The following is a 126,512-nucleotide window of genomic DNA, read 5'->3' as shown; positions in this document are numbered from 1 at the left end:
GCGGCTAGGGCTCCGAGGGCGGCGCGGGGTGGGGGTGGGGGCGTCGTGCGACCCCGGGTCCTTGTCCCGCGGCCGCCGCTGCCTCCGGGGCCGCCCGGGCTGTGGGCGCGCGAGCCGCCGCGGCTGCCGGGGCTCCGCGGCCGCTGACAGCTCGTCGGGCGGGGTCCGCGCGCGCGGCACCGGGGTCTCCGCGGCACACGCCCGGCCAGGTGTGGCCGAGAGACCGCGCTGCGGCCCGGGAAGTTCCGTCCCGGGGGCCTTGGCCGCTTTTGCAAGGTCTTTCAGAAAGACCCCCGGGGTATCCTCACGCCCAGTTCTCGTTGGAGAGCGTCTCCCACGTCTCAGGGAGCTCAAAACTGAGAAGCTCAAGGCTGATTTCTTCATCAGTTTCCTGCCAAGGTGACTTTTTCGTTGTGTATTTTAAGCGAACTTGAGCCATAGAAACCTGTTAACTTGCCCTCCAAATATGTGTTCCTCAGCCACAGCTAGCAATGTGGTAGTGACCAATGACCGTGAAGTTCAGTACTTTTCCCCAGAACAGAAATATTTAGCTGTCTTGAAAATGTTACCTGTGAACTTTTCCCAAATCGAAACTTAAGCCTCTTAAAAAAAAAAAAAAAAGACTCTATAGGAAAAGATGACTTTGTAAATCCTACTTTCAACGACCAATTTCAAGCATATTGTTATAATATTTTGTAAACTGTAGGATTCTTTTTTTTAATTTTAAATTGCGTTTGTATTCATAGCGTAGTTGTATATTAGGCTTAAAAGAAGAAAATTTTGAGGTATATGTTTCACTGAATACAGTGATCACAACATTTAATTATTTTTGTAATTTTAAGTTTTGAACAGCAACTGAATCATAACTCCATTGAATTTCTTCCCCCCAAATTGCTTCTCATGGGCAGTAGGGGCTGCATTAGCCATCATTTCCTGCAATTCCTGCAAATAAATGTTCAGTCTTCAGGCTTACGGCATCACTGACTGTATTTGGATATTGAAAATGTAGGAATACTCAAATATCAGAAGGCTGATCAGGTGAGATCCTGTTTAATTTGTTAATTCTCTGAACTAGACGTAGGTTAGGTTTTGAAGAGATCCGTGTCTTTGAAAAATGAAGTACAGACTGTGCCTTGTTCAGTCTTTTTTAATTAACCACTTAAAAATTCTCCACTGTGTTTGGTTTAGTTGTCAGTTAAATACTTGCTTTCAAGAGTATTTGCTTTCTGAATTGGCAGGCTCTAAGTAAGACAAAGTATTAAGTCTCAGCTGTCTGTTTACTGACTTAGACTTGAACCTTAAAGACGCTCTGGTGCCAATGGCAGCGAGTGTGGCCAGGTTTCACTACGATGTCTTTGAAATATTTCGGAGTTTCAGGCAAGCCAATATTATGAAAGCCTTTTTTGGTATTGTTTGCATACACGGAAAATGAGGTTGTCGGGAGCCTTTTGATGAGCACAGATGTATTAGGCTCTTGGAATAACCCCTAGCATCCCTTCCTTAGCCCTTCCCAAGACGGGTCTGAATACCTGGTACCATGAACTTGCAGAGACTTCACACCCGACACACGTATTCTTCATCGGCGTGAGTTTCTGAGCCTGGCTGACTTAACACGTTGGAAGCTGGACTTTTAACCCATAGTTGCAGAAAGTCTATCTGAGGGACACTTCCAGCTTTAGCTGTGGGGGTAGTCCTCCTTGTCCCCCTAATTCCATCAGTCTTGTTGTGAGGGGAGATAGACGGTGGAAACCCGTGGGGATCAAGACTTCGGTAAGAATCCCAGGAATATTTCAACAGGGGTCACCAGCCAGCGTTGTACCACGTGGACCCCTTATTTTTTCCCCCAGGTGTCTGTCCCTTCTCTGCCAGTCATACAGCTCTTGCCCTGCTGGTGTCCACCCTGTGAGTCGGATGCCACTTTGTTTGGAGCCACTCTCTGGAGATTAGCACACTTACAGCCATTCTTAGACAGCCAGGCTGCAAAGCGGCTTCTGCTTCACCTGGCTTTTCTAGCATCGCCCTTTTCTGCTGCTCTGTAACCTTTCCCTGTGTCTCCTCTAGAACTTAGAGACCTGTTCCCCAGGGGCTGGTCTGGGCCAGAGGGCCTTTGAGCGGCACCACCTGGTGTCATGTGGGAAGCGTTCCTCCCTGAATCACATGTCTTCGATGTCTTGCTGCTTGCCCTTAAGGTGTTCCTCATCCATTGGAAAAAAATTGTTCTTGAGTGTAGTTGACACACAAGGTTGCATTCGTTTCAGGTGGACGGCATAGCGATTCAACATCTCTATAGGTTATGCTGTGCTGGCCGCAAGTATAGCTGCTGTCTGTCACCATATCCTTTTTTGTTTTGTTTTGTGCCTTTGTTTTAGTTTTTGAATTCTGATTCTGCCTCTGATCCTCTCGTCCTCCTCCCCAGTGGAGGGCAATCTTTGTTTTGCCTTTGGAAAGGCACAATCTTAATGTCCTGGTGGCCCAACCATCAGTTAGTCCCAAAATTCTTTTTACTATTTTCCCAAGGAATTTAGAACTCTTACAATGTTTGTTGACCTGTCCTAACAGCCTAGGATTTCCTGAATGAATACACAGACGAGGTGCTTATCCACACTCTCCCCGTCCAAGTAAAATAATTCCAAACCTAGTGTTTGAGGTTAATATTTTTGCTTTATACCTGTCTTGGTTCACTTATATCTTTAGAAAATATATACGAATATTAGTTTGTGTATGAGCAGTTATTTGTACCACATACAGGTATCTACATCAAGTGTAAGCTTTTTTTTTTTTTTTTCTTCCCCTCATTTCAAACTCTTCGAATCACTTGATTTTCTGAATGCCTTCATTGACTTATACGTGGCATGGCAGTGGGTTGAAACTTTTCTTTGGTCCTAGAACTTCTACCGTAATGTAGTGTGCAAGGGATATGCCACTCACCATACCTGTTCTCTGTCTCTGTCTCAAACGTGCATCGTATGTTCCCCTATTGCCTTATGTGGTCACTGTTCTTAGACTCCGGGTATAGTGTGGAGCTGCAGATTCATCTCTTTTGTCTTTTGTTCCTGCTCTTAAAAATACTACCAACTTCTATTGTCCTTTCTGATATAAGCTCAGATAATAAGTACATGTTACCATAGTTTTGTACTCATTCCCCACTTGACTCATCCGTAAAAGTTTTTTTTTTTTTTTAAGTTTACTTATTTATTTTGAGAGAGAGAGGAGAGAGAGAATCCCAAGCAGGCTCCCCATTATCAGCACAGAGCCCGATGTGGGGTTCAATCCCACGAACTGCGAGATCATGACCTGAGCCAAAACCAAGAGTCGGATGCTTCGCCGACAGAGCCACCCAGGTGCCTCTCATCTGTAGAAGTTCTAGGCGGGAGAGTTTCTGTATCAGCCATGTTCCCATTTAGGAATCTAGGTCCAGCAAGTCAACTTTGGACTAAGAATTAGGCAATCTGTTCTTGGCTGGCTCCGGCTGTTGAGTTGCTTTGTAGACTCTGTGCTTGCTTAGACCGTTTGCCTAATTCTTTGGCTCTGTGTCATGACTCCACTACTAAATAGTTTAGTATCTGCAGCACCTAAGTTGGCTCTAGTGCCCGTGGAGACTTAACAGTAGAAGACTTGATGTAAAATAAGCTTCACCTACTGGTGAGGAGGAAACAGTACCTATATAGTGCAGGTGCTGGAATATGCACAGGGATGGGTGTTGTCTGGAAAACAGAAGAGCTTCAAGCAAGGTTATGGTTGAATAATATCGTGTCTGATTTCAACAGTGCCGTGGGGCCCATGTTTGTCCTTTTGTTCAAATGGTGACTCTCCACTTCTAGAGCTCACACTTGTTATCCATCTGTTTTGCTGTTTTTCTCTTTCTTTTGCCCATTTTAGACCTCTTGCTTTCCCTCCATGAGGGAATGAGCAGAGGCAGGAAGAAAGCCTCAACCCAGAAAGGCCAGCTGAACTCCTTTTCACAGTTCCCGCAGAGGCCTTCAAGTGGGACAAAGTTTTTAACTGTTCATATTTTTTACGCCCTATTATTTGTGTAAATTATTACAAATAATTTATTTTTATTAAAATATCTTTTCATGGGATGCCTGAGTGGCTTACTGGGTTAAGTGTCAGACTCTTGATTCCGGCTCAGGTCATGATCTCACAGTTGTGATACTGAGTCCCGCACTGGGCTCCCAGCTGAGCGTGGGGCCTGCTTGGGATTCTCTCCCTCCCTCTCGGCCCCTCCCCTCCCCCACTCTCGTGTGTGCACACTCACACGCTCTCTCAAAATAAAGAAACATTAAAAAAATAAATAAATACCTTTTCATTTAACCGGACCTCATCTTCCACGGATGATTAAAGGCGGTTATTCTGATATTGTACTCTGGGCAATTAATTTCTCATTTACAAAAGGAAGTATTAATAACTGTAAAACTGGGAAGTAACTTGGAGTAACCACAACCCTGAGATAGGTAAGATAAAATTAGCTTCTTCACTCTGGCAAGCTACTCCTCTGCTTTTAAAACTCTCACTTGCTTTATTTAACTAGTACATGTCAACTAAACAAGCAATGAAAAATTACTCATTTTGGTCTTTGACCAGCTCAGTATCCTCGCTTTTTAAACTGTTTAATTTCATCCTAGTTTACCCTCCAAAATGCAGCCCTGGCTGCTTATTTGTGGCCGGGTTTGAGGAATGTTTGCATGAAACAAGTCTTTGGAAAGACAGTAGTATTGACTGTCAGATTAATGACATTTTTAGTCCTTAACCCTGTAACCTTGTGACCTTTTTTCTCTGTGTCCCTATTTTCCATCTATAAATGTATAAATTTATGAGAATTCTACCTATTCTTAACGTTCCTAAATGAGACTATTTATAAGTAGTATGAGGGTCTCAAAAACTTGAATGATACTTTTACTACTATTTGACTTAGGAAGACAGAATTGCTGTTGTATTGATTTCTAGTTGGCCTTGTACAAAGATGTACCTCTGTATTTGTATAATAAAATTACCTATAATATTTTCACATAACCTTAGTAAAGTTTATTATGGTTTTACGTTATTTAAGACTGTGGAGATTTGTATGTTTTGTAGTATTTTCCTAACAGTTAACCAATATTACTTTCCAATTTTTTAGGGGTCAGTGCTATTTTAAGAAAGATATATTTGGACATATTACTTAACATATAAATATATTTATGATTACTCATTACTTTTAATTAATACTTTTGTATCCTGGGTTCTTATTTCTAAAACAAGCTATCTCAGAAAATAATTAAACATAGTCATCTTTGAGGGATGAGCAGAGCAATTTATACTATACTTTTCCTCAATTTAAGATACTAGATCGGGGTGCCTGGGTGGCTCAGTCAATTCAGCGTCTGACTTCTGCTCAGGTCATGATCTCACGGTCTGTGAGTTCGAACCGTGCGTTGGGCTCTGTGCTGACAGTTCAGAGCCTGGAGTCTGCTTGGGATTCTGTGGCTCCCTCTCTCTCTGCCCCTCCCCAGCTCGTGCTCTGTCTTTCTCGCTCAAAAATAAACGTTAATTTTTTTTTTTTTTTTTTTTAAATACTGGATCACAGGGGTGCCTGGGTGTCTCAGTCGGTTAAGCTCAGGTCACGATCTTGAGGTTCGCAGTTCCTGAGTTCAAGCCCCACCTCGACCTCTGTGCTGACAGCTCAAAGCCTGGAGCTTGCTTCACATTCTGTGTCTCCCTCTCTCTCTGCCCCTCCCCGACTCACACTCTGTCTGTCTCTGCCTTTCAAAAGTAAATAAACGTAATAAAAAAAAATTAAATACTGATCACAGAACATTTCTGTGGTGAAAGATGAATATTGATTAAAAATACTCTGGAGGAACTGATTTGCATTTATGATGGGTATTATTCTCCTTATATGAAATATTCATATATTTCAAGTGGCAAAACTTAGTTTTCCAATGTAGAAGTGGTTGTGTATATTATATGCTGACATTTCTTCTTGGTGAGAACTGGGTAAATGAACTAAAATTGGTTGGCATCTAAAAAGTTAAGTCACTGTTCAGAAAATAAACATTTGGATTATTTTATTTTGGAAAATAATTTGCTCTTAAACTATAAAGACAGATGTTTGGCATAACGAACGAGAGCGACGTTGGCTAAGAAGGAATGAAATGCCACCACAGTATGGAAAAAGTTAAGGTATACTTAGAATTCTTGAGGGGTGGCACCCACAGGTGAAACAAGAGGCTTCTTAAGGAATTAGCCAGGCAGCTCTGCCCACTCGAACAGGACAAGTAAGCTCAGGCAAATCTGTAGAATGCTAGAGAACAATATTTAAAAGAGCAAGAAGAAAAACAGTGAAACGCAGCTATACTTGGGAACAGAAGACTAGGGAGCATCCTGCTGAGTATGTCTATGGCTACGGAAAGGCGGGAGCAGACTCACAAAACCAGGAGCCTAACTTAATTGCCCAGCTGCAGGCCAGTGTAAGCCTCTTCTCCTTCGGTAGGAATCAAAGGGCTCTTTCTGGCCAGCTGAAGCCAGGTTAGGGTGAGGTTATCTTGTGTGATTGACAGATAGGTGGATGCTAATTGTGCTGTAAGGGAGAGAGCACGTTGGACTTGGAGGTCAGAGATCTAGATTCTATTCCCTATTTGCCTCTTACCCTTTCAGTGACTTCGGACAAGTCTCTTAACTTCCGCGACCCTCCGTTTCTTCATTTGTAAAACATGAACATTATCTGCTCTCTGTAGCTCTCAGGCTTGTTGTGAGAATTTTATGAAGTACCGTGTGCAAGACCTTTGCAAACTGCCTCTTGGCAGAGTGGGAGGATCCTAATCCCTTAAGCCGAGCCAGTTTATGAGCAGTGAGGGAGAAGGTAAGACAAAGCTTCCAGAATATTTCACCCCATGAAGCTTGGTTCCTTTGTTAATATTGCTTTAACGCATCTTTAAAAACCATTCCCTAGGCCATCAGTCATTGTAAGCGGACACTTCCTTTAGATTCAGGACTCACTAGGGGCTAGACATCGGGAAGATCAGGGTACACGGTGCCTGCTTCCAAACAGCTCGTGAGCTGGTTAGGGAGCCGACCAGTTAACAGTGTAACATCGTAGAGGTGAACCCAGCGTGCTGTATGTGCAGACAGAAAAAGGAGAGAATGGCGGCTCCCAGTTTTCCAGAAAGTACATACGCACTTGAGACAATGATAGGCAGAATAGTCTAGTGCCCCAAGCCCACGCTGTGGGGATAGACTGCTTGATTTTGAATTCTGGCTTCCTGTGTGATCTTGGAGACCTCCTTACCCTCTCTGTCCCTTGGTTTCTTCATCTGCAAAATGGACGTAACAGTAGACTGTGCTCCATAGTTTTGAGAGCTGTGCACTAAAAACACGTTTTTATCATTTGATTTTTTTTAAGTGCATTGTGGAATTTAAATTAGTGTTTAAAATTCCTGCGTTTCTAGAAGTAGAATCCTGACACACCACTGTTTTATATTTAGAATATAGTTAAGACACTTGTGGGTTTATATTATATGACTTGTTTACAAAAAATTAGTTATTAGGTTCTGTAGTTCATTGAATATGTCTATTTGCTGCATTGCCCTTTATCCATGAAAACAAGCTTGCAGAAGTAGCATCAGTAAACGCTAGGGAACCCCAAACCAGAACTGAGTAATACCTCTCAGGTCCTTCAGTAAGAAGGAGCTCGAGACCTCGTGTCCTGCTTCGCACTGTCACGTGCTTTCATGCAAACCCTGACTGGGCCCCTTGGCCGTCCTGTGTGGATGACGCAGGTAGCAGATGGTCTAAAACTGCTGCAGGCCTCGGTTTTCTCTTCTGTGAAACTACATCTATGACTTGAGCAGGGTCACAGGACTAACATGTGATAGAGAGGATGCCGGAACCCCCTTCTTCTGATCGCCAATCCCTGCTTTTCTCATGGATCTGAACAAAACTCTTATTATGGTAAAACTCGGTCATCTGCAGTCATCAGGGAAGACGCCACTGCGGAGGATAATTTTCTCAGTAAACAGGGTACAGCTGTCTCAATCTTTTAATTTGCTGTTTTAAATGTAAGATTCTGTAATGACCTGTTTCTGTATTTCCTTACCATGGCCGACATGCCGGCAGGCTGCCCAGCTGCCCTCCCTGCCCCTGCTGTGGATGATGTGAGATCCTTGCCAGACCCCAGACCCCAGGGCACATGCTGGCTGTGCCCGCTGCCATGGCACCCCGTCCTTTGGGGTAGAGGTTCTGATACCTGGTGGGTGACCTTTGACAGTCGCTTAGACACGCACACGGCATAGAGGCTCCTTATCTTTGGTTCTGCTGCGTCCAGCGGGGTGCTGGGGCCTGTCACCCTTCCTCTGCTCACCCTCCCAGCCTCAGAAAATTCTTTCCAGTCACGGGCTGTTTTCTTGAGAATCTGGTGTTCTCTGCCTTTGCCACTTCTGTTTCTGATTCTGTTTTTGTCCTCTCTCTGCCACGCTCCTCTCCGTGATTTTGCCCCCTCCTCCTCCGATCCACACCTGCTGAGCACCTCTGGTGTGTGTCCCATCCGGCACGGGGGATGCAAGGTGAGGGAGGGACCTGGGCAAGAAAGTGCACAGTGTGGCACGGGAAGCGCAGGAAAGGGTGCGAACCGAGGGGGGAGAGGCTGCCTTGTGTTCAGGGACCTGGAGCCGTCCCCACGGAGAGGGCGTCTGTGCCTCTGTGCACTTGCCTGCGGGACACTGGAAGGGAATCTTCGCCAGCCCACCTCCCGTTTTCGAGAAAGGAGAAGCAGCCTAGTAACTAGGGGCCCAGAGATTCAGGGGAGGTGGGTGTGAGGCACAACTGAAAACAGCAGGGGGCCACATCCTAAGGGAGCTGTGTCACCACTCCTGAGGTGTAGGACGCGACCCGCAGGGCCTGGCTGCCAGGGGTTAGGACGCAAGGGAGCCAAGACTGGAGGGAGGGTGCCAGTCAGGAAGCTTGTGCGGGAACTGGAGGGGGAGAGGAGGACCAGAGGAAGGTGACACAGAGAGAGGGGAAAGTTCATAAATGTTCCAGGGGAGGAATCAGTGGGACCTGGAGAGGGGGAGGGCTGGCCCCCAGCTTGTAACGTACGAGTGTGTCACTGGTGGTGCGGGAACTAGAGTCGGGGCTGCAGGGCAGGGCGGGCTGAGCTGAGCGGGGAGATCCTGAGCTCTGTTTGCAGATTAAAGTGGTGGGGGTGGGCGGAGAGTGGTTCCAGGTGCAGTTGACCGGGAGGCAGCTGGGAATCAGATGTGGTGACTTTAGGACTCAGGTGGTGGTTTTAACCTTAGACTGTGCAAGGAGAGTATATATAGGGAATAAAGGAGCGAAGAGAGGGTGATCGAGGGCATGTCAGGGAATACAGCCTTGCATTACTGTTACTGTAGCTGGTGCTTTGTTAGGACACAGGGACTAGAACGCGGAACGGCAGACCAGTACGGGTCAGGAGGAGGACGAGCTGCCAAAGATGCCCAGGTCAGAAGAGTCGGGCGATCATAGAGAGGAGAACCTGTGTGGAGGGTGGCAGGCGGAATGGGGACAGGGATCTTGGGGCAGTGACCTCTGGGGCTCGCTGGTGTCAGAGGAAAGTCGTGTTAAGTTCAGTCTCTCCTGCCTTCCGAGAGGCCTGCTGCTTCTCAGTGTTCACACAAAAAGATTGATAGTTATGGTATGTTTATTGGTAAGTATCAGCTAATCAAAACATCCTCTGCTCTCTCATTGGAAAACTGAACTGAGTAAGAGTACAAATTTTGTGCTTCACTGGTTTGACTGTTCTTGTGTGCGCTTCAGAAGGCTTTCTTTTTCTCCCCTTCAAACGGCCGATCTTGTTCTGGATGTACCCAGCCTACAACATATTGGAAAGTCCCTAATCAAAAGTTGTCCTCTACATGGATTTGGTGATACTAAGGCCTTCTGATCTGAACACCTGTTAATGCGTGAACAGTACTGTTCACCTCCGGTGTCCGTGGCTCATTGTACGTGTACTGAAAGCGTGAGGCTCGCAGCACATTTGATGACTTGGCCTGCCCTGCATGGGGCTGGAGTGGGCGGAAGTCTGCTTTTCTCTCCGTCTGTTTCAGTCCCCAGATACCTCTCATGGTATCACCACCTCTCCAGAGAGATGACGAATCTGGAATTTACAGAAGTGTGTGCACGCATGTGTATACCTTTGTGTGCAATATAACTTCTTTACGTGAATAGGCCATTGACCTGATGCTGAGAACTAGCCATCCGTTCAGTCCTGGAGGAAGCAAGTTGTTTTAGGCTCACTGGGAAGACCCACTGCTTCTGGGTTTTCTCAGGGCCTTGCAGCGGTGTTTTGTGACTGTATACTCTTCCCCATACCTCCAGACTTTCAATCCTAGCCCTCACAAAAGATGCAGTTCCTTAAGTCAGTACTCATAAATGAAATGCACATTCCCTTTCCGTTGTTTTTTGGAGGCACCAATACTGTGTCTGGTAAAAGGACCACAAGGGCCAGTTCAGAGCAAAGAGGACAATTTGAAATCTTTGTTATCCTGACTTCCGGCAGAGGGCTTGGCCTCCTGGTGAGTAAGAATAGGAAGGTGATGTGAGTTGGGGTACTGAAAAGTCATTGAGGTGATGGGTTGTCAGGGAAGCGTAACATGTTGGAAGGGGTTGGAACCTTAGCTTCTCATCTCAAAGTCTCCAGGCACAGCCAAGGGGAAAGACTCCACCTCCTTTGGCCTTACTTTCACGTGAGACGGGATGACTCTGGGTGAATCTCTTTTGGAGGAACAGAGGGAACAGGTGGACCAATCAAAGAAAGGGAAGTCATTCCGATCTGCTTGAGGTTCTACTTTGTATGACTTGCTGTGATTATTATCCTGTTAGTAAGCCTTCGCCTAGGGAAACGGCATTATGTAGATACTTTTGCAGGATCTCCAGGGCTGAAGAAGAAGGAAGAAGGTGCACTGATATCAGTGTAGTTCCCCCGGGGATGGTTTTTGCACTGGATCCATGCCTGTTTAGGTGACTTGACTCCCTTATAGCGTATGTAGAGTCATATATGTGTGTATGTGTGTGCATACATACATACACACGTATATATATGTATATAGTATTCATTTTATATATACTTGCTCTCGACTCATTTTACCTCCCTTCTGTCCATCAGTCCAGGTCCTATATCACCTATAAGACCCAGGACTGGGCTCTTACAGACACTTTTCTAACTATTCTGATTAACAGTAATCATTCCTTATATATGTCTGTGGCGTTTTCCCTTTGTACCACACAGAGTAGCAATTGTCAACAATTTTTACTGATCGTTTGTATGTAGCTGTTCAGTTCTGGGCACAGAATTATAGATTTTTTTAATTCTCTTTTTGTTTTATATATGTATTATCTGTGACCCCAGCGAGCATATAAGTTTCTTGATAAATACTGTTCTTTTTATTTTGTGTCATTTTCTTTTCCTGTAGAGCTTTCATTGTTGAGGTTCCTCAGTGCTGAACTAACAAGAGGTTACTTCCTTGAACATAATGAGGCCAAGTATACAGAAAGAAGAGAAAGAGTATACACTTGTATGCGAATACCAAGAGAATTGGAAAAGGTACTATTTTTTTTTCTTTTACTAGACATCATTTTGAAAGTTATGTCAACATGTTAATTATATGAAAATAAACCGTGAATACCTTGAGTTGAGTTTTTTAAATATTGGGAATAATGCGATCATAGGTAATTAAATATATTGGGGAGTAGGAATTCCCATGTAGGAAGAGGCTTTAAAACTTATATTTTTAGTGTAAGTAAGATCCAGTGTTTCTTTACTTTGCTACATATTCAACTTAACCATATTTCCACTTGTGTCCCATCCAGATCACTTCTGGGGAATTCATTTCCACCCACTCCTTAGCTCCCATCAGTTTTATTATAGTAGGAGCAGTATTTTTCCCATTGGGCATGGGAAATTACTTAATTTCAGCCCTTTTAAAGGTTTCGGTTTCTCAGAAAGCCCTCATATCTAAAAACACATATGCCAGTCTCCTCAAAGAAAAAGACGATTCATTTCATCATTGCCACACAAAACCTCACATCCTGGGGTGGGCACAGCCACAACAGCACTGAATGCGTGCACACCGCCTTCCCTTGATTGTGTCTCGAGTCCCTGAAGACCAGTCAGATGTGACAGGAAGGCCGCTCTTTTTCCTCTGTGTTGCTTCAGTTGGTAAGTCTGGGCACTTCCAAGATTTCTTGCTAGAAAGAAAGGATTAAGAAATAATTCAGCTTCAGCTATATTGGAATACAGTTTCATACTTTCATCGTAACGTAGAACTTACCAATGGTCTGATCACTTCCTTAGAATCATATTTTCTGGCGGAGTGGCTTTCAGAAGAGTTTTGTTGGTTAGCTTGACCAGAGTGTTCTATAATGGGGTGCGGTCGACGGTGAGAAGTGAGGACCCCGCTGGCTTGGCTGATGGTCTTTTATTTCTGACAGTCCATCAGTGTGGTAGGGGGAAGGGAGTCAGATGTCGCGTGACAGTTTGAGAAGCGTTGCTTCACCTGGGTTCTTGGTGGCGCGTGGCAGGCTGACGTTTTAGGGAGTTCTGTGTTCGGGCGGGGAGCGGTGAGAGCGAGCGCAGACCGGAGAGAGAGCAGTCGAGACAGTGAGACGGTTGTTGCCTGTGGTCGGGATCCTGATGCCCAGTTATGATAGTGTGGCTGCTTTTCCAGGGAGTCATAGGGCCCGGTGGGTGAGACGGAGGAGGGTGGGGCGTGCTGTGCACCACTGCGTCCCCAGGGCAACGGCACCTTGATTTTGCACATTGGAATTTGTTTAAGATTTTGGCCAGGGATGGGGGGTAATGTTTCTTCTGCTTGCCAATAATAATACTAGTAATTATTATTATTAAATGTAAACATATAAATATCTATTATATTTATAATAATTATAATTGTAGGCATTATTATTATGTCTTTGTTTTCTGAGCTCACTTTTTCCTTCCAACGATAAGCCAAGGCAGGGGAGTGTGAGGACACCGCAGAGGCAGTTGGAGAGATGGTCAGCCTGTGCCTGTTTCCTCGTCCAGGACCGTGCCGGCCGTGGTCAAGGTTTATCTACCTGGTCTCTTCGAGGGAAAGTTCTTCTTCCACCTGTCTGAATGGTTGTGAATTCCCATTTTTCTCTGGGGAGAGATTTGCCTGCAATCCGCAGCCAAACTGTAGACACGCCCAGGGGGTCGCTTCAAAGTGTGTCTGACCCCTTTTATTACCCCTCTTGTAGCAGAAACGGTGAGCAGCAGTAACAGCCCTCATGATTATTAGCTCATCAGAGGCAGGTTCAATGCACACGTCCTTCTCTCTCCTTTACCAGCTCTGTTGAAATGCCAAGCAGTTTCTCAGTAGATTTCTCGCAGAAACTTGCAAGCATTTCACGTTTGTTATTGTGACTATTGTCTTCCGGGGCAAATGCCCGCAGGTCTTGGTAGGACTTCAGTATAAACCAGTGTTTTTCACACCATGGTGCATGAAGGGACCACTGACGGGTTGGCTAACCCACGTGGTAGGTTGCAATCAATTAGGACTTGTTTCTAAAGAAAAGATAGAAAAGCATCAGTGTGTGTTGCCTATAGGAGGGTGTTTTCTCATGAAACTTTGGTTTTATTTGTGTGCACGTAGGATGTGTAACGTCTGGAAAGTTGAATTAACACTGCTCATGCACGACTGTAGAAATTTTCTAGCCCTGTTTCCCATCACAGAGACTTTTGCTTGAGGTCTATTTAGGAAAATTTGATTTAGTCTCTTAGAACAACACTTCAGAAGCTTTATTGCCTCAGATGTACAAAAGGATGTGCGTTTTTCGGTTTAGAGAAGTTTCTTCTTAACATCTCAGAGTAAGTGAAATGTAGAGGGAAGCAGAATTCGATTTCAGTTTAATCATCAGCATAAATATCTCTCGTAACAGTGCGAGTTCCCTCTGGTGTCTCAGAGGCCTTTATTTTATAGGTAGGGTTTCACTTCAGGCTTTTATTACAAGAGTTGGGGGGGGCTTTCTAGACATTCATGTCAATAAATTCATTGTCTGATATGTGCTACCTAATATGTAATACCTTTCCCTGATATAGAACACTTCTGATAGTTAACACTTTATACATTTTTTTTTCTTGTTTTCTGGTAAATGCTGTGATATTTTCACCAACCTTTTCAGGATGAGAAACTTGATAATTAAAGAGCATTTTGCTTCTACAAGGGTTGCACATGCTATAAAACACTTAATTAATGTTTATACTTTCAAGTCAAGAGAAAGGTCAACTCAATATCTCTTACTGAACCTTTTTACTTAATATAAAAAAAAAAAAATCCCAGAATTTTTGTGTAATCTTATCAGTGGATAAACCCGTTACACTTGATATTCAGAAAAGGTGAATCGCTTATATATGTAAAATCGTATTTCTAGTGGTTGGCACTTTTTTCACATTTGAACTTCTCATTCTGATGTAAGGGGATAAAATTTTAGAGTGTTTCGTTGGCTTTGGGGAGCGTTTCTTTTTTTTTCTGCCACAAACTCCTTCCCCCTGTGCCCACACACCCCTTGGGTTCTTGTCCTGGTTTTGTTACCACAGGCACATCTGTGTGGGGGCTGCGTTTTTCTCTTTATACAGTGGGGGACACTGAACTACACTTCGTCTGCGTTCTGAACTGAGAGGCAGGATAGTGCAGTGGTCAAGGGCACGAACTCTAAAGCCAGCCTGCCTGGATTTGCATCTTGACTCCACCATTTATTAGCTGTGAGGCCAATTTACTTCTGTCCATTTGCCTCTGTTTTCTCATCTGTATATTAATTGTGTGGTATCCCCTATATAAGTGTTTTAAACTGGTTTACAGCCCTCACTTCAGCAAGTTGGGGAATGCCCTGCCTTAGGAGAACAAGAGACATTTTGAAAGTTTTCTTGTCTTCAGGTTGCATTCCAATGGATGTTGCCTCATAGTAGGGGTAGCTGTCTACTTGGGGCCCCCTGTACAGTAGGGTATATATAGGTACCGGGAGATGTCTGGTGTCCATGGTTTCCCCATGTCCCACTCTGATCTTATATGATACTTTTAATCTTCCTACTTCATTTGCTGCTAAATTTGACTTTTCTGACCCAGCAAAGGCATGATTTTCTGACTCTCTGCCTTCTTGGATTGCTGACCACAGGCAGAAGGAGCCTGTGGGAGAGAACTGTTTCCTTCCCTCTGTCTTTGTAACCAGGCTGTCTTAGAGTAAAGCATGTCTTTTTCATGAGGGATTTAGCTGATGGCCAAAAGAGGTAACACATCCCATCACCCTGACATTTTCTGTCAGGCCCTCTAGAGTCTGGCCTCAGCAGGCACATGACTAGAGTTTATGGTTAGGTCGGACCACACCGCTTTAACCAGAAGCCTTGTGAAATCAGGGCAGCGTCACCAGTTTCTTAGAAAATTCCTAGTGGGTAAGTGCTCACTGCTCCATAGCCCCCCTTGACTTGGCCACTTACATCCCACCTCTGGCAGCTGTTTCTGTGTTAATAATAAAGCAGATAGGGGCGCCTGGGTGGCTCGGTCGGTTAGGCGTCCGACTTCGGCCCAGGTCATGATCTCGCTGTCCGTGAGTTCGAGCCCCGCTTCGGGCTCTGTGCTGACAGCTCAGAGCCTGGAGCCCGTTTCAGATTCTGTGTCTCCCTCTCTCTCTGCCCCTCCCCTGTTCATGCTCTGTCTCTCTCTGTCTCAAAAATAAATAAACGTTAAAAAAAAATTAAAATAATAAAGCAGATAGTGGTTCTCAAATAAGAATTGGGCGCCAGGCACTGTCCTAGGCACTTTAAGTGAATTAGCATTAAATCTCCCCCACAGCCACATTTGATACATGTTCTCATAAAGTCCCATTTTCTTCGTGTGCCCTGACATGACGATCTTGCTGGTGTCTGTGCTGCACTTGGACCCCCTGGGAACAATTTATCCTGTACCACATACAAAATTAGCCCTGGGACAAGGATTCATCTGTGTGAATCCCAAACTGCAGGAACTAATAAGGAAATGCTCACGAAAGTATTCTTTAAGGTTCCTTAATAGTATTTAAATGCTAATTTAAAGAGATACAGGTCACTTGTTCACTGATTTATCGGTTTTCTCAGTGTGTTTTGAGTGCTGTGTTCGGGCACACGGACGGCAGAAGCACAGCCCTCCACCCCAGACCTGTGAAGGTAATGGCAAGGTGATGAGAAAAGGAGGTGGATTTCGCACCTGCGTTTTAGGGCTGGGGGGTATGGGTGGGTATGTAGGAAGATCCAGAGGTGGGAAGTCATTAGGGACAGGACGGACAGTGGGAGGGTAGGCCGGACCCAGGAAACTGTGAGTGGTCAGACTCAGCAGTGGAAGCTAGCTTTGGGAGGGTTTCCCAGGAATACTTTTACCTATATGTGTGGTAGACCACCTAACAGAGGCTTGGACACATTTTAAAAAAACTTTTGAGGAGTCTGGAGGAAAGAGATCTCAATGGCTCCAGCCGACTAATGAAGCCAGCCCGGGTCCTTTCTCTGTCTCCATTCTGCCATCGTTGGCAAATTGGCTTCTGGTCCTCGTGCTTGTTGCCTTTTAATAGAAAGATGGCAGCCGCAGCCTCAGGCGTTGCCTCTGTATTACCCTCCGAAAGGAGAGGGGGGCGACAGGTCTTCCAAGGAAGGGAGAGGCGGATGGAGAATGGCGGTTGGGTTGGCCACCGGCCAGAGCTCTGCGGCTGAAAACCGGAGAGCGGTGTTCAACGTGGATTGGCAATGAGAGAAGCGAAAGGAGCCCAAGATCCACGTACATCATCTTCCTTCAGAGCCAAATAGATTGATTTATTTGTGTTCTCTCTTAAGGAGTGTAGTCCTTGTGTTGAATACACCTCAGGTGTAGGTTGTGATGATTACAAAGTCTTTTACCAAAATTACTTCCTCCTGTGGCTACGTATGTTTATGCGACTTTGCCTGTCATGAAAAGTAGAACTAAAATAAAAGTGTATTTTTGACCATTCTTTGTCTGGTAATTCTATGCTTTTTGGCAGTCCTTTATTTCATTGTTACCATCCTTTGTACGTTACAGTTATTTAATAACATTTAAAAAAAAAAAAATAGAACTCAACTGCTTGGTCTTGAATGGAACTACTTAGTTGTCTTAAGAATCTAGTAAATTCTTCTAGGCTTTAAATTTGTCAGCTGTGGGTACAGAATATTGTTGTTTTTCCACATAGGCTATTGCTGTGATTGAAAGTGAGAAAGAGTAGTGTCACACGGGATAATTTGGGGTCAGAATTCAGTAATGTTAACTTTTCTTCTCAGATCTGCAGGTGACAGCCGAGTGGCCTGATCAAGGTGTTGAACCTCCTTTGACTTTGACTTTCTTTGTCAAAGATCAGGGGGTTGGACTAGGGTGTCCCGAGAGTCTGTGACTCTGAATGGGTTTGCATATGAGGAACAGAGGAAACAGGAGCGAATGGAAAGATTCACAGAAAAGGAAATTTTACTAATCTAATGGAGGAACTTAGTTCTGCTTTTTGGAGGGTCCAGGGGTGTAACATTTAGAAAAAATAATTTAACACGTTGTTTTCAAAACTACGAACTTACTCAAAATATCACATAAAACCTTTTCGTTGTTTCTCAGTGTGAGTGTTCAGAAACATTAAGAAAATGTCACAGCCATTTGTGTCACCTTATGTCAACAGAACAGTCCTGGGGTTTCATGGTGAAACGAATAGAGAGTACTTACCCAGACCCATGTTTATGGCAGCGATTTCTTGGACGTCCTGCTCAGTTTCTAATTTCATGGAAGTGTGTTTGGGGAATCACCCCGCTAAGTTCTTCTCGTGATGCAGCTCTCGTTTGTGACACGACCTGACTCAGACGCCCCACCACGAGACTGCTAAGAAGCAGGAAAGCCGCGGGATCCACAGTTGTCAGAATCCAGCACCTCAGCAGCCTAGGCTGGTGCCCCTCTGGTTCAGTCTGAGGCTTGTTGCCCCTGATTGGGGTGGTGGTGACGGCAGTCCCTCACTCCTGCAACAGTCTTACCTTTTTTGACTCTCTTTGAGGACAGCCAGCAGCCCCTCCAGAAGTGGGGCTCGGAGGCGGGGGAGCACCAGGCATCCAGGGCCTCTCAGGCCCTGCTACCTATTGGGCATAGGGGACGCATCCGAGAGTTCTAGATAACCAGCCAAAGACTTCACGCTTCTGCCCTGTTCACTGATGTAGTTAAAAGACAACTTGTGAAGTTGGCACCGCGGGGCTCTGTTGATCTTTTCGAATCAGTAACTTATTTCTGGAAACAATTTTAAATCTCTCCCTTCCTGTCTCTTTCCATTGGGTTTTATCACGCCTTGTGATCTCTCATTGAGACTGTTATTCTCCTTACCTGTCCCCTCGGCTTCTCTCAGCCTGCGGCAACGCTGCCGATCCCTCCCTAAGAAAGTAGATTGGAGCCAGGAAGTGGTACGGTGTTACCACCAGCCGGCAGCAGCTGCTAAGACCTGTTCCTTACCATGACTCTCCCTTGTGCGTTGCAGCCTTGTTTGTTTTTGCAGATGCCAAGTCATGGTCCCTGCCTCAAGGGCTGTTGCGAGGAGTAAACAAGTTAATGTGGGTCGAGGGCTTAGAATGTAACAATATTCAACATGACTTAAAGAGAGGCAAGAAAATCCAAGACCTTTCCACGTATAGAGTCTTTTTACAAATGAAAACCTTCAGTTCATTTACCTCTTAAGAAATGTATTCCTCGTGTTAAAATATATGTCAGGTGTAGATTCTGATTATTATGAAGGCTTTCATCAAAATTACTTTGTTTTCCATGGTTACATATGTATATGTAATGCTGCTTCACATGAAGGTCCCAGGTTCACGGTGGTAATCCCATTGTCGGCCTTCCCCTGGAGTGCAGACTTCCCGGGCGGTGGGGGGGGGGGGGGGGGTGTGAATTTTTTAATTCAGGTGAATAAAAGTTATTATAGGGATGACCTTGGAGCAGTAATTGCTTTCAAAGTCAGTCATTTGTAAACTTTTTCAATTGACAACTCATTCTCATAAGAATGATAATCCACTCTTCTCATAATGGATCCCTGCATGTGGGTTCGTTGAGAACTTCTGGAATGTAGGATAAAGGTATGTGTTCCTTAGTGATTACTGGAGATGAGTTCTGTCCCTCTTGTAGAGTGCTTACATCCTGGCCATGCAGGTTCCTGCTCACACTGCACCCGGGCGTGCCCTTCTCTTTCTCCAAAATTCTGTTCCTTCCTGCCGTGCCTGCCAAAATCTAGTGCCCATCGTGTCTCCCCTGTGGGAGATCCTTGCTGACTCTGTTCCTCCCTCCCCTGGGTGTACATTCCCCAGCGCCACTCCCACACGTGCCCACCCTGCACAGACCTAATCTCTTTGCAGTGTTCCCAGAGCACATCATTCACCAGCACTTACTACCTGGCCTGCGTCCGGCTCACTTGATTGTGAATTCCCTGAGGAACGTGTCCTTCCTAATGACCTTCTATCCCCAGTGTAGAATTGAGCCAGATACGGTCTCCGCTCTTACAGGAGGAGACCCAGAGCTCTATAAATTGTGAGACCAGGGAAGAAAAGGGAAACACCGCTTCCCATTTTCCGCCTTTCCAGCTAACACTCCAGGCCAGCCACCCTCCACCTGCGGGTGCCGAGCGGTGGTTGTGGTGGAGGAGATGGTGTTCCGAATTGCCACAGGGTGGTTTGTGTCATTCAGAGAGGCGTATTCCAGAATGTGCTATTTTAGTTTTAGCCATAGAAGTTTATTTACTTTGCAATTTAAAAAGGAAGGCAGGAGATTTTTGTCAAAAGGGGACAGATTCTAAAAAGGTTGAGAAACCGTGCTCCACTCTCCATGGAGGTTGGCACTTCAATTTACTTCTTTTGAGGTGAGTATTTTTCAAACGACGAAGGGCAATAGTAGTAGGTTGAAATAATCAAGCAGATTATTTCAAAATCTATTTCCATGTAAATTTTAATAAGTCTCTACTTTGAGAATGAATTTTAAGAGACATTTTCAAATTGGGGCACCTGGGTGGCTCAGTCGGTTCAGTGTCTGACTCTTGGTTTCAGCTCAGGTCATGATCTCATGGTTTGTGAGTGCTAGCCCCACGTTGGGCTCCGTGCTGACAGCACGGAGCCTGCTTGGGATTCTCTCCTTCTCTCTCTCTGTCCTTCCCCTGCTTGCTCTGTCTGTCTCTCTCAAATCAGTAAGCTTTTAAAAAAAATCTTTTCAAAGTGAATATCTGCAATTTGTCTCAGTGCTTTTCATTCATTTTTGTACAAAGAGCTTCCCAGCTTACCCCGAAACTCTCTGCCAAACTACCTATAGCCACTTTGAACTGTCTTCACTGCCCCTGTGTCTGTCCATGAAGGGAACTGAGTTCCAACCAGCCTATCCCTGTAGGTACCTGTGTTTCAGAGAGTGCATTACCATCCTTCAGCGGGTTGGGAATTCAGGGAGACCAGTACTGCGTTATAAAAGGGAAGTAGAAGATATCAACCTGTATCTTATGGAATAAAAGTGAATCTTACTTTGGCAAAACTTTTCTTTTGGGTTTTTGCGTTATATGAATATGTGTGTAGTGAATCATAACAGTGTTTCTATTGGTGGATCCTGGTCAGAGTTTGATTGCTCTTCTTTGGGCAATTTGCTCCTTTACAAGACTTGACTTTTTTTTTTTCTTTTTTTTTTTTATAATGTTTATTTATTTTTGAGACAGAAAGAGACAGAGCATGAATGGGAGAGGGCCAGAGAGGGAGGGAGACACAGAATCGGAAGCAGGCTCCAGGCTCTGAGTTGTCAGCACAGAGCCCGACGCGGGGCTCAAACCCACGGACCGTGAGATCATGACCTGAGCCGTAGTCGGACGCCCAACCGACTGAGCCACCCAGGCGCCCCAAGACTTGACTTTTTTTTTAAGACCGACCTTAAAATAGTGGTCATATATTTGATTCAGCTATCACAGTCTCTGCCACATGAGAGCTGTTCAATATTTGTTTGATTAAGAGGAAAGGAGGAATAACTCAAAGAATGTTAGCCCTGGGAATGTTTCACACAAGACCGTGTATAGCGTTTTGTCTTCTTTCCCTGGGCAAATGCACAGAATGGAAAAGCAAAAGCCAAAAAAACAAAAAAAAAAAAAACAAAAAAATTCCAGTGTCTGATTTCTTCTCGGAATATTTTCATCATGCTTTGGTTCTTTGCCGTATTTTCATTTTCTGCTCTTTGTTATTTATGTAGTGGTCAGTGTGAAGAGGTGATGTATTCATTCTAAGGGCTGGCCTGTAAAGGTGAGATGGGTTATGAAATGAGATCCAAATCCACAAGAAGGTAAAGCGTGCTGAGCCTGGGATGGCGGTGCTGCAGCGGGTGAGGACGATGGAGAAATGGGTGAGCCCAGCGAGGGTCCAGTGCACAAGGCATGACTGCTAGCTGATGGGACAGATTTGCACCCGGGCTGTAAAAAGAGGCACAGTCAGAAAGCCTTGTGCTGTTTAATTTCAGTTAGAACCTAGTGGGGTTTTGTTTTGTTTTGTTTTGTTTTGAGTCTGCAAGTGGCATTTAAAGGAGGGCAGGAGGCTTTTGTGTTTCTCAAAAGGGAAACAGAGCGTGGTATATGACACCGATTCCATTACAGTCATACCTTGGATATTTCGGAGGGATTTTCGTTAGGCGTTGCTTCAAACTGCTTGATCACTCTGGGTCCAAAGAGAAAGGAAATCGTAAGGGCCTATTTTACCAAGATGCCATGCAAAGTAACTGAAGGTGTGAAAGTACACATCATTCCCTTCCTAATATATACCACACCCACAGCTTTTAATTCTTAGTAACGTGTTTTCAAAGTTAGCTATAAATCTCAATATGTGAAATTTATTTGCCTTTTATAAGTTCGATTCATTAAATGTCTTATTTGCATTTTTTAATGACACTAGGTAAATTAGCAGAAGAAAAGTTAGCACAGAGAAAACCGTGTTAATCCGTAGGTCTAGTAAAAACAGGGCGGAAGTTCTTTTGGCTCTGCTCAAACTGCTTCGAACCGAGCGTGTAGGGCCTTGGGTCAGGACGACTCGGGCTTGAACGCCAGTTCCTTTACTCTGACCCGCAGCCGTGGGCGAGCATTCAGCTTCCAGAACTGGGGTTTCCTCAAGTGTCCAGTAGGGATGGTAATAACTACCTCAAAGAGCTGTCAGGAGGATGAAGTAGCAGGCTCTTACCACTGTGGCTGGCCGGTGTGAGCACGGGTGACGTTGCTGTCCAGCCCCCCCAAACTCCGGAGTGGCCGCGTGAATTAGCTGAGAAATACCCACGCGGTGAGTGTCCCGCGGGGCTCCAGGCTCACGCTGCGCCTCGCATGCTGGCTTTACCTCCTTCGAGGATGAATGGTTTTAGGATCACATCCTGTTTATTAGGAAGTTTTCTCGTAAGGAATTTAAAAGAACCTTTGCTCTCTGAGAAAGTGCAACCTCCAAACAGCAGGGACAGTAGTTGAGGCCCCTCTCCCACATTTCCAAACCCTGAAAGGCATTTGTGTTGCTTTTCTCGTGCATTGTGTGTTCTCACCACATGAGTGCTTTCTCCCCACCCAGCTGAAATTTCCTTAGACCGCAGCCACTTGCCCTCCTTCCATTTTTCTGTTGCAGTCTGTTTATGTCGGCACCTCCGGACAGTCCACGGTTAGCATACTGTGTGAGATTATTGCTTGCCCGCTTGGTTTGCTGGGCTGGTTTAAAATGCAAAGAGAGGGGCACCTGGGTGGCTCAGCCGGTTAAAGGTCCGACTTCAGCTCAGGTCACGATCTCGCAGTTCCTGGGTTCAAGCCCCACGTCAGGCTCTGTGCTGACAGCTCAGAGCCTGGACCCTGCTTCACATTCTGTGTTCCCTCTCTGTCTGCCCCTCTTCTGCTCGTGCTCTCTCTCTCAAAAATAAATAAACATTAAAATATATAAACAAACAAAACAAAATAAAGTCCAAAGAGAAAGGCCAGTAGACATCTGTTACTCTTGTTCACCGTGAACGATTACGAATACTAATTCCTCTAAGCCAGAGATAGGTGGCTGCACTTTTTTTATTTTTTAATTTTTTTTTATTAGTTTTCTTTATTTTTGAGACGCTGAGGGAGAGAGACAGAGCGCATGTGGGGGAGGGGCAGAGAGAGAGGGAGACACAGAATCCGAAGCAGGCTCCAGGCCCTGAGCTGGCAGCACAGAGCCCGAGGCAGGGCCCGAACTCACAAACTGTGAGATGAAGACCTGAGCTGAAGTCGGTCACTCAACCGACTGAGCCACCCAGGCGCCCCTAGGTGACTGCACTTTTATTCTTTAAGAGAAAGTTACAGTCTTCATAATTTCTTTCCTCCTCTGTGCCCTTGCTCTGCTTCCTCCCTCTGGAAACTTCTTTCCCCTCCCCTCCCCGCCCTGACTCCTGCCCAGTGTATCCTCTCCGTGTGGCAGTAGCCCTCATCTTCTCACACATCTTTAAGGGTGTCCCCTGGAGTGTTTCCTACATCTCCCCAAGTTGGTTCCACCATTCTCTCTCCAGGGCTCCCCTGTTCCTAGTAAACTTGGTTCTGTTGTAGCAGCAGTCTCTGTGGGTGTCTGCGTGCTAAAATTGAATAAGTGTAGTGAGGGCAGAAATCGTATCCTGGTGTCACGCCTGGCGGGCTGAGCTCGTTAGGTGGCCCATATTCACAGCTTAGTGGGTGTTGGATGAATGAGTAACGTGCTCCTCCCCAGTGTAAGGTCACGAGAAAGACGACCACTTAGTCTCCTGCCCAGTGTGCCGTCTCCTGAGTTGGCATGCACACCGAAATTACCTTCTGGGATATGCAGGCTTCTAGTAGTTTCTGCCTTTGGAGGGCAACCAACAACGGTCCACCAGGAAACAGAGGAAGGCTTCTCGGCGACGAGAGAGCAGTAAATAAGGGCCACGAGCTTTACGTGGACCATGCTCAGTCTCCTACAACACTCCTTTGTACACGAAACAAGGAAGCAGATGCAGGTCTGTGCTGGCAGACAGGACACCTGACTGACCAGCTGCCACGGAGGGAACCCTGGAACGTGGTTCTCAGCACATGACTCGGTCCTCCCCTTGGTATTCGTAGTGAGCCTATGTTGTTTTAAAAAAACAGAACAGCTGTTAGGGTGTCTGTATTCTGATTAAGAAACCTCGTCCGTATATGTATATATTCTTTTGAGACATTTTGCAAAACATTAATGTGTCCTTTCTTCTTTTAAAGGTTTGCTAGGGCTTCTTTACGAGAGCACCACAGACCGGGGTGGGGCGGGGGGGGGGGGAGCTTAAACAACAGGAATTTTATTTCCCCACAATTCTAGAAGCTAGAAGTCGAGATCAGGGTGTGTGTCCGCAGGGTGCATTTCTTCTGAGGCCTCTGTCCTTGGCTTACAAGATGATGTCTTCTCCCTGTATATTTGTATCATCTTTCCTCTGTCTGTGTCTGTGTCCACATTTCCGCATCTAATAAGGACACCAGTCATACTGGATCAGGACTCACTGTAATGACTTTATGTTAACTGAATTACCTCTTTAAATATAAAGAACCTGCCTCCAAACATGGTCACCCTCTGAGGTCCTGGGCGTTAGGGGTTCAACATAGGCATTTGGGGAGGACACAGTTCTGCCCATAACATTGTGAATTTTAAACTACTTAATGTATTTACATAGGATAGTTCATTACCTCAGGTTTCATGGAGTGTTAACGTGTGAGGACATTGGGATCTCACCGTGCTTGTGTGTCAGACCCAGAAAGTCACCGCTCCTACAAGAGCAGAGTTTGGTCTCCTAGGTGTGGCTACTTCTCCAAGCCATCAAAAAACTCCACCTTCCTACAAAATATGTCATGCATTTAACAGGACAAATGCATAACATTACTAAAAAATAGGAAGGATGTGGCAAGAGAACAAGAAAGAGGAAGAGGTGCAAACGTTAGCAGCTACTCCTCCAGTTAAGAATAATGCCTTCTAGGGCGCCTGGGTGGTTCAGTCAGTTGTGTCCGACTTCGGCTCAGGTCGTGATCTTGTGGTTCGTGAATTCGAGCCCTGTGTCGGGCTCCGTGCTGACAGCTCGGAGCCTGGAGCCTGCTTCGGATTCTGTGTCTCCCTCTCTCTCTCTGCCCCTCCCCCCACTCGTGCTCTATCTCTGTCTCTCAAAATAAATAAATGTTAAAAAAAAAAAAAAAGAATAGTGCCTTCTGGGACACGTGGTGGCTCAGTCAGTTAAGCATCTGACTCTTGATCTAGGCTCAGGGCATGATCTTACAGTTCATGGGATCGAGCCCCACGTGGGGCTCTATGCTGGCATCGAGGTGCCTGCTTGGGATTTTGTCTCCCCACCTCTGTGCCCCTCCCCCTCTTGTGCTGTTAGTCCCTCTCTCTCAAAATAAATTTAAAAAACTTAAAAATATAATGCCTTCTAAGCACAACAAGTTTGAGTGCATGTGAAATTGTGTTAGAATTAGTAATCCCTTTACACATTTGTGACGTAAGGACAGTATTTTAGGGGCACCTGGGTGGCTCAGTTGGTGAAGTGTCCTACTTCGGCTCAGGTCATAATCTCGCAGTCCGTGAGTTTGAGCTGTCAGCATGGAGCCCACCTCGGATCCTGTGTCCCCACCCTCTCTCTGCCCTGCTCCCACTTGCACTCAATCTCCCTCAAAAATAAACATAAAAAAAAAAAAAAAAAAGTGTTTGAGCCCAGTATATGTCCTAGTCTTTCCCTATCCACGAAGCACTCTGATAAACAGGAGACAGCAAAATCAGAAAGAGTAAAGTTAAAGACTTTATCTGAAAGCTTTTCAACAGTATCTTTAAAGTCTGAGGAGGTGCACATCAGGTGTTTCATAGTCATGGTCGGAGCAGATTGTCTTTTGAGTAATTGACTTCTCCAGGTGGTACACCAAAGGTTCTGTGGGGAGAACTACAAACTTGCACTTTGAAAAGGGATTCATCATTAAATGTGGCACATGTACAATGATTAACTTGTTATTCGCGTAGCTGAGTTATGAGTACCGAATCTCCGACCAAGTTTAGAAAGTCCTCATTTGAAATTTTCATCTACAGTTGTTTAGAGAATATTTATGTTTTGTTTTTGTTTTTTGTTTTTTTTGTTTTGTTTTGTTTTCTTCTCTCCTTTTAAAATCCAGCTCATGGTTTTTGGAATCTTTCTGTGCCTGGATGCATTTCTGTATGTGTTCACCCTGCTTCCTTTAAGAGTTTTCCTGGCACTATTCAGGCTCTTCACTCTGCCTTGCTATGGCTTAAGGTAAGTTTAAGATTGTGAGCTATTTTAAATGTTTAAATTATTTTTGCTACTTATAAAAGTGGTATTTTACTACTTGTAGTTGTTAAAGTAAATAATCACTTGGATAGATTTTGCAGAATAGGGATAATTCATACAGTTTTCATTTATACTTGGGCCCTTAATGCATTAACTAATTCTGTTTGTCTTATTAATGAATATTATATAATGTGTTTATATAATATTTGTACTTTTTTCGTGCACGCTTTTTTTCCAAATGGTTTTGAACTAGACATTTGCTTCGGCTCGTGCAGTAATAATAATGCAGACGGCTACGTAGGAGAGTGGGAAGGCCTGGGGGCTGAGAGCCAAGGCCCTTGTGGCCACTGTTGCCACCTTGCCCAGTACCTTTGGGTTCTTGAAGTCCCTTGACCTCCTGGGCATCATTTGTAGGGTGAGAACTGGGTTCTGGGCTGGCAGTTACCAGGATCTCCTCAGGAGCTCTTACTTCAGGGGTTCCTCATCCTCTCGTTTAAGGATCACTGTCTTAGTGGCTGTGGAGCCTTAGTTACTGACTCCTGTTGATTCTCCCTCCAATTTGTGAGAGGGGGGAACTCTCGGAGAGCATTGTCCTAGTGGGAAAGCGCAGCCCAGCCCAACGTTGATTAATTGGTGAGATGTGGGGAACTAACTTCTCTGTTCTCTAAGCCTGTTTCCACATCACGGTAGAAAGGGGATGTTGAGAGCCCAGCATCTTTTGCCACAAAGATTGGGAGGCATACAGAGAATACCCAGCATGATGCCTGGTTCATAGTAGATCAGAACAAATACTAGTTTCCTTCCTTTCTTCTTTACCAAAACTAGGAACAGTCAGATGAAAACGTTAAGCTTACATGGATCTTAATGCTTTATTGAGGTTAGAAGTTTGGGTTTTACAGGTTTCTCTTTTTGTACAGATACACCAACATGTCTCCACTCTATGGAGTCATTCTCTATGACATCATTTTACGGTTCTTAGTAGAGTTGCCCAAGTGACGTTTCTCACATGGATCCCTTTTCTAAACACATTTCATTCTGAAAAAGTTTTAAGACACTGAAATGGACAATAATAATAAACTTCATTTAACTATAAATTAGGTAGTGATTCCATGATATATAAAAATATGATTAATAAAATTATCAACAACTTAACCATGGAAGCTGAGGTACAAAATTAATGGTCGATATACAGAATTACGTGTTGATTTTTTTTTTTAATGTCTAAAGTCATGGAAGATTCTCTTTTAAAGTAGTAAATGGGCATATACTTCATACTTAGTAAGCACTGAATAACACATGTAGTCCGTTTAGAAATGAACCTTAGTCAGTTTCAATAAGGAAGAAATCATTCCAGTACAAATGAGAAGAATTTATTGGTCATGATGACCATGTTGTGGAAAGAGTAAAAATTCTTTGCCACATTACATGGAGTAAAACAATGATAAAAATTAAGATCGCATCACTGTTATATGTGATGCTTGACATTCTGTAACCCTACCTACCAGAACGAGAGAATTGTGTTACAAATGGAAGATTCTTTTTAGAAATTTGATCATCAGCTTTCAGAATTCAGGTTCATTCTTTACACCTTTGGGAGAATTTTTAATGCTTCGTTCTTATTAGCAAACCTTTTTGAAGACATTTATAGCATGGTATTTTAACATCAGCAAAGCCTAATCTCATATAGCTTTTTTCCTTTTATCACTATTGGGGGATCAGTAAAATTATGGTTATTTTAGTTTTCAGAAGACCAGAAAAAAGTATCTAATGAAACATTACTGAATATAAGTCTTCATATGGGCCGCATAGCCAGGATGGACACATAGAAATTCAGATAGAGCCAGGTGAAGCTACCTGACATAAAATAACTAATGCCGTGTAGAGATGTTCACGTCTACACTGTGAGCTGAATTAGCTTTTTAGTTTTTCTCTGATCAGCAATGTGAGGGAAGTTCGTGTTCCAGCCATCTTTAAGTGAATGGCTTTCAAAGACATAGTGTGTTCCGTATGGCCGTTGGCATGTGATGAGATACAACAGTAGAGGGAAATACAACTTAAAAACTCTCTTCTTTCTAGAGTGGGTCCTTCCTCGGGTATGTTAGCACGCAGTGGAGGCTCACAGAATGAGTGGCAGTGGAGATTGGTCAGTGTTTTCCCGAAGGCCTTTTTTAGGTTCTGTTTGAAGACCCATCTTGTTATTGTGCGGGCATCTAGAACTGTGTCATTTCTAGTGTTTCTTGTCACTTGGGGGAAGCAGGACACCAAAATAGCGTGAGAGTAGTCTTTCAGTGTGTGTTCTGAAAACTAAAAGAGGTGTTGCAGAGAGCTGGCACATTTTCATTCCTCTCTTCCCGTTGGCTTTGTTGTGAGTGGCTGATGGTCCCTGGAGCCGACCTTTACAAGATATTTGAAGATTTTTCTTAGCACATAAAGTAGAGATGATTGCTTTTGTATATTACTTTAACATACTTTCAGTGTAAATTAATTTGAGTAACATTTCAAAATCAAATAAAAAGTGTTCTGTTTTCAAGGTTTTAGAGCTAAAATGACACTAGAGGGCAGCGCGTCACCCTACATGCAGGACTCCGTTAAGTTTCCCAGCGCAAACCCTTGCCATTTCTGCAATGTGGACCAACTAAAAAATTACATTTTATGCTCTCTCTAATAAATATTATATACATGTATACACATATATGTATCTAATGTGAAATGCAGTTAAAATTGTGTAATAGAACTTCAGCAACTTTCAGTGTTCTGTGTGAATGTAGGCCAGATTACACAGAATGTGAAAATACTGCCTTACTTTGTCTTAGTACCTTAAGTATGCCTTATCCAAATTGAGTAGTTTGTACTTCCATTAGCGTGCATTCCAATTTATATTTTCTTGGAACAATTTAGAAAACAGTGTCTTTTGGGGCATTATTTTTAAAAGCACCAAAGTTGAAGTGTTTAAAACTTGAACTAGGATAAGAAAAGTATATTACCAAAGCTATTGTTAATATTATGCCTAAGACCTCTTTAATTTTTGAAGAATAGAAAAACACATTTGTTTTTACAGAATTAGCATTTAGAAATAGCCAAATTCTGCCTTCTCATACCTTTTCTTCCAACATTCTCTACTTCCATTAAAGGTTGATTTGTCTTCACCAGTAGCTGTGTTATGTTCCAACTTTTTCAGCAAGCAAAAAGTGCTCTTTCCTTCAGTCTGACTTTATTTTTCAAAGGGATAAAAGGAAATTCAAAAGACCAATACAGAATTCGATTGTGGGGTTTTCTGTTCCCTTATTCTTATATTCCTATATGTCAGTCTCTTTTCTCTAAGAAAGTTGCTGTCTTCCTAGTCTCTTAGTTCTGTTGAATTCTTCCCCCACAAAGCGGGGAGAAGGATATTTGTCAGGGTAATCAGGATGCTGACATGAACACAGTGACTTTGTGGTCTCCAGTACTGTTTCCAGATCACGTCAGTAGTTGTGTAACGTTGTTGCCTTCTTTCCATATTGGAGATCAGTGTGTTTGCCTCCTCCGCTTGCAGAGCTTATCTCCGGCAGCGTTTGTGAGATGCTTTTGAAAGCTGACGGCCTCGCAGATTTTCTGCTTTAGGAATTTATTCTTTGAACCGAGTCCTGAATATTCTGTAAACCTCCCATGGTTTTTGGTTTGGGTTTGCTTTTTGCCTCTACTGACATCTCAGTACACGAGGACTCTGCCCTTCACTCCGGCTGAGGGCCAAGGCCATTCTCCACGCCCTCAAGAAAACCCAGCCTTCATTGCGATGTCCCCACTGGCTGGCATTTTGCCAGCTTTTGACCCTGTTTAAACATTGTTCATTTTGAGAAGTTGGCAGGGCAATTATCTTGACGTGGTGGGTGTGTTTGTGTTGCCTACAAAGGAGGCACTGCTTCCATAAAAAGTATAGTGATCTCAGGAATACTTACTTGACAACTTTTTGCTAATGAATTAACAGTCTTGAAAATTTTTTGCCCCCAAATGTTTTGTTGGAGACTAAAATAAAAGAAAGACATCTAGATTATTTTTAAAAAATTTTTTAATGTTTATTTTTGAGCGAGAGAGAAAGAGCACGAGCTGGGGAGGGGCAGAGAGAGAGGGAGACACAGAATTCCAAGCAGGCTCCAGGCTCTGAGCTGTCAGCACAGAGCCCGACGCGGGGCTCAAACTCCTGAATCGTGCATGAGATCATGACCTGAGCCAGAGGCAGAAGGTTAACCGACTGAGCCACCCAGGTGCCCCAGACATCCAGATTATTTAAAAGCAGATTCCTAGGTTTCTTCCCTTTTGATTGATTATGTGAACTATCTGTGTTTCTTGGAAGAATGGAAGTATTTCATTTTTTAGAAAAGTGGACTGCTCTATATTGTGCGAAAGAGGTATCAGACGTCATTTTTCCAAATTTACTTCTAGAGTAAATATAGAATAACCAATTGTGGAAGTGTTTTTAATTTACCTGACATTTTTGTGAATGCTCTTTCCTTCTCAAACTTGTGACTTCATTTTGTGCTTTAGAATTCTCCATAACACTTGAACTAAAGTTGAGGGAGATGATAGAGAAAAACCATGCTCTCTGGTGCCAAGAACTGATTGGTATTTTTGAAAACTTTGCTGAACCATTTTAGACGGCAGTAAGTATAGAGTAGGCTTAGGTGATAAATGCCAGAGTGTTTTTCTTGTATTATCAGAGCTAATAAAATATGTGCAAGCAAATTTCCCGGCCTCACCTCGGTTTTAGACAGAACTCTTACTTGAGGTTTCATGGACCTTTTTGTTTTTAAGAGGCAATAGTGTCTTTTTCCTCGGAGAGTTTATCCCCTAGGAAGGCATTCGTCTCTCAGAAGAATTACGAATATCAAATGCTTGAGGGTTTCTTCAGCTGTTGGGTTTCCTCTATAAGCCTTACCTCCTTCAAGATAATTCACCCCAAATTCACTTCACACACACACACACACACACACACACACACACACACACGACTTTTCTCTTCTTAGGCCTGAGCCTCAATTTTGCCCTGAATGGTTAATCTACCCCCTACAGCACATGGAGGGAGAGCTCTCGGTAGCTCTGTCTGGGGAAACAAGTATGTTTGTGATTTCCTCTTATCAGGGTTGATCTGCGTGGCTGATGTGTCGAGAGCAGTGTACTTGTTTAATTAGAGAGTCCTCTTAAATCGGGTTTGTTGTCCCGTCTCCTCACCATGGCACTCTGAGTAGTGTAGCGACATGACAACCTTCTCTCTCTCTTTCTCTCTCGTAAATCAGACCCAAGGGAGGAGCACTTTCACTTCCTTTATAGAATGGAATGTGGTGTCACAGGGACTCCTTGTGGTGAGTAAACCCTGATTTTTCCTTCTCTACTCTTGGCCAAATTGACATCAGTGCAAACGAATATTAATTATAACGGAAACGACAAAAATGGCATAGGCAGACGTAAACGTTTGAAGATGGCCACCTGAAGAAAACATGGTTCCCTGTCCTTTGTTGGTCCTAAAGCTCTGTCCACATTTTTGCAGGCTTTGACCATGATCTCACCCAACATAGAAAAATCACCAGTAAAATGATCTTTAATTACACTTGTTCAGACTTGACAGCAATACTTTCTCCTCGATGCCACAGCAGAGTCAGCTGAGCTGCTTAGCCACTGCCATCCAAACAGTTTTTATTTTGCATTATTCCAGATAGTGAGCATAGCTTTATTAAACGAGTTGGGTTTTCTCCTAGGGGAGTTTGAAAGTATTTTGAAACCCAAGGAAAGACTTATAATCATTCAATTTCAGCATTTAGTCATTATTTTCCTACTGTATGTCAACAGAACTTAAGATTTAAAATACTGTTTCCTAATTAAGGAAAATATCTTTTTTAAATACAAGAAAATTTTTTAATATTTATTTATTTTTGAGAGAGAGACACAGAACGTGAGCAGGGGAGGGGCAGAGAGAGAGAGAGGGAAACACAGAATCCGAAGCAGGCTCCAGGCTCTGAGCTGTCAGCACAGAGCCCGAAGTGAGGCTTGAACCCACGAACTGCGAGATCATGACCTGAACCAAAGTCGGAGGCTTAACCAACTGAGCCACCCAGGCGCCCCAAGGAAAATATCTTAATCGCAATACTGTGTTTGAATTTACTTCTAAATTATAAAGGGACTTCTTTTTTAAAAATGGGAACCATATAACATTTTACATTTTTTAAAAATTTTGCATTCTTTTAGTTATACTACAAACAGTTAAAGCGTTCAGAGAGAAAGAAAGAAAGATTCAGTCTATGTATTTTATAATGAAATATCTCGTGCTGATAGCTTGACACCTTTCTACACCAATTTGAAAATCAACCAGGCAGGGATTATCCCATTTTTCTTGCTCATTTGTGTTACCTTTTCTTTTTTCTTGATCTTTCTGTATGCTACCAGTTTTTACTTTAGTCTCAGCACGTTCCCTTCTGCCATGGAGCGGAAGGAAGAAGCCTACCTAGAGATCTTTGTCCACTACCTTGTTCGGTTCCCATGAATCTCTGAGCCCTTTGAAACAACGGCAGTGCTTCCATAGACAATTGCGCATGTCCAGGGGAAGCGTCTGAATGAGTAGAAGGTGAAATTTAGAAATGAGAAAATGTGGTTTCTGTATGAGTGGCTTGACATGAAAATTTTAAAAATATTTTAAGTTCTGTTGAGTATCTTGTTTAATGTTACCCGTCTTGCAGTAACTCACAACCAAGCCTAGACTTTAGTGGGTTTTTCACTTTGTCCAGCAGCTTCCTCCGCTTATTTATGTGTCCGTGTAGGATTTTTAGCATTTGCCAAATGAATTGCCAGTAACTACCACTTCACAGACATTTATAAGGGAGAACATGAACCTGAAAGTATTGTTTGAAAGCCCATTCCAAGTTGATTGGCAAGGCTATGGATAAGCTGCTTTTGGAGTTGGAAATGCTTATCAGATAGTCGTCTAAAAATATCTTGATGGAGAAGGAAACCTATATTGGGACTGGTTCAAGTTCTTTTAATACTGTGAACTTATTTTGAGGTTAGGTCTTTGCTTAGAGATGCTGTGATAGATAAAGATACCTTTTAAGATGCCACCTTAGAAATAATTTTAATTTTTGCAACTTTCCTTTTTTACTAACAGGGATATTTATCTGAAAATAAGAGTCTGTTTCTTAGGAGGTCTGTTACTTTTATTCTTTATTTAAATGATACTCCTTCATTTTGAAAATCAAAGTTCTCTCTGGAGCAACCACTTATGATATTAGCAGTGGATGTTTTCACCAGAGCAGAGAGCACACAGAAAGCAGTGGGTCCAGGAAAATATGGTCCTGTTTTTTTTCTCTTTTTAGAAATAACAAAAATGATGGCTATATTTGCTGTTTAGCACAAAATTTTTCCAAATGAGATGTCAGTACAGTGATAAGTAATATGGAATTAAATAATTATGCTGAAAGAGAAAGGGTACCATTTTGTTGATTTATAAGTTCTTTTAAAGAAAAGTCTAGAATGGTAATAGAGACTACCATGGTAGTAAAGAACACGCCTTCTGGAGCCAGACTGCCAAGGTTCAAATCCCTGCTCCTCCATTGCTTGACTAGTAACTGTCCAGCTGTGGGCACATTCTCGACTGTACTTTGCCTCATTTGTAAGACTGAGATGGTGATAGTACGTTGCCCATAGGATTATTGTGAACACGGGAATGAGTATATTCCAAGTGCCTAGAACAGTGCCTGCCGCATAGTAACGGAACTGTCCTATAAGGTGTTTCTACAACTTTTCTGTCGTTGTTACAACCTGGTTTAATCCTAGGCGAGATAAAGCTAAATTAAAGTTGTTTATGCTTAATTGTGAGTTATTATCATCTTTGTTCAAAATGTGTCATATTGTGTTATTTTGGGATATATTTTTCCCATGTTTGGTAGCTCTGATTCCCGACAATGACTTGTAATTAGTGATAGTATTCCTTCATAGATATAGCAACACATTGGTCCTTTGTTGTAAATGTTTATGAAGACACATAATTGGGTGTGTGTGTGTGTGTGTGTGTGTGTGTAAAAGCCCTTTGTCTCTTAAATAAAATTACTTTGGCTGAGATCACTTAACTAAGTAGATGTCAATCTATTACCGAAAGCTCTAAGTATAGTTTTCTTCGTTTAATTAGTAATCAAAATCACCTTGGTAATTAATGCAAATTAATTAATACTGCCCTACTTTTGGTATCTATCATTTTCTTTAATTCATAAAACATGACCTATAGTTTCTAAATACAGAGACCCACGGCTCTTGGCGATTTGTGATAGTCAGCGTATGCAGAGCTGCACCTGCGCTTCTGGGGAAGCGTTGGGAAGTGAACTCCGTACCATTGCCGGTTTGTCCCCTGGCTGTCGCAGGGGAGGCAGTCACACATAGGCCACCTGTTCAAACTCTCCTCTTCTCATTGCTTGAATTAAAAATATGTTTAGTGCCACCTCTCAACAAATGTAATGCCTCTTCTGTTTTTAATCTTGTGGAAGTAGGGGCAGGGAATTGCCTTGATAATCGAATAGGCCTTGACAGAGATCTGTGTTCTGGGCTGGGTGCTTGGGAGATGGGCCGCGGTGAGAAACAGCCAGACTCCACGTGGGAGAGAGGAACGGCACTGGAGAAAAGAGTCAGGGGGAGAGGGAAATAATGATAGATCTTCATCAGCTTTGTCCTTGAAGCAATTTTGCCCCAAACTTCAGCTGCTAAGAATAATTTCCCTTGGCGTGTCAGTTGGTAGCACTGGTCTCAAGACCTACGGTCTGACACAGACACATTCTGACCTGTCTCCCCAGTTAGACTCCCTGCTTCAGTTCGGTGTCTTCCCATCTACTTGGAAACCTTTGTAGACCTAGTTCTCATAGAATTTGCCTCTTTTCAGGACTTTTGCAGTATCCCGTGTTCTATGAACAGATCGAATTCATATCTGGCTGAAAACACGTGTGGTGTGCATTATAGGAAATAAGAATGAGGTCCTGTATCAACTGCTCGTGGAGCTGATACCGCAAACCTCGTTTGTAAAATGATGTTTCGCTGTTTGTGTAAAACAGCATTTCGGGTAACAGTTGGGAAGGCTTGCAGATTCCTTGCTGATCTCTGCAAGACTGTGAAAGAAAAGAGCCCCTGATCCGAGTGGGGACAGTGGTTGGGAAAGAGCCTCAGAATAGGTCAGCAGACAACACCGAATATATGGAGACCTTAGAAGGTCGAGGGCCAGTTGGAAAAGGAGCCGACCCCTTAGGCTGGTGCTAGAATGTTGTCACTGGGGCGGAAATGAAGAGATTCTGTAACTCCTGAAGAAAGTACTCAGGGCTTTTGTTGATGACACTGGGCAGAACAGCTGTGCGAACGGGAGGGGGAGCATTTCCTGTCGTGAGGAATTCGCCTGTGGACACAGAGCCGCTTCCGTTCCTGTCACGGGAGTTTCATAGCCACTGAAAGAAATCTTAAATTTCCTCTTTTCTGTGTGTGTGTGTGTGCGTGTGCATGTGCGTGTGTGTGCGTGTGTGTGTGTTTTCCCTTGTGATTTAGTGAGATGATTCCATGCACAATTTAGGTTTAGCTCTTTATGCTGTGATCTCAGAAGTGTAGGGGAGGAAACTTTTTCTTTTTTCCTTTCTAGACTCTTTGGCTGATCCAATAATTAACCTGCCATAAAACAGACTAACAGGAGAAACATTTGATTTCATATGTACAGGAGCTTATAAAAATATTTGAGACTCAAAGAAGTGACCAAGCAGGAAGCTTTTATGCCTTTAAGACAAAGAAAGAGTAAATTTGTGAAGAATTAACAAGATCCAGGTGTTCGGGCTTGGGGTAGCAAGTTAATGAAGAAGTGACAAGGGTTGCTTATACAGCCTTCTCAGCACTGGATTTCTTATGTCTGGTGATCAGGATGCCTTCTACGTCACTCCAGGTGCAGGGAGGGTGCCATTCATGGGGGAATTTATCTCCTGTTTTCAAGGGGACAGAAGAGGTCAGAGTGTCCTTGTATCAGCTGTTTCCTCAGTCACTTTAATTCAAAATAATATGCCACATTGGCATACTTGGGGGTGGATTGCCTTGAACCCCATCTGAAGTAAACAATGATTCTGCCCATATTAATTAGTAAAACAATTTGCAACTTGGGTCAAGCGAGTAAGAAAAAGATACGAGCGGAGAATTCACAGAAATGTAAATAACTTAAATATATAAAGAAATGCACTTTTCCATTGGGAAAAATCAATGGCCACTACGCTAGATGCCATTTTTCAGCAGTGGGATTGGCAGAGATCCGGAAGTTGATCTATATCTGGATTGATGCGCTTGGGCTACAGGCTTCCTCATAAGCCACTAGTGGATATGAAAATTGGTACAGCCATCAGAGAGGGCAGTTCTGCTGCTTCTGTCCAGGCAACATGCCCTTCAAGTCCAATTTTAGGAGTTTATCCTGCAGATATACGTTAATATATGAGACGTGACATGTACATGGCGTCACGGTTTGTGGTTGCAGAAGACTGGACATTTGCCAGTGGTGTCCGGTAAATTACGGCACATCCACACAGTGGACCAGGACGCCATCATGGAAGTATGAACTCCTTGTGAAGAGACAAGGAGAAACCTTCTATGCTATAAATAAAAAGTGCCGAGGGCTACCGTTGTACCGCAGGGGCTGAGCCAGCGGGCCGCAGGGCTTTGAGGTGAAAGTCTTGTGTCGAAATCATGGGAATCCATTGCTTCAAAGTCCTTTATCAGCAGATGCCCGCCCTCTGCGTTTGCTTGTTAAGAGGGTCCACTTCTAATAGTAATTCTGGTTTCACATCTTTATATTTTGTACTCGACAGAAAACTTCACACTGCTGAATAGTCAGTAGAATTCGTTAGTTCTTAAAATATCAACGTAATTCTCATTTTTATTTTTGTATGCCAGTGCATGTTCAGTAAAGATTATTTCGAGAACACATAAAATAAAACTCATGTTTTTATTACTTCTTATGCATTTCAGGGACAGACGTTTGCTTCAGCCTGCTCAGGTGTGTGACATCCTGAAGGGTGTCATTTTGGTAATCTGCTATTTCATGATGCACTACGTTGACTACTCCATGATGTATCACCTGATAAGGGGGCAGTCAGTCATCAAGCTGTACATCATCTACAATATGCTCGAGGTGAGTTAGGGCACTCACACGGTCGGTCGAGCTTCCCAGACCGTGACAGGCTTGGCTGATGCACAGACTTGGGGCCTTCTGATATGGAATACTTGCCCGCCGACTCTAGTATTAGGACTGTTGTTGGCCTTGATGTTTATAGAGTCACTTAGAGACCTTGTTAAAAATACAGATTCTGATTAAGTGGTTCTGGTCTGAGGCTGGAGAATCTCATCCTGGCGAGATGGTGCCCACTGCTGGTCCTGGGTCCCCAGGGCGTGTATTGTCCTCAGGTGGGAGAGAAGGGTGCCTGCTGCCTGGAGTTTAGTCAGAACCCCCGTGAGAATATAGGTTGTCAGTTGTTAGGGAAATTTGTTTGCAAATTCATTGGAAACCCACGTATACTTTTCACTGGACCTTTAAAAATTATGGAAAAATGATAGGATTATATGTGTTTGCTATAATAGATGTATATTTTAAAGTGCTTTGGAAGTTTTTCATAGAGCAAGCAAACAGAAGTCTCCCAATTCCTCCAAGTACTTAATATTTGTAATACAATATATTTCACTTTAAAGCAGTCAACATATGAAAATCTGCTTTCGTACAAAAATAAGCAGCTACACAAAGCAAAAAAAAAAAAAAAAAGCTTTGCTTTAATAAATTCTTAAAATAGTAAGTAAGCTACCCTAGGTGATACAGTAAAACTTTTGAGATTCAAATGCATTTTCCTATACTACTTTTCAGGGACACAAGTAAAGTCTCCTTACCTTTTAAATGAGCCAAGAAAGGACTTTCCCTACTGAGTGGGGCAGTGGAGTGGTGTGGGACTGCCGGCCTGTCTGCTCTGAGACTGCATTGCTGTGGTGGAGGAGGGTTCTCCGTATCGTCACGGAAGCCATGGAACTCTGGCCGGTCCTGGTTACTCCTCAGTTCGTTGACCAACATGACTTAAAACCACACCCAGCTTCCTGATTCTAGGCTCATTGCCTGTGCTCTCGTTTCGGCCCCACCAAGCAGGATGCAGATGGTGGGAGTGGGTTTTTGAGGCAGAGTAGCCGCCCCACTCTCCCCTCCCTCTCACCTACAGAAAAGCCCGGGCTCATCTCCTTCCTTCTGCCGCGTGAGTGGCTCTTCCTGCCAGTAGCCTACTAGTTCCCTTCCCTGCCTTCCCTCATAGGGGATTGTAGGTGCCGAGGGCTTCTACCTACCCCCAAACGCAATGCGCCCCCTAGTATACGAAGCCCTCTACGGGGTGGCCTCAGTACTATTATTCGCGAATAGGCCTTAAGGAAAAGGGTCCGTAAATTGCTGATCAGAACGGCTGAAACACATACTCACTTTGCAGACTACGGTTGACGATGTGGCTTCAGCACAGTGGACAGGAGTCCAGACTCTCATCTAGAGATAAACCGTCTCTGACCGAACCCTGCTTCTTCACTTACTGCCTTGCTGTCCTGAACTTGGCTGCAGGTTGCCGAGTGTCTGTAACTCTTACTGTCTCACCAGTGAACCGCGGGTGCTAGCGGAATTAGGAATGTTCAGTGAGGCAGTACGTAGGGCTTAGCACGGTGCCACACGTGCGTTGAGGCTCCCCGAACGGTGGGTAGCTCTTATGTCTTCCTTTAGCAAATATTTAATCAACAATTTCTGCATGCCAGGCACTGCCTTTAGACTCTAAAAATCCAGAGGTGAGCAAAGCCTGTTCTCATGGAGCTTATATTCTGCAGGTGGAAAAAAGACCATAAACAAGAAGATATTAGGAAATGATAAATACCATGGTGAAAAAGAACAGAGTGATGGGTTAGAGACTGTGGGAGCCCAAGGCTGATGATCTGGGTGTGGATGCACATGATAGCTGAAGCCTGAATGACCTATGCCCTCCTTTTTTTGTTTCTTTTGTTTTTAATTTCAGCGTGCTTCCGGTTATTTATCATACTATATTCATGGAGATCAGTCCCTGAAAATGTTTTTAGGAAGTAAATCTGCATATTATAAACTATGTAATTAATCCAAAACAAATTACAGCTACCATTGTTTACAAATATTATATTTGTCAAATTATATATTTGGCCTAAAGGATTTAAGTTCAGACCCTGAATCCGAACTTAGAGAATTAAAACTGGAGGACCCATGATTTTCATGTGCCTCTCCCTTTTATCTTTGCCCCCATGTAAGACACTCCTTGTTATAGATAATGAGTCTAAGTGTACAACAATTTGAGCACTCACTGTATGTGAGAGAATAAAGAAACACCCCTGCATAAGTAAACAAAGATCTCTGTTCTTTTATAGCTTGCCTTCCAGCGGTATTTAAAAATCCCAACTCAGTTGGGATTGAGTTGCATCTGAGTTGTGGTAACATACTTCGGTGGAATATTAAGAAACACGTTGCAGGGAAAAAAAAAAAAGGAAAGGAAACACCTTGCCAATAATTTTTCTCCTCAGGTAGCAGATCGTCTGTTTTCATCATTTGGACAAGATATATTAGATGCTCTCTACTGGACAGCAACAGAGCCTAAAGAAAGAAAAAGAGCCCATATCGGAGTGATTCCTCACTTTTTCATGGCCGTTCTCTATGTCTGTATCCTTTAAACTTACTGGGAATTTCAAGTCAGTGCATATTGTACATCATTTTATTTGGTTAGCTGCTTCTCAGATTTAAAGGGGGAGGAGTGTGTATCCTGAAGATTAGTGTGAAATGTCTGCTTTCTTTTGGTAAATTGGCTGTAGTAGTGATTATAAATTAAAGAGACTTGTGTATGCTTGCTCCCTATAACTGGGAAAAAGCAGCTCTCGTCTCAGTGTAACTGATTATATGGAAGAACTTGAGAATGAAGGGTTTATATTTATACATACTTTATGTGATCTGTATAACTTTCATACCCACACTGGAATTGTGTGGAAGTTATCTTTAAGCCTGTGAATTCTTTGTTAAATCCTAGGGCTTAAAATGTATACGGCTCATCTAGAGGTAGAATTTGAAATTGGTTGAGAGGAATTTTGGAGGTTTTATCTCCTCTGTTCCCCACACCCCATCTTAAAGCTTTTCTTTTGAGGAGCAAAGGCTTTACTAGATAAACTTTGTGTGAGCGTGCGTGTTTACCCATACATACATTTGTACACACTCGTGAGTAGCTGCACTTCAGTTCCACGTGGGGTCAGGGCTCCTTCGCGGGAGTTGCACTGTCTCTGAAAGAGTGAGACTTGAAAGGATTGGATTAACACTTGGAAAATGTAGGGACTAAGTGGGAAGATTTCTGTAAGCATAAAAGTTTGTTCCAAGTATAGGAAGTAAAACAGCTCCTCTTTTCATGTAAACGAACTAGTCCAAGTGTCATACAGATATCATGCCTGCAACTTGTGGATGTTTTCAAAAATGACATGTAAAGAAACTTCATTATTAGACATTTCTTATTATCTTACAGTCCCCATCCCCTGCAGAACTACAGAGGTGAGTTGCTTCCAGACTTTTACTTTGTGTGCTTTTCTGTTTAGAAGGCAAATTAGCTAAGTCTCTTTTCTCAGTATTTATCATAATTTATTCCATATATTTAACAAACTGTTTTCAAGGCCTGTTTGCCAGGCCTTGTGCCAAATACCAGAAATCCAGAAAGAACCAGACAACCATCTTCCAGGACTCAACGGTCCAAGTGAATGGATGCGCAGAGGCTCATTTCTGCTTTCGTTTCACATGGGTCCCGTACGTCTTACCTGTCAAATTCGTATCACCTATAGCTAATAAGAAAACAAAGCATGAACGCCAAGACTGGATTTAGAAAGCATAACCATGCCCCCCTCCCACATTGTTCACTTTCAAAACTGTATAGTTGTATCTATTGATACGATATGAAAACGGGCTTTTTCCTTGATGTCACTGCCCACTAGTTTTGCATGCAATTCTCATTATGGTTCAAGCAACCACTCTCAACGTGGCTTTTAACTCACACAACAAATCACTGCTCACCATCATGATGTCTAATAATGTAAGTATGAGGTTTCATTTTACATTTTTGAGGTCATACGGCACTTTAGTGGTAATATTCTGGGTGGGACAAAGTTATTTTTTTTCACGTTATCTACTCTCCAGGAAGTTTTATATGTAGCATGTCCATTTTTTCATCTATTATCATGATAAAAGTCATGTTTTTGTTTACTATTGCAGTTTGTTGAAATTAAAGGAAGTGTTTTCAAGAAGTTTGAAAAGAACAATCTTTTTCAAATGTCTAATAGCGGTACGTACTCTTGGCTTCTACAGGCATCTGTATGCAGTATTGTTTCGCAATTCATTCTGAAACTGGGGTGTCACATTGCCTCCAGGTTACGGTTTCCTATATTTAAGCTCTGCTTTCTCTTACTCCCTCAGCATCTGCACCGAGTTTTCTATTCTCTAGGTTATTGTAATCTCAAGATATTTCACATGATAAAGGGTAAAGAATGGCATAGCACCTTACCATACTTTCAGAGTTTCCTCTTCATCCAGAAATTTCTTTGTAACAGATGATATTCCCTTTTATAGATGTGGAAACTAACACAGAAAGTAATTTGACTTCCCCAAGGTCACCCACACGGGCGCTAAGAGCAGAGTTACGACGTAGCCCTCAGATTATCTCTCTGTTCTCAGCTTTTTCAGTTATGCCTTACTGCCTCCTTACTGCCTTGAGAAGCCTGAAGGCACAACATCTATCCCTGGAATTATCTTTCATAGTTAGGAAAATCAAAGGAGCATAGTGGCTTGGATATGAAAGTATAGCCCAGGGAACCCTGGAGGGGTATTCCTGAGACCCTGGAAGAGAGTTCACAAGTCGAGACTGTCTCGTCAAAATATGAACATATGATTTATCTCTCACCACGTTGACATTTTCACTGTGGTAAAAAATGGAGTTGAAAAAGCCCTAAGGAGATGCCACTGCACACACCCCAGAGTGGCTGCTCCTGTGGTGTGACAGTGCCAAATGTCGGCAGGACATGGAGTGATGGGCATTCTCAGGATTTGGTAGTGTGAGTAGAAGACGTTACAATTGCTCTGCAAAAACTTCTGGCAGTTTCTGACACGTTGAAGTATTTGCCTGTCGTGCAACTCAGCAGTGAGAACACATTTTCACAAAAGACTTGTACCAGAAATATGGCGGCTTTATTCATAGCAGCCAGAGACTGGAAACAACCCAAATGTCCATCAGCAAGAAAGCAGATAAACAAACGGTAGTTGAGCCATTCTGTGAAACCTTCCTCAGGTATTAAAAAGAAAAAAAACCACTGATCTGTTCAACCATATACAAAACTGGAATTTCCATACTAGAATTAAGTCAGTGAAAGATGTAAATGCCTTACCAATGTAGCATCATCCTATATATAAAATAGTGTATTTATTTTGCAGACATTTGTACATAATAATACTTTGATCATGTTCCAACTAAAAGAAAATTATACATGCACTATATTACTATTATTTGTATGCAGTGCAGTATTTATGTTAATTTTTTTTCAGATATTAAGGAACGATTCACGAATTATGTGCTTTTGCTAATTGTGTGTCTAAGAAACATGGAGCAGTTTTCTTGGAATCCAGGTATGTAGCTCAACAAATATAGTGCCTTCGAATTTTACTCTTGAACCAAAAATCATTCTTTTACGTGAAATAAGATGAATATTGCAGAGAGCTTCAAAAACATCAGCCGTTCAACTCCTCGGGTATTCAAAATACCTGTTTCAATAGGAGGGATTGAGTATGTTCTCTGAGGTGTGCCAGGATGCCGCGTCATGGGAAGCAGTCTTCGGCCGGCATTCCCTGTGAATCTCACGGCGTCTCTAGGGCGGTGGACTCGGTGGTGAGCAGACCCTGCTGGGCGGACCCTGCTGGGCACTGCGGCCTCTTTGTTTATTTATTTAACATGCTGGCGTTATCTAAACATAGCTCTTTTCCATTTACAGGGTTCACCAGAAAAACTTTTGTTCTTTATTAACATTTGTCTCTTACTCGTTCACTGCCTATTAATCGGCATTTTGAATAAGGATAAATTGAAGAAATATAATGTAAGGCAGTAAATTTGGTTACTTACACACCTTAAATCAGGGTTAACAGGAAGTTGTGAAAATTCTATGAATTTGGGGGGTACCTGCGTATCTCGGTCGGTTGAGCATCCGACTCTTGATTTCGGCTCAGGTCGTGATCCCAGGGTTGTGGATGGAGCCTCATGTCAGGCTCTGCACTGGGTGTGGAGCCTGCCTAAAATTCTCACTCTCAGCGGGGAGTGGATAGAAGCCAGAGACAGAGGAGTGGTGCGCGATTGCTGATCGGGGAGAACAGACTTTCGATACTAGAGACTGGGTAGCTGGGTGACGCCATTTTCACCCCATCTGCACATGCGCATACACACCTACAAGTGCCACGACATCCACCTCAGTAGGCTAAGCAGCGCCATCTACAGCGCCGTTACACTAAGCCCCACCCAACTGAGCCACCCTTGCTCTTCAGGAACACCATTAGTCTCTCCACCTGCTTAGTTTATGGACTATAAAGTGCTTCAGAGTTTGACTTCTAGGGGAAAATGTTGTAATTTCAGTCGTATTGCAGTCTGTTCACTAGTATTCAATTTACTTTTTTTCTTTTTTGTTGCTTCTTGAATACAGAGAGAAAAAATTTATTTTCAAGTTTTTAAAATATTTTTCTTTAATTTTTTCTATATTTTTTATTATTTATAAATTTTTCAAATTCTATTTTACTTCCATCATTTCATTTTATTCTGTTTCACTGTATGCATTTTTCAAATTTTCAAACGTTTTCCTTTTTTCTTTCTTTTTTTTTTTTTTGTTACCTTTTTTCTTTAATCTATCAAGCTCTTTTCAACAACCAGACCAAAACACACCTAGGATCTAGCATCATTTATTTGATTTTTTGTGGTTGTTTTTAATTTTTTTATTTTAATTTTTTTTACCTTCTTAATTCCTTTTCTTTCTCCAAAATGACAAAATGAAGGAATTCACCCTGAAAGAAATAGCAGGAAGAAATGACCACCAGGGACTTAATCAACACAGATATAAGCAAGATGTCTGAACCAGAATTTAGAATCACGATAATAAGAATACTAGCTGGGGTTGAAAATAGATAAGAATCCCTTTCTGAGGAGATAAAAGAAGTAAAACCTAGTCAGGATGAAATAAAAAATGTTGTAATGAGCGGCAATCTTGAATGGATTCCGTGGCGGCAAGGATGGATGAAGCAGAGCAGAGACTCAGCAATATAGAGGACAAATTTATGGACAAAAATGAAGCAGAAAAAAAGAGGGAGACTAAGGCAAAAGAGCACAATTTAAGAATTAGAGAAATCAGTGACTCATTAAAAAGGAACAACATCAGAATCATAGGGGTCCCAGAAGAGGAAGAGAGAGCAATAGGGGCAGAACGGTTATGTGAGCAAATCATAGCGGAAAACTTTCCTAACCTGGGGAAAGACACAGACATCAAAACTCAGGAAGCACAGAGGACTCCCATTAGATTCAACAAAAACTGACCATCAATAAGGCGTACCATAGTCAAATTCACAAAATACTCAGGCAGGGAGAGAATCATGAAAGCAGCAAGGGAAAAAAAGTCCTTATCATGCAAGGGAAGACAGATCAGGTTTGCAGCAGACCTATCCACAGAAACTTGGCAGGCCAGAAAGGAGTGGCAGGATATATTCAATGTGCTGAATCAGAAAAATCGGCCAAGAATTCTTTATCCAGCAATGCTGTCTTTCAAAATAGAAGGAGAGATAAAAAGTTTCCCAGACAAACAAAAATTAAAGGAGTTTGTTACCACTGAACCGCCCTACCAGAAATTTTAAGGGGGACTCTCTGAGAGGAGAAGAGACGAAAAAAAGAGAGAAAGAAAAAAGACCAAAAGCAACAAAGACTAGAAAGGACCAATGAACTCTACCAGAAACTCCGTTCTACAGGCAACATTATGGCAGTAAATTCATATCTTTCAGTACTCACTCTAAACATCAGTAGACTAAATGCTCCAATCAAAAGACATAGGGTAACAGAATGGATAAGAAAACAAGATCCATCAATATGCTGTTTACAAGAGACCCACTTTAGACCTAAATACACCTTCAGATTGATAATAAGGGGATGGAGAGCCATCATGCTAATGGTCAACGAAAGAAAGCCGGAGTAGCCATAGTTATATGAGACAATCCAGGCTTTAAAATAAAGACTGTATCAAGAGATGAAGGGCATTATATCATAACTAAGAGGTCTATCCACCAAGAAGACCTAACAATTGTAAGCACTTATGCTTCAAATGTGAGAGCACCCAAATATATAAATCAATTAATCACAAACATAAAGAAACTCATCGATAGTAATACCATAATAGTAGGGGACTTCAACACCCCACTCACAGTAATGGACAGATCATCTGGAAAGAAAATCAACAAGAAATCAATGGCTTTGAATGACACACTGGACCAGATGGACTTAACAAGATATATTGAGAACATTTCATCCTAAAGCAGCAGAATTCACATTCTTCTCCAGTGCACTTGGAACATTCTCCAGAGTAGGTCACATTCTGGGGCACAAATCAGCCTTCAACAAGTACAAAAAGATCAAGATCATACCGTGCATAGTTTTAGACCACAATGCTATGAAACTCAAAATCAACCACAAGAAAAAATTTGGAAAGATAACAAATATTTGTAGACTAAAAAACATCCTACTGAAGAATGAATGGGCTAACCAAGAAGTGAAGAGGAAATTGAAAAGTACATGGACGCCAATGAAAATGATAACACCACAGCCCAAAACCTCGGAGACACAGCATAAGAGGTCATAAGAGGGAAGTATATGCAATCCAGGCCTTCCTAAAGAAGGAAGAAAGATCTCAGATACACAACCTTACCTTACACCTTAAAGAACTGGAAAAGGAACAGCAATTAAAACCTGAAACCAGCAGAAGACAGGAAATAATAAAGATTAGAGCAGAAATCAGTACTATCGAAACCAAACAAACAGTAGAACAGATCAAGGAAACCAGAATCTGGTTCTTGGAAAGAGTTAACAAAATTGATAAACCCCTAGCCAGTTTTATCAAAAAGAAAAAGGAAAGGACCCAAATAAATAAAATCAAGAATGAAAGAGGAGGGATCACAACCAACACAGCAAAAATACAAACAATAATAGAATATTATGAACAATTATATGCCAATAAAATGGGCAATCTGGAAGAAATGGACAAATTCGTAGAAACATATACACTATCAAAACTGAAACAGGAAGAAATAGAAAATTTGAACAGACCCACAACCAGTAAAGAAATCAAATCAGTAATCAAAAATCTCCCAAAAGACAAGAGTCCAGGGCCACATGGTTTTCCAGGGGAATTCTACCAAACATTTTAGCAAGAGTTAGCACCTATTCTCTTGAAACTGTTCCAAAAAATAGAAATGGAAGGAAAACATCTAAACTCTTACTATGAAGCCAGCATTACCTTGATTTCAAAACCAGACAGAGACCACACTAAAAAGGAGAACTACAGACCAATTTCCGGGATGAACATGGATGCAAAAATCCTCAACAAGATATTAGCCAGCCGGATCCAACAATGCATTAAAAAATTATTCACCACCAGCAAGTGGGATTTATACCTGGGATGCAGGGCTGGTTCAATATCCACAAAACAATTAACATGATTCATCACATCAATAAAACAAAGGACAAGAACCACATGATACTCTCAATAGATGCAGAGAAAGCATTTGACAAAACACAGCATCCTTTCTTGATAAATACCCTCAAGAAAGTAGGGATAGAAGAATCATACCTCGAGATCATAAAAGCCATATATGAATGACCTAATGCTAAAATCATCCTCAATGGGGAAAAACTGTGAGCTTTCCCGCTAAGATCAGGAACAAGACAGGGATGTCCACTCTTGCCACTGTTATTCAACATAGTATTGGAAGTCTTAGCCTCTGCGATCAGACAACACAAAGAAATAAAAGGCATTCAAATCGGCCAGGAGGAGGTCAAACTTTCACTCTTCGCAGATGACGTGATACTCTATATGGAAAACCCAAAAGATTCCACCAAAAACCTGCTAGAACTGATCCATGAATTCAGCAAAGTTGCAGGATATAAAATCAATGCACAGAAGTCAGTTGCATTCCTATATACCAATAATGAAGCAACAGAAAGAGAAATCAAGGAATCGATCCCATTTACAATTGCACCAAAAACTACAAAATACCTAGGAATAAATCTAACCAAAGAGGTGAAAAATCTATTCTGAAATTATAGAAAGCTTATGAAAGAAATAAGTCACTCACACACGCGCGCGCACACACACACACACACAGGAAAAATATTCCATGCTCCTGGATAGAAAGAACAAATATTGTTAAAATGTCAATACCACCCAAAGCAATCTACATATTCAATGCAATCCCTATCAAAATAACACCAGCATTCTTCACAGAACTAGAACAAACAATCCTAAAATTTGTATGGAACCAGAAAAGACCCCAAATAGCCAAAGCAAGCTTGGAAAAGAAAACCAGAGCAGGAGGCATCACAACCCGGACTTCAAGCTGTACTACAAAGTTGTAATCATCAAGACAGTATGGTACTGGCACAAGAACAGACACTCAGATCAATGGAACAGAATAGAGAACCAGAAATGGACCCACAAACATATGGCCAACTAGTCTTTGACAAAGCAGGAAAGAATATCCAATGGAATAAAGACAGTGTCTTCAGCAAGTGGTTCTGGGAAAACTGGACAGCGACATGCAGAAGAATGAACCTGGACCACTTTCTTACACCATACCCAAAAATAAACTCAAAATGGATGAAAGACCTCAATGTAAGACAGGAAGCCATCAAGATCCTCGAGGAGAAAGCAGGCAAAAACCTCTTTGATCTTGGCCGCAGCAATTTCTTCCTCAACACATCTCCAGAGGCAAGGGAAACAAAAGCAAAAATGAACTATTGGGACCTCCTCAAAATAAAAAGCTTCTGCACAGCGAAGGAAATAATCAGGAAAAATAAAAGGCAACCAACGAAGTGGGAGAAGATATTTGCAAACGACATATCAGATAAAGGGCTAGTATCCAGACTCTTTAAAGAACTTATCAAACTCAACATCCAAAAAACAAATAATCCAGTCAAGAAATAGGTAAAAGACATGAATAGACACTTCTCCAAAGAAGACATCCAGATGGCCAACCGACACATGAAAAAATGCTCTACATCACTCATCATCAGGGAAAAACAAATCAAAACCACAGTGAGATACCACCTCACACCTGTCAGAATGGCTAACATTTACAACTCAGGCAACAACAGATGCTGGCGAGGATGTGGAGAAAGAGGATCTCTTTTCCCTTGTTGGTGGGAATGCAAACTGTTGCAGCCACTCTGGAAAACTGTGTGGAGGTCCCTCAAGAAATGAAAAATAGAACTACCCTACGACCCAGCAATTGCACTACTAGGTAATTCATCCAAGGGGTACAGGTGTGCTGTTTCGAAGGGACACATGCACCCCCATGTTTATAGCAGCACTATCAACAATAGCCAAAGTATGGAAAGAGCTCAAATGTCCATCGATGGATGAATGGATAAAGAAGATGTGGTATACATATACAGTGAAGTATTAGCAATCAAAAAGAATGAAATCTTGCCATTTGCAACTACGTGGGTGGAACTGGAGGGTATCATGCTAAGTGAAGTTAGAGAAAGACAAATATATGACTTCACTCATACGAGGACTTTAGGATACAAAACAGATGAACGTAAGGGAAGGGAAGCAAAAATAATATAAAAAACAGGGAGGGGGACAAAACATAAGAGACTCTTAAATATGGAGAACAAATAGAGCATTACTAGAGGCGTTGTGGGAGAGGCGATGGGCTAAATGGGCAACGGACATTAAGGAATCTATTCCTGAAATCGTTGTTGCACTATATGCTAACTATCCTGGATGTAAATTTAAAAAAATAAATTAAAAAAATTCTCCCTCACTCTCTCCCTCTGCTCCTTTCCCCCCACTAACATGCACCCTCTGTCTCTCTAAAATAAAATAAGATTCTGTGGATTTTCATCATCCATTCATAAGGCAGACATTTACATAAGGCTGGGCACTGTGGCCCGCATAGACAGTACTAAGATATGTGTAGGACTCTCAGGCTAATAGTGAAAATAGGTAGTTAAACACAGTCTGGTAATGCTGAAGTGAGCTTGGTGGGGAAAGGATCATGTGCTCAGGTGTCTCAAGTAATTAAGAGTTTTTTGTTTTTTTTATTTCTGACATTTTTATACAACCTTGTTCTTAAGGAACAAGCTTATTTTTTGCATTTTATTCATTACCTTCAATGCGATACACTTTCCAGGCTTTTAATAACTTCTTGTTAATTTATTTTGATTCATTGCTAGTCTAGTCTTTGGGTACCTGTGAGAAACCAGAAACAGATGTTAAGTGAGATATATGATCTTGGAAATACATTTCCAGAAGTAATTTTCTTGTGGAAAGCATAAGATGAAATATATCTTACAGTGGCTTGCGTTCCTGTCTGAATAGATCCAAAGTCTGCCTGAGTTGTGGCAGCAAAGCCGTGCTCCACACACTGGGATTTTCTCTGTGTAGCTGCGTTCTTGGTTTACAGCTACGGCAGCTAATATGGTGTCTGCATGAGGCTGGGTAGAGGGCATGTGTGGCTGGTCTCAGCAGAGCCCACGTGGGATCAGAAGTCTTGAGGCAAGCTGTTGTGCCAAAGGACAGTAGTCCTAAGCCTGCTGACAGCTGGAGGTTTGAAGTCCTATTCTCATTTGTCCTGGGACTTTCAGCAAATTGCTTGGGTCTTCTTTATTACTGCTATGGCGGTGTGATGAAAGGAGCACTTAATGTTGGTGAGTCATCATTCCTTCACTCTCTCTTTAGTTTCTTTTTTTTAATTTCTTTTCTTAAAAAATGCCATTTACGGAAGCTTCCTGTAAGCCTGCAAGATCATGAATAACATAAGAGTAATGCTAGCTGTTTTGTGTGCCAGGCACTTTGCGCTGTCCGTCTTTATTCTCATAGTGGTGAAATACAGATGCTTTTTATTTTGTAGATTAGGAAACTGAAACTTAGGTCATGAAGAAACTTGCCAAAAGTCATGTAGCTAGTTAGTGTCAGAATTTGACGTGGAAAAAAGTTTCCTGATTCCCAAAACCTCAACGCAATGCCAGACCCACTAAAACCGTCAGCTCGGATGGCCTGAGCTGTATTCTCTCCACCCTGCCCTCCAGTGCCCAGATCCCAAACGGCCTAGGACCTTGTTGACATTTCTAACCTTTTTCTTGCTCTGTCACACTCTCACATCCTTCTTCAGGGTCTTAGGAGGTTATTTGTTTGCATTTTTTTTTTATCAGGTGCTTGGTACTGAATTGTCATCTTAACAAATAATGGTAAAGGTGCGCAAACTTGACAGACTGCATCTGTGGGATACTGAAATAAATGATCAAAATCTTTGCATCTTAGGGAGCAAAGAGAGGAAGATCGTTCCATTGACTCCAGCACGTGTCCCAACTAGCTATTTACTAGCATACTAAGCAGCTATAGAATTAAAGGGTTTTATAACAAGCCTGCTCAATTAGTCGTCCTACCAGCGTGTTAGCTGTGTGAAGGAATTCAGGGGCTCCACTCACCTCTGTGACCTGCCCGTCAAGGGCTTGGCACAGAGAAAATACAAAATAGGTTATCTATTGAGTGTATTATCCTTTAACTTGATAAAATAGAGGTTTTTTGATAATTAATTGAATGCTAGTTTTGCCTCGGTTGTCATTTATTGGCAGCATTATAGTTGAGCCATGTGGAGATTGCAGATTTCTGTAGCTGCCTGTGTGATACTATTATGGTACATGATACCCCTTTCCTATGAAGACATTCAACTGTCTCTTTTTCCCTGCACTTTCTAGATCACCTCTGGGTGTTGTTTCCAGATGTCTGTATGGTGATTGCATCAGAAACTGCTGTGGATATTGTAAAACATGCTTTTATCACCAAGTTCAATGACATTACTGCAGATGTATGTATTTTAATAAGCAATTCAGTGTTTAATGTTGACTGCTGCTGCTTAATATTATGAAGTTGTAAAATGACGAGTCCAGGTTTACTGCGTTTATAAAGATAAGAGTACTACTACTTTAAATTTAGAATTATAATTTTCAATTTCTAAAAATTATAGTACAGAAAGTATACTATTTCAATGTTGAACAGTCCTGTTCCATACTTTTGGGTGGGACTATAGTTCGGCCAATAGTTCAGGTCAGAGTAGAGTGTCACTGACTCAGAATCATTATAAACTGTTAATAGCATCATAATTTGTTTACTTAAACTTATACAAATCCCATTGTTTCTATTTAAGCATTAGACTATCAAAACTGTTCCCTCTGGGTAGGTTTTTTTTTAAGTATTTTATATTTAAAAATAGATTTTTTTTCTGTGATTATGGATTTCTGAAAAGTTCTAGAAAACAAGAGCCTTATACTTTTTGGTGAAAGCATTCGAGAGATTTGTTTTGTGTTTCAGCCAGCTGTTCTGTGGAGTTTCCAGAAATAGACATGTGCTGTAGGCTCAGGGTACAAAACCATGGGAGTTCCTAGCATCTTCCCCATTCCTGCCTCAGGCCCAAAATAAACATTAATTTCATCAGTTTCCTACATTTTATTTGGTTTATACTTTGTCTTGTTATAGTACTGTCTCAGAAGGTACTATTTCAGAAATCTAATGTGGTTGCAACTGCTACTGTGTGATGATTTGATATATATTTAAATAAGATTTTGTATTCTTTTGTAAAGCAGTGATCGAGTCATTTCACTGTTTACTCTCTTGGCTTCCTCAGTACAGAATGGAATCATCTTCTCAGCATCTGAGGTCAAAATTAATAAACTTGATTCAGTGCAGTTTTTAGTGAAATGACAGTTTACAGTCCCTTCATAACTTCTGTGTTCTCTCAGTTTTATATCTTGCAGAGCATCCATTTTTTGAAGAAGGCATCATTATCGTTATATATAGACAGTCTATGTACGTGTGTGTATATATATATATATATATATATATAGACAGTCAATAATTTTTTAAACTTTTGACTTAAAATGTCAAATTTTATATATATATATAAAAATATATATATATATATATATATATTATACTACTTAAAATAGCCCCTCTTCCCCCAATTCTAAACTCTCAGTGTCATAATCATTGACTATTGCTCTTTGAAGGGAAATCTTTGAAAGGCTCATAAACATAACAGATGGGGGAATTAGGACTATTTTACCCTTACTCTAGGAAGATAGAGAAACACTACCCAGATGTCTGCTTGGTGATCAGCACCTTTTTCCCGGTTAATTATTAAACATTTTCATCTACAAAGTCTGAATCTGCGCACATTGTATATTTGCACTATATTACTTAATATATCACTTTTATTTGTCTTTAGGTCTACAGTGAATATAGAGCCAGCCTTGCTTTTGACCTTGTTAGCAGCCGACAGAAAAATGTGAGCATTATAACAGAGACATAGTCTGAAATTAACAGTGGTTTAATTTAGCATGGAATATTGGTTAAGGGAAAGGTCCATAAATTTCAACTTCCTCTTAATCTCTGTTCTCTACACTGTGTTTAGTAAAATAATAATAGTCCTTAATATTAAGCAGGGTAAGATTTCTGTAGTATTGTAATAGTTATACAACTTTGGATTTAAAACTTCTTATGAACATTTAGATAATGTTCACAGTATTTTACTCAATTACTTAATAATAGGTGCCGGCTTCTGTTTTTGTGCATAGTCTTGCCTGTTGAGAACATTTGCTGTTGATGAGTGGAAGCGAACTTTTTAAATGCCATAATCCTTCTCTGTTTTCTCTGTCCAGGCGTATACTGATTACAGTGACTCTGTGGCACGGAGGATGGGGTTCATTCCTCTCCCACTAGCTGTTTTAGTAAGTTCATACTTTTTTCCCTTTTTTTATGATGAGAGAGCCACCATTACAGAATACTAATAAGTGGATTATCATTAAGTTTATTTCAGAAGGACATGATATAAAATGGGAAGGAAATTTTAAGTTGTGGCATTATGTTTTTGGATTTTGAACTGTCCAGTAGATAATTTTAACAAAACATTTTATGTAATGGCTTTGCTAGCAATGGGAGTACTCATTTTTACTTACTCATTTGGCAAAGATTTTTCGTTTTGAATGGAGATGCCTAGTGGTAGGCATTGGCATGGCCACTGTAGCATGTATTAGCGGAAGTATAAGAAGTCGATCCAACATTTCTAACAGGCAGTTTAACAGCATAATGCTTTGATGCAGCAATTCCAGTTCTAGGAATCTATCCTAAGAAAGTAGTTATAAAAGGCACATGATGGTTTATAGGCAAGATTATGCATTGCAGTGGCATTTATAGTAGTAAAATTTTGGAAAGAAATGAAATAAGTTAAATAAATTATGGTATGCTCAAATGAAGAAGTAGTCTTTATCCATTATAGTCATTACTTTTTAAAATTTTTCCAAAGTTTTTACAATGAAAATTTTTACTGTTATACCCAGAAAATATCATATATATATATTTTTTTTCTTTTTTTTTTAAGTAATAGCACTGAAATGTATTAGATCAATCCAAGATAATGTCACCAACCTTGAATAATCTAATGAATTGCTCAGAACAGCCTTGTAGAAAGTTACTAGCCACATCGGGCTGTAATAATATTAATTAAGAAGATTTGCTGGCTGCACCTGTATTTGATTATATTCCTTGTTGGCTACCTAGTCTCACATCAAAACAAATGCAACCATCTTTTTGCCAAAGGACATCTAGAATTCTCCTGTAGATGCAAAGTGTCATGGAAGTCAGCTAAGAGATGTAAAAAGCAATTGTAAGTGATACCAACTATTTTAGACCAGTTTGCCTGACCTTTTTTTAGAGGACAGGAGACTGATAAATTTAATGTTATGTATATTTCATTGTAACTATCCAGACAGCCACATCCTAAATGTTTTCAATTCTGTTAGTAACTTGTTTATTATATAATAATATAGCTTTATTTTGTTTGGGAAGAGAAACTCCTAGAATTTTGGAAAAACAGGATATTTTAAAGAGTAAAATTCTTTAAAGTATAAGAGATTGATAAAATACTAAATTTTTCTACATTTATTTCCTACAACTGGAATCATGATACATGTAGTATAAGGGTAAACCTAGGTTGCCTGATTTTTTTGTTTCTTTTAAGGATTGGTTAAGTGATTGGATTTAAATGTGGCCCTTCTTTGCAAATAATAATTGACTATCTAGTAACTTATTTGCCAGAAAACTCTATTCATAATTAATATAGATTTTTTTAATTTAGTATTTTTAAATTTTTCTCCAGCCTTTATTTTATTCCTTAAATGAGTTTTTATGGTTGTTATACCAAAAGATTTAAGTTTAACTAATAATTGATCAACGAAATGCTTGGGGGGGGTATTTTCAGACGGGGTTATGCTGTTATGCAGGAATCCAGAGGGTTTTCTCCTCCAGCGCTTTTCTCACAGAGCTCCAGAGTGAGCCAGTAGCTTTGGCAGATAGCTAGGAGCCTTGAGGAATATTCCAGGGCCTCAGCAATCCCACACATTCTTTAACTGAGGCCCACGAGTGACAAAATTTCTCTCTAAATGCTACCTTATGTCCTAAAATGCATTTGTGTCCAGGAGAAGTAAAAGAAATTATTTATTAACGTCTTTTTTTTTTTTTTGCAAGTAAATTTCTTTATTTATAGTAACTGCTTTTGAAGTCTCATTTAGGCACTGTGTGGCTTCATGCATATTTTTTTTTAATATGAAATTTATTGTCAAATTCGTTTCCACACAACACCCAGTGCTCATCCCAACAGGTGCCCTCCTCCATGCCCATCACCCACCCTCCCCTCCCTCCCACACCCCATCAACCCTCAGCTTGTTCTCAGTTTTTAAGAGTCTCTTATGGTTTGCCTCCCTCCCTTTTTTTTTCCCTTCCCCTCCCCCATGGGTTTCTGTTAAGTTTCTCAGGACCCACATAAGAGTGAAAACATATGGTATCTTTCTCTGTATGACTTATTTCACTTAGCATAACACCCTCCAGTTCCATCCACGTTGCTACAAAAGGCCATAGTTCATTCTTTCTCATTGCCACGTAGTATTCCATTGTGTATATGAACCACAATTTCTTTATCCATTCATCAGCTGATGGACATTGAGGCTCTTTCCCTAATTTGGCTATTGTTGAAAGTGCTGCTATAAACATTGGGGTACGAGTGCCGCTATGCATTAGCACTCCGGTATCCCTTGGGTAAATTCCTAGCAGTGCTACTGCTGGGTCATCGGGTAGATCTATCCTTAATTTTTTGCGGAACTTCCACAGTGTTTTCCAGAGCGGCTGCACCAGTCTGCATTCCCACCAACAGTGCAAGAGGGTTCCCGTTTCTCCGCATCCCCGCCAGCATCTATAGTCTCCTGATTTGTTCATTTTGGCCACTCTGACTGGCGTGAGGTGGTATCTGAGTGTGGTTTTGATTTGTATTTCCCTGATGAGGAGCGACGTTGAGCATCTTTTCATGTGCCTGTTGGCCATCTGGATGTCTTCTTTAGAGAAGTGTCTATTCATGTTTTCTGCCCATTTCTTCACTGGGTTATTTGTTTTTCGGGTGTGGAGTTTGGTGAGCTCTTTATAGATTTTGGATACTAGCCCTTTGTCCGATATGTCATTTGCAAATATCTTTTCCTATTCCGTTGGTTGCCTTTTAGTGTTGTTGATTGTTCCCTTTGCTGTGCAGAAGCTTTTTATCTTCATGAGGTCCCAATAGTTCACTTTTGCTTTTAATTCTCTTGCCTTTGGGATGTGTCAAGTAAGAAATTGCTGAGGCTGAGGTCAGAGAGGTTTTTTCCTGCTTTCTCCTCTAGGCTTTTGATGGTTTCCTGTTTCACATTCAGGTCCTTTTTCCATTTTGAGGGTTTTTTTTGTGAATGGTGTAAGAAAGTGGTCTAGTTTCATCCTTCTGCATGTTGCTGTCCAGTTCTCCCAGCACCGTTTGTTAAAGAGCCTGTCTTTTTTCCATTGGATATTCTTTCCTGCTTTGTCAAAGATTAGTTGGCCATACTTTTGTGGGTCCAGTTCTGGAGTCTCTATTCTATTCCATTGGTCTATGTGTCTGTTTTGTGCCAATACCATGCTGTCTTGATGATTACAGCTTTGTAGTAGAGGCTAAAGTCTGGGATTGTGATAATATCACAATGGGGAAAAACTGAGAGCTTTCCCCCTGAGATCAGGAACATGACAGGGATGTCCACTCTCACCACTGTTGTTTAACATAGTGTTGGAAGTTCTAGCATCAGAAATCAGACAACAAAAGGAAATCAAAGGCATCAAAATTGGCAAAGATGAAGTCAAGCTTTCACTTTTTGCAGATGACATACATGGAAAACCCGATACTCCACACCAAAAGTCTGCTAGAACTGTTATGTGAATTCAGCAAAGTCACAGGATACAAAATCAATGTACAGAAATCAGTTGCATTCTTATACACTAATAATGAAGCAACAGAAAGGCAAAGAAACTGATCCCATTCACAATTGCACCAAGAATCATAAAATACCTAGGAATAAACCTAACCAAACATGTAAAAGATCTGTATGCTGAAACTATAGAAAGCTTATGAAGGAAATTGAAAAAGATGTGAAGAAACAGAAAAACATTCCATGCTCATGGACTGGAAGAATAAATATTGTTCAAATGTCAATACTGCCCAAAGCTATCTACACATTCAATGCAATCCCAATCACAATTGCACCAGCATTCTTCTCGAAGCTAGAACAAGCAATCCTAAAATTTGTATGGAACCACAAAAGACCCCAAATAGACAAAGTAATATCATATTAAGGTCTTATGGAAACTAAACTTTAGACCTATGTATCTTAAAATTACCTAAGAATATATTAAATAAAAATGAAATTACTTAAGCCTTGAATGGGGCAGATGGCTTGCCTTCCGTATTCATGAGTCAAATCCTAGAGCCATCTTAACTTCCATCCCAAGTGTGTGTCCAGGGGTTGTCTCCCCGTCACAGCCTGTGTGAGAGATGGAGACTTCCATATCCGTTTTCTCCTAAGGGACCTTCACTGGGCATACTACAGTCCCTTCTGTCTGCACCCAGCTGTTCTTTTACTGAAAGCATTTGTAAATAGTGTTTAAACTGTGTCTTAGGATACTTGTTTAAGACGCTCTAGTAGGCTTGATGATAACTTCACATTGCAGATATCAGTTATTTTCCCTGACTTTTCCATTTCCACGTAGCAGTCCCCCTAGACCCTGATATGTGGGTACATTATGAAGCCTGACCTGGAATGTGTAAATATTTTTTGGTGACAGATCCCACCAGATTTATTCTACACATTTCCAAGGACAGTGCTGTTTAGCCCGTATTTCTCTGAGATAAGGAAGAAAACATGTGTTTAACCATAACTATCCAAAAGAGACAGAAAATGTCCATCCTTTATAATTAATTTTGTAATACTATTCAGTTTTTTTTTGGTAACAGTACAAAACTCCTAAGGCTCCCTTTTCTCTCTCCTCCCTGTAGGTCCCTTTGGGTTCCTAAAAAGAGTCCGTGAAAGACAAAGCAAGAACAAGGGAAATGCCCACCAAGTGGTTCTAGCTCTGGTCGGGGGGATACATGCAGTAGGATGAACCCATTTGTATTTCCCAGAGTGACTTTTCATTTAAAGATCACCTGATTTGCATCTCTGTGAGGTACAACTAAATGTGTCACTCATGAACCTGGACGTAGTGCCCGACTTGACACTCACCAGCAGCTGAACGTGGCACCTTAGGTTTGCCTGAACAGACCCAAATCAGCCGCAGGAGTTGTCACAGGCAGCCAGATTGTATAGGAATTGTCAAAGCTGGAACGACATACTTGGGTTCAGACAGGGGCCACAGGGGTGCACCTAAAGTGTTAAAATCAGCGTGAACAGGTCTTTAAATATTAACTAATAACTCTGTGATTGTGTGTTTTGTGTGTGTGTGTGTGTGTGTGTGTGTGTGTGTTGTTTCGGTTTGTTTCTCACTAGCTCATCAGAGTCGTCACAAGCTCCATTAAAGTGCAAGGAATCCTGTCGTATGCCTGCGTCATACTCTTCTATTTTGGGTAAGATTAACTGTTCTGGAACATGTTTTTTGGTTATAAAGTACAAATACAGGGTGTAATGGACAGTAGTATCAACCACCTCACACTGTAGCCATTCTCACTGTCCCGGGGTCCCCTTAGCAGCACCTGCCTCCAGGTGTGTCTGTGACTTGCTGAGTGAGACTCAGTTAAATGCGCTGCTATTTGGTGCTAGTATGAACAACACTTTAGATTTTATTTTAATCTTTAGCGAAAGGAGTCTGTTAAAGCTCTTTCTGCTTAGGATTTCAGTTGTACACGTATTTCCTCTTACGATAAAATCTGCCATCACAGTCAGACATTCTCCTGTGTTAAAACATCTTTAACTCCGTTAATCCCTGGGGCTCCCCGCAGCGTGGCTTTGCTCAGGTTCTAGGAGGCGGACGCCTCCGCGTGGTTGTCAGGCCTCTGTCCCCGCATTGTCCCAAGCCATATCGTCAGCACCTTGATTCGTGGCTTTGCTCTGACACGAGGCACGTAAGAAACTGCGTTGAGGCAAGGGGTCCGGGGTCTGGATTTCCCCTCAGGTCCTGCCCCTTCTTCATACTGCAGGGACTGACTCCCAGAGTCTGAAGCTCAGGGGACCACACCCCTCTCTCAGTTTTTTGACATTAAAACCCTGAGCTCCTCCTCTGGTCCAGATGCTCATGCAGCCCTCCAGAGTTCTTGGCATTGTGCCTCGTTCCTCGAGTGGTGTTGCTGTCATTGCTCCCATGTTTGTTTAACAGAATATTCTTGTATTTTTCTTGTGACACAACCCAGGAAGTGAAGCATGTGTACACTACACCTAAAAACCTTCGTTTAGTGACTGTTGTGTGTGCGTAATTCACCAAAGTGGACGCGCTTCAATCCACATGACTGAAAAGTGATGACCTTCCCCCATGTTTCTCCCCCGTCTTGTCACTGTTCCCCCCGATAGCCCAGAGAGGCATACCTGCTCACTGATCTTTCCCCTCGACTGATGTGTCCTGATTCGCCTTGGATCAGGGTAGTGCCCGGATGACCCTCTCCTCCTCCAAAATCTTTCCCAAACCACCTTGTCCGTGAAGCCTTCTTTATTCCTTAACTCCACCAAGCCCAGGACTCTCCCTTGAGCACAGACCAGTCAGAATTCAGTTGACCCTCCTGGCACACGGTGCTGTGTCCCCACCCCCACCCCCTCAGTTTCAGCCTCTTTCCCTCCAGGCTTGCTATGGCCAAGCTGCAGAGGGAAGGCTCGCAGCCTCTGCCCTCCTCATCTGGGCAGCACGCCTCAGTCAGAGCCCTCTAGGCGCCAGGTACTGGTCCTGGGGTGGGACCGGTGCCCTGCCTTCATGGCACTGAAACTCTAGTGGAAAAATCAGACAGCACCCAGAAAAGCAAACCACCGTAAGACGACAGTTGGTGGTCGGCATCAGGAAGTACGAAAGAGCAGCGTGAGGAGATGCGGAATGAGGGACACGGCTGCCTACGAGCAGGCGGGGGCCTCCCTGGTGAGCTGGTGTTTTTCAGTGGAGACCAGACAGAGGGAGAGAGAGCCGGAGTGAGGGAGAGAGCCGTGCAGATGCCCGGGAGGATGGCAGACTCACAGAGGGGACGCGGGACAAGTCTGACAGCAGCGGCCGGGAGTGTGGCGGTCCCGACAGGGCACTGAGCGGCGGACCCGGCAGCCCCACCGGGCTTCCAGCTGAGGGAGGGAGGGACCCCGAAGGCTGCCAAGCAGAAGAGCGTGCCAGATCCGGCTGCCACGTGGGGAATGGGCTGGAGCGTGCGTGGCAGGAGAGGCAGACCTTAGGCCCAAGGTGACCGTGGCTGCTGCCACTGAGGTGGTCGCGGCGGAGTGGTAACGATTTGTCCGCTGGCGTGTGTTTGTTTTGACGGTGGAGCCAGACAGGACTTGCTGAGCGGTGATGGGATGTGAGGTGTAAGGGAATAAAAGGAATCCGATGTGATTCCAGAGTTTGGGGCCCAGCAGTCAGGGTAGTAGAATTACCGTGACAAGGGAGCCTGTAAGAGATACACGGGGGTGTGATTTTGTTTTGTTTTCCTTTGGTTTTTTTGGAGGGTTGGATCGGAATCAAGAATTCTGGCTTGGCTTTAGTAAGTTTGGAATCCGGTTAGACTTCCCCAAGGCAGTGTCAGGGAAGGTAGGAGTAAGGAGTTCCTGACAAAGTTGGGCCTGGGGCTGAGCTGGGGAGTGTTCCGCACGTGTAAGTCCTCGGGGCCAAGGATCTGTGTGAGGCCCTCCCTCGTGGTGGCATTCTGAGCTCCTGGACTGGAGAGGCTGCGGACGGTGAAGGAAACCTGTCTGCCCCTTGCTCTGACCCCCTGCCAGGCCCCTTCTTGGCGTCACCCCCACTGACTCGCCACTTCCTGTCATTGCCACGACCTCCCCTCAGCCATAAGAGACAGCAGCTGCCTCTTCACTCGCTGGCAGTGACATCTGTGCTTCTTTGTCATTTGAAGAACGTCACGTGAGCACATATCAGCGCGAAGAGCAGGTTTTCAGATTTTTTTTGTCAGATTTGTATCAAGTACCTGAAAATGCCATGTACATTTTTTGGCCCAGAAATTCCGCTTCAATAATTATAGCTATCTAGGAATTTATCTTAAGGAAATACAGATTTCACCTAAGTTTTCCTAATTAGAAACTTTTAAATAGAAACAAAATATTGGAAATAATCCAAATATCCAAAAGTTAAGGGCTTTTGGGGGCTTTGTTACACGATAACCTAAACAGTGATATTTTAAGGCCATTAAAATAATGTCACTGAGGAACATTAACTGGTAGGGAAAATATTCATAATAATACTAAGAATATTGTTATGTAAAACAACACCAGCATCTAATGAAATAACATTGGTTGACATTTCGGTGTGCCAAGTACTGTTCTGAGCACTTAACTAGAATCATCTCTTACTACTGGGTAAGAAACTCACTCAGGTCCACACGGGTTCTAAGCAGCGCATCAGATTTGAACTCAAGCGCTTGATGCCCAGAATCAGCTCAGCCTCCAACTCCATCCGCTTCTGCCTTGTAAAATAGCCCCAATTTCTGAACAGTGGGAAGGTAAAATTAGTATAAAGTCATAGCAAATACTACCAGGACATAATATACCAAATGTCCCAGTGAGTAGCCCTGGGGCATGGGATTCTAAGTTCTTTTTGGTTCATCTGTATTTACTACACGTACTGGTTTTGCATAAGAGAGTAAATGCTAAATAACTCGGGACCAGGTAAAACTTGTAAGTGGTACAGTTTTTCTCTTGTACTGAGGACTAAGGAATTCACCAAGTGTTTTCCCTTATGGGAAAACAGCCTCAGGAATTCGGGCTTTCACGGGAACCTCGTCCACCCCAGATGCGAGCCTCCGACCCCCAGGCCACGCTCCTACCCAGGCCCCACACCTCCTCGGCAGCTGTGGCGGGATATGGCGTTTGTGGTCATTGAGATGAATTCCAGCTGTGGTTGTTTCTTTCTTTCTGGTTCTAGGTTGATCTCCCTGAAAGTCCTTAATAGCATCGTGCTGTTGGGGAAGTCATGTCAGTATGTGAAGGAGGCCAAAATGGAAGAAAAGTTGTTCAATCCTCCTCCGGCCAGCACATCAGGCAAACCACCCCATAAGTCACAGAACAAATGTAAACCCTCTCAAGGTACGTTCTGTTCCTTTCATCACTGTGTGAATCGTTTTCTACAGAGTTAATGGTCTGAATTCTCCCTAGTGAAGAAATCCCTATTCAGTTGATGTTTGACATTGCTTTCAAGATTTGATTTCACTTTGCTGAGTTGTCTTCAATGCTTCTATTTTAGATCTCGTCGCGGATACACCCCCATGCCGTGCTCTGTTTTTCCATGTGTTCATCATTCAGTAGATGATTTTTGAGCACCTGGTACATGACAGGCTCAGGGGATACATTGGTGGGGAAAACAGAACTGGTTCTGACCGGGAGACAGAGAGAGCCAAGGGGCGGTAGTGCTACAGAGAAAACTCCAGCGGGTCCACCAAGGGGAGTGTGAGCGGGAGTCAGGAGCTCCCCCGGCCAAGGAGACAGAGCCTTCCCGGGCTCAGTGCCAGCAGCCGGTGCGTGTGAGGGCCCGGGGCAGGAACCTGCCGGGCGTGTGGAGGGACAGCAAAGGCCAGGTGGCTGGAGTGGACCCCTGCCATGAGTGAGGGACTGGAGAAGGCATCAGAGAGGCCACCCTGCTGCCTGTTGTGAAGAGCGTGGCTTTTACTGTGGGGAAGGGGCCGTTCCAGGGTTTGGAGCAGAGGAGGGACGTGATCCAGCTGTGAGCTTTGTGGAAAGTAGACTCGGGAAGAGTGAGCCCAGAGGCGGAGGTCAGCAGGGAGACTGCTTGGCTCAGAGCCGGGGTGAGTGGTGTGAGCCAGGAAAGCTGGCCAGATTCTGGAAAGGTCTGGAAGAGCACAGGATTTACTGATGAGTTTTACAGTGTGGGAGAGAAGTGGAGGATTCCAGGGCTGCTGGCCTGGAATGTTTGGAGGAAGAAGCGGGGCCCTGCCGTCAGATTTGTCATTAGATGGCAGTTCCCGGTTCTCGTGGTACCTGTTCATAGGACTTTGCGTTCATTGACTTACCTTTAAATATACGGAGCCACTGTGTGCGGGTGATATGGGATCCTGGAGATACACAGGTAAATAAATCGTGCCGCAGGGCCTCACAGACAGAGGAGATGGTAAGAGTGGATAATCCAGACACGTGAGCGGGTTGGAGACAGGTGTGGAAGGGACAGGACGGGGTCCCTTCCTGGAGGTGGTGAAGCCTGGGCTGAGTTTCGAAGGATGAGAAGTGGGCCCAGGCAAAGATGGGTGGAGAGGGCACTTCAGAAACCTACCGGCCTGAGCCGAGTCTAGAGGCCTGAAAAGCAGCCAGGAACTAGCAGCTCAGTGTTCCCGGTGCGACGTTTGCTGTGGGAAGGGGCCAAGTCCAGGCTGAACGGAGTGCCGTGCTCATGCGTGCTTTCTAGGGAGCCAGGAGGAAAGTGAAATCTTGTCCAACAACCGGAAAATAATGTTCGTCATAACAGAGAGCATGTAAATACTCTTAGTAACACGGGATTGCGTGTGTTTCGACCGGGTCAGTGCCTGCTAGGCACCTTCCGCACATTGACAGATGAGTGTCGGTCATGCAGTCGGGACTCCAGTCTGATGGGGGACGCAGGAGGTGAAACCTTTAAGTGCACACCTCAGTTCGAGGCCATTGGCTCCAGAGCCACGTACTAAGAAGTGCATTTGGGACGAGAGTGTGAGTGTCCATGTAGGGTGTTTTTGGAGGTCAGGAGACCACAGGCCAGACAGACACTGTTGAGGAAGGTGTTGTAAGTCAGGTGGCTCAGGTTCAATTCAAGGATGAAAAGAGGGGCAGCTCTCGAAACAAGTGTCGTGTTCGTCATGTTCTTAAAGAAGCAAAGGACAGCAGTGGGGGTGGGGGCGGCAGGGAGGGCAAGAAAATAGACTCCGTGTTCACGGTCGATCGTGGCGGTGGTTTCTACAGGTGTATGCGTGTGTCCACACCCATCAGATTATTCATCTTAAGTATGTTCAGCTCACGTGCTGTCATTCTTACCTTGATGAAGCTGCTCTCCTAAGGACTGAATGTGTGACGCAGAGATCGGTGGCTGCAGGCCCTGACCGAGCCGTCCCGCAAGCCGGGTTCCAGGACTCCCGTGACCCAGAGTACACATTTGGGTCTTGTCGGTCTGTTTCTCCCTGTTTTGGACTTCCCGCAGGTGGACTGCTGAGTCGAGCGAAATTTTACAGCGCCTCATTCCGCAAATTGCCCACTCTGTAATAAGAACTGACTTCTAATTGACAAGTGACAGGACTAATTTGAATTCTTCTTTGGGTCTTAATGGTGGCAAAATGTTTGATCTTTGTCCTGGGCAGGGGGGACAAAAAAAGGGCTGGTGCCGGTACCCAGGAGAGGTAGGATGTGTTAGAGTCTGCTTCTCCTTGATGTCTTGAGCGTAGGAGCCAGTGGTAACTGTTGAGGCAACAGTCATATTAGGACCTGGTTATGCAGGAGGGAGTTTGTCAGAGAGGAGCTCTGGTACCAAAGTCAGGTGGTGGTATTATTTGTGTGATGCTATCCACATAATGTCCCTCTGTGGAATTTTTTTTTAATAGGGAACTTATTGTCAAATTGATTTCCATACAACACCCAGTGCTCCTCCCAACAGGTGCCCTCCTCAGTGCCCCTCACCCACTTTCCCTCCCCCCACCCCTCCATCAACCCTCAGTTTATTCTCAGTATTTAAGAGTCTCTTAGGGTTTGCCTCCTTCCCTCTCTGTAACTTTTTTTTCCCCCTCTTCTCCTCCCCGCTAGTCTTCTGTTGAGTTTCTCAGGATCCACATAATAGCCCTTCTGTAGAATTTTATTGAGCAGACAGAAATGGCATAGCCGCTGAGTTTCGTAATGAACCACGGCCGCTGACATGCCACGTGCTATTCGGTTGTCACTCGCTCTACCTAGAAGATGAACGGGGCCACCTTTTCTCATTGCCACTCTGTTGGTATGCTTGTATTTATTATAAATTGAGGGGAAATCCTTTTCTAACCAACGGCATCTGTTTTTCCACAGAAGAAAACTTGTCTGCTTCGGTCACCAGCCAGCCTGTTCATCCGAAAGAAAACGTCATACCCTTACTTGTCACAAGCAGTTCTGATCAGTTTCTGACGACTCCAGATGGTGATGAGAAAGACATAACGCAGGAAAGCTCGGAATTAAAGCACAGATCGTCAAAGAAAGATTTGCTGGAGGTAGACAGGTTCACAATCTGTGGAAACCGAATCGACTGAGCTCTGCGGCCAAGTCCTGGGGCGGGAGACGCTCTGCTACTGGGATGGACAGATGCGAAAACTGGCACTTAAATATTTATTTAAAAACTTAAATTATTAATGGAAAGCGAATCTTAATATCTTTCTTCCGGTGACGTGGTCTGGCTGAAGGTCAGGTCACAGAACAGCAGCGACCTCCAGCCTGGACTCTGGAACCTGACGGGTGAGGAGGAGCCCCCGGCTTGGCAGAGGGCAGTCACTTCTGGGCCTCACAGGGGCCACCTCCCAATCACTTTGCCGTATCCGTCCGCGCTTCCAGAACCTCGAATTCTCCCTCGAGGCCTCTTCCATACAAGGATACACCTGGAAAACTGTGAAGCTTCTACCATGACATTACCTTTCCAGCTCATACTGTTTTCACAAACAGGTTTCAGACTTGACTTCATCTGCCAAAGCATTAAAAAAAAAAAAAAAAAAAAAGATTAAAACTTAAGTCAAGATAAATGTTCTTACCACCAGAATAATCCTTGAAGATATATCTGAATTAATCAGAATAAAAGGCTACCTAAAATAATTCATGGTGAATAGTAGCATTTTATAGGAAGAAACCCTAAGCCAGTTTGTTTATTTACAAAATATTCATTAATGAAAGTTATGCATCACAGAGAAAACGTTTCATGATTTTTCAGTTTACTCTTTAAAGCAAAATGTGAGCTGTGTGTTGTTCAATTGCAATGGAGAGAATAGAAATACCCTTACGAAAAGGCACTTTTTATACTGAAAAAGCAGAGCAGTGTTAACTTTCGTGTATAGTTAACCGGTTTCGCTTTAAAACTAATTGCTTCACAAATTGTTACAGTTAAAAGGATCGGATGTTGAGTGGGCCGCAGGACTGTCATTGTATAAAACCCGAAGGTTTTTAAGGTGTCCACTTGAACCGAGTTTTTAAAGTGACAGTTTTAAAGTAAACATTCTAAGCGGTTTGGGCAGCATCTTGCTTGGGCTTAAAAAACGCGTCAGTCTTTCTGACTGGAGTGTCCGTGGAGGTGCCCGAGCTGGGGGTGCCCATGGGCTCGGGGCCTGTGGGCCGCTGTCTGTGTGGGGAGACCTTTGTGTCTGGACGCTGGGAACAGCAGCCAAAGGTGCTTCTTGGTTTTGTTTGAGATCAAGATTCCATTTCTGTTTAGCTGCCAGTTTGTGGCCTACAGCAGAGGACAAGTTATTCCCCACCAGTTTTAGCTCGAGGAACCTTTCTGCATTTTTATAAAAATTTTACAGCGTCTCATTTCAAAATGTCCACATGTTCTACTGTTCACTATCATTTCCTTTGACGTTTTCATTTTGAAGTTCAGCTGTTGTGCTGATATTTCAGGCATGTGACCTGCAGAAAGTAATTTTAGGGGATTTCTCTATTTCCTGGGTGAAATATAAAGCAAGCTTTAACGTTTGGCTTCTTCATGAGAAATATGGAAGTGGATTTTAATGTTTTGCATCAGCTAAGGAAATCTGAAGGTTAATGTTCACATAGGGTAGAAAAGAAAGTCCTACTGAAATACTTCGGTGAAACCAGGAAGTATTTTAAGTTAAAAATGAAAAGACTTTCGTATTATGTTTCAATGAAGCCCCATTTTAGAATTATACTTTTTTTCTATCCCCTCTTCGCCACCAAAAGGAACAGTGTCCATGTGAATGGAATAGTTTGGGGGGGAACTTTGCCAAATGTAGCCCTGATCCGTGCAAGAATATGATTTGGGTATATCCTTCCACTCAGCTTGAATTAGCCTGTTATTATTGTGCTGTCATTTTCGGAAGATTTCATTTCCTTTGCAGGATATATTGGGAGTTGGGAATGATGTTCATTTCTTCTGCTAAAATGGCATTCAATACTAATTTTATAAGTGCATCTTGTGTGAAACTCAATAAATTCAATTTTGTAATCTTTTTTAAAAAGGTCACTGAATTTATTTTAATGAGGTTTGTTGCTATATTTGCTGGCATAAATTTCCCACTCTGTAATAAGAATTTACTTCTAGTTGACAAGTGACAGGACTGTCTAATTTGAATTCTTCTTTTGGTCTTAATGGTGGCAAAATGTTTGATTTTTATGCTGAAAAAAAAAAAAAAAAAGGCTGGTACTTGATCATAGATTGTTTAATATCTCTCAGCCGATGGAGATACTTGCATTTTGCAGGTGTTTTGAATGTCTCACAATGTGTTTTTCACATCTGGGAGTAAAGTTCAAGACAGTACTTTGTTTTTTTTTTTTTTTAAATTAAGACACAACATAGGTCACTCTAATGAGCTTTACCTTTAGAACAGAAGTGGAACAACCAAGGGACATTCAGGAGCTTGTCCAAATTTTCTTTGTGCCTTGCACCTCTGTCCTTTGGCTAGCATTTAGACCTCATACCCATTATCCATGTACTTGGAAGAAATGTCTTCTCATTAGATCCTCCAAAATGTTTCTGCCACCCCTGGTGACTCAGCAGAGGAGGCTGTAGATTCACAAAATAATTTAAAATGGCAACATTTTGATATGTTTCAGGTTCATTTATCTATTCTTTCAACAGAGATTTATCCATACCTTCTATGTATCAGGGACTGTTCTAGATGCTGGGATCAGCCCTGAGCAAAGCTCTTGCCCTTCTGGGAAAGGGTGAGAGCAAACGCGTCAGCGGGATAACGTCTGCTGGAGACACACGGCCTAGTGACCAGGGAGAGGATCTTTCAGGTTTATCTCAGGTCTAAAACAAATCTAGTTGTTTAACACTTCATAGCAGTCTGACTTGTTTTCCTATTGGTGTAAAGTAAGAGAATTATGTACGGTTTCACAGTACTTCTATAAAACAAGAAAATACTTCTTTTTTTTTTTTTTTTTTTTTTTTTTTTTTTTTTAATACTGAAGACTGCCAATTGTCCATCAGAATCTGTTCTCCATGGACACAGAGTTACAGCTGGGCACGTAGCTGGCGGCAGTTGGGGACTACAATCCCAAGTCCTTCTTGCTGTTACTTGGGGCCTAGTGGCGTTCTCACCAAGGGATGTAAGTCAAGGGATATGTGCCATTATGGACTCCCCTCCACCTTCTCTTCCCTTCCCACCGACTGGAACCCAGAGAAGGTGTGACTTTGCCCCAACCAAGCAGGTCAACACGGTGCTCACACGACGACAGAGCCACGGGAGAGACGGATTCCGGGCCCCTGAATGCCTCTGTGGAGTAGAGCCGCCTGTCCACTAGGAACACTCAGACCGTACATGAGAGAGAAATAAATGCCTTTGTTCCTAAGCCACTGAATCCAGAAGGTCAATGTCACAGCCCAAATTAACACACTAAGAAATCTGGAAGGGTCTATTTAGAGATCTTTACACAAATGGAGTGAGGTCTAAGACCTCGAAAACACACACTTCGAAAACACTCTGGATTCTCGTATGTACTGTTGTTTGTAGGGAAAAGATAAAGATGACTACGTCCCCCTCATTCAGAGGTGGCTCTCCCAGCACCCTTGGCCATCTCGAACTCAACTTTAAATTTGCTCATCAATTGCGAAGTCCTGTTTGCTCATATACTCTACCGAACAGATATGCGTTGTCCCTTATCTCTCAGGAAATCGTGTACAGGAAGAGTAGATGATGAGTATAGTCTAACAGCATGGAGAAGTGGAGGCAAAGGAGTGAATATATCAAGAGAGCGGCAAAAATACGATCATCTGGGGCCAGTTTGAGGCAAATGGTTCCGTGCAAGTGATTGCTCAAAATATCCCTGTGTTCTGCTTCAGCATGATGTGTGTGGCATTCATGAGTGCCGGAGACATCTGGGACGGTTTCGCTTATGTCGAATCTGATCCGGTAGAAACGTCTACAGTTGAGGCGGAAGGGGTTAAAGAAATTGGCATTCGAAGGGAGTTTTCGTGATCTGAAAAGTCTGCGTATAGGGAACACCTGATATTCAGCAGTGGGCCTTGCTGTCCTAAATTTCAGTAAGAAAAGATCATTAACACATACGCACAAGTCAGTAAAACGCATGTTTTGACGTCGTGTAGTAAGGTTGTATTTGAAGTTGTTCAATATTTAATGAAAAAAAAAAGGGGGGGTAGGCATCCACACAACATATTTCACTGTCAGCTTGCAACTCTCTTTTTGGTAGTGGGAAGGTAAGGGTGGTGGGGGGAGGGGGGTCCTGGAGTGCATGAGGCACCTCTTAAAAAAGATTGGATCAGGAATTCTAGAATGTCTAAGCTCTTGAAGGGTGGCTTGCCTACAATCGTTTTTGAAACTGCCGTTATTTTTAATAAGCATATTCTCATTTCGTCTTAGATGTGTCTATGTAAGAATGTAAACACTGGGAAATTGCTGTAATGTCAAGGTTATTAACCAGATAAAGTGAGATAGAAGAAAAATGCATAAATATCTCGTAGGGCTTGATTTAACATATTAATTGCACAGTCACTGTGGAAAGCACAGAAGTGGATAAGCACTGATCACAGAGCTCATCGAAGGTCTAGTGGGCAGACAGATGGTTGAACTGACTTCGCAGTTACAGTCCCATGAGTCAACTGCTACCATAAACACGGGGACTGGCTGCCGCAGAGCTTCTCATTCAGATGGGGTCCCGCTGGGGCCCTAGCGTCTATCTTGTATGGTTCCCGGCACGTGCAGGTGGCCAATAAACATTGGATGAATAAACATGGGACTCTTCGTGGAGAATGTGCACTGAGACTATCTTAAAAAGAGAGAAGGAATTAGATGGATAGGAAAGGAAGGGCAAGCCAGACACGGACGAAGGAGGAAAGCACACCATGACAGCACAGGCTGCGTCCACTCACTGGGTGCATGTCTGAGTGCCTGTCGAGCGCCAACTGTCGCGCTCAGAATACGAGAAGGAACAGCTTCGCTCCAGGGGGCAGTTGGAGAAGGAGGCAGGGGCTCGATCTGGAGAACTTTGAATGCCTTACAAAGAGTCTTGGACTTGATCCTGCAGGCAACGGGGCTTACTTGGGATCTTACACTGGATCGTGGGAATTCTCAGATGAGAGGATAAATGGGGAACAAAAAGCTACTTGTAAACCGTAAAGAGTTAGGTAACCTGTCCAAGGTCACATGCGTAGAGCATATCAGAGCAGAAAGCCAAACCCCTTCCCGGAGAAGCCTGTGCCCTCTACCTCTGGGTTCTCTGCTGCTTGTGAGGGAAGAGAGAAGCAGAAACCACGAGACCCTTAAGGGGGCCACCACGGTCCTTCCTGCCAAAGGGACAGGACCTACAGGATGTAGGCTGTGGCGACCTTTGGGATGTTGGGTGCCTAGGGTGTTTGCCCCTCCAGGAAGTTCAGGGAGAGCCAACCGACCGCGTGGGGTTGGAGTCAGAGGGTTGTTCTGTGACACTGCACACCTGCTTAGCTGTCGATCGGGCTTGATAACACGCACTTCTCAGGGTCGTTGGGAGGAATGAGAGGGCGTCTGACACTCGGTTTGTAAATGATGCAGCACTGTGCGAATCGAAGCTGTTCACTGTCATCGCCCAAGTCCTCGTAGCCTAGATTATTGGCCCTCAAGGTGTGGTCCCCAACCTGCAGCATCCATCACCTGGGGACATGTTAGAAATGCAGACTCTTGGGGCGTCTGGGTGGCTCAGTCGGTTAAGCTTCGGCTCAGGTCATGATCTCACGGTTCGTGAGTTCGAGCCTGGTGTCGGGTCCTGTGCTGACAGCTCAGAGCCCGGAGCCTGCTTCCAATTCTGTGTCTCCCTCTCTCTCTGCCCCTCCCCCGCTTGTTCTCTGTCTCCCTTTCTCTCTCAAAACTAAATAAACATTAAAAAAAAATGTTTTTAATAAAAGAAAGGGTGGGTTTGCTTTCTTGAAATTGGACAGGCCGGGAAGACCTCTGTGTCAGCTGCAGCCTGAGCGAGAAGGAATGTCATGGAGGCAGACAGCCACAAGTTCAAAGCTGCTGGCATCAGAGCAAGCAGCGTGTATTCTACCAGCAGAAGGAAGTTGGGAAGAGTCGGAGGCCACGGGGTGGCGGGGGGGGGGGGGGGGGGTCCAGGCCGTCCAAGCCCAGGGACAGGAGTTAGGGTATTGCTGGTCCGAGGGCCAGGGAAGCAGTTAGGATGTTGCTTTTCTCTGACCTTGTGACGACTGGGTCGCAGAGCAGCTAACGAGCGGAATCAGGGAGACCGGTGACGGGACTGTTTTGAAGGGAGTTCACTGGGCTCAGGCCGGCCTGGAATCACACCAGGGCCGGGCCCGGAGTCCCCCAGACTGACCTGGCCCCGTCTGCACCCGGGAGAGGCAAACCTCCACTGGCAATGCAGTCACAGAAAAGAGGGCTCCACCTAGACCTGATCCCCTCGTTTCTTCCACGCGGACACAAAATCCGCTTTTGTCTGACTTTCTCGTTGGATGGGCGTGGTGACGAGCAGCCTCCGGAGGTGCTGCTCTGTAGAAATAATTCCCCGGGGCAGGCCGGGCTGCTCCCTGGCCCGAGACAGAAACCACGTTTCCTGAAGATAGTGGAAGGAAGCAGCGAGGGCCCATGCCGAGTAGCAGGGAACTGGGCTCAGCCCTCCCGCCTTGGACCCAGGCAGGGAAGAAGCCGTTGGCAAGTGAAATAAAGCCATGCACTTTCAGATTCTGTCCATCTTTAATTGCAAAACACAGCAGGAAAGAACATGACTTTCCCTTGTGAGTATAATGGGTTTCTCCTGCACCCCTGATAGGTTGTCATCTAGCTGGGATGGGAAATACCTATAGTAAGTCTCCCATTCTGCAGATGTGGAAACCGAGGCTACGAGGCTCTTTTCTCAAGTCACCCAGCTGGAGAGGAACGGGACCGAGATTTAAAGCCCGGCCCCTGTGACGGCAGAATGTCAGCTTGTCACCAAGGCACGGAGCCAACACACACACGATCTTTTTTCCTTGCATCCAGGAGTTCTCTAACAAAAGCATGCGTAGTTAACGAACTTTCCACCCCCTCTGACCTCCTTTGGTTCACCTTTCCCAGACTCTCATATGATTCTAATGCTCCACAGATTGGCACGGCTGAGTGTTATTTTTAGAATTTGGATTCTGAACGGACTGTTCTGGTTCTGTTTGTTGGCGAATCACCTTTTTTCTCCCTGCTGAATCATGACGAGGCATAACAACGCGGATTTATGTGACGCCTGGCACTTTTCAAATAGTCTCTCCTTGGCTTCTTATTCACCCCTGCAAGGTGGGTACAACAGAGATCGAGATGTCCATGTGCCGACCAGGAAACCAGGGCCCTGAGTTTCCAGCTGCTTGGATGTAGTGCCTGGTCCAGACAGGAGGACTCCCCACCCAACACAGGGCACAAGGTCACTCAACACATGGTCATAACACGCCTAGCACTGCAGGCCCCAGACTAAGGAGGGAGCACTGGGAGAGCATATCCTTCCTGGCTGGGACAGTGGCTAATGCCACACATTTGAAGCTTTTATTAGTTTTGATCCTCAAGTAATACGTGTTCATCGTTGGAAAATCAGAAAGCCGCTAAGAAAAAGGTGGGGGTGAAAGGAGGAATTTCAGCATTTAATTTGATGCATATTCTTTCCAACTGTTCCTGCGACTATACACACAGGTACGGGTTTGTACACATAAATATGTGTCCGTGACATTCTACGTGCTGATTTTCGGCACGCTTCATTTCCTTTACACGTGGTGGGAATTTTTCTGTGTCAACAGCGTGCAATACTTTCAATGCGTGCATAGAATTCCACGTACGGCCATATGACAGTTTATCTGATCAATTCCTTCTTGTTGTACATTTGTCTGGTTATTTCTTTGGGATACATTCCTAGAGCTGGAATTGGGCAAAGGCTCCAAACCACCTTTGATGTGTTGCTCCAAAATCACCTTCCAGAGACACAGAGTGTATGAACGCTCTCACCAGCCCTGGGCCAGGTGACTGTCCTCACCCTGGCCAATTTGACAAGTGGCTTAAAAAGGGGACCTAGTTTTGTGAGTCTGATTAGATATTTTTAATATATTTATGAAATATTTTTCATTTTAGTGACGTGCATATTTGTATCTTTAATATTTCTTCTCAGTGGTAGCTGGAAATAGGACAAAGAAATGGGGACCTGAGAACCTGTTGATCGCCCTAGACCCGCGTTTTTCAACCTTTTGGATAGAGACCCATAGTAGGAAGACCCAAATAGAAAGGAGACCCATAATATATTTTACGTCAAAACCCAGTGGACTCACACATATATACCTGAAAAGTAAACTTTTACCAAACAATGCCTACCTTTACTCTGATTTTTTCAAATATTGTCTCTCTATATCTATTTTTTAACTTATTTAAATTCAAGTTAGTTAACATACAATGTAGTAATAGTTTCAAGAGTAGAATTTAGTGATTCCCCACTTAGATATGACACCCAGTGCTCATCCCAGCAAGCGCCCTCCTTAACGCCCGTCCCCCATTTAGCCCCCCCCCCCCCCGCCTCCCCTCTAGCAACCCTCAGTTCTCCATATTTAAAAGTCTCTTATGGTTTGCCTCCCTCTCTGTTTTTATCTTATTTTTCCTTCCCTTCCTCTGTGTTCATCTGCTGTGTCTCTTAAATTCCACATATGAGTGAAATCGTACGATATCTGTCTTTCTCTGACTGACTTATTTCATTTAGCAGAATACACCCTACTTCCATTGCTGCAAAGGGCAAGATTTCATTCTTTTTGATCACTGAATCGTATTCCATTGTATATATATATATACCACATTTTCTTTATCCATTCACTAGTTGATGGGCATTAGGGCTCTTTCCATACTTTGGCTATTGTCGAAAGTGCTGCTATAAACATTGGGGTGCATGTGCCCCTTCAAAATAGCACACCTGTATCCCTTGGATAAATGCCTAGTAGTGCAATTGCTGGGTCGTAGGGTAGTTCTATTTATATTTTTTAAACGCTAGTCATTACATATTAAATTGAGTCCATAATCTTGCCATAGATTGTGTCCCATAGTTTGAAAAACACTGGCTTAGACCCAACAGCTTCAGCTGCCTGAACATATTGGCCCTGAACAAAGTCAGGGTCTTATTAGCAAAGGATAAGAGGGAGGTAGACATCAAGCAGACATGTAAAAGTCACCCTCAGACCTTAAAGGGTGGGCCGGGTGTAGGCAGGTGAAGACTGGGAGAGCCCCGGTGAGAGAGAGGAGGTCGGAGCAGGGAAAGCGTGCGTGTGCCCGGCACCACGCCAGCTGAGCTCTGAGATGTGTGGAAGGAGGCTCGCTGGGAAAGTTGGTTGAGCCCCGCCTGCCACAGAGGACCTTGGCTGCCAGGCTCCAGGAGAGCCTCTTGAGGGAGTGACTTAGTGCGGGCGCCATAATCAACACCACAGACTGGAGTTCAGGAGGCTGCAAACAAGCAAGGCAGGCCCGATAACTGGTGAGCACCCTCTTCCTGGTTTGCAGATGGCCGGCTTCTCGTGTCCTGGCATGGTGGAGCGCAGAGGGAGAGAAAGCAAGTTCTCTGCTGCCTGCTGATAAGGGAACTGTGATGGTCCATTTCACTCGTCAGCCTGGCTGGGCTCCGGGACCCAGGTAGCTGGGAAAGCATTATTTCTGGCGTGTCTGTGAGGGCCTTTCTGGAAGCCATCAGTGTTTGATTCAGTGGGCTGAGGACAGATGTGGATGGGCATCACCGAATCCACGCAGAACCCAACTGGGACAAAACAGTGAAGGAAGGGTGAATTCTCTGTGAATTCTCTGTCCTTGAGCTTCGGTGTCCGTTTTCTCTCACCCTCAGAGCCCGGAGCTCGTGGTTCTTTTGGGCCCTCAGCCTCGGGGACTTAAAACCAGCAACTTCTTCAGTCCTCCGGCCTCAGCCTCAGACCGAATGATACCCTCGGCTCCCCAGGTTGTCCAGCTCGCAGACCAGACTGTGGGGCTTCCTGCCCTCCATTACCAGGTGAGCCAAAGCCCAGAGTAGGCCTCCTCTTCCGGTAACTATGTATCTCCTACTGGTTCTCTTTTTCTGGAGAACCCCGACGAAGCCAGGCACTAATCCCGTTCATGGGGCTCTACCCTCATGATCTAATCACCTCCCCAAGGCCCCACCTTCAGGGGTAGGATTTTGACATATGAATTTGGGATAGAGGAACACATTCAGGCCATAACAGAGAGGGTTATCCCTGGGCAGGGATGCTCAGATGCCCCGCGGCCCTTCTTCCCAGGACTCGTTTCTTTTAACAACAGGCTGACCCCGCTCGGGGCTGCTCTCCAGGTGCACTCAGGTTGGAACTCATTTGGTGAGTTATTTTTTTCACGTGAAATACGTTTTCTTAATGTCTTTTCAAGTGTACAGTCATTACAAAGGCTCCCCCAAAGTCCTCTTTAAACTCATCATCTGGCTGTTTCCCTAAGTGGCTTTGGACAACCCCGTGTCATCCAGAACATGTGTCACCCGCGATGGGACCCGCAGCACCGGGAGCCACGGCGCCCAGAGCGTCTGATGAACCACACCGGCCTCTGGGACGTGGCGCTCAGCGCTCTCTCACTGCCCCTCACTGTTGTTGCCCCGGCGGGCCGAGGACCCAGCAACTGGGTACGAAGTGATCCCCATGCTGTCTAGACTGGATACCAATTTCCCTTCCCCCCAAAAGGGCTCTGCTCAGTTTTCTTCGTGTTCAGAAATAAAGCATCTTTGTTTTTACCAATGATTCTTTCCCATTCTGTTGGACTAAGGCTTCACCAGATCTTTGATCTGATACTCACCCTAATGAGAGTCCTGGCTCCTGTCCGTTTGGAGTGTCAGTTTCTTCATCATATAGGTGATGGCCAATGATGGCAGACAGAAAAGGGATGCCATTCCCATGATGCCTCTGTGACTGGCTTACGCTTAGGAGGCAGAGGTTATCCGACTGGTTATCACGGACTGCAAAAGTATGAGCAGACGTACCTCGCTCGACTGCACTTTGCTTCACGGATACTGTGTCTTTTTGCAAATTGCAGGTTCGTGGCAATTCTGCCTGGAGCAAGCCTATCAGCGCCATTCTTCCAACAGTGTTTGCTCGCTTTGTGTCTCTGTGTCACATTTTGGTAGTCCTTGCACTATTTCAAACATTTTCGTCATGACTGTATTTGATACGGTGATGTGATTATGACTTAACTGAAAGCTCAGATGATATTAGCATTCTTTAGCCATAAAATATTTTTGAATTAAGGTATATACACTTTTTAGACGTAATGCAATTGCACGCCTAATAAACTACAGTATAGTGCAAATAGAACTTTCGTATGCATTGGGAAACCAAAAAAATAATAATAGTTTGACTTGCTTTATTGTGATACTCACTTTACTGCAGCGGTCTGGAACGAAACCCACAGTCTTTATGAAATATGTCTATATCCCTGTACAAAGGAATCTTACTGAAAGCTAATCTCAACTCATTGTTTTCCATTCATTCATTCATTCATTCCTTCAGCACAGCAAGTGGGAAGAAGATTCCCAAATAATCACTTTTTCTGCACTGTCTCACCTGTAAGAAACAGCCTCCTGAAACCCACTCGGGCATTTGTTGGAATGATGCTGTGTGTACTCCCTGTTTCTATGTGCCGCTTCAAGTCCTTGTTGGAAAATGGTGGTCGACAAAGAATGAAGGAACACAGAGACGAACGTCACCCCTCTCCGGTAACGCTGGGCTCCCCTGGACTGGTGACGAGAGAAATGGTGGCAACGGGATGGACTTAATACTTTCTGCAGTGGGTTCCCATCAATTACCTGGTTTAATGGTTTAATTGGTTAAATAGGTTTAATTGTACCCATTTTTCAGCGTAGGAAAAAGACCAGCAAAGGTTGGAAAGCCTGACCTGGGTGCTCAGATGTGGCTGGTGATGGAGACAAGATCCACCCAAATTAGGTCTCTGACCTGCAGCTCTGACCTGTGTCCCTCTACACCCCTGCAGAGAGCACCCTACTGCCACTACAAATTAAATTCCTGTCAGTCCCTAATTAAAATGGCATTAATTAGCTGTCACTTTAACATAGATGACCCGATAGTGAAGTAGTCTTTCCTCCACTTTGCACATGTCCTTTTACTTCCAACTATTTAATTAGGCAGCAGGATCATCCCCCCTAGCAAGCTGCTGACCCGATTCAAAAAGCCGAGGCTGCATCTCCGTGTGGAAACAGTATCCCAACTGGGAATTCGAATCTTCTCTCTGTGCACTCACGAACTCGGTCCAGACTCGCAAGGCAGACTCCCAAGCCCTAGGTTTCATCCGGGAGTTGGCCATTTTCCCTCTTCTGCTGTTTTGACCAAAAGGCAACAAGCTTTTATTTTTAAATAGCCATTTACAATTCCCCAGGAGCCCACATGCCATTATCTCGTGGGATGTTCAGGGCAGCCCTGAGAGGTTATGCCCTATAGTGCCAGTTTGGGTTCGTGGGTGCTTTGTACCACATCTGGACATCTACTGAAGTAGAGCCCTGGGACGTTCACGTTGCACATATTTTTTTGACTGGCTACCGTTGCAGCCTAGTCCCAGCAGGTGAGACTCAGACTTACAGAGAAGACGCAAGTTCAAAGGAGCACAGTAAGGGGCAGACAGAAGCAGGATTCGAACCCGGGCAGTCTGCCTCCAGACCCCACTGGGACCCACAGTGCCACTCGGCTCTAACTGTAGCGTCTCCGCACACCGGGCCCATGTTTGCCGGTTGGATCACGGTCCTGTCCACGGCGCAGACAGGGCCAGCAGAGCAGCGGACGGTCAGAGCATCGTACCCTCCTAGGGGCCCCTCCAGATGGCAGGGACAGCAGTTGGTTGAGCACAGGGAGCCAAGGGGGCAGAGAATGAAACCCGCTTCTGTTGATGACCTACTCTTGCAGGCGTTGGCCTGCAAGAGGGCGGAGCATTTGGCCCACACCGTCTGGAGCCTCACAGCAAAGAGGAAAGACTTATCTCAGGTTTATAACTGAGGAGTCTGTGGTCCACAGAGACCCCGCGAGCCCCTAGGATCACTCAGCAGCTGTGGAAATGTCAAACCACCTTGGCTGACACCGAAGACCATGCCTTTGAGGCTGAATGAAAAACGGCAGCAGAGAAAACAATCCTGCCAGGCCTGGTGCTGATCATGACAGTTAAGGAGCCTGTTGCCAGCTGAGGAGACTCCCAGTATAAACGGGGCTCAGCCAGGAGTCAGAGGTTCCTGAGTAAAACTTCAATAATGCCAAGGCTTTTGCTTCTCCAGGCTCGGGGTCCAACACACACAGTGGACGGATACGCCTTCCTTAAGGGAGGCGAGATGTGGCTGTTTTCAAGAAAGATCGATGCTCACGTTGACCATGTTTCCTTCCGGGGCAGAAGCGTGGAACTCGGCCAGCTCTGTCCCGCAGGGAGACTGAACCTGGTTCAGAGGGACCCACCCGGGAGACCTGGGCACCCAGCAAAACCAGGCTATAGACCACACAATGGGGGGGGGGGGGGGGGGGGGGAAAGGGGCTCCCCCGGGAAGGGGGGGGGGGGGGGGGGGGGGGGGGGGGGGGGGGGGAGAAAGCGTCTCCCACGCAAAGAGGGCGGAGTTGCCGGTGGGGCTGGAGTGCTGGAAGAGGTGGTGATGTCAGAGACACCCCTCCCCAGAAGCACCCCCTCATGAGGTACGGAAGCGGTGGGGATGCGGGAACAAAGGTGGCAGGTGGCAGTTCCCACCTCTGTCCCAGCAGCCTGCCTGGGGCACCCCGCGACCTTCCCAGAGGAGTAGCGGGGACGGCAGGTCTGCAGGTTCCCGAGAAGGGGTAGCCACCCTTGCGGAGGGGAATGGGAGGGTCCCCAGAGATCCCCCACCCCTGTGCCAGAGCCGAGCCCCCGCGCCCCGGGACACCCTAGTAATTCCCTTCCCACCCTCCATTGGGTGAGAGGGACATCCCCAAAAGATCAAAGCAAGGGAGACCCAGGAGCTGGTGGCAATTCTTTATCCTCTAGCAGGATGTTTTAAACTCTTCTCCAGAGCTCTGGGTCCCCCCTTCCCCTGTAGGAAGTGAGGGTGGTGCAGGACGTCCAGGCACAAGAGTCTCATCTGAGAATCTGTGGCAGGCAGATCTCCCCTGGGGGCTGCTCCTGGAGGGACCCCTCCTGGACCCCCTGTCACGTCCCCGCAGTCCAGCCACTCAAGGGCAGCAGCACCTGGCACAGCTAAGGCCTGAGTCTGTTCTGATGAGTGGGTGCCCGTGCCTTTGGTTTGTGAAATATTTCACATATCACCCTTGGTACTGATTGAAATTCTTTAAAATAAATTTTTTTTTACCTCTCTGATCTCAGCCGAAGCAATTTCTTAACACATCTCCAAAGGCAAGGGAATTAAAAGCAAAAATGAACTATCAGGACCTCATGAAGATAAAAAGCTTCTGCACTGCAAAGGAAACAATCAACAACACTAAAAGGCAACCGACGGAATGGGAAAAGATATTTGCAAATGACCTATTGGACAAAGGGCTAGTGTCCAAAAATCTATAAAGAACTCACCAAACTCCACACCTGAAAAACAAATAATCCAGTGAAGAAATGGGCAGAAAACATGAATAGACACTTCTCCAAAGAAGACATCCAGACGGCCAACAGGCACACGAAAAGATGCTCAACGTCGCTCCTCATCAGGGAAATACAAATCAAAACCACACTCAGATACCACCTCACGCCAGAGTGGCTAAAATGAGCAAATCAGGAGACTATAGATGCTGGCGGGGATGCGGAGAAAGAGGATCTCTTTTGCATTGTTGGTGGGAATGCAAACTGTTGCAGCCGCTCTGGAAAACATTGTGGAGGTTCCTCAAAAAATTAAAGATAGATCTACCTGATGACCCAGCAGTAGGACTGCTAGGAATTTACCCAAGGGATACAGGAGTACTGATGCATAGGGGCACTTGTACCCCAATGTTTATAGCAGCACTTCCAACAACAGCCAAATTATGGAAAGAGCCTAATGTCCATCAACTGATGAATGGATAAAGACATTGTGGTTTATATACATGATGGAATACTACTTGGCAATGAGAAAGAATGAAATATGGCCCTTTGTAGCAACATAGATGGAACTGGAGGGTGTTATGCTAAGTGAAATATTTCATACAGAGAAAGACAGATACCATATGTTTTCACTCTTATGTGGATCCTGAGAAACTTAACAGAAGACCATGGGGGAGGGGAAGGGAAAAAAAAGAGAGAGGGAGCAAGCCAAACCATAAGAGACTCTTAAAAACTGAGAATAAACTGAGGGTTGATGGGGGGGGGGGGTGATGGGTGTTGAGAAGGGCACCTGTTGGACTGAGCACTGGGTGTTGTATGGAAAACAAGTTGACAATAAATTCCATATTAAAAAAAATTTTTAATGTTGATTTATTTTTGACAGAAGAGACAGAGCACAAGAGGGGGAGGGGCAGAGAGAGAGGGAGACACAGAATCCAAAGCCGGCTCCAGGCTCTGAGCTGTCAGCACAGAGCCCCATGCAGGGCTCGAACTCACAAAACATGAGATCCATGACCTGAGCCTAAATCGGACACTTAATGGACTGAGCCACCCAGGCGCCCCAGTACTGAAGGCAACTCTATCTAACAAAACGTTTCTACTGCCTTGAAACAATTGAAAACGTTTCTATTCCACCAACCCATCTCCGCCTACGCCCAAGGTTCTAACTGGGGCCCACAGTTGGCTTTCATCTACAAGTGTTTTCAGTTGCAGCTGTCAAAAGGTGTTTGAAAAATCCAAAACTTTTGCCTAAACATGTGGTTTCTGGTTTTTAACTTCCTCCAGTCCCATCCTCCACTCTCCAGCTCAACAGTAGCCTTGAAAAGTAAGTCCGTGTTCCCCGTATTGGATGGAGCAGAAGGGAGCTGGAATTCTCCCAAAATGTCATTCCCAAAAGCGTGTCATTGTTTGACCTGACTGCTGGTTCCCTTGAAAACCCACTCAAAAGGATTGTCTTTATTTAAACTGACTCCGAGTTCATCCAGTAGAGAAGTCTCTCCCTCGAGGATGGCTGTTACAAAAATAAATAAACCTTAGGAATAAGTGTTGGCAGAGATGTGGGGAAATCGGACCCCTCGCACGTTGCTGGTGCGAACGAAAAATAGTGCAGGTGTTGGGGAAAACAGTCTAACAGGTGCCCAGAACATGAAATACGGAGTTACCCAATGGTGCAGCAACTCTACTGGCCGTGTACACAAGAGAAATGATAACATGGGTCTGCATAAAAACTTGTACATGGGAACACCTGGGTGGGTTAGTCAGTGAAGCCTCCAACTTTGGCTCAGGTCATGATCTCATAGTCCGTGAGTTCAAGCCCCTTGTCAGGCTCTGTGCTGACAACTCAGAGCCTGGAGCCTGCTTCGGATTCTGTGTCTCCCTCTCTCTCTCCCCCTCCCCCGCTCGTGCTCTGTCTCTCTCTCTCTCTCAAAAAAAATAAATGAACATTAAAAAAATAATAATAATAATAGGGGCACCTGCATGGCTCAGTTGGTTCGAGTGTCAAACTCTTGATTTCAGCTCAGGTCATGAGACTGAGCCCCATGTCAGGCTCCACGTGTGGAGACTGCTTACAATTCCCTCTCTCTCTGTCTCTCTGTCTCTCTGTCTCTCTCTCCCTCTGCTCATCTGCCCCTCTCATGAGCTCTCTCTCTCTCTCTCTCAAAAATAAATAAACAGATAAGACACTGAGACATAAAGATCTGTTTGGGGGTGCCTGGGTGGTTCAGTCATTTAAAGCGTCTGACTTCGGTTCAGGTCATGATCTCATAGTCTGTGAGTTCAAGCCCCACGTCAGGCTCTGTGCTGACAGCTCAGAGCCTGGAGCCTGCCCCAGATTCTGTGGCTCCCTCTCTCTCTGGCCCTCCCCCACTCACACTTTGTCTCTCTCTCTCTCAAAAAAAAAAAATTTAAAAAATAAAACTTGTACATGGATTTTCATAGCAGCATTCTCCATAACAGCCAAAATTTGGAAACTACCAAATGTCCATCCATATTAAATGGATAGACAGCATTGCATAGGATGGAATATTATTCAGCCACAAAAAAGAAATGATGTACTGACATGTGCCAGGCACAGGTGGATGAACCTGAAAAACATTAGGCTAAGTGAAAGAAGCAAAATCCAAAGACCACATAATGTAGGATTCCATTTCTAGGAAATGTCCAGCATGGGTTAATCCATACAGACAGTCGATTAATGGTTGCCAGGGCTGGACTGGGGGGTTTGGGGAATGGCCACTAATGGGTATGGAGTTTCTGGAGCCATGAGAAGTTTCTGAAATGAGAAAGTGGGGAGGGTGGTACAGCCTTGGGAATATAATGAAAACCACTGAAATTGAGACTTCTAAATGGTGAATTTTATAGTATGTGAAATATCTTAATGAAAAAAAACCAGCTAGCAAATAAATGAGGAGGACTCTGCTGTGATGTGTGCTGTATTCTGCTCCAAATTTCATTTTTGAGAGAGAGAGAGAGAGAGAGAGAGAGAACTAGCGGGGTAGAGGCAGAGAGAGTATTTATTTTCTCTACACCAAATTTGAGTTCCAAATTGCACTGTTGTTACTGGCCTTCTATATCTGACATGTTTTCCGACCTTCTGTGACAGAGGGCAGAGAATATGGATATTTATTCTGGATTTGATCTCAGAGAAAGTAAAAGCAGGGATGGATTTTAAAGCATTTCAGGAGGCGCCTCTGAGGCTGGGTCGGCTTTCTGGTCTGTGGGGCTATTGCCCCCGTCTCGTGCCTAGAGGAGTTAGTAAGGGGTTGCTTTCAAAGTCCAACCCTAGAATTTCAATGAACAAATAATGGAAATTGTCAATGGAATTGTCAATAAAAAAGCATGCGGTGTGAAAAACATTTGGAAAGTACATGACAGCTGGGATATGGCTAAGCAAATCAATGCAAAGAAGATAAATGGCCCATTGAAAGAGAACAAAGGCACATGAAAAATCGATTCTTGAGAAAATAAACACATACAGCCAATAAGTATCAAAATAGACAATCTCTCAAGTAATTTACAAATGACAAATCGAAGGGCGCCTGGGTGGCTCAGTCGGTTAAGCGTCTGACTCTTGATTTCAGCTCAGGTCGTGATCTTGCCATTGGGAGATGGAACCCGGCGTCAGGCTCCGTGCTGAGTGTGGAGCCTGCTTGGGATTCTCTCTCTCTCCCTCTCTCTCTGTCCCCCACCCCCCCCCAAAAAATAAATAAGTAAATAAATAAACTTTAAACAATTACAAATTGAAACAAGAGCCCATTTGTTGGCCTATCAGATTAACGCACATACTACAAAGGGCTGTAACACAAGGTGTGGATGGGGGTTGTGAGCACTTTCCTGCATTTTTAGTGGGGAGTATAGATTAGCATGAATTTTCTTGAGGGCTCTTTAACAAAAGGTATGGAAAGGATTAAAGACACAGGAACTGATTTGGTATGTTTAGGCATCAGAAATTATTAACGAGAATCAGATAAACCTAGGCAGCCTCGATCATTTACTAGCTGTTTACCAGGCAAGTCATTTCCTATATCCAACACCAGTTGCTTTATCTGTAAAATGAGTCTAATTATAGGACTTGCCTTCTGGGGTTCTCTGAGAGTTCCTGAATCCAGACATTTGTGAAGGACTCAGTCACTGGCTCTTACTAACCACTCAACAAATATTCGTTATTTTATTGTCATTAAAAATTTACTCTAGGGGTGCCTGGGTGGCTCAGTAGGTTGGGCATCCGACTTCCGCTCAGGTCATGATCTCACCATCCGTGGGTTCGAGCCCCGCATCGGGCTCTCTGCTGACAGCTCGGAGCCTGGAGCCTGCTTCGGATTCTGTGTCTCCCTCTCTCTCTCTGCCCCTCCCCCAACTCGTACTCTGTCTCTCTCGCTCTCAAAAATAAAATGAAAACGTTAAAAAAAACTTAAAAATTTATTCTAAGAACATGTGATGTTTATCACAGTGTATTTATACTAACACAAATTAAGATGATGTCTGAGAATGTGGAGTGTTTAAATAAATTGTAGTTCGTCTACATAATGGATTTACATGCAGATATCATAAAATGTAATAAAGTCTTTTTTGACCTAGAAAAATGTTTACAGCATGTTGCTGAGTGAAGAAAAACAGGCTAAAACCCTATAACATGAAACTATTTATATAAGAAGTTTCTGTTTACAGAAACTGCATGCATATGGGTCAGACTGCTGAGTGATCACGTATATGGGATCAGACTCTGATTTCTTTCCCTTATGTGATTTTTAAATTTTTTTTACATTTATTTATTTTTGATAGAGAGAGACAGAGCACAAGTGGGGGAGGGGCAGAGAAAGAAGGAGACACAGAATCCGAAGCAGGCTCCAGGATCCGAGCTGTCAGCACAGACCCCGACGTGGGGCTCGAACTCACAAAGCAGGAGATCATGACCTGAGCCGAAGTCAGACGCTTAACCGACTGAGCCACCCAGGTGCCCCTCCCTTATGTGGTTTTTAAAATATAGGCCTTAATTTTTGTCTATTCGTGTATCTTCCCTTTACTTTTATTTTTTTATTCAGGTATAATTAGCATGCACTATTATACTTTCAGGCGTAAATATGATTCTATACATTACTCAGTGCTCATGATGACAAATGTACTCTTGATTTGCTCACCTATTTCACCCACCGCCTCACCCACCTCGCCTCTGTCAGCCACCAATTTGTTCTCAGTATTTAAGAGTCTGTCTTTTGGGGGGCACCTGGGTGGCTCAGTCGGTTGAGCATCCAACTCTTGGTTTCTTCACTCTCTTGGGCTCAGTAGTTTCCTTGCGGCCTTCTGTTTCCTTGCCTTCCAGAAGGTTACAGAAGCCATTCCTCATCTAATCAGTCAGTTCTACAGAAATAAAGAAAGCCCTCCTGTATTAATTAAATCATTTCATTCTGTGTTCCTGATGCTTTGACATCGTGGCCCTGGAGGACCATTCCTCCCCAGGATAGCTAATTCCTGGAGATATGAAATGGCTGACTTGTAAAAAAAAAAAAAAAAAAAAAAAAAAGTCTTTCCTGTGCAAACCAACCAGTCCAGAGCCCCTGCCACAACCACCTTCTCAATAAGGTCTCACCTCAGCCACAATCTACCTGACTTAATCACCAGAGGGCCAGGTACAGACAACAAGGGTCAGCACCCATGCCCCAGAGTCCGATGAAATTATGCACCCTAGCCAATCCCAAGCCTGCTTGTCCTGTAGCACATGTCTTCCCTGCAAACTATGAGAAGGGTTCTTGTCCACACTTCCACTTGCTCACTCTACCTCCCTACGGACCCAGACACTTCCCTCTGTGGCCCCGCATAGCATGCTGCAGGGCTCTGTGACGATAACACGCTTCTTCCTCCATGACAGTCCCTCCTATGCCCGTATGTCTCACCATACTTGATCGAAACAAATCCCAGCTACTCTTTAAACTCTCCTGGAGACCCAGTCTAGAACCCCTCACTCCTCAACAGCCTTCAGACGATTTTGTAAGCACTCAATTCCCTGTACAAAGTCTCTTTTTTGCTTAGAAACCACTAGACGGTTTTTGTTTCCTACAGCTAAACCTGACAGTAAAGCCACCTACCCAGACTGCACAACTGGCCAGGAACAAAGCCCCACGCCATCCGCCTCGAACACCCAAGCCCTCATGCCAGAAGACTTGCTTGTTTACACTGGCCTTTCTGTCACTATCTACCATTTCGCAGGTTTTCCCCCCTGAAAGCACTTCCCTGCCCCAGAGTGTCGCCCTGGCCAGTACATGACGTTCGTTGGCCAGCCTCCAGGTGAAGCTGTTGCCTGAGCAAGTGTTTGGCCATCCCTTGAGGTCTGGATCGTTTCCCTGCAGTGACCCGGGCTCTAGGTTAGGTTTCAGCTCTCGGAGTGGAGGAATCCGAGACTTCTGTGAAGCTGAACTGAGGAGGGTTCCTTCCATTTATGGAAAAGCCCAAGGAATGGCAGAGAATCCCAGAAAACTTTTGGCTGCCTCTCGCAGTCTGCTGGAGACAACTTCGGCACCCGTGGAGGCTTGGGGCCCATCAGCTATTTCTACCTGTGTGTTTCCTGTGGGTTCTTTCCTAGTCCTGGCTCCTTGAGGCAGCTTCCCACATTAAGGTGGATCCTATGGCTTGTTCTGGTCATGTTCAGGTAGCAAAAAAGATTCCAGTCCAACTTAAGCCAGAAATTTCTTTTCCTTTTTTTTTTTTTCATCTCACATCTCATTCAAAGCAGTGCCTCTCCCCCCCAGCTCAGGCAGAAGAGCAGCGGAAATGGAGCAGGGGGGTGTCCTTCAGCTCATCTGTTTCCTTTCTTCTCCCCACTATGCCTTGTTATCCGGCTTCTCTGGAATTAGGGGGAGAAGGGTAGTCAAGGGGACAGAAGATGTGAAGACAAGCCAGTCCTGCTGGACTCCTGTCGGATATTCCTCTGGCCACTGACACCTGCTGGGGTGGATCCCCAAAGGTTGGTCCTTATGTTAATTTCCTAGGGCTGCCATAACTAATTACCACAATCTGGCTTAATAAACAGAACAATCTGGCTTAAATCAACAGAGCTTTATTCTTTCACAGTTCTGCAGGCTAGAGATCCAAAATCAAGGTTTGGGCAAAGCCACGCTCCCCCTAAAATCTCTAGGGGAGGATCCTTCCTTGCCTCTTCCAGCTTCTGGTGGCTCCAGCCTCCCTTGGCTTGTGGCCATATCACTCCAGTCCCTGCCTCTGTCTTCAAATGCCCTGTTCCTCTCTGAGTGTCCAAATTTCCCTCTTCCTATAAGGACACAGTGGATTAAGGGTCTGCCCTACTCCAGTATGACCACATCTTAACTAATTACATTAGCCATAACCTCATTCCCAAATTAGGTCATGTTCACAGGTACTGGAGGGTTGTGGACTTCATCATATCTATTGGAGGGACACAGGTCAACTCGTACATAACAGCCCTCTTTGTCCTCTGTCTTTTGGGGAGTGCTTTTGTGGGTTCAAAGATACCCACCTGCTCACTCCTATCCCTGCACCCCCAGGACCCCCTGGCATGGGAGATACATTCCCTGAAGTTCACCATGGAGGTCCCCTGCCTCAGCAAGCAGCCCCCAGGGCAGTGTCTTCTCCAGGGTGACTCTGGTCTGGGTCCTTCCTTGGCAATTGCTTGGCCACAAGAAGACTCCCATGATTCTGGCCCCACTAGCCTCTCGGAATGCAGGACGCTCTCTTTGCTGCCCTCACTGGTCCTTGTGCATCCAGGGAAGGGGTGCCACTTGTCACCACACTGCGCTCTGGTCTTGTGGTGGCCCCTGGCCTGCTCTCCAGCAGCTCAGGAGACATTCAGTGCTGAGTCCATCGATGCCAGACTAGCCCACTTGCACCCTTCACTTCTCCCAGGGTTTCTCCTCCGGTCCCCTGCCCCTTTTTGGGATGAGGAGCTCGCCTGTTTCTTTTTTCTTTGGGAGAGAAGGAGAAACACACATTCTCCACATCTGTGAATTTGCTTTAAGGGACAGACTGTGAGGGGCGCCTGAGTGTCTCAGTCAATTAAGCATCTGACTCTTGGTTTCAGCTCACATCATGATCTCACACTTTGTGAGTTCAAGCCTCGTGTGGGGCTCTGTGCTGACAGTGCAGAGCCTGCTTGGTATTCTCTCCCTCTATCCTTTCTCTCTCTCTCTGTCTCTGTCTCTCTCTCTCTCTCTCAATAAATAAACATTTTAAACATTAGAAAAAAAAAGGATAACCTTTGATCAATCTCTGAATTGCTCACCCAGGAGGAGCATGGTGAGCCAGGGTCACAGGTTTTTGCAGATATGGGCATTCCTAGGGGGAATGTGACTACCACCCCCTTACAGGACATGTGAGAACCCATTACCTTCAATTGGAGAAGTTCAGGAAACCTCTCCAGGCAGTAGAAGTCTTGCCTAGCGTGCTGGAAGATGGATATAGTGCCTCGTTCACACTACTCAATAACAGGCAGTCTTAAATGTCCAAATTCCAGCATCTTCCATGCCACTACTACCGTTTCATTTCTCATTGCTGTGCAGACATTTGCAGCCACAAAGGCTCCCCAAAAGCTGTATTCCTATGCATGCTCTATAAAAGACAAGCTACCAAATTTTTACTTTCTCCGAGTTTCCATAATATTGCCTACCAGGCTGCTGGGCTTGGATAGGTGGGGGTCTGTGTGTGTGGGATTGACATGAGCCGACCACCATCCCTCTCATTGCATTGCATCCTCCAAGAAGACTCCTCCAACTACTTTATTTTGAAGAGATCATCCCCCCCCAGATCATCTCTGCCCCTTTACCCGTCCCAAGTACGCTTCAGAGTGGTTCTATCAGAAATTACATTAAATTGTAGTTTGTTTGTTTACCTCTCCCCCACCAGAATACAAATTTTGTGAAGCCGCACTTCCTGCTGTATCCAAGGTTTAGACAGGGTTAGAGTGTGTCACGTGGTAGGTATACTGGGTTGAATGGTGCACCCCCTCCCCCCACCCTCCAAAAAGATATGCCCACCAGCAACTATGTGTGTGGCCTTATTTGGAGAAAAGGTTTTTGCAGATATAAGTAAGTTAAGGAACTTGGAATGAGATGATCCCAGATTAAGGTGGGCCCTAGGGGGCCCCTGGGTGGCTCCATTGGTTGAGCATTTGACTTCGGCTCAGGTCATGATCTCACAGTTGGTGAGTTCGAGCCTTGCATCAGGCTCTGCACTGACGGTGCAGAGGCTGCTTGGGATTTTCTCTCTCTTTCCCTCTGCCTCTCCCCTCTCTCACTCTCTCTCAAAATAAATAAACATTTAAAAAAGTAGTGGGCCCTAAAACCATGGCACATGTCTTACAAGAGAAAGGAAGGAGACACAGACGAGATGGCCACATCAAGACAGACGTGGTTCAGACACATGCAACTATAAGCCAAGAACATTGGGAAGCAGCAGAACCTGGAAGAGACAGGGAAGGAGTCTCCCAGGGATCCCCCTCAGAGGGAACACAGCTCTGTGAGCACCTTGATTTTGGACTTCCTGCCTCCAGAACTGCACAAGAATAAATTTCCATTACTCTAAGACACCAAGTTTGTGATAATTTGTGATGGTAGCTCTGGGAAAAGAACACAGTAGACATTCAGTGTCTACTGAACGAATGCATGTATGCACCATCCACTGCAGGGGTACCCAGCCCCTTTCTATGAGATCCTGGAGAGCCCACTGCCTCCAACAGTCATGCCTAAAGGAGGACTAGGCGTCAGGAACATCAACTTTAAGTCCCAGCTCTGCTGCTAAATGTAAGTTCCCAGTTGTGGCCTCGGTCTCCCCAGTGGGAAGAGATGGGTCTCAGAGATGCCAGGGTTTTCTAGGATCCAACAGAGCGTTGCAGAGACCAGGAAGCCTCTATGCAAGCAGCTCTCTCCAGGCAACCCTGCATGCCCCGGGTCTGAGGCCTCAGCTGGCGGAAGGCCCGCGGGAGTCCCTCCAGAGCAGGGCACAGGCTGTGTGCCCAGCCGTGGCAGCTGCTGTGTGTCTGCATCTGCCCACCCTTGGGGCTTTGTGGTTACCTTAGTGATCGTCTCTCTCCCAGGGCTCCACGCTGCAGATGGGACCAGCTGGCGGTAGGGCTGGGGGTGAATTGCCCTCCTGGCTAGGAGACAAATCTTGTGCTTCACAAAGGACTTTCACCTCTAGGTCAGGGTGGGGGACAAGTGGCCCAGGGAAGTCACCTAGTTGCTAAAGGCTTGTTTTCCATTCAGTGGATGTAGGATGCCCCCTGGTATTGTCATGTCTCCCAGGAAGACTGGCCAGCTTCCCCAACATAGAAAAGGGAGAGTATTTTTGGAAACTTGTAAATATCTACAGAAATTTATCCACAAACTGCCTCTATACTCTCCTGAGAACACCAGTGGATGGCCAAGCCTTGGTTAATTTCAGCAGGCTTAGATGGGTTTTGAAACATTCACATCCTCTGGGAATGCAAGCTGGTGCAACCACTCTGGAGAACAGTATGGAGGTTCCTCAAAAAGTTAAAAATAGAACTACCCTACGACCCAGCAATTGCACTACTAGGTATTTATCCAAGGGATATAGGTATGCTGTTTTGAAGGGACACATGCACCCCCATGTTTATAGCAGCACTTTCGACAATAGCCAAAGTATGGAAGGAGCCCAAATGTCCACTGATAGATGAATGGGTAAAGAAGATGTGGTATATATGTACAATGGAGTATTACTCAGCAATCAAAAAGGATGAAATCTTGCCATTTGCGACTACATGGATGTAACTGGAGGGTATTATGCTAAGTGAAATTATTCAGCCAGAGAAAGACAAATATCATATGACTTCACTCATATGAGGACTTTAAGATACAAACAGATGAACATAAGGGAAGGGAAACAAAAAGAATATAAAGACAGGGAGAGGGACAAAGCATAAGAGACTCAAAAATATGGAAAACAAATAGAGGGTTATTGGAGGGGGTGTGGGCAGGATGGGCTAAAGGGGTAAGGGGCATTAAGGAATCTATTCCTGAAATCATTTTTGCACTATATGCTAACTAATTTGGATGTAAATTTAAAAAAAAATAAAATTAATAAAAAAATAAAAATAAGTTAAGAAAAAAGAAAAATTCACATCCTCAGATATTTGAGGTGAATTTCAGATGACCTCCATCTCCTGACCTTTCCAATGACTGATTCTTCTTGGGCAGCTGCTGCCCAGTGGAGTAATTCCTGCCCCTGGGCCTCTAGGTGCAGCCAAAAGGACACGGGGCTAGGTCACCGGACATGACGCCTCAGAACGATCTGTGCGACTTTGGGTCCATCTGGGCCTCAGCTGAGTCATCTGGGAAACAGAGATCACAGCATCAGCTGTGCTTACCTCAGGAGGCATCTAGAAGATCCAGGCAGCTAGATGCTTTGGAAGGGCTTCCCAGAAGGGCTTGGGGACCTGGAGAAATGGATGGGAAAGCTGGGGACCACGTGGTGTGCAGTAACTAACCTTGCCCAGAGAAGGGTGTAGCCTTTGCCTCTAGCTCCTGGGAGGTAACCACTAAGCCCTTGGGATGTTCTGCTCGATAAGAAGGTCTTTATTTACTGGGGGGCTCTCGAGCCGTGCCAGATAGTCCACATTAACACTGTGCACTCTGCCGGGGCCTCGGGCCACACAGTATCAGCTCAGCCTCTGGAGGGACTGGATACTAAAGTCAGTCTTGTGGGCAGGGCAGTCAGCTGTGTCGACATGGTGAGCACTCATAGAAACTCTGGCTACCAAGACTTGGGTGAGTGCCCTTGGCGTCAATACTCAGAGCATAGGATTGTCACACGCGGTTGGTGGGAGAAGTAAAGGCTGCCCATAACTCCCGTGGGAGATGACAAGGGGACGCTTGCTCCTGGAGCCCTCCTGGCCCCTCCACTGGCCTCCTTTTCTTAGTGATGATTTTAATCTATGAACTTTCACGGTAGAAAAGCATCAACGTGAGTATGTCCGCGTTGCTGAACCTGAGGGTGGCCTTGGGGACTCTCCTGAACTTACATGTTGGAAAAGGGGCAACAGGAAGGAGTGGTCAGTAGCAGGGCATCCAAGAGCAGCTCCCAGGGAAACGTGGGATGGGACACTACCCCTGGTTCCTGCTGGACACTCACCTCTGCTCTGTCTGGATCCTCGCCTCTGCCCCGGCCTCTTGATTCTGCCACTGCCACAGAGAAGCATCTCTGGGAGTCCTGCATCCTAAGAGTAATGCAAAAAAATTGAAATCCCGTGAGGAAGCATCTGATGAGCTAAGCTTGGATCACGTGCTTTCTCCCTGGTGTCCTGGAGTCTGGGAGAAGGTTTTCGTGGTGAAGGGGCCATGCCTCCCACCTGCACCAATTCAGTGGGGGAGTCCCTCCATCCCCCAGACAAGAGGGGTGGTCTAATGCTGAACAGCAAAAAAAGAGCTATCCACTCCAAATGACTTGGATGGGGTAGAGCATCTCGAAGATTCTCTCTGAAATTAGAGGAGGAAACTTCTCGGAAGCAGGCGGGCTTCACCGGGCGTGCAACCTGTGCAGTCACACAGCGCTTCACACCTGTTCCAATGCTCCGCTGTCACCATCTTGAAATTCTTAGTCATTTTTAAGCAGGGACCCACATTTTGATTGCGCGTCAGGCCCTACAAATTATGTCGCCTGTCCTGCCCGGAAGGCACCAAGCATCATGCAAATGTAAGGGCTGGTTATAACCTTTGTTTTACTAGCAAATGGTCCAATCCATCAAAGTTATTTTCACAGCTGCCTTTTTATTTATTTATTTATTTATTTATTTATTTATTTTTACTGTTTATTTTGACTTAGACTTAGTGAAACCACCATCTGTCCCACTTGTAATAGCCCCTGAGCAACACCCTCAACTGAATACCAGACCTACCCCCTGCTCTGCTGCTGCCAGCCCCACTTGACTGATTTCTTGGTGCTTCCACTCCATTTCTCCTTCCCCCCAGACCTGTTCCTGCCCTTGAACATCTTACAATGCCCCGTTTGCCCTTCCTCAGGCTGCTTTCTTCTTCGTCTCTTCCATTGACTGAATCTCTCCACTTCCTCTCTGCCCTTCATCCCCAGATGTGTTCCAGGGTGAGTTCCCTCTTGGGGCTGCCCTCCTTTGTAGATTCACCAGCTTCCTCTCATGCCTTCAAGCAAAACTCCCTGAGGAGGCTTCTGAGATGGCTGCTCTACCGGCTGCTGGGCATCACCACGTGGATGCCATCAGCTCGGACCATCCACCTCCCCTTCTTGTCCTCCTGACTCTGCCCATGTCACCATCAGCCTTCCAGCATAATTCGTCTCAAGTTCTTTCCTGCCTCCACATTGTTATCACATCTAACACATGTCCATCAGTGACATCATTCCTATATTATTTCAGATAGGATAGGGGGAGGGGTTGTATCAGAATCTCTGAATAGGAGGCTGGGCTGGAAAATTATGCAAAGTTACTGAACGCTCCCTGGAGATTTCGCTCAGTGCCCCCAACTAGGGCGTGGCTCTCCAGTTCCAACCCCCAATCTTCCAGTTTAGATGCATTATCCTTCTGTGTACGTTGTGATATTTGTTCAGCTGCTACAAGGGTCAAAATAACAAAATCGGAGTTTATGTCTCTCTCAAAAGAAAACAGTCTGCTTGGATGCAAACCAAATCTTGTAGAGCTGTTCCAGGATTGTCAAGGACCTAGACTCCTTCTGTCTTGTTGCTTCACACCCTTAATATATAGCTTCCACCCCATGGTCCAACATGCCTTCTGAGCTCTAGCAAACATTTCTGCATTCTAGCCAGCAGGAGAAGGAGGGAGGAAGAAAGGCATGCTCCTGTCCTTAAGGATACTTTCTAAATGTTAGACATGACAGTCTGTCTCCTTTCCATTGGCTAGATGTCTGAGATAGCTTTTATTTCACACAATTATGAACCCCGCTAAAAATGGGGATGTTCTGTTTCTAAGGAGGTTAGTGTTCGTGGACAAGAAGCATCTCTGCAGCCATAACACAAACAAAAGTCTTATGTGGAACTTCCAAGAAGGCTCAGTACAAGGAAGAGAGTGTACCCTTTTGCTTCTTCTATTGTGCCTTGTTCTGGCCTCTGGACAGTCCGTCTCTAGAGTCCATTTACATAAGGAAGAGGTAAACATCTGTCTTGTTTAGACCACTGTCAATTAATGGTTTGGTCACATGTAGGAAGGCTAATCCTAAGGCCTAAATGATACAGATGTGAGATGAGTCACAGACATTGCAGGCGAGCTCCCGTTGTGATTTCCCTGTCTTTCTATGAACCAAGGGAGGGGTGGGTTTACACAGCCACCGAAAGTGCTGGAGGATGCTTGCAAGAGAATTAAAAAGAGGGGTGGGATTTTGGCAAAACAAGTCAGATTCAAGACTTAAGCTACTGAGTAGAGTCCCGGGGACCTGAAAATAATTTGGAAGCTAATATTTGAGGTTCATTATGACCCAGTTATTATGCACTTTAAGGTAAGAAAGGCCCAGAATGTAAATGTAAACAAAAGCACTCCTTGAAAACCATAGAGATTATCCTCAGTGGGATCGTAAGTACAGCCTGGTGAGAGTTAAAGACCTTGAGATCATGAGGGGTGTGTGTATGTTCAAGTGTGTGCATTTTTGAGGCACAGTGATTAGGTATTTGACCAAATGATTTTATTATTATTATTATTTATTTTCGGGAGAGCACAAGTGGGGGAGGGGCAGAGAGAAGGGGACAGAGGATCTGAGGCAGGCTCTGTGCTGACAGGCTGACAACAGCAAGCCAACACGGGGCTCGAATTCACAAGATCAGGACCTGAGCTGAAGTCAGACACTGAACTGACTGAGCCACTCAGGTACCCCTGTATTTGGCCAAATTCTTAATTGGCAAATGGTAAAAATCAGTCTTTGGTAAAGCAAAAGCTGAATATTACACTCATAGTAGAATAAAATCAGGCAATAAAAAATAAATCTGATATTTTATCCAAAATACATTAATTTTAGGAGCACCAGGGTGGCTCAGTCAGTTAAGCGTCCGACTTCAGCCCAGGTCACGATCTCCCAGTTCATGGGTTTGAGCCCCACATCGGGCTCTGTGCTGACAGCTCGGAGCCTGGAGCCTGCTTCGGATTCTGTGTCTCCCTCTCTCTCTGCCCCTCCCCCGCTCATGCTCTGTCTCTCTCTCAAAAATAAATAAACATTAAAAAATTTTTTTGAAAACTAAAAAAAAAGCAATGTTACATTTTTGTTAGTAAAACAACTTAGCAGTCAACAAAGACGTGAGGCTCGAACTCGGGGACAGTGAGATCATGCTTAGGCCTAAGACAGACACTTAACCAACTGAGCCACCAAGATGCCCCACAACTTAGTAGTCAATTTTAAAGCTTGAAATGGTAGTGTAGGAACTCTGTATCATCACCCCCAGCTGCTGTGCAGCTGCTAAGTCACTATCCCGCTCATTTGTTATACAAAATAAATGCTCACTTTCCACTCTTGAGAAAGGAAGATATGTTAGGCCAACTCCGTCGGGAGAAGTATGGCTGACGTTGCCAGCAAATTAATTACCAGGCTTTTCCCAAACTCTGAGAGTAGCGATTAAAATAAAGATTTATCATCTTTTCACCTACTTGAGTTGAGAGCTTGGTTTCTTTTTTTTTTTTTTTTTTTAACGTTTATTTATTTTTTCGAGACAGAGAGAGACAGAGCATGAACAGGGAAGGGGCAGAGAGAGAGGGAGACACAGAATCTGAAGCAGGCTCCAGGCTCTGAGCTGTCAGCACAGAGCCCAACGCGGGGCTCGAACTCACAGACCGTGAGATCATGACCTGAGCCGAAGTCGGACGCTTAACCGACTGAGCCACCCAGGCGCCCCGAGAGCTTGGTTTCTGATGCTCAGGCAACTTCACAGAAGCAATTTCACAAACCAAAGCTTTAGGCACTCAAAGAAGATACTTCCTCACAAATTTGATAACTTAGATGAAACAGACCAATTCCTTGAAAGAAACAGATATCAAAACTCACATAGGAAAATGGTAACCTTCATATCTTTATATTAAAGAAATCGAACTGATAATTAAAGCTCTTACAGAAAAAGAAAACACTGGAATTTCACTGGTGAGTTCTATCAAACATTTAAGAAAAAAACATTACCAATTCTCTACAAATTTTTGTTCAGAAAACTTCCATTCTCATTTTTAGAGAGCAGAATTACCCGAATACCAAAAGCAGATAAAAACATTACAGTAAATGAAAACTGTGGACCAATTATCTCTCATGAATATGAATGCAAAAGTTCTTAACAAAATATTGACAAATAGAACCCAGCAATATATAAAAAGGATAACACATTACAACCAAGTGTGATTCAGGAATCAGGAATACCAGCCTGATTCAACAGTCATAAATCAGTGTAGTTTTTTAAAAATTTTTAAATGTTTTTTATTTATTCTTGACAGAGAGAGAGAGAGAGAGAGAGAGAGAGAGAGCATGAGTGGGGGAGGGGCAGAGTGAGAGAGGGACACAGAATTGGAAACAGGCTCCAGACTCCGAGCTGTCAGCACAGAGCCCAACACAGGGCTCGAACTCACAAGCCATGAGATCATGACCCGAGCTGAAGTCGGACACTTTATGGACTGAGCCACCCAGGTGCCCCTCAATCAATGTAATTTTAACAGACTTAAGAAAAAAAACCATACAATTGTGTAATAATGAAAACTCTTAAAAATCTAGGAATAGAAGGGAACCTCTTTAATACAAGAAGGGAATATGAAAAGACCCTATAGCTAACATCATATTTGATGATGAGAAACTGAACTGTTTCCCCCTCAGACTGGAAACAAGACAAAGAAGTCCTCACTCACCTTTGCTGTTTAACATTGTACCAGAAGTTCCACCTAAGTGCAACATGACAAGAATACGAAATTAAAGGCTTGCGGATTAGGACCAAAGAAAGAAGATGCTTCATTAATATTTGCAGAGGTGCCCTTAAGGTTATTGCCCTTCTTGCAATTTCATTTGGGGGTGTACTTACTGCTTTACATCATCCTTTGAAAAAAATGTGTTCTCAAATTTTGGATCTAGGAATGTGGTAATGGAGCAATATTATTTGCTTTCGAGGGAATAAAATCACACCTGATTGTCCAGCACACCTCCGTTTTCATTGCATGCACACAAATTTAGCCTTTTCTTGGTGTAGAAGGATAAAATGCATCTTTAAATAAGCTCAGAGATGCCAGATATGACGAAGAGGTAGACACTTGGCTCTTTAGCCTCCCAAAGGGCAAGGCCAAATGTAATCATATATGTGAGCAAACACTGAGAACAAAGTCAAACTTCGTGACCCTTTAGTATTTCCCCAGGTATTCCCAAATTGCTCAATCTACGAGAAAATCTCCCCTTAAATAGCCAAGGTAAGGTCATGCCCCAAATAATCCATTTAGCAGGATACAGGGTTTCAATAGGTTCCCACCCAGAGGTCCCAGAGGGAGACAAGCGTGTTTCAAAACCTGCCCTACATGTCCCTTGTCACTTCCTCTTCCAACAACCTCTCGGAATCTAGCTCATTCCCTAGAGATATCCCTACTATTTTATAATCGCTGCCTTCCCGAGCATGACTACTTCCTCCCTAATCCCCAGACCACCGCTGGGACCAGGCTCAGATAGTTAATAAATTATTCCTGTAGGCAATATTCTCAAAAAGCAATCAAAACAAAAAAGAAATCACTTAAACAAGATACAAAATATTATGGCTCCAGAGATCCAGAGGCCAAGTCCTACCTTGAGGGATCCCTCAAGGGATCCTACCTCTTACCAGCTTGGTCTCCGAAATGGGATGACAGCCTTTGCCGTTTTTCCCTGCTAGATCCAGGGATCTTTCATCTTCAACGCCAAAGGAAGGATCAAACGTGGATTTCCAAAAAAAGACAACACTGCCTTCCATGGACACATCCACCCATGTCACTTTGCAACCAGTGGGTTGCAACAACTTGCTCAGAATTCCTTCAGTTCAGAAGAGATTCTGACCTTTTCTGTTGGATGACGGGAGACTTATTACAGGGTCCTTGCAAAATCAATGTGCAGTCTTTGCCAAAAGATGACGTCTGCCCTGGGGCGATAGGAAGACTTCAGCTTTTAGGCGAAAATAGTGGTTTGTTCCCACTTCTGTGCATTGAAGTTTCAAAAGTACTAGGTCCAATCTCAGAGCATCTTATTACACATATAGATTATGATAGGTATGGCTGGTGGCCTTCTCAGCATCTTTTCTCCCCTCCTTCCTTCCTTCTAACTATCTATTTAAGCCCTATATTGGTATATGTAGTCAAACCCATTCTTAACTGGTGTGTGTGTGTATGTGTGTGTGTGTGTGTGTGTGTGTGTGTGTGTGTGTGTATTTAACAAAATTAACTTGATTAAACAAGTTTCCCATTTCTGGAGAGTGTGATAAAGTGGATCTTTCTGCCTCTCCCAGAACACCCGACCCACCTGGAGTCACTGTCTAGATGCCACCTTCTAACTAGAACAGACTCAACATTATCAATGACATTCCCTGAGCCACACAGCAGGGCCAATACATTTTTGCTGAGGAAATAAACGAATTAAATGTTTCTTGCTGTCAGGGTCCATATTACCTAGTGGGGGAGGTAATAATCAGTATTTACAAGCTACAGAGTCAAATAAGAGCTATAATCACAGGGACCACATTTTCAGGATCAAACCCTGCAGAAAGAATTCTGATAAATCAGCAGTCTCTTCTGATTTTTAAACATGTTTATATGGAAATCTTACAATGGTATCTGAATCTAAACACATCCAACTGCTTTCCACAACCCTCACGCCTCCCACCTGATGGGAGCCATATCGTCTTCAGCCTAGATATGACTGTCTCTCCCCCGTGATTCTCCCTGTGTCCATTCTTAGGGGGTGCAGGAGGTTATGTGCAGGCATTGGGCAAAAGTAACCCTCTCCTCTGGAGTCCCAATCCAGTGTCATGGGATGGGAGCCTTGGGTAGCCGGTGGTCAGGTTCTCTGCTACCTGAAGGAAGCTGGCCAGCAGTTAAGAATAAAATGAAAGAGACCAACAACACAATATGAGCCACCAGATTCAGCTGTTCCTAGGTTCGCCCCTATTCTGTCTAGATACCGGAGTCAACAACTTTCCCTTTGTGCTTAAACTCCTTTGGAACCAGGTTTCCGTCACTCGCAAATAAAAGGGCTCTGGAAAACATAAGTTTCTAAGCTTCGGTTTCCCCCTTCTGCAAAAGCAGCTGCCTCCTAGGCCTGTGGTGAGGATCAAATGAACTAGGATCGCATCAGAGCTTTGCAAGTAGGAAGCAAAAGTATCCATTGTCACGTACCCTCCAAAAGCACTTAGCAGCCAGGATGGTTTGGGTTGCAAGAAGTCAAGCGTGCAATTTAAATTAGTTTAAGCCGTGGCTACTTCAAGTGTGGTTCCTGGACCAGCATCAGTATCACTAGACGTTAGAAATGCAAATTCATGGGCCTCACTCCAGCCCCATTGAGTCAGAATTTCTGTGTTATAACAAACTCCTTGAGTGATCCTGACACACACTGAAGTTTGGAAATCAATGGCTTCGGCAACAAAGGATTTGTTATCTAGTATAACAAGTAGTATAAAGATGGCTGCGAGCAGGTTGTTTAGTTTTGAGAGGTCAAGGGTGCGGGTACTTCCTATACCACTGCTAGGTTCACCGGCAACTATCTCACTGCCACAAGATGTGGCCTCGGCCTCCAATAGCTTCTCTTTATAGAATCACGTCCAAGAACAGGAAGGGCAATTTCTCCTCACATCCTTTTCGTCAGGGAGGAAACTCTTTCCCCCAAATCTCCAAACGACCCCTCCTTTCATGCCAGAAGCTAGGATCCCCTCCCATGCCGCTGCCTAAATGATCATGGTCACGGGAAATGAAATGACCACAACTGGCTTAGACTTGGTCACCTTCATCACCTGTGGCCACAGAGGGACCAGCTCCCCTGGACACATGGAACAGTGAATACCAGACCCAGTCAGAGCTTTGTCACCAAGGGAAGTGCGTGGACAGCCGTGGAATACAACCAGGAAGGTGTGCCACACGTATAATAGGAGTAGAGTCTGGAGTCGGGAGCAACTGTGGTCACTCTGATGCCTCAGTCAAAGTAAAGTCAAAGTTCTGCAAGTTTCTCCATGTCTTGGGGGGCCTCACCCATGGGTCATGAATGATGGAGATTTGTCAAGGTGTATCAGGTGAGTTTTTCATTAGCTCAGAAAGGCCCAGGAAAGAGGTCAGGTGGACAGAGACCACCTGAGGCATCGCACGCCCCTCATGTCTATCTGGTGTGGACATTCCAAGCCTTTCAAGCTTGGAATGTCAAGACCACACCCATTACACCAACAGTGTTCCATACACATTCAGCCACCTCATCATCTCGTGGGTGCTTGACATTCCCAATGGATACGTTCCGAGTCTTCTGTAATTTCTAAATTCAGGAACACGACGATAGCATGTAAATGCCCCCACAAAATGCACCAAGTACATTTCATATCGGGTATGACCACAGGTGTAGAGAGGGGTGAACTGAGATGCGGGTGCCGGGCAGGCAGGCTGGCTCACTCACTTGTGGGTGATTCTTTCTGCACACAGAGTGGAGAAAAGATCACGGACACAGAAGGTTTTAAAATAAAACTTTAGTTATCTCATAAAAAGTCTGTGTGCCGGAAGAAGTGAGGGCTTTATCCAGCAGTGAGAGCCAAGCGACTATCCCTCAGTTTTATAGGTTCTGTTTTTCCCATGAGCAAGGCTCAAATTCTACGTACCCTATGCCCTCCCCACACATGCACCTTTCCAGAAAGCTTTTCGTTGTGTTGAATTCGGGGACACACAGGGAAGGGCCTGGTACTTCCAAGGGAATAAACGAATGGCTCATGTTTGACAAGCGCTGTGAGCCTCTATTTTGAAAACAGGAGGAATAATGGTACACAAGGTAAGATATACATCTGAAAAGAGATTTGAATACACACTTTGAAAACCAGGGGAAAATGCATAGTGAACAGAAGAAAGCAAGGAGGATCAGGTCCCTGTCTGAGAAGGACGGAGTCGTGGTATTTGTTCACTGTGACGTCAAACTATTTTGATGGGTCTCTCTCATCACCACAGTTCAGTTCTTAGTTCAGAAAAAACAGGGAACTGGGGTGCCTGGGGGGCTCAGTTGGTTGAACGTCCAATTCTTGATTTTGGCCCAGGCAGGTCGTGATCCTAGGGTCGTGGGATGGAGCCCTGCGTCGGGCTCTGTGCTGAATGTGGCGCCGGCTTCAGATTCTCTCTCTCTCCGCCCCTCCCCTTCTCTCTCAAAAAAAAGAAAAAAATACAGCAAGCTAACACATGAACTGCTGAATGCTCTGACACAAGGATGGAGTCTGTCTAGTCCAGGGTGAGGAAGAGGCAGGAGAGGGCGTGTTGAGCTCGCGAATCAAGTCCCCCGTGGCCATCCACAGTTAAGAGACTCATGCCAGAAACTCAGCCCTGGCGTCAGTTTATCCACAGATTCTGCTGTCAGCTGTGGTGTCTCCTGTGCTCCCTTCTCTTCATCTGACGTGGCTTTGGAACTAAACATCCTTGCCTCCTCCTCCTCACGAGCCTCTCGTTTCTTCTCCCAACTGCCGAGCGTGGCTCCATAAGCCATCCCGTGACCAGCAGATCTACGCAGACTTGGACCTTCATGAAGACTGTGGGCTCCGGCCTCACCACCACCCCTGTGTGCTCTTGGGCAGCCCGTACAACCTCCGTGAACCCCGGCTGGTCTCTCTGGAAGGTGAGGGTCACGAGAGTGTTCCCCTCACGAGTGCAGGGGACGGTGACGTGCTGGTCACTTAGGGAAAGCCTGGCCCCAAACGGTGACAGTGGAAAATGCAGAAGAGGACCAAGGTGGTCCTCTGGCACCTCTCGCCCTGACCTCCTAGGATCCCAGGGCGATGTGACAGCTGCCAGCTGGGTTCCACTGAGGTGGAGAGGGGGGCCCGCGGCCCCCCGGCAGTGCCAGCCAGGCTCCTGGGACTCTACTAGGAAGAGGTAGTGATGTCAGGAGGCTGGTGTCAGAAGGGTTCACCTGTGGGCGCTCTGGGAATCAGAAACCAGAAGGCCTACATGAGTCCAGGCCAAGCCCCAAACTGGAGGGCGCTTGAAACGCCATCAGGGGGAGGGACATCGTTCCTCCAGATTCAGCTCCCTTTTGGCAGCTATAGGCGGACCGGGCAGCACCCCCAGATGGGGCTCAGTGGCCACGCCCAGGTGCCATGGGCTGCCAGGACCAAGGCAACCGTGCAGGCCTCTCATCCAGGGTTCCCCGCGAGGCAGGGCAGCTCCCACCGGTGCACGCTGTCCTCTCTGGGGCATGTGAACGAGGACTGCGAGCTCTGGAGGGATTTGAGCAGCCGTGTGAACCCTGGTCCCCATGCTCCTCCAAGTTGAATTATTTATGCTGCTGCATTGGTCGACTTGCAGTTTTAATTAGCGTCCTGGGAAAAGGCTGCAGCCTCGCCATCCTCCTGTGGAATCTCAGGGAAAGCTCCACGGCCCATCGGCTTGCTTTGGCAACAGGATCCAATACCTACCACGGCGAGCCGGTGCTGTTGCTGGACAAGAAGCCAAGCCTGAGACATCTTCTTTGCTTTACCGGGCCTGAGGCTCCTTTCCCTCTTGCTTCCGAAGGCTTCCCCTTCTCCAGGGAGTCGGGAGACTTTGATAAGATGGCGCGAGTAAAGGCAGGCCAGGTGCCTGGCCCCAAGCAGGCAGCAGCCGGGTTTTCCGGGCAAGGCATCACCCGAGGGCCTTGTACGGTCTCCGAGCGGTACCCGGCCGGCTCCAGCGGCAGAAACCCAGTGACTGGAAAGCCTGCTTCCGCAGCTCTGCTTTTTGGAAGCACTGCATGAGTGTCTCCGGTCACAGCCAGATGACGAGGGCGACAAGCCAGGCGGGAAGCCCACAGCAGCCCTGTGAAGCCAGGAAGGCGGAATTAGATGCTTGGAACCGCACAGAGGTGAGGGGACCTGACCATGTGATTCTAAACCCCAGATTAGGGGCCTCTGATCCACGGGAGGCGACCCTGGGGCCAGATAGAGGAACGCCCAAGGCCTTCAGCCTAACTAGCTGTGTGACCTCCGGCACACTTAACCGCTCAGGGCCTCAGTTTCCTCCTCCGTGAAATGGAGCAGTGATGATGACTTAGCAAACATAGGCACTCAAAAAAAAATACATATTTGCTTTCTTTTGGCAAGTTCTTTTGGCTCTCCCTTCCGCAGATATGATACTCCCCATGTCCCTACATTGGGAAAAACATAACAGCTGAAGTGTAGGCATTGACTGAGCATTTATTCTGTGGCTCACCCCACTTTCACTCCACCTGTAGTGTTCACTCGTTCCTCCTCTCAATAAACCCGTGAAGGAGGTACTGTCTCATCTGCATTTTACAAGTGAGGACATGAGACCAAGAGGTTAAGCCCAAGGGTCACAACCGGGCAAGCGGCCCAGATATTCCTCAACATTTGCACGGGGGTAACATAGAAGGCTTTTCTCTGAGATACTAGCATCCCGATTGTGAAAGACGGGAGGAGGAGAGGCTCTTGACAACGTCCAGGGTTTGCACCATGAAAAGCATCACTTCTGCACACACACAAAAGTCTCAACAAAGCTTGGGATCTATCAAAAGGAAAACCACAGTTCAACCGCCCTCAGCCTGATGCCCTGTAGGTCGTGGTACAATTCCATGCATATGAAATATCAGAACAGGTAGATCCGCAGAGACAGGTGCAGACTGCTGGTCGCCAGGGGCTGGGAGGGGGTAATGGGGGAAATGAGCTTTGTTCTGAAGAGGTTCTGGAACCAAAGACAGGTGTACCTGCACAGCGCTGCGAATGTGCTAAGTGCCGTGAATTGTACACTTTAAAATGGTTAATATTATGTTATGTGAATTTAACCTCAAGTTAAAAAAAAAAAAGGGAGAGAGTGGGATCATACCTGTAGCCTGTTCCTGTCCAATAGCTGAATCTGCTGGAATGACCCTCCCTCTTCTCCTCGTCAAGGCAGGAGCTTCAGCTGAAAATTCCTCCTCCCGAAGCTTTTTGGGGCCTCTTGGGGAGAGGCCAGCGCCCCTGTTATGGGCCCTGCTGCCCCTGGAGGGGCAGGAGGCATTTGACAGGCCTCTTGGAGTCTGGAGAGTCTTTCCTAGATGACAGTCTTGTCCTCCCCACTTTGTTAAAACTGCCCCACGATGTAGCCCCCATTGGTCCTGGTGCAGCACCCCCCCACCCCAGGGCCTGGCGGTGACGGGGGCGGGGGGTGGGGTGGGACTGACTGAGTGCTGGGGCCTGCTCTGGACTTAATCATTGTTCTTTACCTCTGATGTAGTTATTCAAGGTAAATCCTTTTTGCCCATAAGCACCCTCTTCCTTTGAATCCGACTCCCTGGGTCCCCCTGAAGCACAAAACTGGAAAGTTGATTTCACAGGATTAACAAGACAGAAATGCAGTGGTAGAATTTAGTAGCCCCCAAGCAATCTTACAACCTGGAGTTTTCTCCCTGCTCAGCTGCCTCTCGGAAGACAGTTCTGCAAAAGGATGGCGGTCGCACTGGACTTGCTTGGTGGTCTTGGGGCCCTCAGTGGCCAGACCAATGTGATCCCTGCTTTTGGCAACGGCTGGGAAACCCAGTTAGTGAGGGGGCCCTTAAGGAGAAAGGGCTCAGAGGAGCCAATTCCAGACAGTCTAGAAGGGCTGGCTGTGTTTACATTCTTCCTTCTTCCCTCGTACAAATAACAAGCGCTCGGTAATGATCTCCTGATGAATTCTATAGAGAGACAACACAAGCTTGAATCTCTGCTCTGGACACTAACTAGCTGGGTGCCTTTGGGCTGTTTCTCTGCTTCCTGGAACCTTAGTTTCCTTCAAAGCGGCCTGTGCCTCCCTCCTCGGGGTGTTCCCCCATCCCAGCCTGTCCATACCTGGAGGAGTTCAGTTAAATCAGAGCCTCGAGATGAAGACAACAGCATGGGACAGGGGACAGCCGCCCACAGCCACACATTTCACTTTCAAAAGTTTCCTGCAGCCACTGTATTTACTTTCCCAAGATAAGGCTCCTGGGTTTAGAATAAGGAAATACGCTGCTGGGCCTTTCTTCCCCACTGGCTGCCAGGAATCAGATTGCCTCAGAGAAACAGGAAATGAACAGTCCTGCCCGGGGCACCCCAGGAGACCTCTGGTACCATTGTTACCCGACCACAGAAGGGCAGCGAGTAATCATAATTACAGACAGAACTATCTCTGCTTACAGCACGAGGGTGCAGCTTGTTCCGGGTGTGGGAAAACCCCAGCGCACCTGAATCCCCCCACTGCCCTGACCAAAGCAGCTCTTACTGGGTGGTTTCCTACCATATTCCAGACAATTCCAAGTATACTCTTTGATGGACACGGGTCATGAGTTCAGCATAAAATATCACAGTGGCCCAGAAACCTGGTTCCGTGAATCCTTCCAGACCTTATTTTCTCTTCCTCGACCTTCAGGCCTCTTTGCTTGCCAAGCCATCGAGTGTGGTGGTCAAAACCCCAAGCCCGGAGGCAAGGGCGGTCTGCCTTCCAACAACCCCCCTCACCCCCCCCCCCCATTCCCCAGCAATGGCGTTTGCTCACGTCTCTTCACCCAGGGAATCAAGAAAATGAATCTCTACGTCTGGGGTGTAATACGATCTTGAATCCAGTCTCTCAAGGTCACATATATGCAATATCACTACACGCACCTGTGTTACAGGCTTGCCATTTTTTTAGTCTTTTTTTCCCTGGCGGCCTCTCCGGGCCCCATTCCTTTTGCGTCCCGTTTGAATTTGGACAACAGCTCTGGACCATTTGCTTTAGTACGTATCCTGTAAACAGGGTAAGACCTCCTCAGCCCGAGGCATGATGGGTGCAAGGAGCCATGTTCCCCACCCTCCCGAGACTCCTTCAGGACGTCCCCAGCGAGCCCACCACGACCACCACCAAAGACCCAGCTTCTGCTCAGGGAGGGCTGAGCCCCTGCCAGTCTCCCGAGCCTCCTCTGTGCTGGGCTGGTGGGTCAAGATGACCAGGTGGGGATTCCTGCCCCAAGCAGCTCAGGGGACCGAGTGCAGGTACAGCGGGTGGGGCTGTGAGGAGTCCCTCCCACGGGAATATCAGAGACCTTTGAATGACACTGAAGGGACAGTGCTCTGATGGGGATAAGCGGGGCTTCAAGCCTCTGGGGGCGGGGGGCAGGTCTTCCAGATGAGAGTGGACAATTCTGATGTCAGTAGGGCGGGGGTTGGGGGGTGGGGGAGAGAAGGATGCTGGGACAGGAAGTGGCTTGGAAGGCGGGTCTTAAACTGGTGAGGAACTGCCACCTTCTTGTCTGTGGGCCCCTCTGTGGGGACGTGGGCTCCGGGGGTCGGAAGGAGGGGTGCCAAGGGCTGAAGCATGGCAGCGGCTGCCCGGGAAGAGGCTGGGCCAGACAGGGGTCAATGTGGATGGCCTCGAGGGTTCTGAAAGCAGGCATGTTGGTGATAGTTGTCAGTTACTCTGTTTACGCCCCTTCAGTGCTCCAAAGACTCCCTATAAAGTCTTGCTAAACAGCCCAGACCCATCGCAGCTGGGCTGGGGCAAACTGAGGGAAAGTTCTGTGTTCAGGGTTGGGTCAGAGGGCGTAAAGAGGCAGGACCTTGGACATCAGGGGTGTGATGACACCAGCGGACCCCGGAGGGAAAGGGGAGTCTCGGAGGCAAGACTGACACGGCCCTCCCATGGTGAGAACCTCTCCCCTGCTACCTACCTTGCAGAATCAAGGTGAGAATTTGCTGAGGACACTGGTGGGGGAGGCGCCCTTCTCTGTGGGCTTCCTTTCCCGAGACTGGCATCCAGGCCTGTGTGCGGTGGCCACATGTGGGTCAGGGGTTCCTGTCAGGGCAGAGGGAGCCAGCAGGGGCCAGGAGAGCCTGTCCTGGAAAGCCCAAGCAGGGTCTTAAATTCAGGGAGAACCAAGCTCAGAGGGTCAGAACAGGATGAGGGTGAGTTAGAAAGCTTCATCTGTGCCTTCACACCTCTCTGGTCCCGTTTTCTAGCACTGCATTGAAATCACCCAGGCTCCTTACTGTTCTGTTAGCACATGAAGCAACTCCATATCCGGGCCTTTGCACATGCCCTACTTCTCCCAAAAACCTTTTGCCTGCAAGGACTCACTCGGGTCTCAGCTCGCGTATCACCTCAGAGAGACGCCCCTGACCACCCCTTGGAAAACAGCAACTCTTGTCTCTCCCTACACCTTCTTACTTCACAGCACTCCTTCCCTGAAATTATGCTCTACAAGATGTGTATTTGTTCATCTGATTACCGTCTGTTTGCCCTGGTAGAATGTACTCTTGCCATGGAGGCAAGAACTGTATTTTTGCTCACCGGTGACTCCCAAGGGCCTCAGGGCCTGGCACATAGTCAACACTCGATAAATACTTGCTGAGTGAATGATCAAAGGTGATAAATGTCTACTGAGGGGCGCCTGAGGGGGTACAGTCGGTTGGGCATCCGGCCCTTTGATTTTGGCTCAGATCATGATCTCACGGTTCGTGAGATAGAGTCTCCCCCAGTCACGGCGTGGAGACTGCTTGGGATTCTCTCTCTCTCTGCCCCGCCCCCACTTGCGTGTGTGTGCGCTCTCTCTCTCTCTCTCTCTCTCTCTCTCTCTCAAAATAAATAAATAAACATTTTTTTAAAGAAATGTTTTCTAAAAACCAGTTTTCACAGGTCTGGAGTAATTAGGACACAAACAGGTCTCTGTCCTCCTCATGAGACAGTGAGATCCTTAAAGCTGCGGAACAGGGTGTTGGCATCTCTCATACTTTCCCTGTAAGTGCTCAGTTCATGTTTGCCTAATGGAAAAAAGTTGGGATTGTCCTCTGACAATTGGCTGGAGAAAAGAAAGTAGATTTAAATATGCACTGTGTGCTATGCACTGTGCTAATAAATGCCATCACGTAGTTGATTTTCCAAAGTCCTTATTTCCAAAGCACAACCGTTTTACTGAATCTATTTTGCTATCTTTGTTTTATAAGTGAGGGTCAGGGAAGTTGTGTGAGCTGCCCTGAGTCACACAGCTAGTAAGATATAGAACCAGGGTTTAAAGTCAGACTTATTTATTAAAAGACAAAATGGCTTTGGGGCACCTGGGTGGCTCAGTCAGTTAAACGTCCAACTTCAGCTCAGTTCATGACCTTGTGGTTGGTGGGTTTGAGCCCCATGTTGGGCTCTGTGCTGACAGCTCAGAGCCAGGAGGCTGCTTCGGATTCTCTGGCTCTCCCCTGCTAATGCTCTCTCTCGCTCTCTCTCTCTCTCTCTCTCTCTCAAACACAAATAAAGATGTAAAATTTTGGGGAAAAAAAAAGAAAAGATGGTTTATATTCAGTTAAATTATTTTAGTCCTTATAAATTCATAGAATTCTAGAAGATGATGTAACTAGACACAAAGAAGCATGGGTTTGTACACCTGATTCTAAAAATTTTTTTTTTAATGTTTATTTATTTTCGAGACAGAGAGAGACAGAGCATGAACGGGGGAGGGTCAGAGAGAGAGGGAGACACAGAATCTGAAACAGGCTCCAGGCTCTGAGCAGTCAGCACAGAGCCCGACGCGGGGCTCGAACTCACATACCGTGAGATCGTGACCTGAGCCGAAGTCGGACGCTTAACCGGACTGAGCCACCCAGGCGCCCCTGTACACCTGATTCTAACATGCCAAAAAGTAAATAAAAACAGTGTGTCCTTTTTCCACAAGGATGAAAATAACTTGAAATTGTCTTCTTTTTGTGTGAGGAGACTCTGAACTACACAGACACTTGCCCTAGATGAATCAAAGCAGTTGGCTTACAGTGAGGTCCCATAAATTGGTGATGCCTAATTCACAGTTTTCCAGAGGCCAGAACAGCCACTGTAGCTCACTCAGGGCTTAAAAAGGCAAGAGGGGTATTTATAACAACAGTAACAGCTGATTGTGAGAATTTGGCAATTAAATTTATTCTAGGAAATCTTATAATTACTGAGTTCAGTAGCTATCACATGGGTTCATCAGCTGAAGCCACTGTTTAAAACTGATATTTTTAAAATCCCCATTGAAGCTAAGAATAGAAAAATAAGAGAGTGGCCCTAAGTGGTATCATGGGGGCAAAGTTAGCTCACTGAATTTAGTTCAGTCCCTGAAGAAATAAATCTTTACAAGAGATTAAATGAAAAAAAAAAAGCTATCCATAAAAAAAGGTATGTTTCCAACTAATGCGCTCTGATGTTTATTGAAATTTGTAAGAACATGACGATTGTCCTTTAAACCATTTCCATGAACTTCTTAAACTAAATACTTCCAGTGTGAAAGCTAATGCATTTTTTAACTTTCATGCTTTTTTCCAGAAGAGCGGATTTCCGAAATGTATCACCCACAAACTTGAACAGTAAAAAAAATTTTAAGAACCCCAAAAAATCATAAAAGAAGGATGGAATGGAGATACTTTGATACATGGCAGTGATTTTTTTTCCTTCAGAGAACTCTTTCTTCTTTTAATGATTAAAAAAAAAAAAAGAAAAAAGATTTTCTTTAATAGAAAATCTGGAAAAATTTTAAGAAGACTAGAAAAGAAAAAAGACTTTTGTCACACTGTTCCCTGAGACAATCATGGCTCATATGTTGGTATATTTCCTTTTGCTCTGCTCTGTTTTTGTTTTTTTTTTTAAGCTAGGTTTTCATTGTTTCTGCGTTTGCTGTTGCTTATCTGACTCTTGTTTCTTCCTCAACAGTACTGGTGACCTGGGAAATGGAGGTCCCAGGGGCGGCAGGAGACTGAGTTTGCCATTCACACTATGACTGTAGGTGAGTTCTTTCTCATCTCCAGGCCGGATGTTTATACAGGTGGGTTTTGAGAAGCTAAAATTGCAACAAAGCCTCTCTCGACAGAAACTAGACAGAAACTCGTATGAAAGTTCGGTACCCATGTCCAAACCCCTTAGCCAGCTGGGAGCCTCAGAGGCAACACTCCTGAAATAGGTGATTTTAAAGGCCGCCCCTGGCAGCTTACAGCTCATGCCCCTGTATATTTATTTACACCCCCCATGAGTTCTGAGTAGGAAGCAAAGGAGGGGAGAGCCTTCCCAGGACACTGCCTGGGCCTCCCCACCACAGATGGCCATCTCTGTGAACCTTGCCGTTGAGGTGGGGCAGGGAACTTTCCCCTCATGATCCCATGTCCACACTGCTGGGGTCACAGCCTATTTGTGTCAGGGGCAGAAGAAAAGAAGCCATCAGTCAAGGCTTAAGGAAGTGCTTTGTGTTTTCTGCGCCTGCAAAACACGCCCTGGCATGCATCTGATGCCGCCCAGGTGTGATGGCCTCAGCCAGGCTCTGACCCCACAGGTCCAGGACAATGAGTAGTTCTGAGCGGCCAGCCTCCACCCCCCCCGTCAGCCTCCATGTGTGGTAACTGTGGCACATCCCATTTCCTCTAGGGACACAGCCAAGCCGGCGTTGGGCAGCACAGAACGGGCAGGGCAGTCGGGGATGGAGCCTAGTGCTGGCAGGCAGAAAGAGGATCCAGGGGCAACTGGGGGCCCAGGGGTAAATGGTGCCCTGGGAAGGACTTCTAACTGGGGGTCTGGAAGGAGAGGGAATGGGGTAGAAAGAAAGAAGGAAGCTGCCACTAGCTAAGTCCTTGTTGCTCCCAGTACTACATATACAGCAATTCTGTTATTCGAGCTTCTCAGTGACCCCGCGAGATCAGTCTTGCTCAGCGATTTACTCACAAATATCATGGGCTGGTAGCTCTGTGTCAGACCCTGGGGAGAAGGCAGCAAGAAGACACTAAGCCCCCCACCCTGTGGAGCTTGCCTTCTAACGGGGGGAGCACACAAGATAGAATTGCGTGCACAAGTACAGGAGATGACAGGTGAAAGTGTCCCAAAGAAAACCTGAGCTACCTCAAGGGACAGCAAGGGGTGTCGTCAGCGAAGGTCTCAGAACCATGTGGGTGTCTGGGGCTGAGACCCTAGGCAGAGAGCACAGTCCATGCACAGCCCAGAGGGGAAGTGCTCCCTGCATGCCTGGGGCAGGAGGGAAGACTGGGGGAGGTGGTCGAGGATTATAGACGATAGGTCTAGGTCCCACTGGGCACTTCGGATGTGGTTCTGAGCACAGGTTGGGATGGGGACCCCCGGGGATGCTTGACCAGAGGAGTGATGGGATCTGGCTTCCACTGTGAAAGCTTCACTCTGGCCCTACTGTGGGGAATTAGCCCATAAGTGGGCAAGAGAGAGAGCAGAAGGGGCAAGTTATGACCCGCATTTCCAGATGAAGATTCAGAGGCTCAGGAACATCTCAAAAATCTGATGGCACCATGACCATCTAGAATCTTTGAGTGACTTCCCTTTGCCTTTATAATAGAGCTCATGTATGCAGATGAGATCCCACATGGTCTTCCTCAGCCTCCCTCCCCAGCTCCCTCACGGCCATCATCTTTGGACTTGTCTCTTTGATTCCTCAAGAGGCCCGAGTTCAGGTATTTCCCTGGACTTTTTTAAAATCTTTCCTGGTACCTGCAGTGCCCTCCTCCCACTTGCTCACCTGTCTAAGTCCTGCTCATCCTCTGAACCCTTAACCACAGCTGATCCTGTCTCCACAGACCAAGCCACGTGGGCTGGGTACCTCGGCAGGGTCCCCTCCACTTTGGCTGCAGTCCTCACCTTTGAGAGCCCCACTCTTTGTTGGTCTCCCCTCTGGGCTCCAGAACACCCAAGTGCAGGCTAGCTTCTCTCTTGTTCACCCATCAGCACTTAAGCCAGGCACACGATCTGGCACCTAGTGTGGACACTTGCTAATTAATACTCTGAGAGTTGAATAGAAAACTTGCCCAAGATCACACAGCTAAAAAGCAGGAAGATCAGGGTTCAAATTTCTCTCCAACTTCCTGTGGCTTCAGAACTTGAACTCAAGTCTTGACTTTTTTAGCGCCAGCTCCTGATGGCTCATGAAAGAGCCATTTCATTTTTCTGGCCCTCGATTTTCCAACGTTACAAAGAGAGCATCAGACATTGAGTGTCTTTCCGACTTCATGCCCTTCTGGTGTTCCCCAGATTCATCTGACCACAAGAAGCTCCCGGGCACTGGGCACTTCTTATGAACACGGATTCCTGGTCTCACACCAGCCGACAGAATCAGGACTCCAAGATCGCCTTGGAATCCTGGTTCTGTGTGTTCGTCAGTTTAATCAAGAGCCCTAAGTGATTCTTATCACCACGTAAGTCTTGGAAACACATTTCACTGAGACTCTTTCTCAGAGAAGTCCCCAAAAAAGAAAGGTCAAAGAGGACATAAAAACACGATCACAGTGACTATTTCAAGTCTAATAACAGTACCTTCTCAAATATCTCCTCTCTTTTATAAAAAGAAGCTGCAACTGAAGCCTGATATTTATTTATGTGAATTATTTTGGGGGCCTAACAGAAGGTTCCTGAATTTCCACTGAGAGTGTAATTTCCTGGAAAACCTTAAATAGCACTTCTTTGATGAGCTTTGGCCAAGTCTGAATGACTCAAAAGGAACACAAGCAAAGGGGAAGCTCTCAACGGCCCAGCTCATCTGAAAATACACAGTGGGTAGGTGGTAGAGATAGAACCAGACCCAGCGCTCTGCACCCCTGGCCAGTATTTTCCCTTCTGAACCACAAGACTGTGCCAGGGCAACGTAGGCTCTTCACAGAAAACTGTGATGTTCACACTTCAGGGCAACAGGTGTCCCATAGACATCAGTGATGACAAACCACAAGGACAGCGCACGGCACATAGGATGCACAAGATAGATAGGGGCTCACTGATTGACCAACCCCACCCTCTTATCAATCCTGACCTGGAAACAGGGTACTTTCCAGACTATTTCATTCTCTGCCTCGTTGGAGTATATCTATGGAATACTTAAGACGGGTTCCCACTAGTCAAACAGATATAGGCCTGATGACGAAAAAAATAATCAGTGCATGATCAAGGGAGGCAGCCTGAATTTTACTCTGCCATTTCCTTACCTCTCAGAACCTCGGTCTCCTCATCTGGAAGATGGGCATGATGCCAAAATCATTGTGTTATTAGTGAAGACTAGGTGAGATGCTGCATAGGGCCTGCACAGCATCGGTCAGCATTGGCTACATGAAAGGACAAATGAGTGGGGGTGGGGGAAGTGGCTTGTTCTGCTCTGGATTTGGAATTTGTTCCCCTTCCGCCCAGACTCTTGCTCTCTGTAACAAGTGTGTGGCACATGTAGCTGGGCCTTTCCTGAATGAAATCTGGGGCTGGGGGGAGAGTGTAAATCCAAACACACTAGACAGAAAATGAATGGCAATTAAAGAAGCCCCCACAGGACCCATCATCTTCCACTGAGTGTGGTATATTTGCATTTTCTTAGTTAAGAGGAAGTTTGGCTAGCATCACAGTAACCTAAGCCTTCTTAGGGTCTTTATTTATTTGTCAGTCATGATCACGGTGGCAGAGGGAAGCCAGTGCGGGGCTAGACTGATGCTCCGCTCTTGTTCCTGGGCTGTGCATGGCTTCTATTTTCAAGGTCAACTCATGGTCCAACATGGCTGCTGGATTCCAGCCATCAGTGCAAATTCTGGCCAGCAGGTAGAAGGAAGAAATGAAAGAGGCATCTTCTCCCTCTGTGATGGTTAACCTTATGTGTCAACCTGACTGGCTGCAGGTGCCCAGATTAAACTGTTTCTGGGTGTGTCTGTGAGAATGTTTCCAGATGAGATTAGTCTTTGAATCAGTGGACTCAGTAAAGGAAGCTGCCTTCCCCATGTGGTGGGGCATTGGCCTATCTGTTGAGGGCTTGAATAGAACAAAAAGGTTTTTTTTTTTTCCTGCTTGAGCTGGGACATTTCATTTCATCTTCTCCTGCCCTGGGAGAATCTCCTGGACTGGGATTTGTGTCATTGGTCCTCCTTGTTCTCAGGCCTCCGGACTCAGCCCGAGTTCACCACTGGTTTTTCTGGGGCTACAGCTTGCACGTGGTGGACTGTGGGACTTCACGGCCTCCAAACCACGTGAGCCAGCTCCTGCTAATACCTCTTAGACATCCTATTCATTCTGTTTCTCTGGAAAATCCTGAGTAACACAGCCTCTGAGGACCCTTTCCCAAGATTTCACATACCACTACTGCATAATTCCGTTTGATCAGAATTAGTCATATGGGCATGCCAGCTCCAAGGAGGGCTGCGAAACATATCTTTCCTCAAGGAGGCCATGTATGCTGCTTAGTTCGAGATCTCCGGGTGGAAGAAGGAGGGGAAGTGGAAATTGATGGAGGAAGAGCAGTCTGGGCTACATCCTCATTATTTGCATACTGCTTGAATACTCATCAAGGCCAGGGCTTTTCTTAGGCCTACCTTTTTTAAATGTTGAATTGAGGCTGAGAGAATAGAATGCTTTTTCTTAAGTGGGAATTGTATTCAGTAACCTAATATGTGTAACTGACATCTGGGCATTTGCTGTCCTTGAAACAGGCCTTGGGAGTCCGGGGGACGTCCAGGCAAAGTCAAGGGCTCCATGTATCACAGGCAGAAAGCCACTCTCAGACCAGAAGTCCTTAGAGACAAGGCTTTTGGTAACGAAGGCATAAATAGACTTTTATCGAGTGCTAGCTTTGTAAGACGCACATCCCTGTCATGCTGTTTTGCGGAGCAGAACCAAAGCTCCGAGAGGGCAAATCCCTTGTGCCAGGTCACAGAGCCAGCGGGCCCCAGACGAATACACCTTTCCATCCCCAAGCTGCCCCCTCATTCCATGATGAAGGGGCCCAGTGTGGTCTTTCCCCATATTCTGCTGTCCCCTATAGGATTCCTCAGCCGAGGAACCCAGACTCTCTGTAGTCACCTTCTAGTAATTCTCTAGCTCTCGCCTCCTGACTCCTGCTGCTTCTGTGCCAGCACCAGGGCCACGTGAGCGGGGAGTCCATGGAAAGCAGAGCTGGGGGGCAGATCCGAGCGACGCTTTGCAGGACGAGGAGGGCAGGGCACTATAAGGAAGGTCTGCGGGCAGACCCTTGCTGGGCAATGTTCCACCATCCCTCAGGAGATGGCCACAATCACCACACAGGGCATTTTGGAGGCAGATGTATAAGTGGGTATTGTGCCTAGAACGCCAGGGCGTGTTCAGGCAGGCCTAAAGAGGCAGGAAGTTCCAAGTTTATTTGGGTTACAATGGGGAAACTCCAGGCCCAGCTCTCAGTGATGGATGGGCCAGAGTTTGAGGACCAGGGGCCAGGTGTTTTCTGGGAGTCCTGTGGCCTTATTTACTCTATCCTGAGCAACTAGGGTGCCCGGAGCCAGGAGGCCCACGGGGGAGAACCGTGTCCCGGGTTCTCCTTATTAACAGGAATGGTTCTGCGGCAATGGGGGCCTCCACAGCTTCCACTTGACTCTGAAGTCAGAGGCCCAGGGATTCCTTAAACTACATCTGGGAAACAAGAGTAGCTGAGCCCAAGCTCAGCACTGACCTTGAGAAGAGGGAGGGCGTGCTTGAAGTGTTTCAAGTCTTCCTTTCTTTCTCTGGCCTGAAAAGATGGAGGCACATGTGTCCCAGGCAAAGCGGTGGTTCTGAGTCTGAGAGCCCCGAGATTTAATCACTCACCCCTCTGGTGATCAGCACTGTGACCTTGGAGAAGATACCAGCTAACACACGGCAGATTTGCAGTAAATATTTGCTGAGTAATACTATATGTCAGCCCTGTGCAAGTTCTTTGTCACCAAAACCTCACAATCTGACGCCATATAAGGTGCTAGTCTTAGCTACGACTTAGAGACCAGGAAACTGTAGCACCGAGGGGGTTCCACAGGGTGTCCAGCAAGACGTGGGCAGTAAATACCCAGCAGTTGGCCTCCAGAATGTCAGCACTGAACCCTTCTGATGGAAAAAGCCGAATGAGCAGTCTCTGGGAGTCTCAGTGTCCTCTTGTGCAGGTGGCTGCTGCGGTTGGGGGCATTTGCAGTGCTGGGACAGGATGAGTGCGAGCTGGCCAGTGAGGTGGTGGGAATGTCCCTGGGAGGCAGTGGCTGGAGGGTCAAGGCCTCCCCAGGAGGTAACTCAGACTTGGGATGGGGAGCCACCGGAGACAAGGTGGGCGGAGCGGTAGTCCCAGACAAGGATTGGACTGCCAGCTCTGTGGTCTTCTTCTTTGTTCCGTCCTGCCCAGTATCCTGTGGCCTCAGGCTTGCATCTCCAGAGAGGGGATTGAGAGGTAGAAACAAAAGGAACATTTCCCCCAATTGTCTTCAGGAGAAAGATACGCAGTGCTAGCCTGGGGCCCCTTTCACAGAGGGTTCAGAGGGTCACATCAAGAAGAGAGGTGCCCCCAAGTCTCTGGATACCTTAAAGCTTGTAAGCAACCCTCACGGGCCCCAGGAAGTGACAGGGAGAGGCTGGCAATTCTTAGCCCACCTAGTCTCCCTGGAGGGCAGGAAGGGAGGGATGCCAACCACCGCGTGCTGGGCCCCAACCATGGCCAGACCTTGCAGGGGAGCCGGGGACACACGATGGGGTGTCATGAACACCTGATGAGATCACAGTGAGAAAGTCTGAACCTGAGCAATTTGGGGGAAATTAACTCAGGTTCATGGCTGTAGCCCTTTCGCCGAGGGTCTCCCCAGGGAGACAGAGGTGCTCCCCAGGTGTCTGAATGCCTTGGGTGCTCATGCTGAACAGAAGGAGAAAGAGGGACAGGCAGAGCTTGCAAAGCTGGGGTGGAGGGTGGAGAAAGCAGAGGAGTGGCAGAGCACCCCAAGAAGACCACAGAGGTGCAGACACCCAGAGGAGGCCCACAGGAAGTATCTATGGGCGTCACTTCGTCCTTTCATAAAACCCTTGTAGTAACTGTGAAATAAGCATCGTTATTCCCATTTTGTCCGCAGTCAAACGAATTCTGAGAGATCAAAGACATGCCAAAACCACACCAAAGGCCGTACACGTAGTCTGTTCGGTCAAAGCCCACAGTTTTCCTCCCATGCCTACTTCCCGTTTTCACATAGAACTGATCCTGCAGGGAACAGGCTCGTCATATCAAAGGGTTTCTGGAGCCCGTGTCACAGAGCAGTGGCTCCCAGAGCGCACGTTTACTCAAAACGTCTTTGAAACACCACGATCAAAGTCACCTCTAGTGTAGGGTGCTCTGAGGGGTGTCCAGAAACCTGGACCAGAATACAAGCTGGTTCAAACAGACATGTATATAGGAAGCTCAGAATAAGCTCTTATATGCCTCTTAATGGTATCCACAGTCACACTGAGCGTCACCATGGGATTCCTGGCTTAAGTTTAAAACTCAGGATTGGGGGATGCCTGGGTGTCCTTGTTGGTTAAGTGTCTGACTTAGTTTTGGCTCAGGTCATGATCTCTTGTTCGTGAATTCGAGCCCCACATCGGGTTCTGCACTGACAGCAAAGGGCCTGCTTGGGATTCTCTCTCTCCCTCTCCCCCAGCCCACGCTTGCTCTCTCTCTCTCTCTCTCTCTCTCCCTTTCTCTCTCTCTCAAAATCAGTCAATAAATAAGTAAACATTTTTGTAAATTTTTTAACATTTATTTATTTTTGAGAGACAGAGAGAGGCCTAGAATGAGCAGGGGAGGGGGAGAGAGAGAGAGAGAGACAGAGAGATACAGAATCCGAAGCAGGCGCCAGGCTCTGAGCTGTCAGCACAGATCCCGACGTGGGGCTCAAACTCACAAACTGTGAGACCATGACCTGAGCTGAAGTCGGATGCTCAACCGACTGAGCCACCCAGGTGCCCCATAAGTAAACATTTTTTTAAAGATTCCTTTAAAAAAATAAAATAAAATAAAACTCAGGATGGACCGAGGAAGCTGCCAAGCAGCAAGACAGCGTGTCTATTAACTAATTTAACAGTCGTTTCCTAAATTAAAATATTAAGCTCCCTACAAATCACAAACTGGCTCAGACACAGTGCTGGACTTGGGGAGAACAATGAATCACGGAAGTGTTTGACCGTGGGAAGAACCTCAGAGACTCTGCACCTGGATGAGGAAACAGAGGGCCCCCAGCACTAGGTACCTCTCTAAGTCCGACGGACCATCAGGTCCAGAACTCCCAGCTCTTGACCCCAGTTAGCATGTAGCTTTGGTCCGTAAGCCCAGGGCAAAAGAAATTTCTACCCAAATTAAAATCTGGACATGGCTTCAGAAAAACTGCCCCCTCACCTCCGTGGTCAATTACTTCATTCAGTATGACTTTCTCCATAGTTCTTAACACTGTCTGAAATGGTCCACTTTGTTGATTTGTGTACAGATTTTTCTGTGTATCTCAGAAACTAGACAGTAACCTTTGACCCTTTTCTGTTGTGGTTCCTGCCATGTCTTTGGGGCAATGCCTGGCACATATAGAAGGCACTCAATAAATATTTGTAGGAGAAAGGGTGGAAGGGGAAAGGAAAGAGAAGGAAGAAGGAAAGGAATTTAGCACCTGTTAGGTGCCAAGCACTCTCTATATTGAATTTTCTTTGTGTATGTATTAGTTTACAATATTTTTATTTTTAAAAATACCTTTATTTTTAAAATACCTGGAGGAATGTCTAAGCACTGGCAGGCCCATTTCCAATGAGGACGCTTAGGTTGGAGAGGTGAAATGATTAGTCTAAAGGGACTCAGCCAGCATGTAGCAAAGCACATCTGAAGCCAGGTTAGGGTGCTTATACTAAACACTTTCAATAGAGGCATATTTATTGAGCTCCTACTCTCTGCCAGGCACAGTTTTAGGCTCATGGGATATTTGAGTGAACAAAGCTTACAGAGCTTACAGGTCATGGAAACCTATAACTTCGGGGATGTGTAACAGAGGAAGGGACAGCAGGCCTTGATGCGGCATCTGAAGGACATTGGCCTTCCAAGCCCACCTTCCTGGGTTGGGGTCAGCACTGGCTGTCTCAGGCTTCACCTTGAGAAGCAGAAAGCTGGAGCCCTGGAGGATGATGGCGGAGGTGTCCTGGAGCCTCTTCCCTGCATCTAATTTCCTGCTTGGGGAGGGGAGGAAGTGGGGCAGGGCATGGAGTTTCTAACTGTGACCTAAGTGTAAATGAAAGTTTATTGTGTAGACCCAAGATGTTGAGGCCCGCAGACATTTGCTACACATAATAATTGCACTTTTTTTTTTAATCAGCACTTGGAAGGAGAAAGGCAGCACAAGATGTTAGATCTAATGGATTCTTCCAAAGGCCAGAGCCTTCAACTTATAGGAAAAGGCTGGATTCCTTAATAGGACACCGAGGCTCTCACGAACCAGTCCCTGAGCACCCCCCAACCCAGGCAGTCTCCTGACAGGCTCATCTGTCTGCACGCCGCACAGTTTTCTCCTCCCCAGTCCTCCTTCCGGGCTCACCTTCCTGAAACTAACATAACACCATTACCCCTCTACTTTACAACCTCACATGGCTCCCCCCCCATTGCCTTCACATGGTCCAAATCGCTTGGTATGGCAATCTGACGACCCCTTCCATTCTCCTGCTCTAGATTTATCTCTCCTTATTCATTTTCTCCAACACTATGTTCCAGGCACATTACAATCCAGCCTCACGATATCATTGGCTGAGTCTGAACACACCTGGGTAGGTTATTCTTCTGCTCAGAATGTCTTCCTTGTTCTCCACCTGATGAACATCTCATTCCAAAGGATTAGCTTAAGCACCAGAGCCCATGGTCAGAAACTTTTCCTGACCCACTCAGGGCTGAACTCAGTATTCATTGCTATCTTTATGCCCATATTTACCTCATCCTCTCCCTCTGTCGGGCCACCTAGAATTCAGAGTGCCCTGTATTTGTTTCCCCCACAAGATGGTGACATTTTTGAGGGCTGGACTTGGTGTTAATCATCTCTGCATGTGTACAGCCTAGTATAATGGGGTGCAGAGCAGAACCCTAAAGAATTTTTTTAGTGAATGAAGGGAAATGTATGGGTGAACTCTGGTCTTGACCAGTATTGCATAGAGCCATGTGAAGGCTGGCACAAAATATAAGGAGGTGCCCCCAGAGCTCATTAATTAGGATAAATAATATTTTAATGCAATATTTTCTAGAACTCCAATATCTATGCCCCAACTCCATGATGAAAAAAATCAGTATGTTAAGAAAAGATGGGATCTGATCCTGCACCTTAGGAGACATTCACCTCCCCTGAGTCCTGGCCTAAACAATTTGCTCAGAGGGAATGACTGCCAACATACGTGCTCAGTGGCTGAGTTAGCAACTGCCACCGTGAGACTGGAGAGAAGGACGTGGGTTAGAAAGTAAGGTGAAGGCGAAGCAGATAGTGGAGGTGGTGTATTCATCCATCAGACATCAGCAGGAAGCAATCCTGGCCAATCTTAGCCAGAGAAGGAATGTACTGGCAATGTATTGGGTGATTCCTGGCCTTGTCAGGAGGCTGGAGAGCAGAATCAGAACCAAGGACAGTGGGGACGGCCTGGTTAGGATGTGGCTGTTGGCACCTGCTACCCACCCGCACCACCATCACTGCTACCCTCTGTTGGTCTGATTGGCCCTATTTGCCATCTCACACATCCAAGAGTCAAAGTCACAGGCAAGAGTAGCCAACTGACCAGGCCTGGATAAGACAATACCTTGGGTGCATGACAGGTCAATGGGAGGAAAATCTTTTGGCTTTTGTGGTGGGAGATGTTGGACTGTAGCCCACGACTACCCCCACGGAGGGATGTCTGTTTCGGCTAGAAAAGAAATTGAGTGTTGGACAACTCTACAAATGGCAAATACTAAATATAGCTAAGGTTGAATTTCTCCCGAGAGATTGCATAGAGCCATTAATTAAGATAGAAAACTCTGGCAAAGGGAAAAATACTAAATTGGTTTTACTTTCAGATTTGTGTTCTGGTTCTACTTCACACATAGGTGAGGGCCAGTAGGACACATTTGGATTCTTTTCCATGGTGGTGAAAAGCTGTGGGGATGCGTGGCCCTCTTACACCTTCTAGTACGGTTTTAGTGAGCAGCTGCCTTCTTGCAGTGGGGATTAGGAGTGGGGCATCAGAGCCATCCTATAATCTGTAGCTCCTGTGTCTTTTTGATATCACTTTATCCAGTTAATCCAACCAGCCACAGACCCATGGGATGGGAAAAAGCAAGGTAGAGTAAAGAAGGATCATTGTTCTGCCCTAGATACAATCGGGGGTGGAGTGGTCAGGAGGAAAGGACCAGCTCTCCTTGGAACTCTCCGATGTGCAGATCTCCTTTAATGCTCTCAAACCCCAGTGGTACTACCTGTGTTAACTCCACTTTTCAGGTGCGGTAAACCAAGGCTCACAGGAGTTAGGTGATACGTCCGAGGCAACACATGGACTTAGTGTGCCAGAGCCAGACTCAAACCCAGCCTGGTCTATTCCACGGTCCACTATTCCAGAATCCATGTCACTCCCTGGTTCATAACCAAGGGTGAGCAATTTGCATCCATCACTGCCCCTTATTTATTAAACTTCCCAGGCATTTGCCATATTCCCTCCATAAGAACTAATGTGTCAAAAGTAGCCAAGATGACACAGATCTCTCTCCTAGCCTGCTGGCTGCACTTTCACCCCACATTCAACTCAGCCCCGGCAGCCATCTCATTCTCACTGAAGTTCATGGACGGGCCCCAGGGCCCCTTCCCATTGCCCAATATTCCAGCCATTGACTTTTTTTTTTTTTACCTTATTATAGTGGAAAATTTCAAACTGGCATGAAACAGAACCCCTGATACCTATTACTGAGCTTCAGAAATTTTACTGACTTAAATTCTACTTCAGTGCATGCTTCCAAAGCTCATTAGTGTTCCCTGAATCACTAGGTCTCCTTACCGGGGGACTTTTCCTTAGGATTCAAGCTTAATTTTACTTTTCTGGTTGCCTCCAGCCCCCACTTCTTCAAATGAGACGCCTCAAAAAGCAGTAAACCCTCTTTTTGGTCTTATGCATCTTAGCACTTTTAGACAGCGTTAAGTGGCTTCTGAAACGTTTTGCAGAATGACCCCCATGCAGATATTTCTTTCCGCACGTCTGTAATTCTGTCTTTTGTCCCAGTTAAGCTCTCAAATCCCCTAACCCCAGCTCAGTTTTTTCCAAGGCCCTGCTTCCCCAGGTTTATCATCATTGTTTTGTTGTATTCCAACAGATTCCAGGATTTTGTTGTTGTTCCTCTTACACCTTCTTTTTACATTATCTTTCTATCACCACTGTTATTTGCCGTGTGATGGAGTTTAATTACGTAACTACAGTATTTGGGCAGCCGGGTCCAAGCAAATTGTTTCTCATTGGGATGGGGTTGAAGTCACCTCTGTGTCCCTACATTCCAACCTGTCCCTTGGCTGGCACAGGTTAGATGTTTATTTAAAGCTCACTGAGAAAATGTCTTTATTTTGGCCCTAGGTCTGAAAGCTGCCATCTGTATTTTTGTGGTAAGAGCTTCCAACTGGGAGAGGGAAGGTGGGAATTTGAAATGAATCATCCCACCTGTAAGTATTTGTTCATGTCTGTTTTCTCTCCTATACTATACACTTGATGAGGGCAGGGACTGTCTGCTCTCATGTCCCCGCTACCTAGCACCATGCTGGCGCATCGTGTTCAATAGACTTTTGTTTAATTTGCTCGGACAATACCTGCTTCCTATGATTATCATAAATATTAAATGAGATATTGAGAGTAATCGTTATTTTGATAAATGGTAACTGTTACTCTTATTATGAAACCAATAAAACGCAGTCTTGGTTGGTGTGTCTTGATTCCTGGGAAGATAGGGGTAATAATACCCCCTTAGGAGAAGTTCATTAGATAAGGGAATGAATGGAAAGTCCTTTGCTCAGTGCTTGATAGATAGTACTTAGTTAATAAGTGACAACGAGTTCACAAACTGGATATGCATTTTCTACCTTTCAGCACCGTCTTGCAGTTACTATATTTATTTGTCTTCTCATGATGGGGTAATAGTTTCACCTGTTCCTCATGTTTTTCCCTAAGATTTATTGAAGCCCTGTAATGTGCCAGGCCCTTTCTCATTAAGTCATGGCTAATATCATTTACAGTCCGATTCCCTTTTTTTGGATGCTTCTCTGCTCCAAGTTATAAGTAAAATGTTGAGTTTCTCCAAGCTAGGTTATACTCAGAACAAGCACCCAGTACCCAGCCCCCAGCGTGGGACATTTCTGAATGTCTCCAGGAGGAATACAAGTAGGCCAACTGCTTTCCTGAAATATCTCACATTGCAACTCCTCCAGGGCAGGTGTAGAGGTGATGTGAAGTCAACACGGGAGCTGGTTCTGCAGGGCCAGGTAGATAATATGAGTGGTTGAGTGACCTGGGTGCCGAATATGCTTCCGTTTATGTCCCAGATCCTTAGCATTTGCCAAATCTGCTACCAGGAGTCCCTCTTTAATGTACCTGATAAAATTCTGTCCAAACTCAATACTTTTTCCTATGCCTTAAAAAAAACTCGAACTCTAAGTGCTGAATACTTGTGGGTGTCACAGCTGGGAGAAGGGTGTTACTTTTACCTGGTGGGCAGAAGTCAGACATCCCGTCAAACGTCCTGCACACCCAGGACCAACCGTGACAAAGAATTAGCCAGTTCAAAATGTTGAGAGAAACAAAGTTAAAAAAAACCCTCATCTAGAACAATTTTCTCACTTTGTAATTTTTCCTCCTTCCATAATGAAAATTATTCTGGAATTCTCTCCCAGATTTTGCCCATTGGAAGGGATTATCCCATCTCCAAGCACGGTTCCTGCACATACTCCAGTCCTTTGTCCACATTCCCTGATCTTCCGTGGGTGAGGTCTGCACTTGAGTTCTGAGAATGGACGAAAGAACCTCATTTGTAAACATTTGAAACTGCTTCCCAGCCACTTTCCTTGATCTTTAAGAACCTTAAACCTATTGGGGCACCTGGGTGGCTCAGTCAGTTAAGTGTCCAACTCTTGATTTCACTCAGGTCATGATCTCACAGTTCATGGGATCAAGCCCCACTTCAGGCTCTACGCTGACAGCATGGAGCCTTCTTGGGATCCTCTCTCTCTCTCTTTCTCTCTCTCTCTCTCTGTCTCCCCCTCCCTTCCTTAAACCTATTAATTAAAAAACAAATTATTCTGTGTTCTCAACCGTCAGAGTTTATTGAAATCTTTTTGAAATCTTTCCCTTTGTCCCCAGCAATTTCTTGGAGTGTTGGGTCAAAGGCTGCTCTAAATGAGTTGGCTGTAGGGAGGCTTTGGGAGAGAAGCTGGCAGGAACTTTAGTGTGGCACTTATAGCATCTCTGTCCCACTGAAGAGGCTGTTACAATATTAGAACCTATGCAAAGATTTAGAGTTTCACCTTTCCAGCATATATTCAAATTTTAATTTACAGAATTAATTATCGTTAAAATTTGCCAGTTGCTACAGACCATAAGCTCCATTGGGGCTTCTAAATTGTAACTTTCGAGGAATTAAAAACATGATTGTCATGTAAATGTATAGTGGATGCATATCAAAGATTTTACTCAACTCAGTAATTACTGAGGGGACTAGTAAGATGTTATGACTGGTTCCGAGGACACGTTGAAGAGCAGACCTTTACACAGGCAATCAGCAACACCGAAATGAATATTTTCCAGTAGTTGCAAAACATGTCACTAGATGCTTACAGATTTGTAATATGACCCAGTCCATAGAAATACAAATAAAGGTATACACCTCTATAGAAGCCGCAAGTTCCCTGAATGTCCCTTAGATCATGCCCCTTGCCACACCGACAAAATGCCAGTCATCTGCGTTGCCCATTTCCACGTGTTGGACAACTTCTTCTGCAGGGCAGAGATTGGAATATGTCCTCAACATATTTTTTTTCTGGTGTGAAGCCTTGCCAATCTTTGGGGTGAAATAGGTGAGTATCTGTGGGGTGAACATTTAGCTTGTGTATCCCACAGCCTCACTCTCCTAAGCTATGAAATTGGAAATGAAAAGGGGGGTAGGGGCGAGAGAGAGAGTTTGACAAAGAAATAGAAAGAGCCGATAGAAGGGCGCCTGGGTGGCTCAGTCAGGTCATGATCTCGCAGCTGGTGGGATCGAGTCCTGTTCCAGGCTCCATGCTGAGCATAGGGCCTGCTTAAGATTCTCTCTTTCTTTCTCCCTCTGTCCCTCTCTCCTGTTCAAGCATTCTCTCTCGCTCTCTCTCTCCCTCTCTCTCTCTCTCAAAAAAGAGCAGATATAATAACTACCATTTATTGCCTACTCTGTGCCAAGGATGTTACATATGTCAGCTCACTTAATCTTTGCAAACCCCTCTATTTTGTACGTAAGGACACTGAAGTTCACAGAGGTTAAGTAACTTATTCAAGGGTATGCAGTGAACATGCTTATTGATTTGGTGGCTTCCATGTTTCATGTTCTCTATAAGGGAGTGAGCTCTGGGAGGGCAAGGGCTTACCCCTTTGTTTTATTCTCTGCCATATCTTGCTCAGTCTGGCCCCCAGAAGGGGCTCAGTCAATATCCATTGAATGCATGGATAAGCGATGTATGAGCGAATGAATGAATGGATGAATGAGTGAATGAATGAAAGAGCAGAGCAAGGACTCATTCCCGCATGTGTTCAAACACCACATCCCATAAGTTCTCCACTACACTACATCACAAAAAATAGCTATCCTTCTTCACTCCACGGAGTAAGTAGCTGGATGGAACTATAATTTTTTTTAAGTTTATTTATTTATATGTAGAGAGAGAGAGAGAATGTATGCACAGGCAGACATTTATATGGGCAATCGGGAATGCGGAGAGAGAGAGGGAGATAGAGAGAGCGAGGGAGGGAGGGAGAGGTTCCCAAGCAGGACGCAAACTCATGAACCATGAGATCATGACCTGAGCTGAAATCAAGAGTTGGATGCTTAATCGACTGAGCCATGCAGGCGCCCCAGAGCTATAATATTTTATATTGTATTTCATAGTTTTTACTTTATTTTGTTTTCCAGTTTTACTGAGAAAATTCTTTTTCCTTGTGATGAGAACTTTTAAGATGTAGTCACTTGGCAACTTTCAAATATACAAAACAGTATTGTTAAGTATAGTCACCATGCTGTACATTACATCCCCAGAACTAATTTATCTCATAAACGAAAGGTGGTGCCTTTTGACCATCTTCCCCCTTTCCCCCACTCCCCAACCTCTCTGCCCCTGGCCACCACAAATCTGATCTCCATTTCTATGAATTGGTTTTATTAGATTCCATATATAAGTGAGATCATACAGTATTTGTTTTTTCTCTTCTCTGACTTATTTCACTTGGCTTCATGCCTTCAAGGCATTCAGGTGGGTGGGACTATAACATTTTAGTTACTCTGGCAAAAATGAGTGTTTTAATGAGCAGACAGTTTATTGTGCTTAAAATAAATACCTGATTACAGCTCAAGTGGCAGATAAAGTATGAAGCCAAGGAGAATGATGTTTTAAAAGCCTCACAATGAATTTAAAAAAAAAGTGGGGTGCCTGGGTGGCTCAGTCACTTGAGTGTCCGACTTCGGCTCAGGTCATGATCTCGCGGTCTGTGAGTTCGAGCCCCAACTCGGGCTCTGTGCTGACAGCTCAGAGCCTGGAGCCTACTTCGG

At 45.0% G+C, this 126,512-nt stretch overlaps 3 protein-coding genes across 9 annotated transcripts in view; 2 read left to right on the top strand and 1 right to left on the bottom strand.

The window, feature by feature from the left end:
* LOC125924011 (serine/arginine repetitive matrix protein 1-like) overlaps positions 1–384 on the bottom strand; it is a 4,700-nt gene extending 4,316 nt beyond the window's left edge. Inside the window, exon 1 of the mRNA XM_049632663.1 lies at positions 3–384. Within this exon, the coding sequence (XP_049488620.1) occupies positions 3–384 (382 nt within the window). The remainder of the gene's footprint in view (positions 1–2) is intronic.
* Positions 385–9,161: 8,777 nt separating this feature from the next.
* TAPT1 (transmembrane anterior posterior transformation 1) lies at positions 9,162–65,875 on the top strand. 4 transcript variants are annotated; one of them, XM_049630344.1, is made up of 13 exons: positions 9,163–11,557; positions 26,146–26,264; positions 37,272–37,434; positions 39,858–39,993; positions 41,298–41,395; positions 41,575–41,644; positions 42,898–42,978; positions 51,350–51,459; positions 52,876–52,935; positions 53,309–53,377; positions 58,517–58,593; positions 62,082–62,242; positions 65,186–65,875. In XM_049630344.1, exons 1-13 carry the CDS (start codon positions 11,531–11,533, stop codon positions 65,401–65,403), a joined length of 1,389 nt encoding a protein of 462 aa, XP_049486301.1. In that variant the 5' UTR covers positions 9,163–11,530; the 3' UTR covers positions 65,404–65,875. The 4 variants fall into 4 exon arrangements, with proteins under 4 accessions (XP_049486302.1, XP_049486301.1, XP_049486304.1 ...); XM_049630347.1 differs by lacking the exon at positions 26,146–26,264 and adding an exon at positions 31,550–31,615 and having other exon boundaries at positions 11,470–11,557; XM_049630346.1 differs by lacking the exon at positions 9,163–11,557 and adding an exon at positions 31,550–31,615 and having other exon boundaries at positions 26,181–26,264.
* Positions 65,876–106,203: 40,328 nt separating this feature from the next.
* PROM1 (prominin 1) overlaps positions 106,204–126,512 on the top strand; it is a 134,882-nt gene continuing 114,573 nt past the window's right edge. Inside the window, exons 1-3 of one of the 4 annotated variants that reach the window (XM_049630343.1) lie at positions 106,204–106,669; positions 107,612–107,722; positions 109,658–109,730. The gene's annotated coding sequence lies outside the window, so the exon portion shown is untranslated. Of the gene's footprint in view, positions 106,670–107,611; positions 107,723–109,657; positions 109,770–126,512 lie in introns of all 4 variants that reach the window. The other 3 variants (XM_049630340.1, XM_049630342.1, XM_049630341.1) reach the window with 3 other exon arrangements.

This window comes from Panthera uncia, chromosome B1 (genome assembly GCF_023721935.1).
Source record: "Panthera uncia isolate 11264 chromosome B1, Puncia_PCG_1.0, whole genome shotgun sequence".
Lineage (NCBI taxonomy): Eukaryota > Metazoa > Chordata > Mammalia > Carnivora > Felidae > Panthera > Panthera uncia.
This window is presented reverse-complemented; position numbering and strand designations above follow the sequence as displayed.

Coding starts and splice junctions, on each gene's coding strand:
- TAPT1 (XM_049630344.1), top strand. CDS start 11,531: ATGCGAATACCAAGAGAATTGGAAAAG. Junction 39,994..41,297: donor CATGGCCGTTCTCTATGTCT/GTATCCTTTAAA, acceptor ACTGCCCACTAG/TTTTGCATGCAATTCTCATT. Junction 52,936..53,308: donor TTAGCAGCCGACAGAAAAAT/GTGAGCATTATA, acceptor TTCTCTGTCCAG/GCGTATACTGATTACAGTGA.